General features: G+C 37.9%; 2 protein-coding genes across 3 annotated transcripts; one reads left to right on the top strand and one right to left on the bottom strand.

Annotated features, from left to right (window-relative positions):
* The first annotated feature begins 21,208 nt into the window (after window positions 1-21,208).
* On the top strand, window positions 21,209-60,024 carry LOC109415110 (zinc finger Ran-binding domain-containing protein 2). Its single transcript, XM_019688970.3, has 4 exons — window positions 21,209-21,421; window positions 21,518-21,819; window positions 47,748-48,147; window positions 59,712-60,024. Exons 1-4 carry the CDS (start codon window positions 21,342-21,344, stop codon window positions 59,815-59,817), a joined length of 888 nt encoding a protein of 295 aa, XP_019544515.3. The 5' UTR covers window positions 21,209-21,341; the 3' UTR covers window positions 59,818-60,024.
* A 1,576-nt stretch (window positions 60,025-61,600) lies between these two features.
* Window positions 61,601-111,250, bottom strand: LOC109415008 (uncharacterized). Of its 2 annotated transcripts, none has more exons than XM_019688876.3 (6): window positions 108,651-108,920; window positions 89,885-89,955; window positions 89,453-89,572; window positions 81,256-81,481; window positions 80,497-81,192; window positions 61,601-62,394 (listed from the first exon to the last, which is right to left on the bottom strand). In XM_019688876.3, the coding sequence occupies exons 1-6, from the start codon at window positions 108,881-108,883 to the stop codon at window positions 61,647-61,649; spliced, it is 2,094 nt and encodes a 697-aa protein (XP_019544421.2). In that variant the 5' UTR covers window positions 108,884-108,920; the 3' UTR covers window positions 61,601-61,646. The 2 variants fall into 2 exon arrangements, with proteins under 2 accessions (XP_019544421.2, XP_029728989.1); XM_029873129.2 differs by lacking the exon at window positions 61,601-62,394 and having other exon boundaries at window positions 80,936-81,070; window positions 81,124-81,192; window positions 108,651-111,250.
* Window positions 111,251-111,516: the final 266 nt, after the last annotated feature.

Genomic DNA, 111,516 nt, shown 5'->3' with positions numbered 1-111,516 from the left:
GAAATACAAAGCTTTTCCCGAAAAAAAATATTTGGTAGCCCCAATAGTGGTCACCATTGTGCACAACCACTACCAAATATTTTTTCGAATAATGTGTTCCACTTTGAAGAATTTGCCTTTAGATGGTATCCGCCAGACAATATTTTTGCGATTTACTTTTAGCGATTTTTCGCGCATAGAAGCTTGCGCCACATTGGTCGATACGGAGAGTAGGAAAACTGCCGATGTAGTTAATTCATTTTGAGTAACTTAAAAGAAAAATACGAAAAAGTATGTGTTGAAGTGGGAGCTTCGGAATGAAACGAACACTGGTAAGTTTCGAAGTAACTTTATTAACGACCACACTGGTCGGAGTCTAGCCAAGAACTGACTGTTAGGAAAATATAACAACTATGGTTGTCAAGGGTAACTAACCCCTCGGGGCAGGGGCGATTGCCTACTATGTCAACACCCCCTCTCAATCGACCACCCGGCGACCTCCGCGAACAGCGAGAACTTCCCTTCGTCTTTGGATTTGGTGTTGGATTCCTGTGGTTCGTTGGTCCACTCATCCAGGCACAACTATTCGACAATTGAACCTTCCGTTGTGCTTCCAGTCCTGGACTCCAGTCCCACTGGATCCGCAAAACCTCCAACGATCAACTTGCGATTCACCTTGCCCTCGTGCGTCTTGCTTCCCCCTCTGGCTCGAACTTGGCTTTATCGGCTTCTGCTACCGGAGCCACTCCGGTGAGAACTTCCGCAACGCCCTACGCTTCGTGAAACTGCCGAGGTAACTTCCGATCTTTCTCCAACATGACACGTCCAGTTGATGCTTCCGGTGCCACACCGGTGATCACTTCTGTCTGCCGCTTGGAAATAACTTTCGGTCCTTCACCAACACGACTCGTTCAGTTGATGCTTCCGGTGCCACACCGGTGATCATCTCTGATACGCCAGCCGCTTGGAGATTCCATTCTTCAAACTTGCTCTTGTCGGTTGCTTCTTCCGAGACCACATCGGTGAGCACCACCGACAAACCTCTTGCATCCGAGAGTATCCGCATTCCACACATGGTCACTCCACTGCACCGCTTCCACGTCCTTCGCGCTGGTGCCCATAACCTGTTGAAGTGGGAGCTTCGGAATGAAACGGACACTGGTAAGTTTCGAAGTAACTTTATTAACGACCACACTGGTCGGAGTCTAGCCAAGAACTGACTGTTAGGAAAATATAACAACTATGGTTGTCAAGGGTAACTAACCCCTCGGGGCAGGGGCGATTGCCTACTATGTCAACAGTATGATTCCCCATGCAAAATCCCATACAAACTTCAATCGCGATGCGCAAAATGTAGGCTAAACCAATCATGCCCAAATTTTGCACAGTGATTTGGGACCTCGAAGGGCATCTTAAAAATTTTGATCTGATTGAATCTGATCAATTTTAAATTTTCCCATACAACGTTGACCCACCCTAATGCACATGCCTACCAAAGCCTACCAAATAGTTTTTCAGTAAAAGCTTTCTATTTCAAGTAATTTAAGTTTAGATGCTTTTCACCATACAAAATAAAATGGATTTACTCCTGCTGATCAACTGTGGGTGTGCACCAAGCGGGTAGTTCATTGTCCTATACCATATAACTAATGTTAAAGTATAGCCCAGGGTGTGTCGAAAAACTTTGTCGAAGACCGCAAAGCAATCCGAAGCATGTGGAAAAGATATACTCTTCGAAAGTCTAATCTAATCTAATACAAACGCAGCCAGTACGAGAAAGCATCCTGGAAAGTAATCAGGTTAGATTGAACCCAATGAATGAATTAACTACATCGACTGTTTTCCTACTCTCCGCTTCGACCAATGTGGCGCTAGCTTCTATGCGCGAAAAATCGCTAAAAGTAAATCGCAAAAATATTGTATGGCGAATACCATCTAAAGGCAAATTCTTCAAAGTGGAACATATTATTCGAAAAAATATTTGGTAGTTGTTGTGCATAATGGTGACCACTATTAAGCCTACCAAATATTTTTTCGGGAAAAGCTTTGTATTTCAAGTAATTCAAGTTTAGATGCATTTCGCCATACAAAAATAAATTGATTTACTCCCGCTGATCAACTGTGGCTGCGCGCAAAGCGGGTAGTCCATTAACTACATCGGCTGTTTTCCTACTCTCCGCATCGATCAATGTGGCGCTAGCTTCTATGCGCGAAAAATCGCTAAAAGTAAATCGCAAAAATATTGTATGGCGAATGGCATCTAAAGGCAAATTCATCGAAGTGGAATACATTATTCGAAAAAATATTTGGTAGTGGTTGTGCACAATGGTGACTACTATTAAGCCTACCAAATATTTTTTTCGGTAAAAGCTTTCTATTTCAAGTAATTCAAGTTTATATGCTTTTCACCATACAAAATAAAATGGATTTACTCCTGCTGATCAACTGTGGGTGTGCGCCAAGCGGGTAGTCCATTACTTTTCTTGTCAATATTGAGGTTTACAGCATATCAATAATATGGTGCAAGCGTCAAAGCGGCCAGGCCTACTGCGTTGTATTTACCGCAAAGATGATTCTTCGAATGAATTAGCTACATCGGCTGTTTTCCTACTCTCCGCATCGACCAATGTGGCGCTAGCTTCTATGCGCGAAAAATCGCGAAAAGTAAATCGCAAAAATATTGTATGGCGAATACCATCTAAAGGCAAATTCTTCAAAGTGGAACACATTATTCGAAAAAATGTTTGGTAGTGGTTGTGCACAATGGTGACCACTATTAAAACTACCAAATATTTTTTCGGGAAAAACTTTGTATTTCAAGTAATTCAAGTTTAGATCCATTTCGCCATACAAAATTAAACTGATTTACTCCTGCTGATCAACTGTGGCTGCGCGCAAAGCGGGTAGTCCATTGTCTCGACTTTAAACGATTGTGTTCCGTCGAAGCAATTTTAGAATCTGCAGGGGAGGAGGGATGCGTGGACATACCGTACCAAACGCTCCAAATTTGTGTTAAATATGATTGAGAAATATAGACATGTGTAAATAATGATATTGAATGGTATATGGTGAATATTGGAAAGCTCTCACCCATTTAGCTTGTGCGGTCCGAAGTTATTCTTGATGATCCTCTTGTTTCTGAATGGACTACCCGCTTGGCGCACACCCACAGTTGATCAACAGGAGTAAATTCATTTTATTTTGTATGGTGAAAAGCATCTAAACTTGAATTACTTGAAATAGAAAGCTTTTACTGAAAAAATATTTGGTATGCTTAGTAGTAGTCACCATTGTGCACAACCACTATCAAATATATTTTCGAATAATGTATTCCGCTTCGATAAATACGCCTTTAGATGCTTTTCGCCATACAATATTTTTGCGATTTACTTTTAGCGATTTTTCGCGCATAGAAGCTAACGCCACATTGGTCGATGCGGAGAGTAGGAAAACAGCCGATGTAGTTAATTCATTTTCCCTCTGCGTCTGCCGAACAATGGACTACCCGCTTTGCGCGCAGCCACAGTTGATCAGCAGGAGTAAATCAATACAATTTTGTATGGCGAAATGCATCTAAACTTGAATTACTTGAAGTACAAAGCTTTTACCGAAAAAATATTTGGTAGGCTTAATAGTGGTCACCATTGTGCACAACCACTACCAAATATTTTTTCGAATAATGTGTTCCACTTTGAAGAATTTGCCTTTAGATGGTATTCGCCATACAATAATTTTGCGATTTACTTTTAGCGATTTTTCACACATAGAAGCTAGCGCCACATTGGTCGATGCGGAGAGTAGGAAAACAGCCGATGTAGTTAATTCATTGGTAGCGGTAGCGGCACACGACAAAACGCGAGAACAACGACGAGTTTCGGCACATTCGACTTTTCCCGGTCCCGTCCCGACTAATTCTAATAAACAAAACAACTGAAGTCTTCGGAACACGTAGGTAGTACCGGCTGTCACGCCACGAGCGGAATCGCGGAAAAAGTCAAAGATATACTCTTCGAAAGTCAGGCCAAAAATTGAGATTTTATTATTGATGTTATTCCTTTACATGTTAAAAGATAAGCACACTCAGGTGATCAGTACGTTATAACTTATGTTACAAGACTCGGATCGCTTTGCGGTCTTCGGCAAAGATTTTCAAGACATCTGAGGCTATACTTTTGCATAATCGGTTAAATACATTCAGAATAATTTTATTCTTTTATAAGGAAAATGCGAAAAAGTGAGTTTTCCCATATAAAATCCCAAACAAATTTCAATCGCGATGCGCAAAGTGACTGATCGCATTCAAATTTTGTACAGTTCTTCAGGACCCGAAATGGAGTCAAAAAACCTTGATCTGAAAAAACGACCTCTATGACCCACGATAATGTGCATCTATGGTACAAATTTAAGTTTGATTGAATAATCTTTCGCGAAGCTAGAACCGTTCTCGTAAAACACTATTTTTTAGACAACTAGGGTAACGGTTGAATTTTGGACCCCTAGAGGACATTAGTTTGAACTTAAGCCAAAATCAAACAGATTCAGATGGTATTTACACATAATGATGATGTTAGTATGTTAGTTAGTAAAGCCTCCACTATTCGTTAAAAATACCCACAAGGTCATTTCTGGCTGAAATATTGATGAAAATAACTGATTTTTGAAGCATCAGTTTTCACTGTTTTGGACACCCCAATATATTTTGGACCCGCTTCAGTATATATTTTGGACACCCGGTGTTTAAACTCGTTTGAAACTATTTTGAAAGAATTTGCCGCTTGAATATGCTGGATCACATCCTTGATTGATTGACGTGATTGACAAAGGCTGATTAGACGAACTTTGCGAATTTAATGCGCTAGAATGGTACACGTTTTTGTTTACATCTGCAAGTTTCCTCAGCACCGTATTCTCTTTTTGTAAACATGATGCGACACTCGCACGGATGACGAGATTAGCAAAAATTCATTTCAAGGCAAATAAGGATATTTCCAGTGAGGAAATGATTGCTGCCCGTGCCGAGCAAACTTATTTAGCGAATTATTCTAAAAATTTCCGTCATCTCATCATTAAACCTGTGTAAGTTGTGATAATATGACCCAGGGGGTCAAAAAAATATATGGGGGTCCAAATTATATTGGTTACCCTAATTTTTGAGCTGTCATATCTTGGAGACCAGTGAACCATATTGAATGAAATTTTGAACGATTATCAACAATAGAGTATTGATTAAAAATTCTTCAAAACATAGGTACTTTTTAAACGTTGAAAAATGTTATGATGATTTGACATTTTCACCCGTATAGAGGAAAATGAAAGGAAAATTTACAATACCGCACAAAAATGCTAAATGTGCTCTTCCTTTAATCTTAATGGGCTCCAATATATCTTTTTATAGATACCGTGGATACACAGTTATGGACCACACACGGTTACGGATCAATGAATGGACTACCCGCTTGGCGCACACCCACAGTTGATCAGCAGGAGTAAATCCATTTTATTTTGTATGGTGAAAAGCATCTAAACTTGAATTACTTAAAAAAGAAAGCTTTTACTGAAAAAATATTTGGTAGGCTTAATAGTAGTCACCATTGTGCACAACCACTACCAAATATTTTTTCGAATAATGTATTCCACTTCTATAAATTTGCCTTCAGATGATATTCGCCATACAATATTTTTGCGATTTACTTTTAGCGATTTTTCGCGCAAAGAAGCTAGCGCCACATTGGTCGATGCGGGGAGTAGGAAAACAGCCGATGTAGTTAATTTTCCAATGTTTTATTTTGTTAGAAAACATAAAAAAAAGAAAAATAAACAAAATTCAGCCTAGTAGAGATCTGCTAGACAGCTACTCGATTTCTAGTACCCTTGTCTAGTACATATCTATGAAATATCGACTAGAAAGCGGGCGAAATGAATGGACTACCAGCTTGGCGTGCGCCCACAGTTGATTAGCAGGAGTAAATTCATTTTATTTTGTATGGCGAAAAGCATCTAAACTCGAATTTCTCGGAATGGAAAGCTTTTACCAAAAAAATATTTGGTAGGCACCAAACCGGTCATCATTGTGCACAACCGCTACCAACTATTTTTTCGAATAATGTCTTCCACTTCGAGAAATACGCCTTTAGATGCTATTCGCCATACATTATTTTTGCGATTTACTTTTAGCGATTTTTCGCGCATAGAAGCTAGCGCCACATTGGTCAATGCGGAGAGTAGGAAAACAGCCGATGTAGTTAATTCATTAACTGTACCGGCTGTTTTCCTACTCTCCACATTGACCAATGTGGCGCTAGCATCTATGCGCGAAAAATCGCTAAAAGTAAATCGCAAAAATATTGTATGGTGAATAGCATCTAATGGCAAATTTCTCGAAGTGGAACACATTATTCGAAAAAATATTTGGTAGTGATTGTGCACAATGGTGACCACAATTAAGCCTACCAAATATTTTTTCGGGAAAAGTTTTCTATTACAAGTAATTTAAGTTTAGATGCTTTTCGCCATACAAAATTAAATTGATTTACTCCTGCTGATCAACTGTGGGTGCGCGCAAAGCAGGTAGTCCATTGTTTTCGCCCGAGTTGAGACAGACAAAAATGTTGCACTGGAGGAAGATTTCTATGCGACTGGTAGTAGATAGAAGTGGTGCGCTGTATAGCAAACCCGGTCCGCTATACAGCGCACCAGTTCCGAAGTTAGGTCCGACGCACGGATTTGGAGAAAAATCCAACTTCGCTAGTCGAAAATTCCGGGTTTCAACAGCACGTACAATAGCATATACACTAGCGTGGTTCAAAAAATCGTTTTTGCTCCACACCGCTTATTCGATTCGCAATCGGATTCTATGCCTTCTCCCAAAATTTGAGCTCATTTGGTTGAAAATTGAGACTGCACAAGCCCTTCAAAGTTTGTATGGGAATTACTATGGGAAAACGATGTTTTTCATTCAATCGACCGTAGTATTTCCCCAAATGCCCTAGAGCGTTAGTTGACCCTTGGTACTGCTAGATTACTCTCTCAGCTACAACTTTACCGAAGACTGCATTGAAATCGCATGCTTCATTAATGAATTAACTACATCGGCTGTTTTCCTACTCTCCACATTGACCAATGTGGCGCTAGCATCTATGAGCGAAAAATCGCTTAAAGTAAATCGCAAAAATCTTGTATGGCGAATAGCATCTTAAGGCAAATTTATCGAAGTGGAATACATTATTCGAAAAAATATTTGGTAGTGGTTGTCTACAATGGTGACTACTATTAAGCCTACCAAATATTTTTTCAGTAAAAGCTTTCTATTTCAAGTAATTCAAGTTTAGATGCTTTTCACCATACAAAATAAAATGGATTTACTCCTGCTGATCAACTGTGGGTGTGCGCCAAGTGGGTAGTCCATTAGTTACCGATTTTTATCCAGAATCGAAATCTTTACTCATGATAGTTGAACTAATCAATGGGCATCACTACATTTTGCAGTGAAACATAGTAGCCATGATTTCAGTGTCCTATCTTTGGCGCCACATGCAACAATGTTGCCTGCTGGGAAGCTAGAGGATCATTGTTAAAGTTTGTCCAGTTGGGTACAAATCGATAATGGACTACCAGCTTGGCGCGCGCCTACAGTTGATCAGCAGGAGTAAATCCATTTTATTTTGTATGGCGAAAAGCATCTAAACTCGAATTTCTCCAAATGACAAGCTTTTACCGAAAAAATATTTGGTAGGCACTAAACCGGTCATCATTGCGCACAACCGCTACCGTCGTTGGGGGTGAGAATGGGTCAAAAAACGATACTCAAAGATAGTTTGTTAAATAACAAATGCAATTGAAGTCGGAGTAACTTTTTATTTGGTATGTATACTCTCCTATGTGGTAATGATAGTTTAGCAAGAAAGTATCACGCTATATGAATTGCTTAGTAAACTACAAATGATTGAGAATGAATTAACTACATCGGCTGTTTTCCTACTCTCCGCATCGACCAATGTGGCGCTAGCTTCTATGCGCGAAAAATCGCTAAAAGTAAATCGCAAAAATATTGTATGGCAAATAGCATCTAAAGGCGTATTTCTCGAAGTGGTTGTGCACAATGGTGACCACTATTAAGCCTACCAAATATTTTTTCGGGAAAAGCTTTGTATTTCAAGTAATTCAAGTTTAGATGCATTTCGCCATACAAAATTAAATTGATTTACTCCTGCTGATCAACTGCGGCTGCGCGCAAAGCGGGTAGTCCATTAACTAATGTCGAATTCGTTTTTAATTCGGTTCCAACCTGGGTTGGAACTGGATGAGATCACAGTTTCAACCCCAACCCGACTTCGGTTTCGCTTGTACTAAAGTTTGTTTGAGTTTGTTTGACGTTTGTTTGTTTACACATTTTCCGCCAATCCAGTTCCAACCCAGGTTCAAAAACGAATTCGACATAAGCGTACAGAAGATCAACTCATCACAACAAATTTAAATCATAACACAGAATATACAAAAACACACGTTCGTGGTACTCTTCTATGGATTCTTCATGGTTCCCAGTAACTGGATTCCCGATGTTCGAATTCTCTGAATAGTAATCCTGATGGCCAAGTTGACTCCTTAACGGCCTGGTCCTTGTATTGCCAATCGACTCCAACCTTAAACGAAACGTAGCGCAGATTTTCGATATTGCTCCAACGTGGCACTAATCTGACAACTTCGGGTTGATCGTTCAGTCGTAGAGAGTGTGATACCATTTCATGTATTGCATCTGGGGAAACATGCTTTGCCACTCTGGTGAAAAACAGCCAAAACTTGCGGGATCCAGTTGATGTAGTTTCGGCATTTGAACCCATCCGCAGCTGAGAAGAATCGTTGAAATGCTGTGATACAGTTCTTTCGCGGCTAAAGTTTGTTTGAGGTGTAGACTTGGGTGTAGATGTAGATGGGATGGCAGGATTAGGTTGCTTTCATAACAAAACGCGCTGCCAACTTCCAGTCGGCATTTCTGAATCATCGCAGCGAATCAAGCACCACCTCTGCTGCTGTTTGTGTTAGTGAGATCGGCGAAACGTCAGACTCCCGCTTGCTGATTGGCTGCGACGACTCTGGCGACGGTTTCATCCGCGACAGATTCAAATCGTCGCGTTCGATAAGGGGGGAAATCGTCAATATTATTAGCGCTTTGACTGTTTAACGATTGTTGCTGTTCAACGAAGCATTGCTTCATTGTCACAAACTCGGTCTGAAGTTGGTGCACGGTGTGTTCAATTTCGTGTTTTTTATCATCTCGTTCCACACAGCTCGATTCATCATTTCTTTTTGCCGATCGTTGCTTACGAAATGAAAACAGGCAAGCGTCGCACAACCACACAACGTTATTGAATGGACTACCCGCTTTGCGCGCAGCCACAGTTGATCAGCAGGAGTAAATCAATTTAATTTTGTATGGCGAAATGCATCTAAACTTGAATTACTTGAAATACAATGCTTTTCCCGAAAAAATATTTGGTAGGCTTAATAGTGGTCACCATTGTGCACAACCACTACCAAATATTTTTTCGAATAATGTGTTCCACTTTGATTAATATGCCCTTAGATGGTATTCGCCATACAATATTTTTGCGGTTTACTTTTAGCGATTTTTCGCGCATAGAAGCTAGCGCCACATTGGTCGATGCGGAGAGTAGGAAAACAGCCGATGTAGTTAATTCATTATTGCACGCCCCATAAGAAAAGCATGGAGTGTGCAACAATGGACTACCCGCTTGGCGCACACCCACAGTTGATCAGCAGGAGTAAATCCATTTTATTTTGTATGGTGAAAAGCATCTATACTTGAATTACTTGAGCAAACTCGCAGCTGATACGGGTTCATATCCATGCAGCTCATGTGGTACTGCTTACTGCAGTCATCACAAATAATTATTTAGCCTTAAGCCTTAAGCGCCTTAAGGCGCTCATCCAATCCGCCGATAGAATAGAGTTAATAAACTATAGAGGAAGAATGTCGCTGGCGTCGCTGCCGCAACATCTCTTGCTGGCGGAGATAGGCCGGGATTATAGATAGTAGAGTAAACATAGATCCGTCGATGATGAATCCGTTGTATCCAAACGAACTGTCAAAATTTGTATCCAAACGAGCATGACGTCACGATTCCAACAACAACAATGGGTCGCATGACGTCATATTCAACAGTCGCACTCCTGAAAAATACTATTCGCACGCTTGAAACATTTAACTCAGTGATGTCCGCAGATCTATGTTTACTCTACTATTATGTTTCCAGTTCAAAACCGAATTAGCGACATTTTTTCTTTGACTTCCGCTGCTTTTGCCTTGCGTTAAACACAATGTCGGAAGTGGGGCGCTGAATAGAGCACCAGGTGTACAATACAGCGCCCCACTTCCGACATTGTGTTTAACGCAAGGCAAAAGCAGCGGAAGTCAAAGAAAAAATGTCGCTAATTCGGTTTTGAACTGAAAACATAATATCTATAGCCGGGATATAAGTGTCAAAGCGAAAAAGTATGCAGTTTGACAGATAGATACCCGACATGTTTGCGAACGAGAACAAAGGGAACAACAGCGACATTTGTCCTCTATAGTTTCTTAACTCTATTGCCGATAGGGAGAGAGCATTTACCACAGCCAAATCGGTTTGCCATTTTATAGCAGAGCGGTAGCAAAAAATTCACCACAGGATAGCAATGATGGATGAATCGTTGATTGGCGCAACTTGCACTTTATTTTCAGCTTCTAGGAGTAGTACGACAATGGACTACCCGCTTTGCGCGCAGCCACAGTTGATCAGCAGGAGTAAATTAATTTAATTTTGTATGGCGAAATGCATCTAAACTTGAATTACTTGAAATACAATGCTTTTCCCGAAAAAATATTTGGTAGGCTTAATAGTGGTCACCATCGTGCACAACCACTACCAAATATTTTTTCGAATAATGTATTCCACTTCGATAAATTTGCCTTTAGATGCTATTCGCCATACAATATTTTTGCGATTTACTTTTAGCGATTTTTCGCGCATAGAAGCTAGCGCCACATTCGTCAATGCGGAGAGTAGGAAAACAGCCTAAGCATTTAATTCATTCTTATTTGGCATATTTATTGTCTTCAGGTGTAGTTCAACATCCGCCTTCAACTGGGCACACGCGACGGAATAACTAATACTAAATTAATGGACTACCCGCTTTGCGTGCAGCCACAGTTGATCAGCAGGAGTAAGTCAATTTAATTTTGTATGGCGAAATGCATCTAAATTCGAATTACTTGAAATAGAAAGCTTTTACTGAAAAATATTCGGTACGCTTAATAGTAGTCACCATTGTGCACAACCGCTACCAAATATTTTTTCGAATAATGTATTCCACCTCGATAAATTTGCCTTTAGATGCTATTCGCCATACAATATTTTTGCGATTTACTTTTAGCGATTTTTCGCGCATACAAGCTGGCGCCACATTGGTCGATGCGGAGAGTAGGAAAACAGCCGATGTAGTTAATTCATTACTATTTAACGTGAAAAAACGGAGCAGCGAAAACATATAACTATAGAAGTGATTGTCTTTATGACTGTGAGAGTGATCTAGGCGTTGAAAGAAATTGTGCTACTGTTCGATCAGATAGTTTGGTACGCGCTAATACGACACTCACAAATAAACCTACAAAGTATCGCTGTATCATCACCGACGAACCGACGTGACAGCTAGAACAAATAAATTCAAATTTGTTGTCCGCGACGCCATGATGGAAAATAGCCGAACACTATCGCCACCTCTATAACGGCTCGCGATGATTTGATAGCTCGATACCAAACCCCTGTGTGTTCATATAGAAAACGGTTCGCGTCTGTGCTGATTTGACAGAAGCGATCGCTCGCTTCGCTGGTCGACCGTTAAATTGAGGGGGGACAGTTTTGGATCGCCACTGTCACGTCGGTTCGTCGGTGGTATCATTACAATGGACTACCCGCTTTGCGCGCAGCCACAGTTGATCAGCAGGAGTAAATCAATTTAATTTTGTATGGCGAAATGCATCTAAACTTGAATTACTTGAAATAGAAAGCTTTTCCCGAAAAAATATTTGGTAGCCTTAATAGTGGTCACCATTGTCCACAACCGCTACCAAATATTTTTTCAAATAATGTGTTCCACTTCAAGAAATTTGCCTTTAGATTGTATTCGCCATACAATATTTTTGCGATTTACTTTTAGCGATTTTTCGCGCATAGAAGCTAGCGCCACATTGGTCAATGCGGAGAGTAGGAAAACAGCCAATGTAGTTAATTCATTTAATTTGGACACATATTGTACCTACACAGTTTGCGCTCATATTTTATTGTTAATGGACTACCCGCTTTGCGCGCAGCCACAGTTGATCAGCAGGAGCAAATCAATGGACTACCCGCTTGGCGCACACCCACAGGAGTAAATCAATTTAATTTTGTATGGCGAAATGCATCTAAACTCGAATTACTTGAAATAGAAAGATTTTCCCGAAAAAATATTTGGTAGCATTAATAGTGGTCACCATTGTGCACAACCACTACCAAATATTTTTTCGAATAATGTGTTCCACTTCGAGAAATTTGCCTTTAGATTGTATTCGCCATACAATATTTTTGCGATTTACTTTTAGCGATTTTTCGCGCATAGAAGCTAGCGCCACATTGGTCGATGCGGAGAGTAGGAAAACAGCCGATGTAGTTAATTCATTTAATTTTGTATGGAAATGCATCTAAACTTGAATTACTTGAAATACAAAGCTTTTCCCGAAAAAATATTTGGTAGGCTTAATAGTGGTCACCATTGTGCACAACCACTACCAAATATTTTTTCGAATAATGTGTTCCACTTTGAAGAATTTGCCTTTAGATGGTATCCCCAATAAAAATTTGCATTAGCCTGACATTTAATTTTGATGTGTACATCAACATCAAGTTTTAATGTACTTCTGTCGTTGAACATTAAAATACATTACGATTTAGATGTGTTTATGCAAGGCAACATAATGTATACATCAGGAAATCAAATGTTTTATGATGTCAAGAATATTATCCAGAACATGAAACAAACGGTTCGCTAAAATCAATTAAAATATCCTACTGCTGTTCTTGCGATATATCGCTTTCCATATAAATCCGCTAGCTCGAGAATCTCAGGGCAAACCGGGGAAGGTAACGATGATTAGACACTTACCTGATCGTCGTAAGCCTCACAAATGCTGTCTGTGTGATTTCACAGGAAGTAATTTAATAAAAAGAGAAAATTTTGAGTGCACACATTATATTGAAAAATAGAATCATTCGGGGTGGGTTTTAGGTTTCAATTTGTTTTAAAACTTAATCATACAAAGAAGAAAATCGTTGGCTAGCATCACACGTTGCGGCCGTTGGATGGATGGGCGCCTTCGACGACGATGGCTGGGCCCAGACTGACGATCCGCTTGTTCGTGGGAGAGTAATCCACGAGATGAAAGATGGGGAACTCACGTACCTGGTCGTGCGATACGCCGATCGCGAGGATAGATGTGCTAGTGGAGAGCCACCGAAGTCTTCAGGCCTTGTCGGTGTGGTAGGGGTAGGCCGGACAGCAACGATTCACCGAACCTTGGGCCACGTGGTCGATACTTCGTGGATGAGCGGTGGGTCCTTCAAAGTTTACGTCCGATGCTTCGTTCACGAAGCCTTCTCATCCGCAGATGATTCTCACTGGCTTCACGGGACTGTATGTTGACGAACAGTCGATATTCGAGTCACCACCAGATTTTCTCACTTGTGCGGCCGAGTGGATTTAACACGGAGGGAAAGTTGTTCACAGTTCGGGCCGGTGCGAGTACTTATCACCTCTAACTTTTCCGGACTCTTCCGGTGAAAAATACGGCACTAAATCTTAAAAGACACCACTCGGTCAAACTTTTCACCTCCACCGTGGACAAGTAGCAAATTGGCGCACTACTTCACGATCACGCACAGTATAATGCCCGATGTAACTTTTGGTCAAATCACTCGAATATATCCGCGAGCCGAACTTACTGGTGGGTTTTCCAAAATGGAATAGAGGCCGATTCCCTCGCGGGAAATCGCTTTTATATCCTCGGCTCTCCCACTAACATCTGTCCAGATCACTCTCCCAGTATTTCTCCGTATGCATATCCGTCCAAAACGCACACTTCGCAGACGCCAAGTTTTCCATGGGTACACGTTACGTAACTCCACATATCGTCGGGCAGCTCGAAAGATTCGTTTTGGCGGTTATTTCTAATTTACCTAGCTAGATTGGTTACTTTTGTAAGGATGATCGTGGCGCGTCTTTGATTAGTATGTCTATCTAATTACAGAAATTAAAAGACATTTAGGTGGGATATCCATCATCCTCTTTTTACAATTTTCAAAACATTTAATTTCTGTGAAGTTTTAGTATGATTTACAAAATATTTTTGAATTCATTTAATCGAAGAAAGGTTCACCCTGTTTTTTTTTTTAATTATGATTTTTTTTTGGTAGTATAGTGTATAAAGCGATCATCCTTCTTCCTTGATGTCTCATCTCACCAAAGTCAAGCATGAGAAAAGGTTCTATGCAACAAATGATTTTGCGAACGTACCCCAATGCTCGACCGCGCCATCGTACGCTTATTATGAGATGAGCCATCGAGGGATTGGCAATTAGCTTATTTTATGAAATATCATGTTTGAAAGGGAAAAGAAAAATATTTATATAATTCAATCATTTGATTAATTCATGTTTTGGGCTTATGACGATTAAGGTGTAACCCACTGGTTACAAACATCAAAACCTGACGTTTTCAGATGTTTTTTGATGTGCAAAAACGTAAGATTCAAACGTTTTTCTGATGTATGTTGATGTATAAAACAATAGATTCAGACGTTCCCTGATGTATATTGATGTATGAAAACGTTACATTCCAACGTTTTTTCTGATGTTTTGCAATGTACAAAACGTCAAATCTAGACGTTTTTATATGTTTTTTTTTGACGCACAGAAACATGCGATTCGCATGTTTTTTTGATGTTCTCAGATGTTTTGAATGTTTTCTGATGTTGAACGTTAGAATACATTGCGATTTAGATGTGTTTATGCAAGGTAACAAAATGTATACATCAGGAAACCAATCGTTTTTTGATGTCAAGAATATTACCCTGAACATCAGAACCTGATGTTTTCATATGTTTTTAGATGTGAAAAAACATTAGATTTAAATGTTTTCTGATGTATGCTGATGTATGTAAACGTTAGATTCGAACGTTATTCTAATGTTTTTCGATGTAAAAAACGTAACATCTAGTCGTTTTCAAATGTTTGTTCATGTACAGAAACATTATATTCTGACGTTTTTGTAATGTCCTCACATGTTACCTTTAATTTTGAGGTGTTGTCTTTACCGTTTGCTAAAGGGGCACATTAGGCCCAAAGAGGGTCACCACCATGTGGTCCGGTAACCCTCTTCAAAAAATGCATATCAGAATTTTTGATATACGCAATACACGAGCCGACCCTTCCCTTTACATAATTGGAGAACCAAGTTCGTTATCGATTGATATCTTCGTGATTCAACGTTAGAATCTGATGTCACCCCGTTTATTTCGATGTTTTTACGTACTTCAATTTACTTAAGCATGACGTTGGCGTATAATGTAAGATTAGAAGATAACGTTTTTGAATGCATTTTGATGTTTATGCACATAACGACATGACATGACATGACGTTTGCTGTCAATGTAACATTAGAAGTAAACGTTTTTGGGTGTTTCCTAATTTTTATGAATACGTCGTTCAACATCAGTACGAAATTAGGGTTAGAATTTAACATTAGTACCCAACGTTTTCAGATGTATCTGCATTTGTAAACGTCTAGAGGTAACGTTTTTTACATCGTAAAACATTAGAATATCGTTTGCATCTAATGTTTACATACATCAACATACATCAGAAAACGTTTAAGTCTTATGTTTTTGCACATTAAAAAACTTCTGTAAACATTTAAATCTAATGTTTTTGCACACCAAGAAATGTCTGAAAACATCAGGTTGTGATGTTCTGGGTATTGTTCATGACATCAAAAACATTTGATTTTCTGATGTATGCTACCTTGCATAAACACATCTATATCGCAATGTAATCCTGATGTAGGAGACATCAGGGAACGTCTAAATCTAATGTCCTTGATTTTTAAAGAGTAAAGCGTTCAACATCAGTACGACATTAGCTCATAATGTAACATTAGAATCTAACGTTTTTAGATTTATCTTGATGTTTATGAGAACATCGGTTTACATTACATGACGTTACTTTTAAATGTAACATTAGAGCCTAATGTCTTTGAATGTTTCTTGATGTTTATACTTGCATCATTATACATCAGCATGACGTTACAATTTGATGTAACATCAGAACTTAATGTTTTCGGATGTATCTTGATGCTCATGAGTACGTCTTTTTACATCAGCATGACGTTACATTTTGATGTAACATCAGATCCTAACGTTTTTTTATGTATCTTGATGCTCATATACACATCGTTTTACATCAGTATGTCATTAGATGCTAATGTAACATTAGAGTCAGATGCATTGTCATGTTTTCATATGTCAAGCCGAAGTCAGAGTACATTAAAGCTACAACATAAAACGACAGTACTAAGTGTATTGATGTTGTTTGCTAATGCTTAGCTACATCTCAATTTGTATTCGGGATTCGCCATACAATATTTTTGCGATTTACTTTTAGCGATTTTTCGCGCATAGAAGCTAGCGCCACATTGGTTGATGCGGAGAGTAGGAAAACAGCCGATGCAGGTAATTAATGAATGAATTAACTACATCGGCTGTTTTCCTACTCTCCGCATCGATCAATGTGGCGCTAGCTTCTATGCGCGAAAAATCGCTAAAAGTAAATCGCAAAAATATTGTATGGCGAATACCATCTAAAGGCAAATTCTTCAAAGTGGAACACATTATTCGAAAAAATATTTGGTAGTGGTTGTGCACAATGGTGACCACTATTAAGCCTACCACATATTTTTTCGGGAAAAGCTTTGTATTTCATGTAATTCAAGTTTAGATGCATTTCGCCATACAAAATTAAATTGATTTACTCCTGCTGATCAACTGTGGCTGCGCGCAAAGCGGGTAGTCCATTAACTACATCGGCTGTTTTCCTACTTTCCGCATCGACCAATGTGGAGCTAGCTTCTATGCGCGAAAAATCGCTAAAAGTAAATCGCAAAAATATTGTATGGCGAATACCATCTAAAGGCAAATTAATTACCTGCATCGGCTGTTTTCCTACTCTCCGCATCGACCAATGTGGCGCTAGCTTCTATGCGCGAAAAATCGCTAAAAGTAAATCGCAAAAATATTGTATGGCGAATATTATCTAAAGGCAAATTCTTCAAAGTGGAACACATTATTCGAAAAAATATTTGGTAGTGGTTGTGCACATTGGTGACCACTATTAAGCCTACCAAATATTTTTTCGGGAAAAGCTTTGTATTTCAAGTAATTCAAGTTTAGATGCATTTCGCCATACAAAATTAAATTGATTTACTCCTGCTGATCAACTGTGGCTGCGCGCAAAGCGGGTAGTCCATTCTTCAAAGTGGAACACATTATTCGAAAAAATATTTGGTAGCGGTTGTGCACAATGGTGACCACTATAAAGCCTACCAAATATTTTTTCGGGGAAAGCTTTGCATTTTAGGTAATTCAAGTTTAGATGCATTTCGCCATACAAAATTAAAATGATTTACTCCTGCTGATCAACTGTGGCTGCGCGCAAAGCAGGTAGTCCATTGCTCTCTGTCCCACATACACATTGTATTTTACAGCAGAATAAAGTTTAGTATTCTTATGACCGGCAATGCAATCGAACGTATTCTATTTCGAATCCGAAAATTCCGCTCTGCGTTTTCCAATCGGTGTGATTTGCCAAGCAGCAAATGGTGTCCCGAACAATCATCTTTCTCTGTTTCGCTGCCGAGGAGGAAAGTTTGTTATCACACGGAACCGTTTCCCTATGGGAACGTCCATAAATTACGTAACGCTTAGAGTGAGGAAGGGGGGGGGGTGGGGTTCAGCAAAGCGTGACAACCCATACAAAAATTTAAGAGGTCCCATACAAAAAGTGTGACATAGGGGGGAGGGGGGGGGGTTGAAAAAGCTCGATTTTTGCGTGACGTAATTTGTGGACGTTCCCTATGAAAATATTAAACACAAAATTGCTATCTTCTGTGGCTGCTTGAGAGAGAAGGGTGATGAACGCTGGGGTGATACACAAATTATGTCACGCAAAAATCGACCTTTTTCAACCCCCCCTCCCCCCTATGTCACACTTTTTGTATGGGACTTCAATATTTTTTGTAAGGGTCGTCACGCTCAGCAAAACCCCCCCTCCCCCCTAAAAGCGTGACGTAATTTGTGTACGACCACTGTAGCTATCTATAGCAATCTATTGACCAATCCAAATTCCTGTGTGGTAGTGGTTTGTGTTCAGATTTCCCGTGTTAATCTATCTGTAAGAACTTTGTAAACATCTTTTGTTCTCACGTATATGGATAGGCTTGCATTAGGTTTCGTGAGACATTTTTTGGACAACTCAAATAGATTGCCTTATACACGGAGAAACTGAAAAACTCAAAATTAGGTACTCTTAAACTCAATTTTGAGTTCTTTTTCATCTCCCTTTTCATGCGCTCTTTCTGTTGTTGTCAGAGAGTGAAGAGAGAAACAGCCCAACTTTTGTAGTTCCGTGCGTCAAGCCAACACTGAGTTTCTAGCATAGTACCATAGACTAATAGCACCGACGAACCGACATGCCAGCTAGTGCAAAGGTTCATGAAATTCTCGTTCAAAATTTTAAAATAAAAACCGTTGAAAACTAGCGCCATCTCTTGATTTTGGTTCAGAATTATTTTGGCCGAAATATTTCGAACACTCTTAAATAATTCCACCCATAGGTGTTCTGGAATGAACAGATTTTTCAAACATTGGATAATGCTGTTTATTTCATAATATTATGCTTTTGGTCGAAATACGAAGTGACCGAACGTGCGAAAATTGATTTTTAACCTGCTTAGAAATGTCGCAACTCAATTTGGATTAGTGCATATTGTTGCTCTTAATTAGCTTAATGATGCGCAACAGAAAAAATAGATTCAAATTTACTTCGCAACTGCAACTTTGCATGTGCTTGTAGCGACGACTTCGATTTGGTGGTGCGACGATAATAATTGGCTTCTTTACTGGTGTTGAGATAATTCCATATTCACAATCTACATGCCAAACTGAGCCGAAATCCAAATTTTCATGAACTTTGGTGCCCGAGAACCTATTTAAAAATCGATTTAAAGTTTGTATGGGAGCGATTTGTCGAATCACCCCTCGTCGCATTTCGTACTGGGCGGAGCTGTCAAGCAGTTGCCCAGCTGTCAAAAGGTGATTTCAAAAAATCTTTTAGCAATTGAATTTAGGTATCAAAATAAAGTTTTAAAAATCTGAAAAAAATCATACTGGCTTAAAAAAAGGTGCTCTTTCGAATAAAATCAAAAAATCAATATATTATTCTTAATTTAAAAACCCAATTACCAAAATTTCTCATGATAAACTAAGAAAAGATAGATTCACGAACTGTGTTCAAAATAAAACGTTTTAGGAGTGTAAAGGACTCAATAATCTTACAGAATTTCATACCTTGTTTGGTTTAAACGAAGAGTGTTTGTTTGTATTCCGCGGCGTCGCCGTCGTCGGTAGTCATGCCTTCGTCATACTGCAGCCACTCTGCTGATTTTATCAAAACACAATCTTAATTTTCCGAAAGCACAATTTATGATTAGGCCTAATTCATATAAGTATTGACTTCTGGGAGATTCTCTTTTTTTAAATAAAAGTTGCAATAGTAGTCAGCCCAGTCAGCGTCACTAAAACGGCAGCAGGAGCAGCATCATCGTCGCGACGCTTGCATAATCCGATGGGAATGTAGTGTGTAGATGGTAGTAACAGCCACCAAAGTTTGGATTAAATCCAAATAATTTAAATTTTATTTTCAGGCTGGGACATTTGGGACATTTAATATAACATCCTTAATTGGCTTCCAAAATTTCTTAAGTATCCCGTACTTGCCGTAATGCTCCATTCTGAGGCAACGCGAAGCTACAGATTGACAATACTGGCCATCACGTGTTTTTGTTTACACAGCGTTTGATCAAGACGCCGCGACGCTGGTTGTATTAATGTCATGACATGACGGGCTAAACGTCACTTTCAATTTGACACTAGCGATCACTGCAATTTGAATTTACCGTGTAATGTTTTCGGTCAAGTCTCGGAATCGAGTGGCACGTCGGTTTAGTCGGTGCTAATAGTACTAATAGTACTCAAATTTGAGTGAATACAACCTAGTCAAAATCTTGGTTGGGTGGAATAAACTTAAAATTAGGTATTTTTTTCACATCAGGAAGCAAGCGGGAACAACCCAACAAAAACATCGATTCCATCAACTCAAAATTGACTTGACGCACGCAACCCCGAAGTTGGGTGGAATGAACTCACTTTTGGGTAGTTTCGTCTCTCCGTGTAGAGATACATTTCAACATTTCAACATTTCAAAAGGGCGTAACTGCATTTTGAAACAAACCCCTCTTTCACATCTGTAGATCGTATTTCAATGCCGCCATGCAAATCACCGCCAGTATAGGAAAGAAGAGCAATTTCTCTGTCTAGTAATGTTTGTGAATTTCGTGGGAAACTTAAAATATGACCTACAGATGTGAAAGAGTGGTTTGTTTCAAAATGCAGTTACGCCCTTTTGAAATGTTGGTGCCGATTTCAACACACGAACACTAGCGCAATTTTTTCCTCACACAAAAGTGCACGCCGATTGAAAGGCTATTCAGATTGCATATGCAAATATTACCCAATCGAATTGGGTAAAACGGGTAAATAATGATAAAAGTAACGTCCGGGTCAAGAGTGCGAATATTTTCCTCGCAGTTTCACAACTATCTACTAAAAAGGCACGCATACATTTGAACGTGATTACCTCTATACATGTACTGTCACACTTTTCTAGACCACCCCCCCCCCCCCCCACCCCAAAAATAGACGTAATTTTTGAACATTCCCTACTCTCTTTTGACAGTTTTTGCCGAAGTTTTGAAGTGAGTCGAAAACTACTCACTTTTGAGTAGTTTTCAACGTGCGTGCAGTGTAGTTGCGAATTTAAATGTGACAGTAGTGACAGTAGCATATTTACTTTTGTTAATGTTTACAAAATTTTGATGCAAAAATAGTTTTGTATAATATTCTTACAAGTTATCTTTGCCTTTAAATAGAAACGTTTCAATAAATGAGTACAAGTAACAAACCCGAAGATAGTCGCCGTCCAGGTGCCAATAAGGATGGCGATTGGATCTGTCCCGATTCTGAGTAAGGACTTATTTTTTCTGGCTTATGCCTTCTGATCTATGCATTTTGTGTATTATTATGCATCATCTGAATATTATTCAACTGGAATTCCTGCAGATGCAAGAACATGAACTTTGCCCGTCGCAGTCAATGCAACCGATGCGGTACTGAGCGTCCTCCCGTTAGTTCTTCGGAAAAAAATATCGGAGTGTCCTCTAGCAATGATACGCCTCATCACATCGTTACCCATAAGAAGAAGGTCGGAATTGAAATAGGAAAGGTTGCCGCGGAAAAATCTCGCGGACTCTTCAGCGCTGAAGACTGGCAGTGTAGCAAATGCGCCAATGTAAATTGGGCTCGACGGCATACATGCAACCTGTGTAATGCTCCGAGATTTTGCGAGATCGAAGAACGAACCGGTAAGTAGTGCATATTTTTTTTTTTTTTTTTGTGTATATTATATATTAACGTGTATTTTAAGTAGTGCATAATGGAAAATGATTGTCCTGGCCGCGGATTCACAGAAGTACAGGGGTTGGCCAAAATGTTGGATAGGCAATTTTTTTTTCTCTCACAAAAAAGTTCAACTTTCCATCATCAAAGATTCTCAAATTTTGATAAATTTTCTTAGATCGATTTTTTAAAGACAGCTAATTTTTGAACTGTCACATCTCAGAAACCAATGAACCAAATTGAATGAAATTTTGAACGTTTATCAACAACACATTAGTGCTTCACAAGTTATTAAAACATAGGTACTTTTTAAACATTTAAAAAAGTTATCATAGATTGACACTTTTTGGATCTTTCTCGAAAAAATGAATATTTTTACATCAATGACATTAAATTTTAGTTTTGATATCCAAAGATTTTCTACTGTTCTGTGTTCTCAAGATATCATTAATTAGATATATTAGAGCCTATTTGGATTAAAGGAATTACACATTTAGTATTTTTGTGTGGTATTGTTAAGTTGGCTATTTTTTCTCTATATGGGTGATAATGTCAAACCGGTATAACCGGTATAACTTTAATCGTGAGAAAATATTTACATTTTATAATGGCGCATCAAGTATCAATATATTGTTGATAAACGTTCAAAATTTCATTCGATTCGGTTCACTGGTTTCGGAGATATTTTTTTTTTTATCTCTTTATTCGGGGATTTTCTGCCGTAGGCAGGTTCATCCCGGGTCATAGAAAAGCAGAACAAGTCAGAGGGGCTCGCCTGAGAAAAAGAACTACAGAAGTATTCCTTATGAGCTAATGTACAGAGTTTTATCGAAGTTATTTAGCATACTTGCATGAGAACAAATAGAATACAAATTTAAAAACGCAAAACAATTGATACATCATTGAAAGTTTTTAGGTAGCTTTTTAGTAAATTAAAATTCTAAATGGACAAAAAACACGAATTTTGTAAACAGGGACCGATTGCAAAGTATCACATAGTGCTTGAGGAATCACGATTAACTATTACAAAAAGTTGAACATGGCAAGAAGTGAGTGGGCTATATTTTAAAGTAAAGGCCTGCATCCTTAATGCAGCACATCAAAGCGGCAAGTGCTGATGAGTCATCCCTGAGGGCATCGCGTATACTTCCGGGGATCCCATACATATGCCGGGGTCCTTCATAGGCTGGACAGACGCAGATGATATGCTCGACCGAGTTGTTTATCCCACAGATATCGCAAGTTCTGTGGAAAGGTATGCCTCCCAGGTTGTGGGAAGCCCTGGTGTGGCCCGTTCGTAGTCGTGAGATGAGGACTTGTTCTTTTTTAGATTTCAAGTCTGCCCAGGCGTTGGTGCTCTGCTTAATTTTCCGCAAATAGGTCCCACGGTAGTGGGCCCATTCGCTCGTCCAGGCGTCTTGAATAGATGAGGTGATCCAGCGTTTTAGGTCCAGCAAAGGAACAGTTGTTTTGTAGCGAGAGCCAGAATACCCGGAACCTGCCAAGTGGTCCGCCATTTCATTCCCAGGGACACCACAGTGTCCAGGGACCCACAAAAAGGTGCTTCCTGGTGGGGCTTGTTTGATGGTGGCTTGAATCCAAGGGTGACGGGGGGTATTTGATTGCAGAGCTGAGATGCAACTGGCCGAGTTTGTGATAATCACGAGAGGCCGGTCCGCAGGTTTAGTTGCAGCGTGGAGGATGGCCGCCGCCATCGGAGATATGACGCCGTTTCGGAGATATGACAGTTCAAAAATTTGATGCCTAAAAAATAGTGTTTCACGAGAACGGATTTTAGCTTCACGAAAGATTAACCAAACGAGCCCGAATTTGTATTGTGGTGACGATTACATCATATTGTTGAAATGTCAATGAACCTTACAACTTTTAACTTTCAAGAGAATTGTTTATTTATTGTGTAATACATTATAATAAAAGAAGTAAGTACACAGTATACTACCCAAGTAACCACGAAGCCGTATATAAGTGCATCAATTTTGCCATATATTGATAATTAAAATTGTGAATATAATGCTGCATTACTTTAAACACCTCATTGAAGCAATATTAAAGTCGAAAAGGGCCCCACTAAAATCAAATTAATGCCACATATTGCAGCACGCTGACAGCCATTGCTAAAGCAACATAAATGCATGTGATGTACATTTGCATTTGGACATGCTTGACACGTGCAACACGAAAAGCAAAACAAAAATCTATTTCTAGCACCGCTTCGTTATCGACGGTACATACTGATGCCCCCCACACATGAATGTTTTAACCATTATTTTTTGTCGCCGAGTCGGGAGTCGAACCAGAAGTGTTGAAGGCCGCCAGATGAGTTCCATACGCGCTGGCGCCTTTCTGCTGCAGTGATAACAACAGATATTTCATTAACTAAAAGGAAACTGTTCTTCTGTCTCAATGATTGCAGTAGAGGGCAAAACGACTATATCATATGTAATAGAATACAGTAATTTACCACATTTGAATGAATTAACTACATCGGCTGTTTTCCTACTCTCCGCATCGACCAATGTGGCGCTAGCTTCTATGCGCGAAAAATCGCTAAAAGTAAATCGCAAAAATATTGTATGGCGAGTACCATCTAAAGGCAAATTCTTCAAAGTGGGACACATTATTCGAAAAAATATTTGGTAGTGGTTGTGCACAATGGTGACCACTATTAAGCCTACCAAATATTTTTTCGTGAATAGCTTTGTATTTCAAGTAATTCAAGTTTAGATGCATTTCGCCATACAAAATTAAATTGATTTACTCCTGCTGATCAACTGTGGCTGCGCGCAAAGCGGGTAGTCCATTGAAACACCCTTCGCACACTGCTCATATGCTAATGGACTACCCGCTTGGCGCATACCCACAGTTGATCAGCAGGAGTAAATCCATTTTATTTTGTATGGTGAAAAGCATCTAAACTTGAATTACTTGAAATAGAAAGCTTTTACTGGAAAAATATTTGGTAGGCTTAATAGTAGTCACCATTGTGCGCAACCACTACCAAATATTTTTTCGAATAATGTATTCCACTTCGATAAATTTACCTTTAGATGCTATTCGCCATACAATATTTTTGAGATTTACTTTTAGCGATTTTTCGCGCATAGAAGCTAGCGCCACATTGATCGATGCGGAGAGTAGGAAAACAGTCGATGTAGGTAATTCATTGTGATTTCCATCATTATTGGCATGTGCCTAGCAGCCTACAGAAAAGAGAAAAGGTCATCGCTAAATAGGTTTTGCTGTCGTCGATCGGTTGCTCAAACGGGGATTGAGTTGGTCGGGAGTCGAACCAGAAGTGTTGAAGATTGCAAGAGTTGACCGTAAAGTTGTTCAATCTTCTTGATTTCATTTGTTTACTATTTAGAGTCAAACTTTTATAATCGTATTGTTAGAGCAAACGTTGCTAGTTTGTACCCGATAATTATAAACTGGTTTACGTTCGATCAATAAATACAATTACAATTAGGAATTTATTCAGTTTTTTGCAGTGTTGAATTATTGAATTATCTTATATCACCTTTTAATAAACCCTAAAGCAGTGATTCCCAAAGTTGGCGAAATCACCCCCTGGGGGGCGAAAACGATACCAAAGGGGGCGAAAAATCCAACAAGAGGGCGATTTTTCAAAAAACATTCCATTTGGAGTGATTTTGGGTATTTTCCGACAGTTTTGGTCTCTTCGTCAAGAGGAGGTTCGTAATGAATGAATTAACTACATCGGCTGTTTTCCTACTCTCCGCATCGACCAATGTGGCGTTAGCTTCTATGCGCGAAAAATCGCTAAAAGTAAATCGCAAAAATATTGTATGGCGAATAGCATCTAAAGGCAAATTTATCGAAGTGGAATACATTACTCGAAAAAATATTTGGTAGTGGTTGTGCACAATGGTGACTACTATTAAGCCTACCAAATATTTTTTCATTGAAAGCTTTCTATTTCAAGTAATTCAAGTTTAGATGCTTTTCACCATACAAAATAAAATGGATTTACTCCTGCTGATCAACTGTGGGTGTGCGCCAAGCGGGTAGTCCATTAAATGCTTTGGCTGTTTTCCTACTCTCCGCATTGACCGATGTGGCGCTAGCTTCTATGCGCGAAAAATCGCTAAAAGTAAAGCGCAAAAATATTGTATGGCGAATAGCATCTAAAGGCGTATTTCTCGAAGTGGAACACATTATTCGAAAAAATATTTGGTAGTGGTTGTGCACAATGGTAACTACTATTAAGGCTATCAAATATTTTTTCAGTAAAAGCTTTCTATTTCAAGTAATTCAAGTTTAGATGCTTTTCACCATACAGAATAAAATGGGTTTACTTCTGCTGATCAACTGTGGGTGTGCGCCAAGCGAGTAGTCCATTTTCTACGATTTATCGTAATTTTTCTAATTATCTTAAAAATAATCCAAATAAAGTTCCTGAAAGCTTGAAATTTGAAGAATGGACTACCCGCTTGGCCCACACCCACAGTTGATCAGCAGGAGTAAATCCATTTTATTTTGTATGGTGAAAAGCATCTAAGCTTGAATTACTTGAAATAGAAAGCTTTTACTGAAAAAATAATTGGTAGGCTTAAAAGTAGTCACCATTGTGCACAACCACTACCAAATATTTTTTCGAATAATGTATTCCACTTCGATAAATTTGCCTTTAGATTCTATTCGCCATACAATATTTTTGCGATTTACTTTTAGCGATTTTTCGCGCATAGAAACTAGCGCCACATTGGTCGATGCGGAGAGTGAGAAAACATGCGATGTAGTTAATTCATTATTCGATATGCTCAGCTCAAAATCGACAAAATGGTCACTTACACCCCTTTGATTCTGGGCCCCTCATATACTTTTACTGAGTCATCAGCCATTAAGTGGAAGCTCTTCAGTGCACTTCTAAATTAACAATTTCCGTTTTTTTGGAAACACAGCTATATGTTCTTTAGTTGTGAGCTACTTGAAAAGGTCACGGTTGAATATTACGAACTATCAAATAACATCTGATTCAAAACAATTAATCTACTTAATAAGTGCATTAAGTAGATTAATTATTTTGAACACTTGAATACATTAAATTTTAACATTTAGTAGTAAGAAATATCTTACACTTTATGTTATCTGGTATTTTAAGAAATTCTGCTAATCTGCTATTATCATCGCATCTCCTGGCTTTCGCCCATCTGCGTTGTCTTTTCACTAGGGAAAACGTCTACCAATGAATTAAATGCTTTGGCTGTTTTCCTACTCTCCGCATTGACCAATGTGGCGCTAGCATCTATGCGCGAAAAATCGCTAAAAGTAAATCACAAAAATATTGTATGGCGAATAGCATCTAATGGCGTATTTCTCGAAAAGGAACTCATTATTCGAAAAAATATTTGGTAGCGGTTGTGCACAATGATGACCGGTTCGGTGCCTACCAAATATTTTTTCGGTAAAAGCTTTCCATTTCGAGAAATTCGAGTTTAGAAGCTTATCGCCATATAAAATAAAATGAATTTACTCCTGCTGATCAACTGTGGGCGCGCGCCAAGCTGGTAGTTCATTGATGTTTATGGGCTTGCCGGACCAAGTCATGTAGCCAAGCCAAACACCCCACCTACAACTGTTGGGTAGGCACCATTGTCCCGCCCACTGTTTTTTTACAGCTAGTTGTAGGTGCATGTGTGTGTAAGTATTGGAGTGTGTGTGTTAGTGTTGGTGTATTGTAGACGCCAACTCGTTCTAATCCACTCTGATTGCTAACACCCTATTGAACCATTACACTTAAATTTGGCAATCTATGAAATAGAATGAGTTAAACGCCTGTAAAAAGTAGTCAGTTAAATCAAACAAGGAATATTAGTATTAAAGCGAAGATTCAACGAAGCAACGCCCCGAACCTCAACAGCACAAACCTCAAGAACCAAATGACAGGCAGCGCCGTTAAGTCGATCGACTGGCCACCATCAGTGAATAACCAATCGAGCAAACCCCCCAACACAAACTGCCACCAGCTCTCCCGACCTGCGCCCAACAAATCCGAGGCACAGCCCAGCCTTAGCTTCACCTTAAAACCAAAATCTAGATTAGAGAGCACAATACTTCCCAAGTAACCACGCAGCTCGAGCCGCAAATCACGCACAACACGGCACAAATAAGACAAACACTACCCCGCCCGTACAACCGAAACCGACCTAGAGTAGAGAAGGGTCTCTTTCCACTCCAACCCGGACTCAACTGCACCCACAGGGCAGCGCACCTCACCCACACCGCACTCATTCATGCATCACTGTCCGAGACGCACGGTCACCTGGGTTGAGTCTATCTGCATGACCTCGCCCAACCCGTAACACAGAGTTAAAATTCCTCTCTTGCATTACAAAGTACCCCCTGTTCCCAAAAGTCTGTGCGTGGTATAAATGAGATCTTAAGGCTGAAGAAATCGTCACCAATACAACCGCCAACACTGAGTACTCAATGATGTCGGCCTTATCAACGACGACCCCCTCAGTCCCAAACCCAATTATCCCACACTACCCAAGTAACCACCCTGCTGAAGCCGTACACGGAAAAAAATCCATTCCCCTAATCATGAATAAAAAATCATGTTCTTATGATGTCTGCCAACTCATAATATCATAAGTAAAATTCATAATATCATGAATGAGTTGACCAGAAATATGAATAGAAATAAGCATTTTCATAAATTATATTCATGGTCGCTTCCTAGCGTTACACTTATCTGCCATATGCAATTATATAAATCGCGCGGTCGTCCAGCACAGACATGTGGAAAAAGTTGAACCTGCTATTTTTGCAAAGTTTTTATTTGGTTAGAGTAATAAATGTGCATATATGAGGAAATGGAACATCGAAACAGTGTGCCCGTAAGATACGGCAGGTTGTTGGGAGTTGATTGACTAAAAAGTAAACGCGCAAAAAGTAAACAGTGCCTAGTTCGCGTTTTCGTTGTGCCATCCGTCGTAGTTCCGAGTTTATGTACGGAGGGTGAAGCAAAGTGAGAATCGCGCGTTAATTTTCGGTAATTCTCTCTATTTTTCCGGTTTATCCATCGTTCGACGAGTTCGGAGACTCAGCAAGTGATGTGAACTAGTGAACAATTGATGTGGTTTGGAGGGCATCCTTAGCCTGTTGGATGTAGGTGCAAAAGACAAAAATAATAAACCAGCTAAATATGATTATCCGGTGAGTTCGATCATTGTTGTTCTCTTTTATATTTGAACATTACATATCTTCACTAACAAGAGGCCAACTAAAAAGTGCTGCTTGCTCATAGAAAAAAGGATGATGGATAGGTCCCAAAATCATAGAAATGGGCTCTGATATCACGTATTTTATTTTCTTATGATTTTAGCTTGCATCGTTTTATTAATCTAATTAAAAGCATTTGGGACCGACGACGACGGAATCATAAAAATAATTCTTAATTCCATGAATTCTATGCATGGTTCCATCTCCCTCAACCATGATTTTATGAATTTGACTGAGAAGCATATAGGTCCGTCGACGACGGAATCATAAAAGTAATTCTTAATTCCATGAATTCTATGCATGGTTCCATCTCCCTCAACCATGATTTTATGAATTTGACTGAGAAGCATATAGGTCCGACGACGACGGAATCATAAAAGTAATTCTTAATTCCATGAATTCTATGCATGGTTCCATTTCCCTCAACCATGATTTTATGAATTTGACTGAGAAACATTGAGGTCCGACGACGACGGAATCATAAAAGTGATTCTTAATTCCATGAATTCTATGCATGGTTCCATCTCCCTCAACCATGATTTTATGAATTTGACTGAGAAGTATATAGGTCCGTCGACGACGGAATCATAAAAGTATTTTTTGATTCCATGAATTCTATGCATGGTTCTACCTCACCAAACCATAATTTTATGAATCTGGTGGTAAAGCATCAGGATCTGCATCCAGGTTTATGAAAATTATTCTTGGCTTCATGAATGCTACTTATGATCCCAGCTTATTTAATCATAGCTTCATGATTATATTTTCCATTTTTGGTCGTCGAAAGCCAAAACAATAACGGGTGCATAGCGTTATGATGAAATCAATCATAAGATCATAAAATTTAATCATGGTGTATATTTATAACATAAAATCATAAAAATATCGGGAAACTATGAGTCATATTCATGGTCTTGGGAATGGATTTTTTTCCGTGTATGCACCGCACGCACAAAGCACACACACACCAACACGCACCACCCCACACAAACCACCAAAGCCGAACAAAAGCGGAAAGTGGTGCCACCACTGCTGAATCACGACTTTTTCAGTATAATTCAGCAATCGTAGATCCATTCCCCGACCCTACTAAGCCCTAACGGTCCATCGCAATGCCTGTCAATATATGCACCTCACACATGCAACCCCTAAACCCTAACAGTATGGTCACTTGGGTATCCCTGGGTTTTTGACATGATGGTCAGGGATCACAGCCATCAAAACGTTCCACACTTTATCAGGGCTCACGACCTGTAGACATGATGATTTCTCAATAGTTTTAAGCAGTGCTGAAAAATTCATTTCGTTATATCTAAATTCAATCACCTACACTGCCCCTATTCGCATAACAGTCCCATGTTTGCTGAATTTCCTATTCACATGGGACTGTTGTGCGAATCGGGGCAGTACAGCTCATTTTAGAAGCTGAACCTGAAAATATGGTATATGAAAAACTTGTGCGGGTAGACCAGTTCTGCAAGAAAGTTACGAAAAAAAACACTATTTTTCGAAGATTTAAGGTGACTGTCACGGACTACCTTCGAAAAAATGCCAATGATATTCACGGTGAATATCATTTGGCATTTTTATTTATTTATTTATTTATTCTCTAGTTCAACGGACTTCCAAGGTCTAATTGAACATCTTAACTTAATATATACTTTACAAATATCATTCAACAGACATAAATGAACAAATTAACATTATGACACAGAATCTGAATACATTGATGATAACTAGCACTAGAAAAGACCAACATTTCAATACAATACATCAATCACAGCGGTTCCCAAATATAATCGCGGAATTCTCTGAAGCACAGTCCAGTCGGCCAAGTAGCAGGCAGAAGCGCGATCCGTTTAAAGCGTTCGTTGACTCCGACTTTGAATGACACGTATGGCATCGATGACGTATCCTTCCACGGAGGAACTAGTTTCTTGACTACGGCATCTTCAGTTCCTAGAGAATCTGCGACAAGCTTCATAATTTGCTGCTCTGTTACGTTGTTTTTCACCCGCGTCATAAATATCCAAAATCTATCATTTGGATATCGCTCTTGAGCCACGCTGTTGCAGCAGCCTACAACGGGTTTGGGGCTTTGTTCAATTTCAGGTAGCGACAATAGAGATGACTGTGCAAGCGGACGACTGGCTTTTGGCTCCTCGACTTCACTGGTTTCGACACGGGACGTAGTCACTTGTGCAAGCGACTGATGTAGGGAAACAATTTGCTCCTTTAACACAGCTAATTCACCATCGATGCGGGAAATATCAGCACATTTCGGTGTCGTTGGTTCAGCAGTAGGCATTTTTTCATTAAAAATGAGGCGATTATTCCTGTGTTTTCGCATCGGCCCGATACATTGATCACACAACCACCAAAAATTCAAAGATTGTCGGTAGGTAATTATGTCTTCGCGCTTCAATTTTACACAATCAGCGTGGAAAACATTTTTGCAAAAGCCTTCACAAGCAATACAATCAGCACCATATGCGATCACCTCTGAGCACTGTTTGCAAGTGGACAAATTACTTGGGTCTGTATTAGAATGCATCTTCCACTTGGACATAATATGTCGATTTAAGTTGCAGATTATCACTCTATTATACGTTTTATTGGATAGACCGAATAGATTTTTTAGCTAACGTTCGATGTACTTATTGCGATTAATTAGGCTGATTTGCAATTAAGGGGCTGTCCATAAACCACGTGGTCCTTTTTTTTGGGAGGAAAATTTGATCGTTCTAATAACTGCTTTATATTCAACAGTTTGCTATCTTGTTCTTGTGCCGTTATAATGTTTTGTTCTATGTTTGATTCATTAAGTATGCCAATAGTTTCACAATTCGAATTACTTGTTTCATTGAATTTATTAACATTATCTATACTACATGATGTTTCTTTTTTATTTTTATTGCTCATATCTTGTCTACTAAGCGCATCAACATGCCTCATTTTATCATCCTCTCTGTATTCTAAAACGCAATTGTAGTTTTCTAAAAACAATGCCCACCTGCTAATTTTCGGATTCACGTCCTTTTTAGATAATGTTTGTACAAGAGCCCTGCAGTCAGTAAAAATTTTAAAACAAGTTCCGGCCAAATAAACATGAAACCTTTTGATTGCGTGCACTACAGCTAATGTTTCAAGCTCAAAACTATGGAGCTTACATTTAAAGATATCTGTTTTCTTGCTGAAGTAGCTCACTGGATGAAAATTGTTGTCAGACTGCTTCTGAAGTAAAACTGCTCCAAAACCATGAGAACTAGCATCGCAATGAAGCTGTGTCTCAGCATGTGGATTATAAATAGCCAAATTGGAGAAGTTATCAATTTTTTCTTTAGAATTTCAAAGGACTGAATTTGTTCCTCTTTAAACACAAAATCTAAATCTTTTTTAAGCAAATTATAAAGTGGTCTAGCAATAGTAGCAAAATTTGCAATAAACTTTCGAAAATAACTCGTTAACCCTATGAAACGTTGAACATCTTTAGAATTCTTTGGTTGAGGAAAATTGGATATACTTTCAATATTTGTTTTATTCGGTTTTCGTCCATATTCGTTAATAGTGTATCCAAGATAATCAATTTCTTTGAATAAAAATTTGCATTTGCCCAAATTAAGTTCCAACAAATTTTTGCTCAAAATTTCTAATACTTCTGCCAAAATTTCTAAGTGCTCTTCAAAACTCTCACTTGCTATTAGAATATCATCTATATAAACGACTAATTTGCCTTCATCAATTAAATGTTTGAATATTTTATTTACAAACCGTTGAAACACTGCTGGTGCATTGCAAAGGCCGAAAGGAACTCTCACATATGCATATTGACCTCGATGAGTTACAAATGATGTGTACTGCGTTGAATTTTTAGATATCCTAATTTGGTGAAAACCTGACTTGAGATCTAAAATAGAAAACATTCGCTTTCCTCTCAGATTATCAAATAAGTCATCTATAATTGGAAGAGGGTAATTGTCACGAACAGTGTCTTTGTTTAATTTTCTATAATCTACGCACATTCTGATATCGTTATCTTTTTTAGGTATTAACACAATAGGGCTAGCAAACGGAGAGTCACTCTCTTTAATAATTCCATTTTTCAAAAGTTCGTCAATTTTCGCATCAACTTTCTTTTTCTGATCATATGAAAGTCTTCCAGGTTTATAATGAAAATGATCGCCTTTCTTTAAAACTATTGTCATCTCATAATTTGTCTCAGGGTTTGAGGGCTTTTCATAAAACAAATAGTACTTTTTAAAAACATTCAAAAATTTTGCCAAATGATCATTAGGAACTTTATCAGTGTTATTTTGAATTTGTTTAAAAATGTTCGAAATGACATTAATTATTTTTTGATTTACCTGTTTCATAGGAAGATTTGAAGATTTCAAGTTTTCAATCACTGGGACAATTTTGATGTGATTATCAATTACAGTGCGAATCCCAGAGCACATGATAACGTCACGTCCAATGATGGCATCGAAGAGACCCATAGTTTTATCTGGTACAACATAGAACTGAATCCTGAAACGAACGTTTTGAATTAATATAGTGTTTCTGTACATTCCTAATATCTTTAGCCTTGTCCCACCGATACCCTGATATTTTTTGCAATCGGTTAAAACAGTAATATTTTTCTTTTCAACTAATCCTCGGCGTATCAGTGAGATTGGGCTCCTTGTGTCAAAAAGTGCTTTATAAATACAATTATCTAATAAAAATTTAAAGTCTACTAAACCGTCTCGTCCTTCCTCCTTTTCTTTGTGATTCAACGTCTTTGATTTTAAATTTTCGTCTAAATTTTTCGTCAGTGTATAAATACTTGAATCTTCATAACCAGCTCGTTATGATTCGCCGGACTTGAGTTCATCAAAGGACCTCTTCTTGATATTTCCTGAACAGTTCGCCGCTACATGTCCTGGTTGATTGCATTTGAAACATCTTACCAATCTTCTATTAGTATTGAAAGTGCTGAACTTGATCATTCGAAAAGCTTGAATAACTTCAAAGACGGTTTGAAAATTTTGCATCCTTGCTTGGTTTTTGAGTTCATCGCTTAAAATCCCTTCGACAATGTATTGCACCAACTCGTTCTCCGGCATCTTGAGCTTCTGGGCGATCACAATTTTTGACTGGCAATAATCCGAAAACGTTTGTTGTCCATTCCATTTGATCCTCTCTAGTCTTCTCCGCAACTCGAAACAATTTTCAACCGTACCAAACATTCTCCGCAAATCTTCAAGGATTTCTTGATAGTTCTTTGTGACGATATTGGAACAGGAAAATATCCACGACCTCGCCTTGCCTTCGACTTGCTTCATTAGGAGTAGCTTCATTATGTCATCATCCACATTCAGAATTTCCTTTGAAATTTCCACAGCGGTTATAAACTGGAAAACGTCTTCTTCATAGCTTCCACTAAACGTTGGCAACAGGGTCAAAATTTCGTTGAGCTGGTACCTCCTACTCGCTGATTCAAAAACTGCATGTTGCTGCTCTTGACTTCCACTGGTTACAGGAACACTCGGAAAAGGAGCCACACCAGCTGATTCATTAGCCGGCTGACTTTTTGCATAGGAGCAAATCGCTTCAGAACAATGAATCCTCGGAATAGCTGCAGCATTCACAGTGCTTCTCGCAACGATACCTGCACTTAATTTTTTAGAAACTGAACTTGATTCTCCCGAACTCTGGAAACTGCTGATCCATCCATCGAGAAAAAAGTTTTCAGGCTTCAGGAACTTATCCCACTTCTGAGATGTAGTAATCCAGTAATTAACAACCGTACTCTTTGGTGGTCTTTGACAGAATGTCCTTTATTATCCTCAGAAAGTCATGGCCTACTTACAATATTTAATCTTAGTCTACTTAGTCACTATGTACAGTAAAACTACTACACTCAATTTAATAAAATGATTTTTTGAAACATTCTGCGCCTGTGAATATTACAATGCCTCCATACGTTAAAAAATATCCTCTATGATTTTAGACATTGCTTCTCCTGAATATAAGAAAACCGCCGAATTGATTATTGATTATTTTTGCGCACTCATATTTACAAAAAAAACCTATGTGATATTGGAATCACTCCCTGGGTTTATTTCAAAAATTCTTCCTCCGATGTCTTCAGAAATTCTTCTAGATATTTCTTTGGAAATTCTCTCAGGGATTCCTCAAGGGATTCCTTTAATAATTCTTCCAAGAAATCTATCAAGCAATCATTCGGAAATTTATTCGGAAATTCAATTAGAAACTGCAAAAAAAAATCTTAACGGTTTATTTTGGAAAATCTTGCAGAATTGTTTCAAACATTCGTCCATGAACTACCCTCCCCCTGGATATTCGATCTTGACGCGATGGGAGGGCTTAACCCATTAGCACTTTAGCGCCAGTTCATTCACCACCGCTTGGACTTTGAGCTAGATATATCTAGTTTACGAGTTGAGCGCAAGTGAAGGAATCGCCGTAAGTGCTAATGGGAACCAAAGGAGTATCCGTCGTGCATTTATCACAAGTCAAAAACAAATTATAATTCAGCTTGCATAGACCTAATCTTTGCATTCTTTGAATTTTCTCAAATTTAACAAAAATTGTTAAATTTAACGTAACGCAAGAGTGGGTAGAGGAGGTCTCTGCGTTACACTCATCATTCGTTACTTGCATTCGTTTAGTACACAGGACAGGGGACGCTAGGGTAAGTTGACTTACAGCCTTACAGATTAGATTCATTACAATTAGAAAATTATGGACTGATTAGGTAAAGATAAAACTGTTGATTATAGGAGTTTGTATTTGTATTTCTTATTTTTATGGGTTTTGTGAATTTATAAAAGTTGACAAATAATCATTATCATTTTTATTTTTGACAAAAATCAGTTGACTGAACTTTTTTGTTTTTGTTTTGTTTTAGACGGTATTATTTCACTGATAAAAAAAGCAGGAATTTAGTTAGGACTTAGGACGGTTGACATTGTAAAGGGTTACGATGGATATAATATTACTTTGGACTGAGATGATCACAGATATGAAGAAGACGACTAGCGAAATTAGAAACACAATTTGATACATTATTGACTATATTTTGACAAATAGGGTTTGACAAATTTCTTTACAATATCGAATGGAAGCTCAAAAAGTGTTATCTAACACTAATATGAGAGTTATTTGGAGATGATCGGTTATTGACACTATTGGTAATCAGTAGGGACAATGGAAATTCGCGATTTCGCGGAAGCCGCGAAATCCGCGAAATTGGGCCTTGGCCACGAAATTTCAGAAATCCCGCGAAATGCCGCGAAATTTGACAAAATTGTGAAAATACCTCACATATTTCCAATAATTTCAAAATTTTAGTCACAAATTAACAGTTAATTTTCGACAGTTTGGGATTATTTACGATTCTGAATCTATATAATAAAAGTTCATTGCATGCTTCTTTACTGATTTTTCATCAAATTTGTTACTTTTTCGCTAAACTTATTTTTGCGTCCCGCAAAACCAAATAATTTATTCATTTGGCATGCAAAATTGAAGTTTTTTCCAGCAATATGGTTAAAAACATGGGAACGTGACATTGCCGCGAAATTCACAATAGTATTCCGCGAAATTTAAGAAATTTTGCCGCGAATTTCCATTGTCCCTAGTAATCAGCTTGAAATAATTTTCAGAATGTATTATAAAATAACTGAGGATATTATCTGATTATTGTTTGGGGAAGCTGTCAGAAAAACTAGTTGCCCATATCGGCTAAAAACGCTAGTTCTGGTAGCTGTCTTCGAATATTTTCAGAAATATCTTTAAAAAATAGCTACGACACATTTTTTTTCTTTTTGCTCTTTGCATATTTCTTAAGAATAGTACTCTGAAGGCGTTATAGACATAGACACCCTTTTTTATCTCTGAATGTTGTCCAGTGACCTCGGAGATTTTCGATTATTGAAGTATTGTTCAATTATCAAATCATCTTTGGAGCTTCCATTCGATCAAAACACTAGTGCGATGGGAAAAGTTAAAAACAGTATTTTTAAAAACTACTACGACCCAATGCTAATTACTACACACTTTGCTCAAGTTGACGACATCGTCTAGTCCATCGTGAGTATTGGTCCTAGTAGGGGGAAAGTTGGGAAAGGGTCCAGGCTTTGCTATCAGCTGTCTTGCAGCTCCACCTGGTCACTCTTCAAAAAAAAAAAAAAAAAAAAAAACATTCGTCCATGAACTTCATCAGATTTGTTTCAGAAACTCTTCGAAAGCTTTCTCCAGAAATTTCTCGAATAATTCATTTAGAAAACCATTCACGGATTCCTACAAAAATTCCTCTAGTGATTCCTTTAGAAAGTCTTCCATGAAATCATTTCTCTGAGAATTTCTTAAAGAATTGTTTCAGGGATTCTTTTAGTAAATCCATAGATTCATTCAGAAATTTCTCTGAAATTCCCTAAAGATTTATCCAGAAATTAAGAACTAAAAAAAGAACTCTTCTATAAAGAATGGCTTCCATTCGAAATCATTCCATGGATTGCTTTAAAAAATCCTCCAATGATTTCGTTCAAAAAACCTTGCATAGATATTCCTTTATAAAATTCTCCGGGGATTCTTTTAAAAATTCATCCATGGACTTGTACAGAAATTCCTCCAGAGCTCCATAAGCTTCTGAAAGAAATGCTCAATGGATTCTTTCAAAAATCTCTCCTGAGATTCTTTCGCACAATCACCCACGGATTACTTCAAACATATATCAAGTAATTTCTTTCAGAAATTATAAAGTTCAGAACTCCTCCAGAAATTTCACGAAGAATTTCTTTAGAACATCCTTCTGAGTTCCCTTTAATTTTTTTCCAAGATTCATAATAAAGCTCCGCCAAAGATTTCTTTAGAAATTCTTGCAGGGATTCTTTAGAAAACCTTCTATGAATTCCTTCTAAAATTGCATTATGGATATCGTCAGGAATTACTCCAGTATTCATCAATAAAAAATCAATGGATCCTTCCAGAAATTCTTCCAGCTGAGAGGAATCTTTAAGAAATTTTTCAGATAAGCCCTTAAAAATTTCTTCAGAAATTTATCCAAGAATTCGTCTAGGAAGTTTTCCATGGACTCCTTCTGAAACTTCGTCAGGGATTACTTCAGAGATTCTTGCATTATTAACTCCAGTGATTCTAGCGAGAATTGATCCAGTGATTCCTGCAGAAATTCATACAGAGATTCTTGTGTTCCAGTAGCATTCCTTTGAATATTTCCTCAGAAATTCCTCCAGTGTTTCCTCCAAGGATACCTCTAGAAATTTTTCCACGGATTCAGAAAACTTCCAGAAATTTTTACTAGCCATTTCTACACAAATTGAATTGGAAATTTCTCATAAGGTTTTTTGGATTTCTCCAGGAATATTAAAAAAATCCTCCTGGTTCTCTATTGAAGGATTTCTCCAAGAACTCATCTAGAGTTTCTCAATAAATTCTTCTTGGAGTTCCACCAAGCGTTTTTCCAGGAAGTTTTCCTTGTTATTCCTTCAGAAATTTCTTCAGACATTCCTCCTGAGATTCCTCCAGGAATTTTCCTGGAATTCCTTCAAAAATACCTTCAGGGATTTTTACAGGAATTAGACTGGAGAACCTTTTTTAAATAATTCCTCCATGGATTTCTTCTGAAATTTCTTCAGGAATTTCTTCGGAAATATCTCCAGGGACTCTTTCAGTTTTAAGAATTTCTTTATGATTATCATCAAAAGATGTTCCTTGGATTTTTCTTCGTAGAATTCTCCTAGAAATACCTTTAAAAAATCCTGAAGAAATTCCTCCAAGTGTTCCTCCAGCAAATTCTTGAGAAATTGCTTCAGGGATTCTTGTAGAAACCCCTACAATGATTCTTTTTAAAATTGTTTTCTTATTCCATCAGAAATATCCCCTGTGATTCCTTCAAAGATTCCTCCAGAGATTTTTTTCAGCAGTTCATTCAGAAATTTCACAAAAAATACTGTAGGAATTCTTGAATTTCTTAAGGAATCCCTTAAGGATCCTGTATCTTTGAAGAAATCCCAAAAAAAATCATGAGAAACTTGTGGAGGAATGAATTAACTACATCGGCTGTTTTCCTACTCTCCGCATCGACCAATGTGGCGCTAGCTTCTATGCGCGAAAAATCGCTAAAAGTAAATCGCAAAAATATTGTGTGGCGAATACCATCTAAAGGCAAATTCTTCAAAGTGAAACACATTATTCGAAAAAATATTTGGTAGCGGTTGTGCACAATGGTGACCACTATTAAGCCTACCAAATATTTTTTCGGGAAAAGCTTTGTATTTCAAGTAATTCAAGTTTAGATGCATTTCGCCATACAAAATTAAATTGATTTACTCCTGCTGATCAACTGTGGCTGCGCGCAAAGCGGGTAGTCCATTCTGAAAAAAAAAATAAAAAAAACTCTTGGTGGAGTTTATTAAGAAATTTCTGAAGATATTTCTTAAGGAATTTCTGGAGGAGTTTCTTCCAAAAAGGACACTTTCGATGGATTTCTGAAGGAATCCTTGGAGAAATTTCTGAAGTAATTAAAGAACTTGTGGAGACACCTCAGGAGAAATGTTTCGAAGGGTTTCTTGTACAATTTCTCTAGATGAGTGAAAATCCTGCTGAAATTTCTGAAAACAAAAGCCCTAGTGGAATTCTTCAAGGAATCACTATGAAAGTTTCTGAAGGAAAAGAATGTTTTGAAGGAAACTCTCAAAAAAAATCTTGGAAGAACTGAAGAGTTTTCTGCAGGTACTCCAAGAAATATTTCTTAAACCAATGCCAAGGAATAAAGCTCTGTAAAAACTTCTGAAGATTTCCTAAAGAAAGGTCTGAATAAATCCTCAAATGAATTTACGAAGCAGTCTTTGAATGAATACCTGGAGAAACTTTTGGAGAAATCCCTCGAGGAACTTGTAGAAGAATAACTCGTGGAGGAATTTTGGAAGAAATGCCTGAGGGAATCTCTGGAGCAATTCTGGATGGTATGAATCCCCCAACCCTCCCGAATACCTGAAAGAATCACTGGAGGGATTCCACCAAGAATTACTGAGAGATTTCCTCAAAAAAATCTGAAGGCATCCATAGAGTAAATCCTACAGGAATCCATAGGAATCCATAATCCTGAAAGAATCTGCGAAAGGTTTTCTGCAGAAATCTCTAGTGGAATTTCTGATAGAATTTCTAGGTGTAATCCTACAAGAAAAATACCAGCAGACAATTGCACATGAAGATCAGCGCGTCGTTCCTAACCCGACGTCTCCACTAGACAGAAATGTCTTGCCTTTTATCCGAACAGATATGTCATGGCAGAAATGTTCTCTCGCTGTTTGCATGGAAATCAGCGATGTTGATCATTTATGTTACGTTTTCTCTTTCTGGCAGCAAAATGGCAAGACATTTCTGTCTAGTGGAGACGTGGGGTAAAGCAAAGCGAAAGTTATTTTTAGACGCAACCTGGTTTGTCTCTGCTTGGTAAAAAGTGTTTGTGTGTAGTGGTACAAAAACCGTGTAGCGTTTCTTAACCCTCGAGCAGTCGCGTCTTTGACTACCTGCAGGGACGCCGCGCTCACTCTGTGTACCACATGCGTGCATTTTTCATGGTGCGTGTACTCAATACACGACGCGACCGCTCCCGGGTTAATACAGTGAGCCTATGATGATTTCACACATTTTTGTATTGTTTTAATATAGAAACTAGTAAAACATCATATCCCAATTCTTGGTAGGATTTCATGTTACGGGTGTACTTTTGAAAATACGGTGAACTTTTCGTTAAGTGCATCAAACATTCTGAAATTTTCACTGTAAGTTGATCAACTGGTTGCCTGTCTATGGTCTAAATCTGAAAAAGATAGGGCTATTTCACATGAAGTTGAAAAGGTTCTAGTAAAAATCAAAATTAGCGGATAGCCAACTTTAAGGTGAATATATAACGAAGCCACTACTCTGATTTGACCCGCTGGTGGTGACCAATCGATCAACTTTTCAGCGCAATCCGTCTTTTAATTCCTCAGATTTGTGCTCTTGAAAATTCGAGTAGTGGTTTCGTTATATAATCACCTTAAACTGTTATATCTCCGGATTCAATGAACCATATGCAATAAAATTTTTAGCGTTTATGACTTACATAATTAGCAGTGAAAGACGCTTAACTTAACTTAAAATTGATAACACGAAAATAAAATTATAGCGATTAGATTATTTTTCTAATATAACACAAAATTAGCAAAAACTTCAACATCGTTTCCAAATGCAAGATGGTAATTATAGGCCATATAATACAGTGTGTTAGGTTCCTGAGTGCAAACTTTTTAAAGGGTGATAGAGGACCATAAATGGTGAAAAAAAAATGTTCTACGCATATGGTCAAATCTCAACCATTACGAAGTTATTGAATTCCCAATGTTTTTGACTCTTATTGCCTTAACTGGCTATAGCTTGAAAATGGCCAAACTTTTCGCAGTTTTTTTACCCTTATTCGAAAGATTATTGAATTTTCTATCAAATGGCATCTTTGAACCGATTGGTTCAGTTAAATAATTAAGTTTTCTAGAGCAAATAGCTCAAAAGTAGTGTGTTTCAATTTGTTTTTGTCACTTATCTTCGAAAAATGCGTAATAATTTGAAATTCTCTCTTTGGCAAAGTTGTGGCCCCTGTTCCACTCTACAATTCGTTCTTCGACATCAAGCTTCTATCTTTTATCGTTTTCTTGCAATTTCGATTTAAACGTCGCATTTTAGATCATAAATTTGCAATCGTCATGGTAAGCACTTTTTTGCGCACCGTGCCGCACATTTAAATCAAAATTGCAAGAAAACGATTAGAGTTAGAAGTTTTGCGTCAAAGAACGAATTGTAGAGTGAAACAGGGACCACAACTTTGCCTAAGAGAGAATTTTAAATTATTACGCATTTTTCAAAGATAAATGACAAAAACCAATTAAAACACACTACTTATGAGCTATTTGCTCTAGAAAACTTAGTTATTTAACTGAACCAATCGGTTCAAAGATGCCATTTGATAGAAAATTCAATAATCTTTCGAATAAGGGTAAAAAAATTGCGAAAAGTTTGACCATTTTAAAGTTATAGCCAGTTAAGGCAATAAGCGTTAAAAACATGGGGAATTCAATAACTATGTAACGGTTGAGATTTGACCATATGCGTAGAACAATTTTTTTCACCATTTATGGTCCTCTATCACCCTTAAAAAAGTTTGCACTCATGAACCTAACACCCTGTATATTATAAAGTATTATGATTTCTTGACTAATTTGATGCTGTTTGAGTAAAACTTTAGATAACTATGTTGTTTGTACTGCAAGAAATGAAAACAAAACAACATCACTGTTGCCCAAAGTTTTGCTCAAACCGCATCAAATTAGGCAAGGAATCATAATACCCACGCTTTTTGCACCATTTCATTGCAGAAACGGAGAATTGACCTTCTCACCATACAAAAATTCAGCTCATTACTACAAATCTAGTACTTCACCTATCTGTCCTATAGGAAGCAAATAGTGGAGTACTAGATTGAAAGTAGTGAACTGGATTTTTGTATTGCGAGATGATAAATTCTCCGTTTCTGCAATGAAATGGTGCTAACAGCGTGGGTATTATGATTAATGAATTACCTACATCGGCTGTTTTCCTACTCTCCGCATCGACCAATGTGGCGCTAGCTTCTATGCGCGAAAAATCGCTAAAAGTAAATCGCAAAAATATTGTATGGCGAATATCATCTAAAGGCAAATTTATCGAAGTGGAATACATTATTCGAAAAAATATTTGGTAGTGGTTGTGCACAATGGTGACTACTATTAAGCCTACCAATTGTTTTTTCAGTAAAAGCTTTCTATTTCAAGTAATTCAAGCTTCGATGCTTTTCACCATACCAAATAAAATGGATTTACTTCTGCTGATCAACTGTGGGTGTGCGCCAAGCGGGTAGTCCATTGCCTAATGTGATGATGATTGAGCAAAGTTTTGGATCACTGTGTTTCCATTTCTTGCCAAGTCAACAACACATTAATCCAAGGTTTTACTCAAACAACATCAAATTAGGCAAGGAATCATATAACCCACGCTGTTTGCACCATTTAATTGCAGAAACGGAGAATTTATCATCTCACCATACAAAAATCCAGCTCACTACCTTCAATCTAGTACTTTACTGAATGCTTCCTATTGCCTTTTTACACTTTAAATCAACTTTAAGTGCTCATGTAAAGTAGTGATTGCTTTACATATAGGGTATTGGCTCCCTTATTAAGCATGTGGCTCCCATTTTCATCCTACGAAAAACAAGGGATTGGAGCGCTGTTTGTTTTGTTTCTTATTTTTGTATTTTTTGTTAGAAGTTAGCACCAATGTAAACACAAAGAACGGAATCAATCGGTGCCGTAATCGCTTGTTTTCGAATAGGATGAATATGGGAGCGTGAGATTACTGATGGCACACATACCCTACCGTAAATTTGCATGCAATACGGCTTCAGGCCCGTGGTTACTTGGGTTTAATATACATTCATTAGTAAATACACCAATTTACTTAAAATTCATAAAATAAATTAAACGCTGTAACTTTTTTTTCTACAAACAGTTTTAGGTTAAGTCAAACGTTTTTCAAAGCTTAAATCGTTAACCCTCGAGCAGTCGCGTCTTTGACTATCTGCAGCGACGTCACGCTCACGCTGTGTACCTCAAGCGTGCATTTTTCATGGTGCGTGTACTCAGTACACGACGCGACCGCTCCCGGGTTAAGTCATCAAAGCTTCATGTAAAATAGCCCGATCTCTCCCCAATTTGAACCACTGATAGACAACTAGATGATCAAAATTTTTGTGAATGAATTAACTACATCGGCTGTTTTCCTACTCTCCGCATCGACCAATGTGGCGCTAGCTTCTATGTGCGAAAAATCGCTAAAAGTAAATCGCAAAAATATTGTATGGCGAATACAATCTAAAGGCAAATTCTTCAAAGTGGAACACATTATTCGAAAAAATATTTGGTAGTGGTTGTGCACAATGGTGACTACTATTAAGCCTACCAAATATTTTTTTTGGGAAAAGCTTTGTATTTCAAGTAATTCAAGTTTAGATGCATTTCGCCATACAAAATTAAATTGATTTACTCCTGCTGATCAACTGTGGCTGCGCGCAAAGCGGGTAGTCCATTGGGACAGAAACTCCCATACACCGATAAACGCCTAAAAGTATGCAATGCCCTTGGATTTTCATCTAGTTAAAACCTCCTTTGGCATTAGGGTCATTTTTGACTCAAACCATACACTACATCAGCGAGCTGCTGCCAACGTGATGCAAAAGGAAGGTTAAACTGTTATGGTCAAAATTTGTTGCAACAATCCAATCAATGGACTACCCGCTTTGCGCGCAGCCACAGTTGATCAGCAGGAGTAAATCAATTTAATTTTGTATGGCGAAATGCATCTAAACTTGAATTACTTGAAATACAAAGCTTTTCCCGAAAAAATATTTTGTAGGCTTAATAGTGGTCACCATTGTGCACAACCACTACCAAATATTTTTTCGAATAATGTGTTCCACTTTGAAGAATTTGCCTTTAGATGGTATTCGCCATACAATATTTTTGCGATTTACTTTTAGCGATTTTTCGCGCATAGAAGCTAGCGCCACATTGGTCGATGCGGAGAGTAGGAAAACAGCCGATGTAGTTAATTCGTTGTAACTTACTATGCGTAGCATGATCAAATGTTTATGAACTGTAAATATTATATTATTTCTCAGACAATGATAGCTCAGTTCACGGAGTTTTACTCAGTACTCCACAAACGTACATAAGTATACAGGGAAAAATGAAATTATCTGGACAGGCAAAATTTTCTCATTTAAAAAACTTTTCGTTAAGTGCATCAATAGATCATAAATTTGTACTCACACTGATTGGATTGTTGTAACAAATTTTGATCACAACAGTTTAAACTAGATGAAAATCCAAGGGCATTGCATACTTTTGCGCGTTTTTTTGGGGGTTTCTGTCCCAATGAATGGACTACCCGCTTTGCGCGCAGCCACAGTTGATCAGCAGGAGTAAATCAATTTAAATTTGTATGGCGAAATGCATCTAAACTTGAATTACTTAAAATACAAAGTTTTTCCCGAAAAAATATTTGGTTGGCTTAATAGTAGTCACCATTGTGCACAACCACTACCAAATATTTTTTCGAATAATGTATTCCACTTTGAAGAATTTGCCTTTAGATGGTATTCGCCATACAATATTTTTGCGATTTACTTTTAGCGATTTTTCGCGCATAGAAGCTAGCGCCACATTGGTCAATGCGGAGAGTAGGAAAACAGCCGATGTAGTTAATTCATTAACTACATCAGCTGTTTTCCTACTCTCCGCATCGACAAATGTGGCGCTAGCTTCTATGCACGAAAAATCGCTAAAAGTAAATCGCAAAAATATTGTATGGCGAATAGCATCTAAAGGCAAATTTATCGAAGTGGAATACATTATTCGAAAAAATATTTGGTAGTGGCTGTGCACAATGGTGACTACTATATTAAGCCTACCAAATATTTTTTCAGTAAAAGCTTTCTATTTCAAGTAATTCAAGTTTAGATGCTTTTCACCATACAAAATAAAATGGATTTACTCCTGCTGATCAACTGTGGGTGTGCGCCAAGCGGGTAATCCATTCACAAAATTGCTTCCAATGGACTACCCGCTTTGCGCGCAGCCACAGTTGATCAGCAGGAGTAAATCAATTTTATTTTGTATGGTGAAATGCATCTAAACTTGAATTACTTGAAATACAAAGCTTTTCCCGAAAAAATATTTGGTAGGCTTAATAGTGGTTACCATTGTGCACAACCACTACCAAATATTTTTTTCGAATAATGTGTTCCACTTTGAAGAATTTGCCTTTAGATGGTATTCGCCATACAACATTTTTGCGATTTACTTTTAGCGATTTTTCGCGCATAGAAGCTAGCGCCACATTGGTCGATGCGGAGAGTAGAAAAACAGCCGATGTAGTTAATTCATTAATAAAATCACCTGAGATGGCTCTTTATATGTATTATTTTGACCTACGTGTGCCTTTTGCTTAACTGATTGACAGAATCTATGTTATAAAATTTAAAATACAATACCTCCCGCACAATCAACGTTGCCCGCATTATCAAAAATACCCTGTTCTACGGTAGCGAAATGTTACATGCAAGTTACATGCTTTCGGGCATCAATTTGTTTTTAATGTTGAACCATCGGCGAAGTACCAATCGAAAGAAGTTTTCTAATTCACAACTGTAATTTTTCTTCGCTTATTATTCAAGAGGAATGGTATAAACTGTGCATTGAATAGAGAAAGAAATGCAGAAGCATGATCGGTTTTATGATTTTGAGCCAAAAATCGTTTTTATTTTTAGCACAATGCTTCTACTAAAATACAGCATGGCCAAGAGTACAGCAAAAACCTGATCAGAAAACGCCAAATAGTAGGCAAAGTTTCACTCAAAAGAAATTATACTCCAACCTAAAACGTCCGTTATAGTGTTCTCAATCAAATACCAACGCGAAAAACTGAAACTTCTATTACCCTATGCAAAATTGCAAATGCGATTATGCTATCGCTAGAGAAACATGCCTTACCAGAGTAAGTACTAAGAAAGTCAGAGTCCCTATGTATAAATATCTTCAGTTCAGTTCAGTGAAGTGAAGTGATTTTTCTGAAACATTTTTTGGTGTACCTAGTGAAATTTGCTGGCGTCAAATTGATTCAATTTATTTTGTTTTTATTTCTGAAACATTTTTTGGCGTATCTAGTGAAATTTGCTGGCACCAAATTAGTTCAATTTATTTTATTAATTTTTCTGAAACATTTTTTGGCGTATTTAAACAGAAATTTATAGTTAGGGGGGTCAAGTGCCCCCTTTTGCCCCCCTTTGTCTTCACCAATGCTGATGATTCTCCCAAACGAACTTCCCCCGGGCGGGTGCGCTGCTTGATTCATGATTTTCGTTTAGCGGGATTTTCCACTCGTTGCTCGGGTGTTACCCGACGTCTCCACTAGACAGAAATGTCTTGCCATTTTGCTGGACAGATGTGTCATGACTGAAATGTTCTCTCGCTGTTTGCATGGAAAGCAGCGGTGTTGATCATTCCTGTAACGTTTCCTGGCAGCCTAAATGACAAGCCATTTCTGTCTAGTGGAGACTAGAGTCCCTATAATTAGAGTCTGGCGGACTGTCACTTTCGACCGGAGCCAATCGAGCACGACGTCATAGTGTCCTCACCGATAAATGCTACACCGTGACGTCATGCTCGATTGGCTCCGATCGAAAGTGACAGTCCGCCAGACTCTAACTAGACTGACTCTAGTGGAGACGTGGGGTTTAATTAGAACCTGTACTCAAATCTCTTTTGCATTTGCGTAGTCAGCTTTTTCTTTTTCCTTACTCTCCTAAACAAACACTAGAAAGTGAAGAATGGGGGAGTAGCACGGCCTCTCTTTCATCCCGCGCTTTCTCGTGTTTATCAAGGAGAACGAATGACAAAAAAAGGCAAGACTCACCTGTACACCTACAGCTGTTTCGATTTTTGTTTTCACTATACCTTTTTCGTTTCAGGATACGGAGGAGGCTACAATGATCGCGGTGTTGTTGAGTACAAAGACCGGTCAGACTCGGACGACGAATATGACGAATTTGGCCGCAGAAAGAAGAGAAAATCCAGCTCTTCTTCTCGAGCTCGGTCGTCTAAAGATAGCCCATCAAAGAGTAAAAAGCCGCGCCAAGCTGAAGAGGACGATGAAGATGAAGATGACGATGAAGATGATGACAATGGAGATCTCTCGAAATATGATCTGTGGGGTTCTGACACAGAGGATGTAAGCAAAAGTGAGAAACGTGTTGAACCCAAAGATCACAAGGACGATTACTCCTCAAGCTCAAGTTCAAGCTCCAGCTCAAGCTCCAGCTCAAGCTCTGAATCTAGTTCATGCTCTCGATCAAGATCAAGAAGCCCTCGGTACGTATTTCCTATAATTATCATTTCACAATAAGTCAGAATGAACTACGACTCACCTTATATCCTTTTTGTATGGACTGCCATGCCCCCCTTTAGAGCGCCATATAATTTATGGACGCTTCCTGATCAAATCTACTATAATTTGCATTCGAACATTCTTTAGCATTACATGAGGTCAGGTGGGGTGGGGCAGGATGGGTCACGTTTTATTCATATTTTCTCAAAAAAAACGGAAATATACGGTTTTTTCATTAACTAATATATACTCCATATAAATACTGAATATTGATTGATTTGATTTGCCTTTATTATAGAGACTTTCAGCCCTTGGCTGGTTCGTCTCTCGAATACTGAATAAACAAGAGCTACTAGTAAATATGTTAATAAGTTAGGCCGGAACAAATCTCATTTTCTTCTTTTGTCACAGTGCTTGTTGACGCGACAAGTGGAGGAAGATAAATAATAAATAAATTTGATGAAAAATTACCCAAACAATTAAGCAAAATCGCCAAACTTATCGGATTTGTTAAGATCTTCTTCTAAGAAACTATAATTTCACCTACAAATTTTAAAATTTCTCGAATAATTTATTTGTGTTCCCCTTCAAAATGTTAAATTCCGACCAAAATTTTCCGTAGTGGGGGGGAGGTGTCATAAGAGCATATCGAAATGTGTGTCAGCGATGTTTAGAAAATTAAAAAAAATACAATAGGTGACCATCTTGCCCCGCAAGCGTTTATGTGGAGAATATATGAAATGCACAGACAAACAGACGTAACACTCTTCAAAACGGCTTGGCGCATGCATTTAACGATCAATTGGGTTTTTACATTTAAAAAAATTCAATGATTTTTTTTGTTTTTAAACGAAAAAGCATTTTTTTCTGAGCTGCTATGATTTTTTCAGATTTTTAGAACTTTATTTTGGTACCTAAATCAATTTCAAAGAGATTTTTTGAAATCACACTTTGACAGCTCCGCTCAGTACAAAATGCGACTCGACAAAACGCTCCCATACAAACTTTTAATTGATTTTTAATAGGTTCGGGCACCAAAATTGATAAAAATTTGGATTTCGACTTAGTTTGGCATACAGATTCAGAATATGGAATTATCTCAATCCCTCACCCTGGATATTCGATCTTGACGCGATGGGAGGGCTTAACCCATTAGCACTTAAGCGCCAGTTTATTCACCATCGCTTGGACTTTGAATTAGATATATCTGGTTTAAGAGTTGAACGCAAGTGAAGGAATCGGCCGTAAGTGCTAATGGGAACCAAAGGAGTATCCGTTGTGCATTTATCACAAGTCAAAGACAAGTTATAATTCAGCTTGCCAGGGGCCTACATCGTCGAAACCAAAACATGACGCTGAAAGCGAGCGCCCATCAGCATCGGACGGACGCCGACGACGGGAACATTCACAACAACATCCAAGCGCTTCGCTTCATCCGTTATTTTTGTCGCTTTCTTCGACGCAACGACGAGCGGCGGCTCATTTTCACACCGACTGGGCTTCAATTGAAATTTTCAAATTACCTAAAATGTTTGTTTGCTTAATTTTTTTTATGGATAATAGACTGTTTCAGTAAAATATGCATAGCATACATCAACATTACACAGATTTGTCGGATGTTACACTCATTAATTGAGTTACAACAGAAAAATTCATTTGATGTCGAACGAGCGTGCGTGAGCTTGTGAGTGCGAAACAAAGCGGCATCTGCGACGGCGCAGCACCGTCGGTTCATCGGTGACGATGACAGTCGGACTGGGCGACGACGACGGCGGCTTGCTTCCATTGACGATTGAAAACATTGTTTACAAACTTCACCTGAAAATTTCAATTGAAATTGAAAATGTAGGGCCCTGGCTTGCATAGACCTACTATTGGCATTCTTTGAATTTTCTCAAATTTAACAATATTTTTTAAATTTTATGAAACGCAAGAGTGTTACAGCGGACTGTTCAACCGCCAATTTAAATATAATGGGAATGCAGAACGCTATCGGTGAATGATGCGGCGAACGTGTTCCGCTTTGTTGTTGTTCAGTGTTGTTCAGTACTGCAGCATAATTGTACATATTACGTACACTGCCGTGAATCGCATATCAGTCCCATCTTTGCTGGATTTCCTATGCAAATGGGACAGATATGCTATTCACGGCAGTACAGTAGAAGATGTGCAACAGTTAGATGAGAGTGTTTTTGTTGATTGCGCTTTGATAAGGCAGTTTTCTAGAAAGATAGTAGTCCTGTTCAACGACGTAGGTTGAACTTGCTCGAAGTTGCTGCATCCTTCTCTTACCCATTTGTCAACAAACGGGAAAGAGCGGGATGGAGCAAGTTCGAGCAAGTTCAACCTACGTCGTTGAACAGGACTAGTGTTTTCTCTATCGTATTACAGTCGAACTTCCATGAGTCGATGTTCCTTGACTCGATATCGACTCATGGAGGTAAATTTTTCCATACTGAAAAATAATTTCTGGGTTACTATGATGGTCCCCCCAAAAAGCTTTCCAAAGGATTTTTATTCCACTACTCGATATTTCCTTGAGTCGATGGTCCCTTCAATATCGACTCATGGAGGTTTTACTGTAATAGAATTGCGAACGTTTAATTATTGATTGAAATTGCGTTGAATGTGCGAGATTATGTATTGTAAGTTTGTTATTGTGTATCAAAATATTGTATATAGTAATTTGTGAAATTGTAGATCGTTTGCTAAACGGAAGAGTTTTGTACGGAATGTAGTGATAGTGTCGTTATACCGTGACTTACCGTGAGTTTGTACCACATTTGTTGAAACATCATGTTTGCAATAATGTTGAATGTTTAATTAGGTTCGCCCAGAAATCCCGCAGGTAGAATTTTGGAAGTGCTTGTAGCCGAGGGGAAAACTAGATTGTAAGTAGTTTGTTTATACCATGTTTGCTATTGTTTATTGATTGATAATATATTTTAGTTGAGTTTGTTGTCCATCAACTTACTACGAAATTGTTCTACCCGCATTGCTGAACATCCAGCAAAAATATATTGCTGGATAGATTGCTGTATCTACAGCATGTTAAAAACCAGTAAAACTTTGCTGGTTTCCAGCGAATGAATTAACTACATCGACTGTTTTCCTACTCTCCGCTTCGACCAATGTGGCGCTAGCTTCTATGCGCGAAAAATCGCTAAAAGTAAATCGCAAAAATATTGTATGGCGAATACCATCTAAAGGCAAATTCTTCAAAGTGGAACATATTATTCGAAAAAATATTTGGTAGTTGTTGTGCATAATGGTGACCACTATTAAGCCTACCCAGGGCTGGAATTCTCATCAAAGTGTAAAAACGCAGTGAGCCACTGGCTGCGCGCATTCAATACAAACGAATGTGCTGCGTACGGATGCTCATTCTCACGGATCTTTTGCTCTTTGAGGTGCACTGCGTTTTGGCGCAGTGCGTAATGTATCTGTTTCACGCAAAGAGTAAAGGACACATGATGCACGCATACTCATTGCGCTGCTCATTGCGCAGTTGGTATGACAGAAATCACAGATAAACGAACGTAACACTGACGAAAATTTCTTCCTGTATATCTCAGGATCCTGATAACTTACAGAGTTGGTGTTTTCGGCATAATTATTAGGCTGGTCAAGCACCTACTGGTAATGGGTAGTTTGATTCGGGATTCTTCCATTAGGCGGCACTAGTGATCGAACAAATTTTATATTTCATGTATCTCAGGACTCTGATCACTTAGAAAGATGGTGTCTTCGGCATTTTTGCTTGGTAGGACAAGGGCTTACAGTTCATGGACAATTTGTTTCGAAATTTTGCCACTAGGCGGCGCTAGTTGCACATTTGCAATGTCATGCAAATGATTGATTTTTTTCATTAAGTATTCAACATGCTGTAATTTTGTTTTCTTTGAACATATTCAAGTCAAGTCAAATGTTTTACAAAGACCAATATGTTAGCCGTAAACAGTGTTGGTAAAAACTCAAATTCTCAAATCTCATGGTCGAGTTGTTTCACGCGCGATTCTTGACTCGCCAAACTCATAGCCGAAAAAATCATGCATGAGTTGACTCGTTATTTCACTCATTGCTTCATTTCTTGGTGTTCTTATTATTTACATCGATTTTTTTAGGATTATATGATAGGAAAACTGCAAATCTAGCGTACAATAACATTGAATGCCATTCAAATTGATTTGGATTCGTTTTACAAGCAAACGAGATTTCGGCGCTTGACTCGTGAGAGCGAGATTTTGCATGAAATTCTCGCGCATGAGAAAATGATTCAGAATCGCGCGCGAGTTTGCTCACGCAGGAGCGGTTCATGAGTGCGCATTGAGTGTGATTTTACCAACACTGGCCGTAAATGTGCAAAATTTCATTTCCTTCGGTTCACTAAATCCTGAGATATAGCAGTTTAATGAAAAATACTAAAATATGAATCATTCAACTAGAATCGTTCTAACTTCATGTAAAATTATCCAATCAAGCTCAAATTTGTACCATTTAGAGCTAACTAGTTGGGCAATAAGCGATAAAAATTTGAGAATTTTTGGTGCACTTAATAAAAAGTTACAGCTTGCTGAATATTTTTGCGATAAATAATTAAAATTGCATGCTTTTACTAATTTTTAACTAGCGCCACCTAGTGGTAGAATATTGAAACAATTTACCAATCAACGGAAAGGCCTTAACCAACCAAACAACATTGCCGAAGACACCATCTTTCTAAGTGATCACAGTCCTGAGATATACGGAATATAAAAATTGCTTGATCGCTATCGCCACCTAGTGGAGGTATTTATAACCAAACGGCCCATCACTAGCAAGACCTTGACTATTTTAACAACTTTGTCAAACACACTAACTATCTAAGTAATCATTCTGCTGAGATATATGGTATGAAATTTTCACAAGTGTCACATCTTGTTGTCTGTGATTTCTGTTATGTCAGAGACAAACAGACGTAATACTGACGAGTTTTTTATACCAAATTTCTCATGATCGTGATAACTTCGAGAGTTTATGTATTCGGAAAAAAATATTTGGCTGGTTTAGAACTTACCAATTATGATTCGTTTGATTAAAAATTCCTCCACTAGGCGGCGCTACAGAGCAAACAAAATTTATATTATACAGGGTGTTAGGTTCATGAGTGCAAACTTTTTAAAGGGTGATAGAGGACCATGAATGATGAAAAAAATGTTCTACGCATATGGTCAAATGTCAACCGTTACGTACTTATTGAAATGCCCATGTTTTTGACTCTTATTGCCTTAACTGGCTATAACTTGAAAATGGTCAAACTTATCGCAGTTTTTGACCCTTATTCGAAAGATTATTCAATTTTCTATCAAATGGCATCTTTGAATCGATTGGTTTAGTTAAATTACTAAGTATTCTAGAGCAAAATAGCTAAAAATAGCGTGTTTTAATTTGTTTTTGTCATTTATTTTTGAAACATGCGTAATAAATTAAAATTCTTTCTTTGGCAAAGTTGTGGTCCCTGTTCAACTTTACAATTCGTTCTTTGCCATCAAACTTCTGGCTCTTATCGTTTTCTTGCAATTTTAATTTTAATGTGCGGCACAGTTGCAAATTTATGATGTGAAATGCGATGTTTAATTCGAAATTGTAAGAAAACGACAAGAGCTAGAAGATTGATGTCAAAGAACGAATTGTAGATTGAAACAGGGGCCACAACTTTGCCAAAGAAATAATTTTAATTTATTACGCATGTTTCAAAGATAATGGACTACCCGCTTTGCGCGCAGCCACAGTTGATCAGCTGGAGTAAATCAATTTAATTTTGTATGGCGAAATGCATCTAAACTTGAATTACTTGAAATACAAAGCTTTTACCGAAAAAATATTTGGTAGGCTTAATAGTGGTCACCATTGTGTACAACCACTACCAAATATTTTTTCGAATAATATATTCCACTTTGAAGAATTTGCCATTAGATGGTATTCGCCATACAATATTTTTGCGATTTACTTTTAGCGATTTTTCGCGCATAGAAGCTAGCGCCACATTGGTCGATGCGGAGAGTAGGAAAACAGCCGATGTAGTTAATTCATTGACAAAATCAAATTAAAACACACTATTTTTAGCCATTTTGCTCTAGAAAACTTACTTATTTAACTAAACCAATCGATTCAAAGATGCCATTTGATAGAAAATTCAATAATTTTTCGAATGAGGGTAAAAAAACTGCGATAAGTTTGACCATTTTCAAGTAATAGCCAGTTAAGGCAATAAGAGTCAAAAACATGGGAAGTTCAATAACTACGTAACGGTTGAGATTTGACCATATGCGTAGAACAATTTTTTTCACCATTCATGGTCCTCTATCACCCTTTAAAAAGTTTGCACTTAGGGGCAATTTCTTCACCCTGGTTTAAGCGTTAAACCAGGTTTAACTATGTGGGTAAGCCTGGCTTACCAGTTAAGCTGAGGTGAAGAAATCGGCCCTTAGGAACCTAACACCCTGTATATATTTCAGGATTCTGATCACTTCGAAAGATGGTTTCTTCGGCAATGTAGTTTGCTTGGTTAAGGCCTTTCAGTTGATTGGTAAATTGTTTCAATATTCTGCCAGTAGATGGCGCTAGTTATCAATTAGAAGAAGCATGCAACTTTCATTAATTATCGCAAAAATATTCAGCAAGCTGTAACTTTCTATAGAGTGCACCAAAAATTCTCAAATTTTTATCGCTTATTGCACAACTAGTTAGCTCTAAATGATAAATGGGCTTGATTGAATAATTTTACATGAAGTTAGAGCGATTCTAGTTAAATGATTCATATTTGAGTATTTTTCGTTAAACTGCTATATCTCAGAATTTATTGGACCGAATGAAATGAAATTTTGCACATTTACGGCTAACATATTGGTCTTTGTAAAACATTTGACTTGACTTGAATATGTTCAAAGAAAACAAAATTACAGCATGTTGAATACTTAATGAAAAAAATCAATCGTTTTCATGATCTTGCAAATGTGTAACTAGCGCCGCCTAGTGGCGGAGTTTCGAAACAAGTGGTCCATTTACTTTGAGCCCTTGGCTTAATAAACAACATTGCCGAAGACACCAACTTTCTAAGTGATCAAAGTCCTGAGATATATGAAATATAAAATTTGTTTGACCTCTAGCACCACCTAGTGGTGGAATACTGAATCAAACGATCCATAACCTTTAGGCCCTTGATCAGCCTAACAACTTTACCGAAAACATCAATTCTCAAAGTAATCAGAATCTTGACAAATATGGAAGCAAATTTCGACAGTGTTACGTCTTTTTGTCTCTGATTTCACTTCGTTTCGCCTCACTCATTGTCAATTTACTTTCACACTCTTTCACACTGAGCAGAACAAATAACGCAGTGTGTAATGGCAAACTGCTCTCTGCGTGTGAGTTTGCTCACTGCGTTCTTTTTATTTCTCATTGCGTAGCCACCTGCTCTTTGCGCTTTGCGTTTAGAAACTGCGCATTGCGCACAGTGAGTGAGGAAATGCCAGCCCTGAGCCTACCAAATATTTTTTCGGGAAAAGCTTTGTATTTCAAGTAATTCAAGTTTAGATGCATTTCGCCATACAAAAATAAATTGATTTACTCCTGCTGATCAACTGTGGCTGCGCGCAAAGCGGGTAGTCCATTAAAAATACACACCAAATTTTGATTTTCTCATCCAGCAAAACGAATTGCTGGATAAGCATCAGCAAATTGCATTTTGCTGAAAGATCGGTACTGCTAACTGAATAGTCAGCAAACATTGAAATAGCTGGCTAATCAGCAAAACACTTGTCAGAAACTTACAATTTTCTATAAAAAGTGTTTCTCGTCTCTTCATTCCGACTTACAAACAGACGTTAAAACTGTAGCAGAAATCATGAAAATTCCGACAAAAAAGTCTTCAGCAGCATAGAGAATAAAGCGCAGTGTTTTCATGTATGTCTCCTGTACACTGGTGGATTAATAAATTTCAGCTAATGAATTAAATGCTTTGGCTGTTTTCCTACTCTCCGCATTGACCAATGTGGCGCTAGCTTCTATGCGCAAAAAATCGCTAAAAGTAAATCGCAAAAATATTGTATGGCGAATTTCGCCATACAAAATTAAATTGATTTACTCCTGCTGATCAACTGTGGCTGCGCGCAAAGCGGGTAGTCTATTAAAAAACATTTAAAGTTTTAGGGAAAAAAAAACAAAAAAAAAGCAGCCGGAATGGACTACCCGCTTTGCGCGCAGCCACAGTTGATCAGCAGGAGTAAATCAATGGACTACCCGCTTTGCGCGCAGCCACAGTTGATCAGCAGGAGTAAATCAATTTAATTTTGTATGGCGAAATGCATCTAAACTTGAATTACTTGAAATACAAAGCTTTTCCCGAAAAAATATTTGGTAGGGTTAATAGTGATCACCATTGTGCACAACCACTACCAAATATTTTTTCGAATAATGTATTCCACTTCTTTAAATTTGTCTTTAGATGCTATTCGCCATACAATATTTTTGCGATTTACTTTTAGCGATTTTTCGTGCATAGAAGCTAGCGCCACATTGGTCGATGCGGAGAGTAGGAAAACAGCCGATGTAGGTAATTCATTAATTACCTGCATCGGCTGTTTTCCTACTCTCCGCATCGACCAATTAGGCGCTAGCTTCTATGCGCGAAAAACCGCTAAAAGTAAATCGCAAAAATATTGTATGGCGAATAGCATCTAAAGGCACATTTCTCGAAGGGGAATACATTAATCGAAAAAATATTTGGTTGTGGTTGTGCACAATGGTGAGCACTATTAAGCCTACCAAATATTTTTTCGGGAAAAGCTTTCTATTTCAAGTAATTCAAGTTTAGATGCATTTCGCCATACAAAATTAAATTGATTTACTCCTGCTGATCAACTGTGGCTGCGCGCAAAGCAGGTAGTCCATTGAATTTTGTATGGCGAAATACATCTAAACTTGAATTACTTGAAATACAAAGCTTTTCCCGAAAAAATATTTGGTAGGCTAAATAGTGGTCACCATTGTGCACAACCACTACCAAATATTTTTTCGAATAATGTGTTCCACTTCGATAAATTTGCCTTTAGATGCTATTCGCCATACAATATTTTTGAGATTTACTTTTAGCGATTTTTCGCGCATAGAAGCTAGCGCCACATTGGTCGATGCGGAGAGTAGGAAAACAGCCGATGTAGTTAATTCATTCATTAACTACATCGGCTGTTTTCCTACTCTCCGCATCGACCAATGTGGCGCTAGCTTCTATGCGCGAAAAATCGCTAAAAGAAAATCGCAAAAATATTGTATGGCGAATACCATCTAAAGGCAAATTCTTCAAAGTGGAACACATTATTCGAAAAAATATTTGGTAGTGGTTGTGCACAATGGTGACCACTATTAAGCCTACCAAATATTTTTTCGGTAAAAGTTTTGTATTTCAAGTAGTTCAAGTTTAGATGCATTTCGCCATACAAAATTAAATTGATTTACTCCTGTTGATCAACTGTGGCTGCGCGCAAAGCGGGTAGTCCATTTTATTTTGTATGGCGAAATGCATCTAAACTTGAATTACTTGAAATACAAAGCTCTTTCCGAAAAAATATTTGGTAGGCTTAATAGTAGTCACCATTGTGCACAACCACTACCAAATATTTTTTCGAATAATGTGTTCCACTTTGAAGAATTTGCCTTTAGATGGTATTCGCCATACAATATTTTTGCGATATACTTTTAGCGATTTTTCGCGCATAGAAGCTAGCGCCACATTGGTCGATGCGGAGAGTAGGAAAACAGCCGATGTAGTTAATGAATTAACTACATCGGCTGTTTTTCTACTCTCCGCATTGACCAATGTGGCGCTAGCTTCTATGCGCGAAAAATCGCTAAAAGTAAATCGAAAAAATATTGTATGGCGAATAGCATCTAAAGGCGTATTTCTAGAAGTGGAACACATTATTCGAAAAAATATTTGGTAGCGGTTGTGAATAATGATGACCGGTTTGGTGCCTACCAAATATTTTTTTGGTAAAAGCATGTCATTTCGAGAAATTTGAGTTTAGATGCTTTTCACCATACAAAATAAAATTGATTTACTCCTGCTGATCAACTGTGGCCGCGCGCCAAGCTGGTAGTCCATTCATTGAGCACGGACAAAATTGCTGGTTGACCAGCAAAATATGCTGTCAGAACGCTTTGCTGAACATCCAGCAAAAATATATTGCTGGATAGATTGCTGTATCTACAGCATGTTAAAACCAGCAAAACTTTGCTGGTTTCCAGCGAATTAAAAATAATGTGTAGTGTGTGCCAACTGATAAGGTTGGAGTCACTGCGCGAGCGTCGAGTGTATCTTCAACGGATGTTTGCGTTCGATCTTTTGAGCAACCGAATTGACTATCCTGAGCTGCTCCAGCAAGCTCGATTTTTCGTACCGGCACGACGAACGCGCTCTTCACGGCCAGAGATGTCCATATCCTCAGTGCAGGAAAGAGAAATAGAAAATACACCACTCACGCTGTGTATCTCAACAGGAGCCCGTCTCTTACCCTACGTCTCCACTAGACAGAAATGTCTTGCCATTTTGCTGCCAGAAAGAGAAAACGTAACAGAAATGATCAACAACGCTGCTTTCCATGCAAACAACGAGAGAACATTTCTGTCATGACACATCTGTCCAGCAAAATGGCAAGACATTTCTGTCTAGTGGAGACGTACCCGAAGTCCACTTAATCCACTTAAACCGCAAACTTATTTATTTTCCAAAAAAAATATGAAATGTTTACTAGCAGCTCTTGTTTATTCAGTATGGAATGGATATGGAGCAACAGAAAAAAACTACTTGAAAAGTGACCCGTCTTGCGCCGCACTTTTTTCAAGGCCTAAAGTCGGTCTTTTTTCAAAACCTGATTGTTTAAAATCTTGTTTTGTATTTTATTATTTTTTTATCGACTTTTAACATAGCTAACTAATGTATTGAAGAGTAGAGTGTTACGTTAGGCAATATAAATTCTTTATTGAAAATAGGCTGCTCATATTATCCCGACCCCCGACGGTTCAAAATCTACGCAAAAACAAAACTTTTTACAAAAATCATTTTTAGCATATAAACTCGGAATCCCTTGAACACCAGTATTTATATTAGTTCCTGGCTCACAACCTTCATCAACAACGGAAGTCAAACTAACATTCCTTCCCTGCCACGGTTGACCGTGAGCCGTTATTGAAGCAATAAAATTTTACCTATCGAAATGTGATCCAGGTCGCATCTATTGGTTCTCTGTGCAATTCCAATAGCTCTGGTCAATCACGGAGCTGCAACTACGTACTACCAATGCCCGTAGTATGGACAAATAAGATGCGCCTGTCTTACGGATTGGGAGTCGTAGGTTCAATTCCTTCCGAAGCACGTGAGTTTCTTTCACAATTAATATTTGAACTTGCCCTTCGAACACGTCTTTTTGTTGTGGACATTGATGTCAAAAGCAAAAAATCTTGGTGATGAACTTGTGATCTAAATAAATACTAGCTTTATTTTAAATTGCAGTGGTCGCACGGAACGCAATCAAGATCGTCAATCGAATCATCGCTCCCGATCCAGGTCAAATTCTCCACGCTATAAGCGTCACAATTCATCGTCCTATCGTCGCTAATTTTCTTAATGCCATGAAGCAAAACTTCGTCTGCTAAATATGCTCACCAAATTGAATCCATATAATAATAATAAATAATAATAATAATCAACAAATATTTTTTACATTTTGTCAACAATGAAAAAAATCACTTATTGTTTCGATATTCCAACATACCTACTATCTGTTATGTGTGTGAATTAAGATAAAATAACTTATGAAAATCAATTATCATCTAGTCAATTAACTAGTGAAATATCACAGCCAAGTCCATCCCATCTGATCTTTTTTGTATTTTTCAACCACTTAACCTAATTTACAGCTCTTTTTTTCCACTATACTGAGCGAAAATTTTACTTGAGTTCCACTAAAAATCTACAGTAGATTTTTTCTAGCTTTACATTTGATACTTAAATGATTGATTAGTGAAAACATTCCACTGAAAAAATCCAATAAAATTTAAGTGAAACTAGCTGTTCCTGGCGAACTTTGTCTTACCTACTGTGTTTTTTACGTTTCAAGTCCAAGTCCCAGATAAAAAAAGAAAATCGATTTTCAAAATATTTAAATATGTTCATGTTTGTTGCCTCATTGGGTGAAAACTAAAAGAACAAAACAAAGATTATCAAAATTGGACGTTCCTTACGCAAGTTATGCGCGGTCCCACGTAAGCCATATATAGATATGGCTTTTTCACTTCAAAATCCTATGAAATTTAGATAAATTTTCAGTATAGTTGGCAATAATTTGTATTATTAACCTTCCAGGACGCGCGCCGTCAAACAACTGAAACTGCACCGCGCTCGCGCTGTATACGAAAAGCGAGGTTTTTTGGTAGTGTTGTACTTTTTACAACAGCGCGCGCGCTGAATGGTTAAAAGCCATCTTACTTGGGTCGGATCGAAAGGAGGTTTTTCGAACGGTATTTATACTCTTATGGGTGTAAGAAGGGTAAAAATGCATGATTTAAAGCTTGATTCTTGAGATGTGCGCGCCTACAGTTCTGATACACAGTTGAAGCGGGATTTCAAGGCGTTTGTCCCAAGGAATTGGCATCCCTATCCCACCAATGCAATGTTTTTGTAGCCAAAATAACTGCGGCTCAAGCGTGAGGCTCAAGCTGACAACCTATCTTTTAACACAGCAGCATAGTTTTAATGCTGGGTAAGACCATACTGCCGTAATTCTGCAAAGTGACGTAAGCGCCATTAAAAATGTCGATAAATTTTGGTATATTATATATAATATCTGGTGTAAAAATAAAACTGTGATATGCTTGCTGTATTAGAATGCAAGATCTAGTCGTAATCTATCATCTATGGAAAGAAACTTAGAGGATGAGCAAGAGTTTTAGACATAATAACCAAAAAAGGGGCCAAAACTATCAATGTCGCTTACGTCACTTTGCAGAATTTCGGCAGCATAACAGTCCCCTGGTTTGTCCTGAATGGTATTCAATTCTATCTCCGATCTCCAACCAATCACAGTTGAGCCAGCATAACAGGCAGGCTCAGATTCAGGGTTGTGGGGGCCCGGGTTGGAGCCAATGTGGAGGTCCCTCGGAGGTACAAATGCGATGAGCAAAAAAGTTTTTCTTTGTTTTTTTTAACAGTACTTGAGCAAAATGAAAACAAATTTAATGTTAAGCAAACATAGACGGTTTTGTGGGAGGGGGCTGCGGTTTTTGTGGGGGCAGGGGGCCCTGCTCCCCTTAGATCCGGCCGTGATAACAGGTATTTAATTCTTTCACAAATTACTCTTGCCCAAAACAAAAGCTTTCTCCATTCAAATACTTTATATTTCAATTTGAATTATTCTAAGAACATGGCAGTTTTAAGTTTTATGTTCATTCAATATAAATGTGAGTCATATATTGTAGTTGGCCCCAACCAATGCTTATTTCTTTGCTTCACTGGCGCATTAAGTACCACAAAAGATTTTTGTACCACATTCTGTTCATCGTATGCTCGATTCTTTGTTCTATCCATGTGACAATTGCGATATTGATCGCTTGCATTTTTTACATATTTTACATTAGACTCAATAACGTTGGTCCGATTCCTCCTGTTAAAGCTTTTGTTGTCTCGGAAAACTGGCTTATTGTATAGCTCTACAGGGCCATCTCCTTTTTGAATGGCTAATATAGGTGATTTTGAACGTTTGTCCTGGTGAACTTTCAAATTGCGATTGTCATCGGCACTCTCTACCATAAATTTAAAACTTGGTGTCCTTTTTGTAGCTTTGTCTTGATCATCACCTGAAGTAGATTTGGTTGCCACATTTCGTCCATCTTGTCGCAACCCCACCTTATTTTCTTCGTTTTGTATCTGTTGCGCAAAAGTACTTCTATTGGATGACAATGGTCGAGGCTTAATCATAAGTTCTCGTCTTGCCTTTCGGTATTCCGGCAACGCCGTAAATTTTGCAAGTTCTTCATCCGTGAACGCATGATGTTGACTTCGCACTGGTATCCGACTACGATGTTTCCGAAATCCTAATGTACTTGGTTCGACATGTGCTTCGGAAGTTTCAAGTTTTATGTTGGATTCTGGTTTGTTGATGACAGGTCGATTACGAGGAAAATCAATGTAGGAGCATCTGAAATGTACAGTCTTATTAAAATTGTAATTATAACACTGCAGACTTTGTTCCCTGACTATGAGAAGTATATTGAAAGGTAGACGCAACACTATAATGAACACCTAAATACAGTGTATCAAACAATGAATTAACTACATCGGCTGTTTTCCTACTCTCCGCATCGACCAATGTGGCGCTAGCTTCTATGCGCGAAAAATCGCTAAAAGTAAATCGCAAAAATATTGTATGGCGAATAGCATCTAAAGGCATATTTATCGAAGTGGAATACATTTTTCGAAAAAATATTTGGTAGTGGTTGTTCACAATGGTGACTACTATTAAGCCTACCAAATATTTTTTCAGTAAAAGCTTTCTATTTCAAGTAATTCAAGTTTAGATGCTTTTCACCATACAAAATAAAAGGGATTTACTCCTGCTGATCAACTGTGGGTGTGCGCCAAGCGGGTAGTCCATTGTACGTATAGCAATTTTGTCGTCAAAATAATTTCTTATTCTAATGTTCATAACTTTTTTTCTGTAGGGTAACTTATCACTGCGACCAATTTTCTGATCTTTTGTGATACACCACCCACTAATCTATATAGGGTATCGCGCCACTTGGGCGGTGGCTTCTATATTCGTCTGTTTTCCACTATAACTCAGTCAATGGACTACCCGCTCGACGCACACCCACAGTTGATCAGCAGGAGTAAATCTATTTTATTTTGTATGGTGAAAAGCATCTAAACATGAATTACTTGAAATAGAAAGCTTTTACTGCAAAAATATTTGGTAGGCTTAATATTGCGAAAGAAAAACTATACAAAATATTCGCAATATTAAGCCTACCAATTGTTTTTTTCAGTAAAAGCTTTCTATTTCAAGTAATTCAAGCTTAGATGCTTTTCACCATACCAAATAAAATGGATTTACTTCTGCTGATCAACTGTGGGTGTGCGCCAAGCGGGTAGTCCATTGATTTGAAATGTTGTACACGGGTAGATACTATACCTATGAATTAAATGCTTTGGCTGTTTTCCTACTCTCCGCATTGACCAATGTGGCGCTAGCTTCTATGCGCGAAAAATCGCTAAAAGTAAATCGCAAAAATATTGTATGGCGAATAGCATCTAATGGCGTATTTCTCGAAATGGAACACATTATTCGAAAAAATATTTGGTAGCGGTTGTGCACAATGATTACCGGTTTGGTGCCTACCAAATATTTTTTCGGTAAAAGCTTTTTATTTCGAGAAATTCGAGTTTAGATGCTTTTCGCCATATAAAATAAAATGAATTTACTCCTGCTGATCAACTGTGGGCGCGCGCCAAGCTGGTAGTCCATTAGCGTGGGACGCAAAAAAACATTTTACTCCTGTACACTTTTTGAGTTCGATTTTGGTCCCATATCAACTGTGCAAAATTTCAGATCGATCGGAGAAACTATATTTTAGCGCGAGCCATTTTAAATTTTCATACGATTTAATATGGGGAAAATCACCTTTTCAAAGAAAAATCGCCACAGGTTGCCCCTTAATCCCTAAAAATAAATCGATGAATGATTTCTTTTGGAAATTTTACGAGGAACCAACCCTCCGAAGACCGCAAAGCGATCTGAGGCATGTGGAAAAAGTTGTTGACTGAAAACCAAATGGCATGCAAACGCTGTTTAACATATAGAGTAGAGTGGGGCAAAAGTTCGAGTGGGGCAAGAGTTTCTTTTGAAGTTTTTGAGCTCAATTCAAATTATTTTTTTCGGGTGTCAAGGTTGTTCGAAGCCTTTTAGAAAAAGAGTCTTTCACTCCAAAAGTTATGGACATTGATCAATATTTCGAAAAGTTATGACAAAATGTTGGTTTTTGAATAAAAAATTGTAACATGCCATGGTCCTTCCAACGCATGAAATGGAATTGTAATGAAATCGAATTCGATATTTTATTTTGGGGCGTAACTAGCTATATTTTGAAGATGCTTCAGCATGTATAACTTTTTGCAAAAAAGATTTGGAAATCATATTTTACACATAGTGGGGCAAAAGTTCGAATTGTGGGGCAAAAGTTCGAGTCATGTGGCAACTTTTGGTAAAAACCTAAAATTGTGCAAAATGTATATATGATCTCTAAGAATGATGGAATTAGTAAGAAAATTCGATCAAAGTTGAAAAACAATGTTGTATTATCAGGATTTGGCGGAAAACTACTAATTTTTGGTGTATTAAATTTAACCCTGATTTGGGTAAAATCCAGATCGAGCTTTAAAGTGTATTCCAGTTCCAACATCAAATATTAAGTGGTTTCGGATATTTATATTACCAAAGTGTCAAAAAAGTGTGCTACGGTTAGCAAAATTCCACAAACACTAGATTCGAACTTTTGCCCCAGTGGTGGGGCAAGAGTTCGAATAAGACACACACATACAAAAAGTGTTGTAACTCAAAATTGATAAGACATTTGGCGTTACTTTGCTCAGCAAAATTTTAGCTCATGGATGGTAGAATCACCACTCGGTATTCATTTATATTTATCTGCTTCAATTTTTTGAAAAAAAGTTGAATTTTCAACTAGGGTCGAACTTTTGCCTAAGGAATAACAATAAATAATAAAATCTCGTTATTTTATCGATCGGGTGAGGCCTAATAACTTTTTCCACGAACGTCGCATCGATTTGCTGTCTTCGGAGGTCTGATTCCTAGTAAAGTATTCTACAGAAATCATTCGTCGACTTATTTTTAGGGATCCAGGGGTGACTCCTAGCGATTTTTCTTTGCTGGAGTAAAATTTCCCCATAGTAAATCGTATGAAAAACTAAGAATGGTGGGCGCTAAAATATAGTTTTTCCGATCGACCTGAAATTTTGCACAGTAGATATGGGTCCAAAGTGGAACTCAAAAAGTATACAGGAACTTGAGTTTGCCCATTTTTTTTGTATTTTTTCCATATAAACCGTGTACCAGGCTAATACCTATCTCACCTCATTCCAAAAGTTGGGTCAATGGACTACCCTCTTTGCGCGCAGCCACAGTTGATCAGCAGGAGTAAATCAATTTAATTTTGTATGGCGAAATGCATCTAAACTAGAATGACTTGAAATACAAAGCTTTTTCCGAAAAAATATTTGGTAGACTTCATAGTGGTCACCATTGTGCACAACCACTACCAAATATTTTTTCGAATAATGTTTTTCCCTTCGAGAAATGTGCCTTTAGCTGCTATTCGCCATGCAATATTTTTGCGATTTACTTTTAGCGGTTTTTCGCGCATAGAAGCTAGCGCCACATTGGGCGATGCAGAGAGTAGGAAAACAGCCGATGTAGTTAATTCATTTTATACGACACATTTTTCCCTGCGGAGAAACATCCGACGATCATGCGCTGAGGGTCTCTACTCATAGTGACCTATCGCCTTGATATGTGGTTAGGGAATCGCGCCACTTGGGCGGTGGCTTCTATATTCTTCTGTTTTCTACTGTAACTCAGTCAAATTTGAACCAATGGACTACCCGCTTTGCGCGCAGCCACAGTTGATCAACAGGAGTAAATCAATTTAATTTTGTATGGCGAAATGCATCTAAACTTGAATTACTTGAAATACAAAGCTTTTCCCGAAAAAATATTTGGTAGGCTTAATAGTGGTCACCATTGTGCACAACTACTACCAAATATTTTTTCGAATAATGTGTTCCACCTTGAATAATATGCCTTTAGATCAGTGGTGCTCAGGCTGGAGGATACCGCGGGCCAAATTTGCAATCCGGGATCGACCTGCGGGCCGCATAAAACATCGATGCACAAAAACAACAAAAAGAACAATTCTAAAGCATATTTCTAAAAAATCTGAACTGTTCATTTTAGATTCATACATTTGGTTGAGAAAACGTTTGAGTTTCAAATTGAAATTCAAACAAGCAATTTAGAAGTTGCCCCAAGAATTGCCTTGAAGCCACTTCAAGGACTTGTCCAGCAGCTTTTACAAGTTTCTTTTGAATCGCTTCAGAAGGTTTTCGAGAATGAAGTTTCTTTTAGTTTTTCTAGAATTCTCTTGGAACACCTCCAAGAACTCCTCTTAGATTTGCCTTTGGAACTGCACTGAAGTTACTTCAGGAATTCCTCATTAATCGTTTCCAAGAATTTCTCCTAGAATAGCTTCCGGATTTTTCCGAAAATTTTCCAGGAGTTTTTTGAAGATTTTAGTAAATTCTTTCCATAAGTCTTCTAAAGTTGATGCAATACTTCATCATTAAATTTCTTCAAAAATCAGATTTTTAACAATTGTTTCCGGAAGTTTCTTCAACATTATCTTCCAAAGTTGCTGCATAAATTGCTTCAGAACATTTTTCTAGGAGATGCTCCTATAATTTCCATGCAGTATCGCCACAACTTTCTCATTGAATTTATTCAGGTTTATTTTCTCCAGCATAATTTGAGTTTCTCCATATATTTCGCTTAGAGTTGCTTAAAATTTCTCTCCAATGTTTCCTGGAGTTTCTCCAAAAATGTATCCAAAAGTTTCTCCATAAGGGCACAAGAGACGCTTTATGAATCTTGCCTGAGATTTTTTTTCTTTAAGTTCGTTCAGGAGTTTCTTGCTTGGACAATTCAAATTGGATTCGTAAGTTTTGTTTCGAAAAATGTGTGAGTCTTATAATAGAAATTTAAACAAACAGTGAAAATTAAACAATATTGGTAACCAAGTCGAGATTTGTTGAGAATTTTGTCAAAAACTTCGTGCTTTGTGTTTGTATGTTCTTCGGAAAGGCGAAATGTGAAATATTTGCTCAGCGTTGCATTGACTGCGCTTGAAAACTGCAACTAATTTTTAAATGATTCAAGATTACATTTTTAACAAACTTTCATTTGATTCGTACCACTTATAAATAACTATAAGCTGGCTTCGTGACTTAGCTGAAATGCCTAGTTGCGGAGTTGCCGGAGTTGCGATTTCGAATCTTACCAGAACGAATTGTTCTTTTTGTTTATTTATCATTTAATTTGTGTTCAACACTGTGAAAATTGATCAGCATTTTTTTGTTTGATTTCTTAATAAATTTAACGAGTTATTCCAAACAATCGTTCGAAAATTTCGATTCGTCTTAAAGTACTCCGCGGGCCGCATCTTAAGGCTTGGAGGGCCGCATGCGGCCCGCGGGCCGCAGGATGAGCACCACTGCTTTAGATGGTATACGCCATACAATATTTTTGCGATTTACTTTTAGCGATTTTTCGCGCATAGAAGCTAGCGCCACATTGGTCGATGCGGAGAGTAGGAAAACAGCCGATGTAGGTAATTCATTAATGAATTAACTACATCGGCTGTTTTCCTACTCTCCGCATCGACCAATGTGGCGCTAGCTTCTATGCACGAAAAATCGCTAAAAGTAAATCGCAAAAATATTGTATGGCGAATACCATCTAAAGGCAAATTCTTCAAAGTGGAACACATTATTCGAAAAAAATATTTGGTAGTGGTTGGGCACAATGGTGACCACTATTAAGCCTACCAAATATTTTTTCGGGAAAAGCTTTGTATTTCAAATAATTCAAGTTTAGATGCATTTCGCCATACAAAATTAAATTGATTTACTCCTGTTGATCAACTGTGGCTGCGCGCAAAGCGGGTAGTCCATTGGTTCAAATTTGACTGAGTTACAGTGGAAAACAGAAGAATATAGAAGCCACCGCCCAAGTGGCGCGATTCCCTAACCACATATCAAGGCGATAGGTCACTATGAGTAGAGACCCTCAGCGCATGATCGTCGGATGTTTCTCCGCAGGGAAAAATGTGTCGTATAAAATGAATTAACTACATCGGCTGTTTTCCTACTCTCTGCATCGCCCAATGTGGCGCTAGCTTCTATGCGCGAAAAATCGCTAAAAGTAAATCGCAAAAATATTGTATGGCGAATACCATCTAAAGGCAAATTCTTCAAAGTGGAACACATTATTCGAAAAAATATTTGGTAGTGGTTGTGCACAATGGTGACCACTATTAAGCCTAGCAAATATTTTTTCGTGAAAAGCTTTGTATTTCAAGTAATTCAAGTTTAGATGCATTTCGCCATACAAAATTAAATTGATTTACTCCTGCTGATCAACTGTGGCTGCGCGCAAAGCGGGTAGTCCATTAATGGACTACCAGCTTGGCACGCGGCCACAGTTGGTCAGCAGGAGTAAATCCATTTTATTCTGTATGGCGAAAATCATCTAAACTCGAATTTCTCGAAATGACAAACTTTTACCGAAAAAAATTTTGGTAGGCACCAAACCGGTCATCATTGTACACAACCGCTACCCAATATTTTTTCGAACAATGCATTCCTCTTCGAGAAATACGCCTTTAGATGCTATTCGCCATACAATATTTTTGCGATTTACTTTTAGCGATTTTTCGCGCATAGAAGCTAGCGGCACATTGGTCGATGCGGAGAGTAGGAAAACAGCCAAAGCATTTAATTCATTATTTTACAATGCTGTAAGTACCATATTTCAGAGAGCTGTAGGAATCCCTTACCAAATATCTTACTCTTGTAGTAAAGAATGTAACACAGTCACACAATAAATGTGCAGAGGTTTCAGATTCCTCATCACAAAATCGACAAGTATCATCTTCAACTTTTCTCATTACCTAATTTCTTGTGATAATGGACTACCCGCTTTGCTCGCAGCCACAGTTGATCAGCAGGAGTAAATCCTTTTAATTTTGTATGGCGAAATGCATCTAAACTTGAATTACTTGAAATACAAAGCTTTTCACGAAAAAATATTTGCTAGGCTTAGTAGTGGTCACCATTGTGCACAACCACTACCAAATATTTTTTCGAATAATGTGTTCCACTTTGAAGAATTTGCCTTTAGATGGTATTCGCCATACAATATTTTTGCGATTTACTTTTAGCGATTTTTCGCGCATAGAAGCTAGCGCCACATTGGTCGATGCGGAGAGTAGGAAAACAGCCGATGTAGTTAATTCATTGCTGTAGCAAGAGAAATAACTTCGAATTACAGCTGTAAGATTTCAAAGCAGTTAAAGCTGCTTGACTGTCAGAAAATGCAAATATTTGAATGCTTGTATTTCCTCTTCCAACAAATTGTGGCACATTCTAGTATTGCTTGTATTTCAGCCTGGAATACGGTTGGCCATCTACCCATTGAGACTAACAAATTAACACCAGGGCCTATTACTCCAGCTCCCACTTGATCGTTTTGTTTCGATCCGTCGGTATAAAAAACGAATGAACCTGGACGAATTTGCGGTCCTCCTTCATTGCAAATGGTACGGTCCGGCTCTTCTACGTTATATACACGATTAAAATTGACCTGCGTTTCCATCCAGTCAATATTGACTGTAACTAATGGATTGATATGAATTTCTTTGAAAATATTCAAATGTCATTTGATGTCACCATCATAGAAGACCTTGATTGTGCGGCTTTTTCTGCTTCTAGTTGAACATATATTGATGTAATGGAAGAAGATCAAGAATTGCATCTACCGTCTACCCCCGTTGGTTTGACGGTAGTGCTTTTGTAGGAGTGCTACGCATTGTACCAGTAGTAGACACGGTAGCCAGCCTTTGTAGTTTTTTTTAACTTTTTTATCGAAATTTTTTGCTTAGTTTTTGGCTACCATACTAATGCAGAATATGTAATTCTGGGTCTTACGATAGCCGTGTAAATCCAATGAATCATTGCTGGTCGCAGACCCCATTTATTACCGAAAGTTCTTTTACTTACCCACTGCCACTGCCTAATAAAGGGTTCACAAATTTTTAAAACATTATATCTTTATATGTACATTATGAAACTTTTTCATTTTTTTTTGTAACAGCTTGATTCTTCAGGCTTTCATGTGAAGCTTAGATTGAGGTTATTTATTCACTACAAAAAAATGAAAAATCTGTAGGGTGCAGGCACCAGTTGTGGCCTGAGACGTTGTGGCCAGTCTAAGGGAAATCATTTTTATAAAAATAACCAATAATGCAATGAAAACTACCAATGTGTCAAATGAAAGGTTTCGATCTAATACTTGATTTTTGTATTAAAAGTGGCACTGGCCAAAATAGAAGTATTGCCGCAGTTTTGGCCATATTCTCAGCTTTGGTTTCTATTTTGGTCAATCACTTGTATTTCTTATGGGAGTGGCCAAATTAGAAGCACCCTGGCCAAAACAGATATATGGGAGCTGATTTTTTAAGGAAAATTATATTTTTCTTCCAGTTTTTCATTAAAATATACACCTGTTATCATCATATTATATTAGAATCTACTAGTAAAAAATAAATTTATACTGATTTAGATCGTAACAGGCTGAATACCGCACTATGGCTAAAACTCCGGGCTGACCAAAACTGAAGCTTCTACCCTATATGCTCAGAGTATCATTTGGAAAATTATCATGTTTTGATCGATAAAAGTGCTAAGTGTTTTCATCTACTTCGAACTTTTTTAACCCTTATGTGGCCAGCAGGGTACCCGGGTACCTTTTTCGATTTCAAATCTCGATATTTTTATGATTATTGATAGTAGGAAGTTTTGACTCTGCTAGATCTAAGAACTCGTGAATATACATCTTTTAATGGAGTTGACTGAATTTCCAAGTGAGGAGGGGCAAGGGGAGGGGTTTCTGATTTTTTTTATTACGTGGAATGCCGGCAGGGTACCCGGGTACCCACGAAACTGAAGTGGCCATATTTCCGTCAATTTTTCACCGATTTTAAAAATTTTTGGCTCATTTAACTCAGAAACTCATTCATTCTTTAGAAAATATTTGGTAACGCTGATCTGATGACTGTAGTTTTCGGAAAATCCGGATTTTTGGGAGCATGTCCTTATACCATTTTGAATCCCACATTTTTGAGCCTAGGATACCGTATAGTGGTCATTGCCGGCCATGGCTCCACGGGCAACCTGATCCGAAATCGCAGCTACAAAGTCAACACGTTTTATGATCTCAGGCTAGTCAGATACTACCCAGTCAACCAGTGATCGTATAAGATGTTGCATAGGATGTTTAAGCGGGAGGCATGCACGCATATGGCCACCACTTTATCATCTTATGCAACATCTTATACGATTACTGGTTGTCTGGGTATATACTGAAGCAATTTTAGGATGATTGATACCGATATTGCCACTAACCTAGCGAAAAACAAAACAATGTATAGAAACATAAGTCCGGTAATCCGGATTTTCCGACACCCACACTGATCGGACCGGTCTAACCAAATATGATATCAATATATAATGAGTTTGTGAGTTGAATAAGCAAAAAAAAATCGAAGGAAAATTGACGGAGATATGATCCTTTCAGTTTCGTGGGTACCCGGGTTTCCAGCCGGCATTCTACGGTTGTTTTTTTTTGCTGGCCACAACACGGTTAATGCAATATTTTCATACAGGGCCTACTTAACTACATATGCAGAGTAAGTTCTATACATTTTTCGTTCAATTAATACACTTTTATTAATGGAAAACGTTTGGCAGATCATATGTGTAAAATATAATAAATTTATAAACATCGTCAACTACAAAAACAGATTTTTCATATTTTTTTTGTAGTGAAAGAATTCATTACAAAAAGATTGTGTATTAAAGGACGGACTTGTTAGAATCCCAATATGGCCGCCACAATGGCCGACTTTGGCACCTACTCACGATTTTGAGGGCACAAATCTCCTCGTAAACAAAACCAGCGCACCTGAACTTCTTATTTTAAGCTTATTACAAGTGAGCAAGGACAGAATAATAAAATGCATTGTTGTTTGAAGCTTGTTTCTTGAGATTTGTGCGTCTGAAGTTTTGATGCACAGTTGAAGCGGGATTTCAAGACGTTTGTCCTTAATGTTCATGTGTAAGTGTTCCCTCAAAAAAGTTTGAAAATATACCGCATTTAGTTCACCACTGGACTGCGCACTGAGTTTTCATAATGCGAAAACGTAAATAAAACTGCGCGATTGCATCAAATCAAATTGATGCCTTCGGCGCACTAATTCTTCGATGTATGCTGAATAAGTGCTCTGAAGACACCGAGTCGATTGGATGCAATCGCGCACTTTTATTTGCGTTTTCGCACTCTTGAAAACTACTGCGATAGTCCAGTGTTGAATTAAGGTGTCTTGCTGCATCACCAAGTTTTCAAACGAATCATTGACTTTTTGCTTTTCAATGATTGTTTGCCTCGCGTTTTTTAAGTGATAAAAAACTGCCAGTTCTGCAGCAACGCAGCTGAAAAAGTATCATCGCAATCACTGCGAGTGAGCATATAGAATTATACTTTTTCATACGAATACGAATATTCGCTTTGGTTGCAGAAAATTATCACTTTGAAATTTCGAGCCACATATCCAACATGGCTGCCGATGCTGATGATGCCGTAAAAAGCCTTAAGGGGCCATCCATTAAGTACGTCACGGTCCTAGGGGGGAGGGGGGTTTTTTGAAAGTGTGACAAGCAATGTATTAAGCAGAGCGTTCATGATTAACAAATATTTTAATCATGATTAATCATTGGTGATTAAAATTCAAATTTCGGTGATTATTGATTATGATTAATGATTAATTTGATTTTTGGGATGATTAATGATTATGATTAATGATTAAAATTGATTTTATCTGTGATTATTGATTATGATTAATGATTAAAAATGGCTCATTGATTAAAAATCATGATTAATCATGATTAATCAATCACAAAAAACAGGAAATGATTAAAATATAATTATTGTTTAAAATATTTTTGAAGTTCCAAAAGTAAAAGGTAACTCTGTCTGGGAGATTATTGAAAAAATAATCAAGAAGAACAGCATTTGAACCAATTCAAATTGGATCATATATTTTATATGGTGAAAAATTTTTGGTGATGAATGATTAATGATTGATTATTTTTTTTTCTTATGATTATGATTACTGATTAATGATTAAATTGCGAAGTCAGTGTGATTAAGATTAATGATTAATGATTAAATGAGAAATTTTGGTGATTATGATTACTGATTTTTGATTAATCTTAATCATTAATCATTAATCATGATTAAATTTATGATTAATCATTAACGCTCTGGTATTAAGTATAGGAAAATCCCGTTCGAAGGGGGGAGGGGGGTCAAAAATTCCCGATTTTAGCGTGACATACTTAATGGATGCTCCCTAAATGCGCTATATTACATCCAATATTATTTGAGATATAGAGTACATGTTGAAATTTTGTTTAATAAACCATCAAGCTTTACTAGAAGTTCTATAACTCTCAGAAAACTTTACCAATGGAGCTTCAATATATGGTTTATGATTGGTCAAAATTACAGCGTTTCTGATTGTCGTACAAAAGATATAAACATTTGAATGAAAAATTATTTTGACGAAAAATTGATGTACGGACAATTGGGTTTTAAAATTAAGAAAAATGTATCGATTTTTTGATGTTATACGAAAGAGCACCTTCTTCCACTATGCCACCACAGACAAACAGACGTCGCACTCTAGTCACTTCTCATCGTTACCTTTTTAACGGCTAGTTCAAATATTTTGTAGTTCGCAAATCGCTCAGTTGCGGCGCTCGCATCGTTTTTACTCCTGTTTGACGTTTGCTCACTACCGCCGCCTACTGAGTGATTTGCGTAACACAGCTTGGTTAGCATTGGGCGATTATATTTTCGTGACGATGATTTTTATCGCAATTTGTTCCAAGTGATACGTCTGTTTGTCTGTGATGCCACTATGATTTTTATCACATTTTTAGAACTTTATTTTGGTACCTAAAATCAATTTCAAAGAGATTTTTTGAAATCACCTTTTGACAGCTGGGTAACTGTTTGACAGTTCCATCCAGTACAAAATGCGACGAGGGGTGATTCGACAAATCGCTCCCATACAAACTTCAAATTGAGGGGCACCAAAATTCATGAAAATTTGGATTTTAGCTCTGTTTTGCATGCAGATTTAGAATATGGAATTATCTCAACATCGCTAAAGAAGCCAATTGCTTGCTACACTGTAAAAACGAGAGGGGTGGACTGAACACAGCTTTTTCATGCCATTCAGGTGTTTGTCAAAGTACTGCCTTTACCTTTTAATCACCTCACATTTATTCGTCAATATTGATAGAGAACAAAGACCTCAAGTACACAACCATTTCTGGCTTTCGATTTGAATGGGTTCTATGTTTGCTAGATTTGTTTGACACTAATGAAAATTCGATCAAGTCAAACAAAATGTTTGATCATTGGTTTCGCGGGCTTCGTGGCGGTTAGCGGCGTCAGTCGTTTAGATGTCTCGTGAGCCTCGGAGTGTGGGTTAGATTCCCGCTCCAATCAAGGAAAACTTTTTTTCAAACGGAAAATTCTGCACTGGGTGTTATATGTGTTGTCCGTTGTCTTATGTTAGTTATGTTCAAGCTTCTGACCGAATACGGTGTAATTGTCTTTTATCACTGGTTTCTTTTTTGACAAATATTCGACCCTGTGTACTGGGAGGCTGTAGTATTCGCGACTTCGAAAATGACGAATGTGACATTCTGACAGTTTCTTACGAGGTTTTACATTAGTGCGACAGAGTTGGAATTCCTTTCAACTTCGTAGTCGCGAATTGTTTTCGTTTAGTTATTGCGAATCTTTTCTGAAAACCGCATACAGGTCAACAACTTGTGCGCCGATAGCCCATGCGCCGTGTTGTGCGCCATACAAAATGTAAATAAACAAGTATTAAAATAGTTCACGCCAAAAGCTCTATCTCTCTTAGGATTCGGATCCATTTTTTTGTCTTAAACATTGAACTTCCTTATGTCTGTAAGTAATGTATAACAAAGATATTATTGACGGTAACAACGCTTTTACTTCAATAAACCACTGATTAATAGTGATTTGTCTAGTGAAAAACTTAGCGCATAGGCAATCGGCGCGCAAATTGTGCGCTGGTGTGTGGATTTGAGGTAATCGTCGCAAAGTGCCCAACACACATTATACCCTGGCACGCAACCTAGAAGTTGAAGAGAAACTTGTCGAAATGCTAAAAATTCTCGAGAAGCTCAATATCGCTTGCACGCTAAGAAAAAGTTACTCTAAAATGAGCAAGATTCACACAAATTGCATCTAACATGGGACAACACAAAAAATGAGTGAAGTGCATTTCCAGCGCTAGCACTGGGCTAAATGCTAAAAACCAGTCAACGTATAGTAATATCCTTGGCATTATCATATTTATACGGCTTAAACTGATGAAAATATCGCATTGAAGCTGTTCACATTAGCTCAAAATTGAATTCTGTTACCGTGTGTGTTTTGTTATGCAGAAGAAGACACACGCTAAAAAAATTTTATTCATATAAAACTAAGCTATTTCGAAACAACACAAATATGTATTAATTACATTTTCAGTTTTAGAGCTAAACCACAGATAACAGACGTTTGGTTAGCATACAAAATGTGTGTAAACCCTTTCAACCATCATTTCAATAACGAAACCTAACTGGCAACTATTTAGAGATGGCGCAACTATCGCACTCATGTCACTTGAGTGCAAATGACAAACGCAAATAATCCCTATCAGATACAGTCGGAACCCGCTCGTTGAGCCACAACCTCCACCCAACCAACGAATTCGATTCGCTAGTTGGGTGAAGTGACAGCAGCACAAGGGGCGTGCGCATTGTTTTTTTAAAATCATGTTCAGGTTGGAAGCAAAAAGGAAAATTTTTCAATTTGTTTCACATTTAGAGCAAAACTGATACGTTTTGCAAGATACATATATGGCCAATGCAGAAAATAATTATTTTCACCCATTTTTAGTCGGTGAAGTGAAAATATAGATGTTTATGAAACCACCTGGACCAAAAGCAAGCACAAAACGCTTTCAATGATCGACAAAATAAAGATTACCGATGTTTTGCATTTGTTTCGAAGTAATTGTACATAGTCGAGTCAAGTACAAGACACTGAAGACGACCTTACAGTTGAGGTCGAAATACTGTCAAAGGATGCAAATTCTTAGTGGAATTCAAAGGAACAGTACTTAACGCGATTTTCTTTTTATTTACAGATATTCCCTTAACAAGCCCAGGTTAATCATCATCATGTACATCTGGAGCTCGATTTGAATAGGTCGTATGTGCTTTCGTCGATTAAAAATTCGATCAGTTGGATTCGCTTATTGTAGCGAAAACCGTTGAAATTGAACAAAGTTGATACATACAGCAGAATCCTCACAAAATAAGCTTTCCATTCCATCATTAAAAGTCTCAACAATATCTTCCATATTGCTACAATAACTAAAATAAACTGATCGAATTTTATATCGACGAAAGCACATACGACCTATTGAAATCGAGCTCCAGACATATTCTTTTTTTTTTTTTTTTTGAAGAAATATGAAATAGAAATTCTTTTCGATTATTAGTAAAGTTTAAGGAACCAAAAACTCATTAGCTCGCCCCTCGGAATTACAGATTGGTTGTCATTTTGAGTTTGACATTGAATTATGACATCCTGGTACTTTTTAGTTGGCTGACAGCTCAACTAACGGGGCCCCAACTAAAAAGTCACCCAACTATTAAGCCCCCAACCAGCGAGTCATGACTGTAGCAATTAATCCAACAATTCGTTGTATACAGTCCCGATTAGTTCGTTGGCGGCTCGTTAGATGGGCTGTCTCGATGGTTGAATGTTCGCTGGTTGGGGCAAACCCCAACTAAAAAGCACTGTCAATGTCAAAATCGATGTCAAAACGAGTTTGACGTCTGACCACCGTCGCATCGCAGCTCCTATATACAGAACGTTTGTGCAAGTGTATTTGTGAGTGTTTCGTGACGTATTTCTCGTCACTTGCGTGTGCCTAGGGCACTTTGATCACCTGTCAGTTGCCCCAACGAACGAACACGATTCGCTAATCGGGGCGCAGTCATGACCCAACGAGCGAATCCCCACTGTACACTGAAAGACGGCTTGCGGTTATGGTTATGGTGATAATTCTCAGCCACGAAAGCGAATATTTGTATGAAAACGTATCATCCTATATGCTCACTCGCAGTGATTGCGATGATACTTTTTCAGTGGCATTGCTGCAGAATTGTCAATTTTTTATCACTTCAAAAACGCGAGGCAAATAATCATTGAAAAGCAAAAAGTCGATGATTCCTATGAAAGCTCAGTGATGCATTATGACACCTTATGACAAGCACAAAAATGTTTTCAAATTTACTTTGGCAAAACATAATCTTCAACCCATAAACGCTTCTTGTGTGCATTATGTTTCCTTTCACGGTGCTCCATTTACCGTTATTATAAAATAAAATATACCATCAAAACCTGAAACGCCATTCTCTTTATTTATCTATCCTACACCTCTGGACAAATTTTTAAAATCATCGTTGGGCGAATTTTTGAGTTACGCCCTTTTAAAGGGCCTAACCTCTAAGAAATCGAATTTTCTATAGAATAACATTACATTTCATAACAGAATCATGAATTAAAGGCATGAATAACAGAAATTATCATGAAAAACGATGAAATTTGGTAGTATGCATCCATATGAATATCGGTGGAGTGCATTTTGTATCAAAATTTGTCATTTCGTGAATATACGGTAGAAGTTCTTAGGGTCTATTGAAACAAATTCAATTAAAAGTATATTGTATTGTGATTCCATATGTCAATAGATGTTCATATTACTGTCAGTCATAGCGATAGTATTCACATGCATATCAGCATCAACATTTCAAAAGGGCGTAACTAATCTTTAAAACAATATATTTTCCCATAGCTGTAGATCGTATCTCATCTTTCCCGGGACACCAACAACCACTATCGGAAAGAATTGCATGTCCTCCGTCCAGTAGTAATTGTACATTGCATCGGAGAGATAAAGGTTTAGTTTCGGCAAGCAGTTTCGTCATTTCGAAACGTTAGCACCGATATATTAAGAGCGTACACTCTCTATATAGCAAAGCTGCCTTAAAAACAATAGTCAAAATTTGTCAAAAATATTTAATATGAGCAACCACAAATTAGACAAAAAGAAAAATGTATGTGTGCTACATATCTTAAGTTATAAGATTAGAAATTCAAAATATCGAAAGGCCAAAAGACAAAAAGTCGAAACAGGCAACAAATAATCAAACATAATATTCTGGGTGAAAATTCTTTCTTCTTTTAAAACATGTAAGGGTGACCTTTTGTCCCTACTAATTTAACTTTTCTTCGACCTATTGTCTTTCATTTTTTATTTCATTCCTGGAGCAACATTTGAAAAGGACCCAACAGGTTTTGTGCCTTTTTTTCGAAATCGCTTTGAGGGCATAACAGCAGCCCGCCCACGCAAATGAACACCGTTATCAGAAAGATCGATGTTTGCTCTATCTGAAAACTGTCTTAGTTTGTGTTAATAAGTCATTGTTTACCAATGTTACGTGTAAAGTCATTATTTACCAATGCTTGTAGGCCCTTTTCAAATGTTGCTCCAGAATTTGTACGATTTATCTTTTCAGCTTCAGCATTTCAGAAGGGCGTAACTGGTTGATGATACGGCTCCTTCTTCTATGGATGTAGATTGTATGTCACCCCTCTAATGTAATCCATCGAAAGAGGAGCATTTTTTTTTTGTCTACGCCCTAGCTTTGAAAAAAAAAGTGTTGTTTTGCAAAGCAGTTACGCACTCTTGGAATGTTGAGGCTGAGAAGAACAAATGTAGAAATGCAAAAAAAATCGAGGACAATATTGCGCGTTTCGCCGTGGATTATCGCACAAAAATGTTCAAAATCGCTAATAGATCGTCGCCAGTACATCATATGTTCGTGTCTTCTAAAATAAATGCGGAAAATAACTAATGATTGACCGCGCAGAAGACACCGAAACGATTAAATGTAATCGCGCATATCTATTTACATTTTTGCATAACTTATCGCGATAATTTTTCTTGTAAGGTCGAAAAAAATAAAATTAGTAGAGACAAAAGGTCTTACCTACATATTTCAAAAATAAAGAAAGAATTTTCATGCATCATTTGATGTGTGATTATTTGAAGCCTGATTCGACTTTTTGTCTTTTGTCCTTTCAATGTTTTAGTTTTCTATACTTTTAACTTAAACCGTTTGGCACACATACATATTTCTTTTTGTTTAATTTGTGGTTGCCCATATTTGACTATTATTTTTAAGGCAGATTTTCTGTATAGGGAGTGTATGCTCTTCACATTTCAAAACGACGAAACTGCTTGCCGAAACCAAACCTTTATCTCTCCGATGCAATGTGCAACCACTACTAGACAGAGGAATTGCAATTCTTTCCGATAGTGGTTTTTGGTGTCCCGGGAAAGATGAGATGCGATCTACAGCTATGCGAAAAGATATTGTTTTGAAGATCAGTTACGTCCTTTTGAAATGTTGGTGCTGATATGCATGTGAATACTATCGCTATGACTGACAGTAATATGAACATCTATTGACATATGGAATCACAATACAATATACTTTTAATTGAATTTGTTTCAATAGGCCCTAAGAACTTCTACCGTATATTGACGTAATGACAAATTTTAATACAAAATGCACTCCACCGATATTCATATGGATGCATACTACCAAATTTCAATATTGTTCATGATAATTTCTGTCATTGATGCCTTTAATTCATGATTCTATTATGAAATGTGGTGTTATTCTATAGAAAACTTGATTTTTTAGAGGTTAGGCCCTTTAAAAGGGTGTAACTCAAAAATTCGTCCAACGATGATTTTAAAAATTTGTTCAGAGGTGTAGGATAGATAAATAAAGAGAATGGCGTTTCAAGTTTTGATGGTATATTTTATTTTATAATAACGGTAAATGGAGCACCGTGACCGGTTCGATAGCCGAGTGGTGGCGTGCGAGCCTGGTGATCTCAAGATTCTTGGTTCGAATCCGGTTGCCACCAGAAACTTTTTTTAATTGTAAATCAGATGCGAAATTTAAAACATTAATCTGTTAAACTCAGTTTGCATAAATCAAGTGGCGTTGTGCATTTATGTTGATCCTCAGAATAGTAATTTCAACCGCAAGCCGTCTTTCAGCGCAGATAAAATTTGTGGTATTATTCTTTTTTATGTGATTTGCCTAATCATGGATTTTGATAATATGCACATTATTTTCATTCTCCTTTACAAACCTATATATGGGCTCGTGGGTCATGCATCCTTCGAGGTGCAATATTGTATCCTTTGGTTTAGCCTTTTGAGGCTTGTTGACTATGTTAGGGTTCCGATAGCTACTGCAATATTCCGGCATACGGTTAATAAATTCTCCATCCAAATGTAGATTATCTTCACGTTTCAAGTATGAGGGTCGATCACACCTACTCATCAATGGGTTCTGAAAACGATCCTTATACTCCGGAGTGAGATCCAGAAGACCACTGAGACTTAAGTTATCTAATTTCTTAATCGGAGCACTTTTGGTGAAATGATCGTAGCTTTTATAACATTCTTTGTACTCGGAAGGCATTCCACTGAAATTGCCTGTAAGGTTTATATTGTTTAACTGTGGTGTCGATTGTGACTTTTCAATCTGAAATGGAATATATTTTGTTTTGTATTCGGGCTCCAGCATTGACTCGCCTGTCAGTCTCAAGTTGGTTTTTTCAGCTTTCTTTTTATTGTGCAATGTCGAGTCTGAACAACTTAGTTCACCAAGTTGGATTTGTTCTTTTTTGAAACTCATTTTAGATAGCTTCTTTGGTTCGCCTAAAAAATCAGTCAGTTTGTATGGAAGAAACGATGAACGATATTCGGAGTACTCAGGAGTTCTTTTTGAGCCATTAAAGGTTTTAAGGTTCTCACTGTGTTTTATTAAGGGTGGGCGAGATCTGAAAAGTAATATTGCAAAAAAAATTGTACAATTGATTTATACTGTACAAATGGTAGCATACTTCGCAATGGACTCTGTAGTATACGCCACATAATTTGAGTGATGTTCGGATTTTTTATCCATGTTTCCTGATTCTATTCGAAGCGTTGTGTGTCTCCTAATGAGCGGCGCCCGCTTTTTATAATCATACTCTTGAAAGTGTTCTTTGTATTCCGATTTACTCGTGGCATATGGTATAGAAGGTTCGGATTGATTATAAAGCGAAAAGTGACTCTTAAGATGTTCAGCTGAAAATAAAACAAGGAGAAAATTATTATTTTCATTTTTTCCGTCAAAATTTCATTAAGCATGCATTCTATTTTATTTTTATTACTATCGTTGCATATGTGCGTTAATAATGTTTTCTTACTGAAAAAATATTCCTTCTTTTAATTATAGGCTGTTTGTTCAAATTATACTTTTATGTGGAAGAGTGCGTCGCCCATATATGTAAGCTCATTTATTTCGGTCATCTGATCCGAGACTAATTGTTTAAAAGATTGTTTTTCTTTTTTTTGCTATTGGCTGTTCTTTTAATCAGGATGGCCAGCGAACCGGGAAAAACGCGAAAACCGCGGTACCTTGGTTCATCCTTACTATACCAACATTGCATGCACAGAAATAGTTGTTCAAAGTCGTAAGAAAGATAGGATTAAAACTTCATATATTTTTTGAAAGCAAATACTTGAACGCGTCTTAAGTCTAAAACTTAAGAGTTGGACGTTTGAAGACTTAACTTAAATTTCCAGAAAACTGGTCAAGTCAAATTTAAGCATTTCAGAAGAAGCAATGTACCAGTCACGTTTTTCTGTTCAACGTTCATTTTACAATGTCACGATAATGTTCATCTTATCTTCAACATGACCTGACCATGTTCACAAAAACTCGGTGCACTTTCAACAGAAAAAACAATGTTAGCATTGTGCACGTTAATAATTTTTGTCAGAGATTTTTACAGAGGGTCACAGGAGCTTCATATACCCAGATATTTTCACAGCGTTTATTTTCCACTTAGTGATTTGGTTATACATAAGGCTGAATGAAGTTTTGTCAACCAAGCTAGTTCATTACGGGATAAACGACATGACTTCCCTTCATTGAGGAAAATGAAAAAAAAACATACTGGGGTAATGGAATTCGGGGTGTCATTCGAGGTAATGGGATTCGGGGAAATGTCATCGAATCCAAAAACACTGCCAGATATGGCCGTTAGCCATTGGCGTTGCTAGAGGGGGCGGGGGGGGGGGGAGCAGGGAGAAGGCCTTCTACGGCCTTAAGCAGTCCAGCCGCGTATGGAATGCGCAGTTGGATTCGGTGCTTCAGGAGTTTGGACTGCAGCAGTCGAGCGTAGTTCCGTGTTTGTACTGGACAATTCGGGGAGACAAAATTATGTTCGTGACCATCTACATCGATGATCTCCTTATTTTCACGAATAATCGGAAGCTGAAGAAGAAGCTGAAGTCCCATCTACAACAGCGGTTCAGGATGAAGTACTTAGGCAACATTGCCTTGGCATCAGGATCACGAGGAAGCGTGAAGACGGGAAGCTATGGTTAGATCAACAAGCCTACATCGAAGACATCATCGATCGTTTCGGTATGGCGAATGCTCATCCAGTAGCGACACCCGCCGATCCTAGCGTCAAGTTGGACAAATCGATGGCGTCAAAATCTGCCGTATGCCGTATGAAGAAGCAATTAATGAATTAACTACATCGGCTGTTTTCCTACTCTCCGCATCGACCAATGTGGCGCTAGCTTCTATGCGCGAAAAATCGCTAAAAGTAAATCGCAAAAATATTGTATGACGAATACCATCTAAAGGCAAATTTTTCGAAGTGGAACACATTATTCGAAAAAATATTTGGTAGTGGTTGTGCACAATGGTGACCACTATTAAGGCTACCAAATATTTTTTCGGGAAAAGCTATCTATTTCAAGTAATTCGAGTTTAGATGCATTTCGCCATACAAAATTAAATTGATTTACTCCTGCTGATCAACTGTGGCTGCGCGCAAAGCGGGTAGTCCATTATCTGCATCGGCTGTTTTCCTACTCTCCGCATCGACCAATTTGGCGCTAGCTTCTATGCGCGAAAAACCGCTAAAAGTAAATCGCAAAAATATTGTATGGCGAATAGCATCTAAAGGCACATTTCTCGTAGGGGAATACATTAATCGAAAAAATATTTGGTAGTGGTTGTGCACAATGGTGACCACTATTAAGCCTACCAAATATTTTTCGGGAAAAGCTTTGTATTTCAAGTAATTCAAGTTTAGATGCATTTCGCCATACAAAATTGAATTGATTTACTCCTGCTGATCAACTGTGGCTGCGCGCAAAGCGGGTAGTCCATTGTCAGTCCTTATCGAGCGCTTGAACGAGTCGGTCGACAGGTTCCCGGTCTCCACACGCGGCACTTGTTTGCAACAGTTTTATTAGTTGATCTTTTTGTCCCACCGCACGTGTGGGTTTTTGATTAGTTTTGCTATCAAGTTATCCACAATTAACAGTGCAAAATAGTGTCATAGGTGTGTGCGCTTAGTGAAGAAAGCGAAATAGCTTGACTTAAGTTCAAGGTTGCAACCATTCATTTGCAAAGATTTACATTCATTTGCTATTATCTCAGTTCAGAAGCATGCTATCGAAAAACAATGTATGGATGAATTTAACCTTGTAGTTTTATATAAATTTTTGCCGAATAACATTGGGGTCGCAAACATATACCAAAGTCGTGAGTGAGCTGTGAAGGCAACTCTTCACGCGGTGAATGTAAATTACATTCACATTGTGCGATATTTGCCAGAAAACCATTCTCCAGAATGACAAACGCCAGAAAACCATTTGCCAGAATACTATTTGCCCGAAATGGCAAATGGTACTCTTTCGGGCAAATAGGAATTTTCTACATTTTCTAAGAGTTAATTGAAACCATGATTGAAACTAAAGATGTGTTTGTGAGGATTATGTGGATATATGTCAGTCCATTAACATAAAAAATGTCGTCAGTTTCAATCTTTTACAATAATTGAATATGTTCACTGCTAGGATGATCTCTTGGTTTGTTTCGATAAAGGACGACTAGGGCTAGAACAGGGATGCCATATATACAGATTTATCTGTATTATACAGATTTTTGAGCATCCGTACAGATTGCAATTTATATGAAATACAGATTATTGAGCTAGAGGGGCTATTTTATTTTTGTATGGGATACAGATTTTTCACCCAAATTTTGTATGGGATACAGATTTTTGAAAAATGGGATACAGATTTTTCAAAAAATCATCTGGCATCCCTGGGCTAGAACAACGAAAACAGCTGGAAATGATTCACCGGTAGTTATTGAGCAAAGAGAAAATCGATGAAGAGAAATCGATCATTGCAGATACGCCTGTATCACAGACAAACAGACGTAACACTCCGATAATTCCCATCGTGCACCGATTTAACGGTCTATTTGAACATTTGTTAGTTGGCCAACTGACCACCCGTAGCGCTCGCATCGTTTTTGTTCGAGTTTGACGTTTGCCCACTACCGCCACCTAGTTGATAGTCGGCCAAACTCAGTCCTTTTAGCATTGGGCGAATGTGTTTCCGTAACTATAATTTGAATCGAAAAATGTTCGAAGGAAGCCATCCTGGTTCTACATTTTATATTCGTAAATATATGGATAAAGCACAGACAAACAGACGTATCACTTGGAACAAATTGCGATAAAAATCATCGTCACGAAAATATAATCGCCCAATGCTAACCAAGCTGTGTTACGCAAATCACTCAGTAGGCGGCGGTAGTGAGCAAACGTCAAACAGGAGCAAAAACGATGCGAGCGTTGCAACCGAGCGATTTGCGAACTACAAAACATTTGAACTAGCCGTTAAAAAAGGTAACGATAATTTTTCCCAGTATTTTGTGAATACTGCCACAAATACTTGGAATTTTGTCTCCCAAAATTTTCATTCTATTATGGATTTTATTGGAAGTCAAATAATTTTTTTTTTACAAAACTATTTTTGCTAATGTTGAGTTGTTTGCAACATACATCGGAAGTGACGCATATGAAACTGCATCATTGAACGCACACAGCGCACCACACCCGGTACTGAAAAAAAGTGCTTCCGCTTATCTTCAGCTACCACGATCGATCCTATGAAAGTTGCTTTTTCACCACTCGCCAACAGCCACACTGAATTAAATTTTTGTTGTGGTTTCTACTGAATCCATCGTAAAATTAAGAACTGTACCAACAATGGATTAAATGCTTTGGCTGTTTTCCTACTCTCCGCATCGACCAATGTGGCGCTAGCTTCTATGCGCGAAAAATCGCTAAAAGTAAATCGCAAAAATATTGTATGGCGAATAGCATCTAAAGGCGTATTTCTCGAAGTGGAACACATTAATCGAAAAAATATTTGGTAGCAGTTGTGCACAATGATGACCGGTTGGGTGCCTCCCAAATATTTTTTTCGATAAAAGCTTTTCATTTCGAGAAATTCGAGTTTAGATGCTTTTCGCCATACAAAATAAAATGATTTTACTCCTGCTAGCGCCACATTGGTCGATGCGGAGAGTGGGAAAACAGCCAAAGCATTTAATTCATTAACAGATTTTTGCATTCGGTTGAAAATGAATTAACTACATCGGCTGTTTTCCTACCTCCGCATCGACCAATGTGGCGTTAGCTAAAAGTAAATCGTCGGCGTCGGTGGTGTAGTGGTAAGCGTGGTTGCCTCTCACCCCAGTCAGTCGGGGTTCAATTCCCGTCGACGCCGATGGGATTTTCTGAGACATAAAATCCGTGATCACGCCTTCCCTCGGATAGGAAGTAAAGCCGTAGGTCCCGGCCCATGTGTTGATGGGTTCGATATGTAGGGTCCTCAGGTGTGGTGGCTGTCTCCCTGGGGCGTCGGAATTTAAGGCTTAGCTCCTAGACCCAGCCGACGTAAAACACAACTGGCGCCGAACGGTGCTAGTTGGCCAGAGAAAAGAAGAAGAAAAGTAAATCGCAAAAATATTGTATGGCGAATACCATCTAAAGGCAAATTCTTCAAAGTGGAACACATTATTCGAAAAAATATTTGGTAGTGGTTGTGCACAATGGTGACCACTATTAAGCCTACCAAATATTTTTTTCGGGAAAAGCTTTGTATTTCAAGTAATTCAAGTTTAGATGCATTTCGCCATACAAAATTAAATTTATTTACTCCTGCTGATCAACTGTGGCTGCGCGCAAAGCGGGTAGTCCATTCAAATCGTCCATAGGCGTTTACACAATGATCTAGTACTCCTCACCAATTTGATCAACGTAAAACGATAAGAACGACGTCACATGTTTACATCCAAAAATGATGTTTACATAGGTTACTAGACTGCCTTGTGATATTTATGCCGTGATACTGTCATCTATTCAGTGTCATGGATTACTTAGATACTACAATCATTATTGGCATGTGATACCAGTCAACAGAAGAGACAAAAGGTCATCTCTAAAACGGTTTTGCTGAAGAAAGTCGTCGATCGGTGGTTCAAACGGGGATTAAGTTAGTCGGGAGTCGAACCAGAAGTGTTGAAAACTACCCAGGTAACCACTAAGCACTGTTCTGAGCATTATAACGGCCATTAAACAGCTTTTCAGTGCTAAGTAGCTCTATATAAGCATTCCTAATGCTTATAGGCACTATAACCAGTAAGAACTAAATTAAGCCCTGTAAGCCTATATAAAGCCTACAAGCTGTAAAGAAGTTTGTCAGTGCTGTCACAGGGCTTGGAGCACATGACGTTTATATCAATCAAAATAGATTTCGACCAAAACAGACTCGAGTCGGTCATTATCAATACATTTTAAACATCCATGTCGGACGGGATTGACGAAACGGGATTATTTTTGGCATATTTATCGGAATAGTGTTGTTAAATAGATAATGGAATTTGGTTATCTTGATTATTCCATTTTTTTCAATCAAGACAAACTCCAGCTCGTTTCCCTCTTCTTGTGAAACGTTTCCCGACCATTTATATAAACATTGCTTCTCCTGCATCAATTCCTGCGTTCGTTACCACCAACCTTACCACTGAATCATCCTCATCCCATATCATTTTCAACCCTCGAAATGCCCAAACTATTTTATTTTTCATGGTTTAAATACTAGTTTGATCACACCATTCCCATGGTGCATTGGTGGAGCAGATGAGAAAGGCAACGGACTTGGACTTGATCAGGAACTCGGAGGACAACAGTTAGAATCTGGATGAAGTAGCAAAAAAGCAACTTCAATGGAAGCGAAGGAAGTTAGAAAAGAACAGGAGATAAACATTTTTTTTTTCTTTTTTCTTTGTCTCACTTTTGACAACTTTCGCTCCAGAGACTTGGTACGATATTTTAAAGTTGGCCGTATATCAGCCGAATAATTCGCCAAAAGTGGCTTTTGAGCAGCTCTATAAGAGGATATAGAACCAATTAGCTCTGTTAGCCAGGTTCTACATTCGACTATAGAGCCGACTTAATGCCATTTTTACGGCTTAATGGTTACTTGGGTATAGACACTATAGATTCCATAGACTCGCGGAGGCGAAGACAACTGTAGCCAAACGAACTGTCAGTTCGTGTAGCCAAACGAGCATGACCTCATGATTTCAATGAGCCTTTTTACGAAGTGACAACAATGTTGATGATGATATTGATTTTCACGGGTTATTGGACGCTACCTCCTGTCAAAATTCATTCATAAAATCGGCTCGTAAAATGGACTATAGCGACAATGCATTGCGTGACGTCATATTCGCTCGGTACACTCTAAATTTACGGCAAAACACACTAAAGTCGTTTTGCTCAACCATGTCTCCGCGAGTCTATGGAATCTATCTCTATAGTGTTTATATTGAAAACCGCTAGAGTTCACCGTAAAGTCACAGAGAACAGACATCCAGGCTAGAACAAATTTAATTTGGAAAGTTGTGTAAGGATTTGAATCTTAACATGAGTAAGGTTGCAAACCAATACACGATCACAACACTAACGCCACCAAACACCATATCACAGACAAACAGACGTAACACTTCGAACATTTTTCGATTCAAATCGTAGTCACGGAAACATATTCGCCGAATGCTAAAAGGACTAAGTTTGGCCGACCACCAACTAGGTGGCGGTAGTGAGCAAACGTCAAATTCGAACAAAAACTATGCGAGCGCCACGGTTCCCAAGTAACCACGGTGTTGAAGCCTTATTCCATGCTGATATAGGGTGTATTTAGAGCAATCATTACTTTACATGCAAACTTAAAGTTGATTTAAAGTGGAAATGGGCAATTATAGAATCAAATTACGATTATACTGGTATAATCTTTAATCAGTTGCATAATGAATCAACTACATCTGTTTTCCTACTCTCCGCATCGATCAATGTGGCGCTAGCTTTTATGCGCGAAAAATCGCTAAAAGTAAATCGCAAAAATATTGTATGGCGAATACCATCTAAAGGCAAATTCTTCAAAGTAGAACACATTATTCGAAAAAATATTTGGTAGTGGTTGTGCACAATGGTGACCACTATTATGCCTACCAAATATTTTTTCGGGAAAAGCTTTGTATTTCAAGTAATTCAAGTTTAGATGCATTTCGCCATACAAAATTAAATTGATTTACTCCTGCTGATTAACTGTGGCTGTGCGCAAAGCGGGTAGTCCATTGCCATTTCCACTTTAAATCAACCTTAAGTGTTCATGCAAAGTAATGATTGCTCTAAATACACCGTATATCCGCATGCAATAAGGCTTCAGCACCGAGGTTACTTGGGTTGGGCAGTTGGTCAACTATCAAATTTTCAATCAATCAATCAATTCGTGCTATGATGGTTACTTGGGTAGCTTCTTGAAGAATGTTTAATGCAAACATATTTTGACACCATTCACCAATAGTAATAATCAAGTCCCATTCAGGAATGATTTTATGAGTTGGGCCATTTTACCCCATCTTGGCATTTCCGGCCCTCTGCACCACCGTGGGTGCCCAGGACTGAAAGTAAAGTAAGTAAGTTGGCATTTTGGGCTTTGTTCCCCTATTCGAGTAAGCAATGATGATGAGCAGTATGCGAAACGGAGGATGGAAGGATTATAAGGCACAACATTTAATGTTCAGAGTGTTCTGAAGAGCATGTAGATAAAGATAGGATAGCTGAATAAGTACCAGGTCCTTGAACCACATCTCTTTTCACTTACCTGCATAACAATCCGGTGGTTTACGTTTACGATAGTAGTTTAAATCATCGACAGTAATGTACTCATGAGGATACCATGGATTGAATCGTTCTCGGTATGGCCGGTAATCTATCACAGCAACTGAAATAATGAAAATGAATGATGAAACTTTTTAAAATATAAAGGAAATAACAAATCCAACGCTTTCCTACCCTATTTCCAGCGGAAGCAAGAAACCTCCACATCGTCAAGTTTCAACCTTTTTTGATAATAGGTTGACGAATTGCTAAAGGTGTTGTCCAAAAACTACGTAAACTTATTTTTGTTCGTCTCAGATCTCCTCCCCCTCGTAGACTTTTGTCTATTTCCCTCCTCCCCCTAAGAGTCTACGTAGTTTATAGACGGACCCAAAGCCTTTTTTGTTTTATTTCAATAAAATATTTTATATCTTACCTATATCAAGTCCACGATATAAATTTGGTTGTGACAGAGATGTTTCATCGAGAAAGTAATCGTCATTACAGCTGCAATTTATTATATTGGAAAATGTTACAAATATACTATTATAATATACCGTTGATTGGAGTGACAGTGGGTCTGGAGGGTGATCGGAGCCAATCGAACCTGACATTTCGAGAGAGCTTGGGGAGTATTGTATGCGTGAAGATAAATAAAATTATGTACTGAAAACACAAAGTCTGTCAAGAACTTTAGAATTTTCTAGTGTTGGCAGTATATACACAGAGAACAGACGTCCAAGCTGTAGTGCGTTTGTGTAAACCATTGCACGGTTGTTTTGAAATATCTGGCAATGCGGCAATTTGGCGCTAGTGTCGCCAGGTGTGCACCATAATATAGTCCCACCGACATAATGTGTTGAATTTACTAGGGAAACAATAATTGTATTATTGTTCAATTCATTTCTAATTGAAAATGGTAATAGTAGTTTACGCAACAAGGTGCAGAATGATTATTTTTACAGCACGAGTCGTACATTTATCCAACGAGGCTTGCCGAGTTAGATAATTACGACGAGTGCTGTAAAAATCCAGTTCTGCACCGAGTTGCGTACAACGTTTTTTTTTGCAAGTTCATATATTACCGCTTGGGTATAGTTTTAACAAAACTTTTGCATCAAACTGCACACTGATGATCATAGTTATGTTTAAGAAAATCTGATCATAGCAGGTTATACTGTGCAGTGGCCACAATTTTTCAAAACTGCGTGCAGAAAGCATCAAGAAGTTGATCAAAACTGAAAACAGTTCTGTAATGGTTCATTACGCAACGCAAATCAGTGCTGTTATGAACCATTACAGCACTGTTAGTTTGGTGTGGGAAAGTAGGCCTTTTCCTGTCAGATTTGCGTGAGGTAAAACAGCCTATTATGATGAGACCACAGAGAAACAGACGTAACACTTAGAACAAATTTCATTAAAAAAAACATCGTCACGAAAACGTAATCGCCCAATGCTAAATGTACTGTGTTTGGCCGGGTCATCACTAGGTGGCGGTAGTGAGCAAATGTCAAACAGGAGCAAAAACTATGCCAGCGCCGCGAGTGGTCAATCGACCTACTATCGAATATTTGAAGCAACCGTTAAAAAGGTGATCGATGGGAAGCGATCAGAGTGTGACGTCTGTTTCTCTGTGATGAGAAATTGCAAAAAACTTATTATCAACGAGTTGCTCAAATTTTGTTGCTGAATTAGTGAAATAATCATGCTTATCTTGTTATTTGAGCAAATACAGCTCAGTCTCTCAGTAGGGAAATTTAAAGGTGCCTAGTGAATATTTAATGTTACGTCCTGGAGAACACATTAAAACGTAGACTTTATTTACACTTAAAATACTACATAACAAAGACGCGACACGTTTACAGCACGGCGGTTACAAAACTTCTAAATCTAATTGACTGCTTTGTACATCAACCGAAAGGCAGACTCTTTGCCTTCGGTGAGCGAGCAGTATTGCCCATTGCACGGTGACGTCATCAAGAAATCGCTCTCTTTCTCTCCTACGGGAAATTAGAAAACAACAGGACCAACACCTGTCAAATTTGACAGGTACTGGTCCTGTTGTTTTCAAACTCTCTGAAGGAGCAAAAGAGATAGAATTTCGCCGTGAGGTGGTCTATTGGGAGAGACTGCTGATCAGCTCAGTGGTTCCCAACATTTAATATTTCTTTAGTTAACGCCATCATGGTGTCGGAACGAGTTTTAAGGTGGAAAAATCACTGCCGATGTCATTACTGCCACAGAGAACAGACGTCGATAAAACATCGGCTAATTTGCACCGAGATTCTAAATGTGACAGCACTGCGTAAGGTCCACATTGTCAGTTATTTCAAAACAACCGCAATCCTTTACACAACTTCACTTCATGTGCTTGGATGTCCCGATATAACAACAAAAATAAAGAGGAAACATAAAACAAAAGTTCCGACCCCATATACTTCGCATTAGGTACGCCACGTGATGTTCTACATCTTAAGTATCATTATTACCATTCTGCGTTTCAAGACACCTGGTTTTAACGCTTATGTGGCCGACAGGGTACTTGGGTACCTAGCACTCATTACATAACATAACGGTTAAAGGATCTATGTATGTTTTAAAATGATGATTTTGACACATTAAGCTTAGGGTCTGTTCCAATTGGCGAATTAAAATTCATTTTTATTTACATTTGACAGTTCGACACTTAAACTTGACAGTTCTCATAAGGAAATAATTATCGAACTGTCAAGTTTAAATGAAAAATAATTTTAATTCTCCAATTGGAACAGACCCTAAATATATTATATCCAGAGCGTTGAGCGGAGCAAAAAACATATTTGCTTAAAGTGATACCCTATTACGATCAGTTTCTGAATCACATTATGGATCAAAGTAACGTTATCATAATATTTGATTCCCAGGATCAAACAAACCTTCGTAAATAGATATGTACAAACATATTATGCCTCTCAAGAAAAATCAGAATATGGCGATTATCTGCCTCTGGCTTCTGATATTAGCGCGACAGTCACTAATCATAACAGCGTCACCAGATTTAGAAGTATATAATTCCACTATATGGGGTTTGACAGCAAGAACACTCATTCCACTGAGCTACTCTTGCCGTTCGTCACAAATACATTCAAAAACATCTGTCACTTCGCGAAACCCACGTGCTTTTGTTTTTGGCGGGAACACTTTTTCTTTTGTTTTGCCTTGCGACTGTCATGCGGCGGTATGCATTGCGAGCGTACGACCGCCGCAGGACTCTAATAAAAGATAAGCGCGACAATATCTTATCCAAGGTGTACGAGCGATTTTTATATTAAAATCGATGGATTTCGACACGTTTAGAGCTTACCACTGCAAGAGTATAAGAAGCTTTAGCTTCCTATGGAATTCGGTTATTTTCTGGCAGTTGTCAGAAGAGAACAATAGAATGACATTATATTTTTTGCAATTTCTCATCGTAATAGGCTGTTTTCCCTCACGCAAATTTGACAGGAAAAGGCCTACTTTCCCACACCAAATAAACAGTGCTGTAATGGTTCATTACAGCACTGATTTGCGTTGCGTAATGAACCATTACAGCACTGTTTTCAGTTTTGATCAACTTCTTGATGCTTTCTGGACGCAGTTTTGAAAAATTGTGACAACTACACAGTATTACTTGCTATGATCAGATTTTCTTAAACAAGGCTATGAACATCAGTGTGCATTTTGATGGAAAATTTTATTAAAAACTATCCTCAAGCGGTAATTTATGAAATTGCAAAAAAAAACGTTGTACGCAACTCGGTGCAGAACTGGATTTTTACAGCACTCGTCGTAATTATCCAACTCGACAAGCCTCATGCTGTAAAAATCTTTATTCTGCACCTTGTTGCGTAAACTACTATTAAGTATAGCGTTCATCCATTTAGTACGTCATGGCAAATTCGACAATTTTCGACCAAACCCGCCTCCCCCTTCGTACAGGTTTTTTTTTTCTTTTTCTATATTTATTTTTATTTCATTTTATTTATTTGATGTCAATCAAATGCATTGCATTGTCACACTTTCGAGAACCCCCCTCCCCCCACTAAGAGCGTGAAGTACATACTGGATAGGCTCATCCACTCTTTACTAAACTGTTTTACATGCTGTATGAGTAGGTTTATATAATCACAGAAGAAAGTTTGAAGTTCCAGACAAGACTTCATTTTCTCAGCAGAGCGACGGTTTCGGTCAACGACCATTTCCGCTTGGAAAAATCCGCTCAATCGATTTATGGGGGCCTCGTTAAACGCATACCTAACCATGACCATGGCAATAGGACCATAATCAACCCGAGTTTCTTACGGAATGCGGTATACATGCTCTGTATCGGATTAACAGTGAGCAACGCTGACCCTCTAACTAGCCAGGCTGATCATCTGGAATTAAGGGGTTACACACGTTATGGATGATAAACATAAACAATTTATTTTATTGCGGATGCTGAAAATACATCAACTTGAAAATATATACTTTCATAAAGATTGGAGCACTATTTAGAATGGAAATTACAGCCTATTGTAGCGCGGATTGGATGGTTTATATTAGCATCAATTTTGCGAGTTATTTTACTTTAGTTTACTTTGCACTTTCAAAAACGAGTTACCTAGTTTTAGCATTGAAGAGGTTGATTTAATTTTTTAATAGTTTCTTGAACAGCTGAACATCACACTTGCACTGCTGCCCTATATATTTTCATTAAAGTGTTTATTCGGAAACATATAATGGTTTCAGCCAACAAATTAGTTACATCACACTGTACACCACATTTTATGGAAAATTGATCTACTTACCAAATCAGCAAAGCTTAAAAGGTATAACGCTGGTATCGATCCAGACAAACTGAATTTATCTTGTGTGTATCGATTCACAATACAAACTATACTACAACATTTTGAAGCCAGCATTTTTCGTCAGAAACAAAGCCTTAGCAACTGATGGAATTATTGACATCAAGTAAATAAAATATGTTGCAGTGGAATAACTTAACAATGATTCTTGTGCTTTGTTTCCAGTGATACACATTCCACAGGTAAAGAGCGTTTATGGGTCCGTTCATAAACCACGTAGACCAAATTTTGGCCATCTCAGACCCCCCCTCCCCCCTCGTAGACTTTTGTTCATACAAAAATTTGTATGGAGCGTAGACTTTGGCCAGACCCCCCCCCCCAAAAAGTCTACGTGGTTTATGAATGGCCCCTATATTTATTTCATGTCCATTTGTATTTTGTAAACTGATGCCAAGGGTTAGCCGCAGGTGACATCACGATGTTGAGGGAATCGATAGATGTAGGCCTCATTGAGATTGTATTAGTACTCTTCAAAGTTCCAATGTAATCATTTTTAGAACTACTTTGGGCACTTTAAAATTTCAATGCTTTCGATTAACATTACCAAAAGCGATTTCTTGTGTTTAAAACTGTTGTATAGTAATGCTTTGTAATGTAATGAAATTCAATATATTGCGCATTTCCCACCCCACTGGATCCCTTTCGCAATTAGTATAAGTGCGGGATCGTGAATAAAACTGCGATTTTGCATCGAATCGTTTTGGTGTCTTCTGCGCACTTATTCAGCACCTTGTAATGCATAAGTGCACAGAAAACACCGACACGATTCGATGCAAAATCGCAGTTTTATTCACGATCCCGCACTTATACTAACTGCGAAAGGGGTCCATTGGGGTGGAAAACGCGCAATAAAATTTGTTTTAATGAGGGGGGGGGGGGTTTCATTCCGGCAAACTGTGCACTTTTTGCTATATCTCAATCAATATTATACCAATTGACTTAATTTTTTTAACTCAGCTTGTACCACAGAGAACAGACGTCCAAGCTCATGAGGTGTGGTTGTGTAAAGAATTGTAACGGTTGTTTTGTAATAACTGGCAATGTGGCCAATACGGGGCGCTGTCACATTTCGAATCGCGGTGCAAATTCGCCGATGTTTGATCTTTTGGCGCGCTAGTGTTGCCACCCCACTAGCGGCGAGATCCGACTACGCATTGCCAGGATCCAGCGACACACGCTGACTGAAAAACGCTGCGGTGAGAAGGTCTTTCGTCGAGGAGCTAGAGAACCGTGCTGCGAATATTGCAGAAGATGGAAGCGTAGAAGATCAATGAAACGCCATCAAGAACGCCTCCATCGCCACCGGTGAGCTACACACCCGATGAAAGCAGTGGATCACAGATGATACCTGGAGGAAGATAGAGGAGCGAAGGAACGCCAAAGCCGCGATAGAGCGAGCGAAAACATGAGGAGCCAAAGCCGTAGCCCGTCAGCGCTATTCGGCTCTCGAGAAGGAAGTGAAACGCTCACGTAGTCGGGACAAAAGGCCTCATTGAAGCACAGTACAGAGCATTTTCGTGCAGAGTACACCCGTTTCCCGTGCGTGGTTTTTGCACTCTGTCAATTTTCAACCGATTCTGAAATTTTGTCCACATTATTGTAGGCATGATTAGTCCTATCAGTGTACAAAATTTCATGAGAATCGGTTCAAAATTGACGGAGTTATAGAAAAATAACGACCCGTGCAAAAAAAGAATCGGGTGTATTGCACAACGGTGTTTTGTCCGTTCCCATCCGGGTCGTTGCTGGAGTGAGGCAAGAATGTATACTACCGCATTTTTTTTTCCTTCTAAACCATAGGGGGATAATCTGCTCAACAGACACCCTAACAGAAGGTTAGGGTAGTGTAGGTCTGACAGGCCGTCTTCTGCAACAAAAGTAAAATTCAGGACTACTCTCTCCTCGTACCCACTAAACCATTCCTATGGTCGCCAAACCCAACGTCTCTTCGGAACCACCAAGAAGGTATTGCTTCAGAGAGGGGGGTAGCATGCTGGCGCTTAGCCAGTTTCCCGAGTGGTCCTCGCCACTCCCTTTGTCCTCGGAAGGCGGGCAGAGTCAACCCCGCCCGCGCCCTACTGCTGAGCGGACATCAAGAACTGATGCCCACATGCAACCCGATCTGACCTGCCCGCAAAGGAAGGGTATCACTACCCTTCAGGCCCTATCAGATGCATCCGTAGGTTGCTGACGGCAGGGTCTCCATGTATACTAGCGCATGTCCTACCGCAAATGTCAAAATGCTCGATGCACGCTAAGAATCATTCACTCAGATGGTTGCTATAAAATTCAAAAATATATATATTTTTTTTTTTTTTTTTATTTGTGAATTTTAACTTAATGCTAATTCTTCACACGAAATTCAAAAATAATGTTTTTTTAGTTTTCGGTTCATGTTATCGCAATTAATGCTGCAATATGTATATAAATTGTTTTTAAACTTCATTAGGTGTAGTTTCAGCACCTTTGAATGCAGTTAAACGCCATTAAACATTATTTAAATTTTCGCCAATTTATGTTAGTTGCAAGGTTGTGTGCATACTTTTTAAAGTGTGCAGTGGTTTGACGTTTGCGGAACAGGTCTTCTTTGTCTTCTTTACTCCACCAGGTTGGATGATTTCTCTCGACAAGCAATATATTGCGGTAAAATTAAAAAAATCCAACGGGGTTGCAGTGGTTTCGACCACTCACTCACTTGGTTGTGATATTCAAAAATAATGCATATTGTTCCATTTATGGTTTATGTAATCACAATTTGTGCCACAATATGTAACTTATTTTTAAACTACATCAGATGTAGTTTCAGCACTTTTGTATGCAGCTGAACCCCATTAAACATAATAAAAATTTTCAACAATTTTTTTGGACATACGTAATGTCTGAAGTTCATAGGCACAATATGTGTTGAAAAATGGACAAATTGAGTGGAAAAATTGCGAAAAAATCCACGTAGTTCTGGCGGGATTTGATCCCACGTCTTCTCAAGTTCGCTAGACAGGGCGCGTTAACCAACTTCGCCACAGAACAAGTAACTCTGTGAAGTAGAAAGCCAACCTCAATCCAACGCCCACTTCACCCCACGTTCTTTCCTCGCAATTCACCATCTACTTCCAAGAATCTCTGAGCGTGCCTACGAACAACAGTGAGAGCATGTAATTTTTAGTGTCGAGACTGTTTGCCTCCACAGCACGTGCTCATCCACAACTTGCGAATGAGACCATCAGTGTGTGTCGGGCGTTCGACTCGGTCGCATGTCCCACGCACGCACGACCGCTATTGCGATAGAGAGACCGCCGCTCTATTTCAACACGAATGTTGTTGTCTCATTCGCATGTTACAGGATCTCATATTTTTTTTTCTTCTGATCATAGTTGCTACTAGCAATGGGGAGGACAAGAACCTATTTTTTTTTCAACTTAAAACCATTACTCGTTAAAATACGACGAAATACCCATGAAATGGCGTACGTGCCAGCTGAAATGGACTTACGATTCGCGACTACGAAGGTAAAAGAGATTCCAACTCTTTGTCGCTCTAATGAAAAACCTCGTAAGGAACTGTCAGAATGTGCGTGAAAAAAAAGCAAAAAATATTTCCCTCTCGTTTTTTCTCACGTAAACCTTCACGCACATTCTGCAACTTCGTAGTCGCGAATACATAAGCGATCAGCAGAGAAGGATAAAGGACAGTTAGTTCTGAAACATATGCTGTATTTGGTGTAGGTAAGTTGGCCTTTCAATAAATAAATTTACTTTGAAAATCCTAATTACAGATGTGAAATGGATTGAATTTATTTTTGTATGAGAATTTATTGGATACGGTGTATAAACAAAAACTAAATTGAAAAAAAAATCAGGGACGCCTAATTTTCCGGAAAACTCCAGTGGAAATCAAACTTTTTCCACAGACACCACCTACTTTAAAAAATCATAACTCAAGAACGAAGCATCGTAGATACATTATTTTGTGAAATCATAAGCAAATTTGCTCAGCAATTGAACAAAAAAAATATAAAATGAATATTGTTTTCTACACAATTTTTCACAGTTGAGGAAAATCGGTTGAAAAAGTCGGAGAAACTATTTAGGACAGTGGTGCTCAGGCTGGAGGATACCGCGTGTCAAATTTGCAATTCGTGATCGACCTGCGGGCCGCATAAAACATCGATGCACAAAAACAACAAAAAGAACAATTCTAAAGCATATTTATTGAAAATCTGAACTGTTCAATTTAGATTCAAATGTTTGGTTGAGAAAAACGTTTGAGATTCGAATGGATCATTGAAGTCGACTTTTCCGCTACTCACCGCATCAAAACAAAAGCGCCACCGTATATGGACAGTAACACAGTGACAGCAGTCGAGTTACGTCAAACACACAAGGCTACGGTGGCGCTATCTGTTCATTTCATAGCGGCCGTTGTAGTTATTTTAGTGGTCCATTGAAATTCAAACAAACAATTTTGAAGTTACCCCTAGAATTGCCTTGAAGCCACTTCAAGAACTTGTAGCAGCTTTTACAAGAATTTCTTTTGAATTGCTCCAAAAAGGTTTGCTGGATTTTCTCCTGAAATTTCTTGTGGAGTTGCTCCAGAAGGTTTTCGAAAAATTTCTTGAAGTTTCTTTTAGTTTTCCTAGAATTTTCTTGGAACACCTCCAAGAACTCCTCTTAGATTTACCTTGGGAACTGCCCTGAAGTTACTTCAGGAATTCCTATTTAATCGTTTCCAAGAATTTCTCCTAGAATAGCATCCGAATTTTTCCAAAAATTTTCCAGGAGTTTCTTGAAGATTTTAGTCAATTCTTTCCATAAGTCTCTTCTAAAGTTGATGAAATACTTCATCACTAAATTTCTTCAAAAATTAGATTTTTAACAATTGTTTCCGGAAGTTTCTTCAACATTATCTTCTGAAGTTGCTGCATGAGTTGCTGCAAATTTATTGTTCATATTTTCCTCAGGTGTTCTAGGCATCTTTTGTGTCTTGATGCAGTTGGTCCTGGAATCTTGTTTGTAGTGACTCCTGAAAATTCTCTTTTTGTTGCTCGAGGAATTTATTCTAAAGTTGATTAAGACATTTCTGTTGCACCAGAACATTTTTCTAGGAGATGCTTCTATAATTTCCATGTAGTATCGCCACAACTTTCTCATTGAGTTTTTTCAGGTTTATTTTCTCCAGGATGATTTGAGTTTCTCCGTATATTTCGCTTAGAGTTGCTTAAATTTTTTCTCCAATAATGTTTCCTGGAGTTTCTCCAAAGATGTATCCAAAAGTTTCTCCAAAAGGGAACAGGAGACGCTTTATGAATCTAACCTGAGCTTTTTTTTTTCTTTAAGTTCGTTCAGGAGTTTCGCTTGGACAATTCAAATTGGATTCGTAAGTTTTGCTTCGAAAAATGTTTGAGTCTTATAATAGAAATTTAAACAGTGAAAACCAACCAAGTTGAAATTTGTTGAGAATTTTGTCAAAAACTTCGTGCTTTGCGTTTTTATGCTCCTCGGAAAAGCGAAATGTGAAATATTTGCTCAGCGTTGCATTGACTGCGCATAAAAACTGCAACTATTTCTTAAATGATTCAAGATTATATTTTAAACAAACTTTCATTTGATTCGTACCACTTATAAAAAAACTATAAGCTGGCGGATTGTTCTTTTTGTTTATTTATCATTTATTTTGTGTCAGCATTTTCTTTACTTCTTAATAAATTGAACGAGTTATTTCAAATAATCGTTCAAAAATTTCGATTCGCCTTAAAGTACTCCGCGGGCCGCATCTTAAAGCTTGGAGGGCCGCATGCGGCCCGCGGGCCGCAGGATGAGCACCACTGATTTAGGAAGTCCGGAAAAACTCTCAAAAAAATACTTTTGGAAGGGAAATACATACGCTATATTCTGTGAAATTTTCAAGATGTGTTTTTTTTTCGTTTCTGAGTACTGATTAATTTTGTGGAAATTGTCCAGGTGTTGGTTGATTTTCGACCCACTTGATTTTTTGGTTACTTGGTAATATACACGGCTATATACATATATGTATTTTGTACGGAATACAGCGTGAACAAAAAATCAGGCAATCGACTAAAGCATAACGAAACATGCGCAAAATAGGATCATCTGCCCAACTGGTCTCACACCAAATCTTAAACCGAATAAATTATGATGAAATGTTTGGCTAATATTTTATAATGCTAGCAACAATATTCTGACTGATAAACATAATCAGTCAAAATAAGCTGTTTTTTTTTTTTGTGCATGATTCTAATTTGTCGATATTTTTCACTTTTTTATTGTATAAACTGTGAATGTGAAACACAGGGCTAATCTTATCCTGACTGGTCATCTACCCCGTCCTACGGTTCTACCTTTTAGTTTTACGGATAAAAATTCCAAATCTAAAACCTGATACTACAGCACAATAAATAAGCGCGGCACTTCAGGAGCGAAACAAACGCCTAGTGAAGTAAATATAAACTATAAGGACCTAAAAAGGAAAAGTATTTTTTATTGATCAAACACTGCACATTGCATTCATGTTACAGCACAGTGACACAGTGAGACATGGTTGTATGTATAAGATTTTAATTCAATTAAACAAACGACATTATGCTCCAAATGAGAATTTGGTGCAGCTCAACTTAATCATCTGTAAAGCACTCAAAACGTCTTTCACAGGTTGTAGCTATTCATCCAGTTCCTGGTAAATCGATATAGTGCAACTCCGATTGTCGTGAAACTTGGTGGGTTTATAGTTCATCGAAAATAATTAGACCCGTATTTATTTTATTTTGTCATTAAAATGACACATTTTCATATGAGGTTTTTCAAAACTATTTTTTTTTAAATCATGACTTTTATTTCTTTATTTCATAATTAATTCAACGGACTCTTACAGTCTAATTGAATGATTAATACTAATACTACTTAAAAACATCATGTACAACATAATAAATAAACACAACACTTTACATTAAAAATCGACATCCCTCAAAAAGCAAACAACACAGCAAACATAGCAAACAACTTATAATTCAAAGCAACATCAAACGGAATCAATTAAAACGTTAATTGTCACAAGCAATCAAAAATACAACAAAAACTCGATGCTAACTGCTAAACTACAAATCCTCTGGTTTCCATGTACAACGTTTTCTCACAAATTCACGATATTTTATATGTTCTGGCCAAGTAGACGATCTGAATGCTAGAGGTTTCCATTTACGGTCTAAAATAACTTTGAAAGACACGTAGTCCAAGAAACTACTATCAATCCAACGCGATACAAGCTTTCTTACATTTTTGCATTCACTTTCACTTATACCTAGGCAACGGGAAACCATTCGCTGAACTTGTTCTTCCGTAGCCCTCCCATCAATATTTGTCAAAAGTAATGCAAAGTTTCCATCGGTGTCATCTTGGTCGGATGAGTGAAACGAATACTCAGTTATCAACGATGAACCGTTGTGTAGCACCGTTCCACCGGTGCCCATGCTGGTGCGAGCTTCGTGATGAGTTGATGAGCATGGAGTCGAATGTCGTTCTAGAGGTTGTTCCACGGTACTCGACGAACTATTCGCTAGCGTAGACATGATTGAGTCGACTTTTCGTTACAATTCTTCGACATCGAGTTGCAATGCAGATTTCGCTTCTGAAACGATCGAGCTAGCTGTTTTTGTCCGTTCCGCTCTCCACTTGATAAACTCGTCCATACATTCGTCGCACATCCAAGAGCTGTTTCTATGCGGCGGGGATACTGCAGCAAGCTGTTCTTTGTCTAGCCCAACACAATTAGCGTGATACGTTCGGCTACACAATCCATTGCAAACAATATATGGTTGCTTACTCGTTGTGACATGTAGACCACACTTCTCACAGTCCATGGCGATAATAAAAATTACTGTTTTCTGAACAAAATATAGCTCGAATTGATTATGTTCGCGGTTATTGAGCTTAAGCGTTACAAAAACCGTTTTTTCACCAAAAAACTAGCGATTTTGGAGGCTTGAATTCAACGGTTATCACGCAATAACGAAAGCCAAGAAAAAATCGCGTCCGAATCCAGCAACAACGCAACAGTTAATTTTGAACTTTTGAACCAGCTGACCGATTTTTAGCTTTGTTTTTGTTTGAAAGGTATTGAATTGCATTGTTTTCTAGGAAAAATACCTGATTTAATCCACTTATGGTGAACAGAATCCTTCTTACACTAATTAAAATTACTGCTGTATTATTCGTATTTAACATATTTATTATGGCATTTATTCATTCAAAAAATATTGGGAATAAATTGGTTTCCAAAATAGGGCGACATTTAAATCAACTTAAATCCAAAACATGATTTATTTACATGTTATAGTATGTTTGTTACTTGCCTTACTAACGATCTGAAGCTTATGACTAGAGCTTTATGGCTTCATTAGGTGCTAAATGAATCAAAATCGGTTGATAGACGACTGAGATTTTTTTTATGACACACTTTGTCAAAAATCTCAAGAAATTAAGTTAAACAAATGACTAGGGACAATGGAAATTCGCGGCAAAATTTCTCAAATTTCGCGGGCCAACATTGCGAGTTTCGCGGTGATTTCGCGGCACCATATTTTTGATCGTATTGTTAAAGAAAACATCAATTTTAGTGCTGAGAGAACACAAATCGCTTCAAGCCTGGAGCACATAGCGTCCGTTCCGTCGAGGTTTGCGGTTTTTGACAGTTTTGCCATGGGAAATGTGTCAAACTACTGTCACGCACACGCAAACGTATGCATTGTGTGGGGCACTTTACAGATGGCTGAGAAATTTGTTATGAGACACTTTTTCAATCATGTCTCAAAAAGTTGGGTTGTGTTTTTTTTTTTCTTTTCTTTTTTCCTCATCTGTAGAGCCTTTTAACCACTGCGTCCATTATTTAGGAATATTGTGGTATGACCCATATTTAATTTGGTGCTAATCGATTATCCTGTCACAATTGAGCTGTGATGGACATTGGTTGATATCGCACTCGATCCCAACTAGGCACAACTCGTTTTATAAAGTCTATTACCCTGTTAGGATTACTTTGCCAAACTTCCAAGGGCTCTAATAACCCTTTTCCAAATATTGACAACCTTTGATTGGATAGCTCTCCACAGCAGCAGAGTAAATGTTCAGAGGTTTCGTTTTCACCTTGACAAAAACGGCACTCAGATGATTGGATTTTTCCAATCTTGTGTAGATGGTACCTACTGGGGCAGTGACCGGTCATCAGGCCCGTTATTACCCTCAGGTCTCTCTTGTTTAAATTTAGTATGGTCCTGGCTTTTGCTGCACTAGGTCTTATAAATCTTTTTGCTTGTCTGGATGTATCCGTGGCATTCCAATTGGTTTCTACCATAGACATTTCCCATATTTTTAGTTTCGTCCTAAGAGTACACTCAGGAACTCCACAGAATGGTTCAGGGCCTACGAAGCTCGATGCTGCACCCTGTCTGGCTAGATTGTCGGCGTTTTCATTTCCCTGAATTCCGCAATGGCCGGGCACCCAGTATAATGTTACTTCGTTCCTACTGGCCAACTGCTTCAGAGAAAGAATGCATTCCCACACTAGCTTGGACTGGCACGTGAATGCCCTTAGCGCATTTAGAGCAGCTTGACTGTCTGAGAAGATGCAGATTTTTGCAAATCTGTAATTTCTCCTCAGGCAAGTATTAGCACACTCTAATATGGCTTGAGTCTCTGCTTGAAACACACTGGGACTACATCCCATTGGTATAGCTTTACTTATACCTGGGCCAAAAACTCCAGCACCAGTATTTTCCCCCATCTTAGACCCATCAGTATAAAATACAATAGAACCTGGACGTAAGCTTGACCCACCAGAATCCCAAATATTGCGGCTTGGTTTAACCACATTAAAGGGAACATCATAGTTGGTCTTCGTTATCATCCAATCCTCTACTGTTTTAATATCTGAGTTTAAATTGAAGTCTTTGACGATCTTCAAATGTCCTACTAGATCACCTTCTAGCAGTTTGTTGTGACGCAGAAACTGCAGGGCACTTTTTGCCGCTTGCAGTTGAACAAATTGGTGCAATGGTAACATATTGAGAAGGGCATCTAATGCAACCGATGGTGTGCTTTTCATTGCCCCTGTAATTGATATACAAGCAAGTCTTTGAAGCTTGCTTAGCTTCTTTTGAGCGGTTACCTCGATTGATTTAGGCCACCATACAAGTGAAGCATATGTAACTTTTGGCCGGACTATTGCTGCATAAATCCAGTTTGTCATGTTTGGTCTCAGCCCCCAGGTTTTCCCCAAGGCTTTATTGCAAACCCAAAGGGCATTTGTACCCTTAGTTAATACCTTGTTTAGATGAGAATTTCAATTCAATCTTTTGTCCAAAGTTACACCGAGATGTTTAACTTCTTCCGAGAACTGAATTTGAACTCCATCTAAAGAAGGTTGGGTAAGATGTAATTTCTTCCTTCTAGTAAAAGGAACGATAACAGTTTTAGAAGGGTTTACGCTTAACCCCTCTTTCCTACACCATTTGAGAGTAACATTCAGCGCATGTTGAAGCCGATTTGAAATCGTAGTATCATATTTCCCACGTACCAAAATAGCCACATCATCTGCGTATCCTATCACCTCAAAACCTTGATTTATTAGCTTTTTAAGGAGTTCGTCCACTACCAAAGACCACAGTAAGGGCGATAGTACTCCTCCTTGAGGACAGCCCTTTATAGATCTAACAGATAGCTGCGCACCTCCTAGATCAGTAGAAATTTCCCGATCTTCTAGCATAGATATTATCCATTCAATAATGCGTTTATCCAAGCCCCTTGCTTCCATTGCTGAACGCATGGAGCTGTAGGATGAATTTTCGAATGCTCCCTCAATGTCGAGAAAAGCAACCACGGCTACTTCCTTGGCTTGAAGCGATTTCTCAACTGTGCTAACTAACGACTGTAGCGCCGTTATCGTAGATTTACCCGATTGATAAGCATATTGAAATTTGCAAAGAGGCATTTCTACTAAACTTGTTGACTTAATAAAGTCATCCATGATTTTTTCCATAGTCTTTAACAGAACACAAGAAAGGCTTATTGGTCTGAAGGCTTTTGGAGTTGTTTTGTCCCGTTTGCCAGCTTTTGGGATAAACACAACACGAACCTTACGCCACGCCTTAGGTATGTGAGTTAACGTAATACTGGCTCTGAATATTTCGGTTAAGAGCGGACAAAGCGCCTCTTTTCCCTGTTGAAGTAAAGCTGGGAAAATTCCATCTTTCCCGGCAGATTTGAAAGGTTGAAAAGAACTCAGTGCCCATTCGATCCTCGACGGCGTGAAGATTTCACAAGCTTTTTGATAGGCATTGGTCGACCATGCATGTCTTACCTTATCTGAGTCCTGTTCTTCATCCGAACAAGGAATCGACCCTGGGAAGTGAGTTCTCATCATGATTTCCAATGTTTCAAAAGAGTCAACAGTAACTGCCATCTTTCTTTTTAAGACTGCCAAGACCATTTGAATGGTCTTTCGAAAGGACTTTATGAAGCCTTGCAGCTGTAGGAGCGTTATTGATGTCTTCACATACCCGTCTCCAATCCTTCCGTTTGGCTAGCCTCAATTCTCTGTTGTATTCTGTAAGGGCTTGTTTATACTGAACCCAATCAGATGTAACTTTTGCTCTATTGAACAACCGTCTAGATTTCCTCCTCAGTTCTGCCAGCTTATCATTCCACCAAGGGACATCCCTGTTGGATGACCTCTGTCGGATTGGGCAGCTAGCATGATATGATGAGATTATTTTATCAATAATCTCATCAGAGGCATTTTCCAACTGTGAAACAGACAAGATCTGCTCACCCGCATATGAATTTTCATTCATTAAATAGAAGCGATAGAGGTCCCAATTAGTTTTCTTTGGGTTTCTATAGCTTTCAATTAAATTTGATCCGGCTTTATAATCGAACCTGATATGGGTTGTGTTACTCTTATTACTTCGAAAGATATCTTGGTAATCAAATGTCCAATCGAAATGAAATTTGAATGCGATCTACTAGGATGTTGCAGCTTTCATTTAGAACTAATAGAGTTCAAATCGGTTGAGGAATGGCTGAGAAATTGATAAAGATACACTTTGGCAAAAATCTCTCAAAAATCTATTTTGTAGTACAGCGTCCGTTCGCTCGTTGCAACGGTTTTTTATTGCAAGTCTGCTAATTGCAAAATTTGACAAGTTTTTGCAATTAAAAAGCAACCAAATGTCAAATTTGTTCTGTCAATGCATTTCGATGCACTTTAGTGTCAAAGTGTCGTTGCAATTAGCGAATGGCATTCGATCGTTGCAATGTAAACATGTTGCAACGAGCGAACGGTCGCTGTACTCTCAAGTACTCTACGAATGATATCTCGGAAACCAAGTGTCCAATCAAAATAAAATTGAATAGCGCAAAGGTGCAAAAAAATATGCAAATACATTGGATTTTCATGTTTTCATGGTCTCGGGACCAAAGGGGCATATTTCTATCAGAATAATATTCATATTATGTGTTAAGGAAATTTAGCGTAACAAATCAAACAATCAGATATGTAGTTAGTTTTTGAGATATGATTGAACTACGAATCCACCAAGTTTCTTGACAATCGGTGTTGCACTCTATATCGATTTTCTATGAAATGGTTGTAAGGATGATTTGTGTTTTATTCTTCACGGCGAATGGTTTTTAGCAACTTTAGCGTATAATTCAAATTGGTATGGCAAGTTTGAGGCGAACTTTTAAGTTCACCAGGTTTTAGAAAACATACCCCATGACGAAGTGAACAAAACTGTCGAAAAAGGCACATTTGATGATTTTGTGGCTATATCGGTCTCTTTCTACTCATACTATGAGTAGAAAGAGACCGATATAGCCACAAAATCATCAAGTTAATAATAGAATACGGTCGATATGATATGATATGAAAAAAGCACAAGCTTATTATGGTTCAGGGTAATTTCTAAGGAGTGCACTGAAAACCGTTTTTGTCACAGTCACTAGCGTAGCTTTTTCTTTTGTTTTCTCACTTATTGTCCTTGACAAACACGAGAAAAAGCGGGATGAAACGGATGAAACAGAGGGCAAGTGCCATTCTCTTTCTCGTGTTTGTTTAGGAGAGTGAGTAAGAAAAAAAAAAAAGGCGGCCTACGCTGGTGATCACAGCACGAACGTTTTTTGTGTGATTTTTATATCTACACAGATCGAAGAAAGAGTGTAAAATTTTGTGACATATAATGCACACCATTGGAGCGTGAGATATTACAGAAGTTTACATGATATATCATGAAAATGTCACGGAATATCATGTAAACTTCTATTATATGTCACGACTAAGAATGATTACATGACATATAACACAAATTTACATGATATAAATGATCATGTAAATAATCATAGCATGAAGTATTTATCCATGGCAGAATGAAGTTTACATGATGTTTAAACTTCATTTTTTGTATCTGTGTACTTCAGTTAAGTCGAACGTTTTTCAAAGTTCAATGTATGTGTAGTCACGAATGTTCAAAATAATTTCATTTAATTCAGTTTATTGAACACGACCCGAATAAAACGGTATCATACATCAATTGTAAAGCATATGATTTAGTTATTATTCGTGCTATTATAAACTGGACTATACGTCGATGATAGGACAAATCGTTTTAATGATAGCAGTTATCATTTTGCGACCGAATGGGTCCTTAAGTGTCGTTACCATTCAAAAATGCCGAATTTCTTGAAAAAAAAAAATTTGGGGACTTTGCACAAAAGTTCACGCGGTCTATCGCTTTCGAAAGGAACAGATGCCTCGTAGGAAACACGCAATGTTATTCCCCATAAGGATGAAGTAAATAGCGATTGAAAACCGCGGCTGAACTTATCGGAAGCGATAGGCCGCGTGTACTCTTGTGCAAATCCCTCAATAATTATAATAGGGTATTGGTTCCTTTATTAAGCATGTGGCTCCCATTTTCATCTTACGAAAAACAAAAAGAACGGAATCAATCGGTGCCGTATCACTGTATCACCTGTATCTATTGAACCAAAAGAGATAACGACCATCTCAGCGCACAAAACGACGCGTCTTCAAATACTCTACAAGTGACTTTGATGAAAAATTGAAGCTGAAAAAAGGTAATGCCAGAAAACCGGTTTTTCTTGAATCACCCTAGGCTTATTGTGTTCTCTGTGCCTAATATTCTAATTTCTAGTTTATTACAAGAATGAAAGTAAGATATAGCATGAGCCAATAATATTTATTAATAATGACGATGTTGTAGGGTATGTGTTCGAATGCAACAATGTGTTTTGGAATTATGTATCTTACCTTTTGCGCAGCACCCTGTTGGAGTTCCCTAACTTCCCCATTATGGCATGCAGGGTCGTTAATCGTTGGTTGCAAACGAGATAGATCCACACGACGCTTGTGAGCAATAACAATAAAACACGCTGCCGATCGTTATCTTTCGTCCGGGTCGTCAGGTCCGCGACCTTTGTCACGCAAAGCGTCACGCCGCTGGTACAACGATAGCCAACAGTTTTCTCTATTCGCATCGGCATGCCAAACGTCTTTTCACCTGTTTATTCTAAATTCTTCCTAATAGCAATTGGTAGGGTAGCGTAAGTATTTTTGCCTAGCTTTAGTTATTTTGTCATTGTGTTTTATTCCACTAACAACAGGTAATAAGGAGGGTCAGTGTTTTAATAATTTTCAAAATTTTCTATCTGTCTTTTATTTATTTGTTTATTTTATTTATTTTTTATTATTATTTTTTTTAATAAAGCTGTCGAGGTACTAATATTTTGTAAATAAATTGCATAATTATAATTGACTCATCTCAATGGATCATTGAAGCCGACTTTTCCGCTACTCACCGCATCAATACAAAAGCGCCACCGTATATGGACGGTAACACAGTAACAGCAGTCGAGTTACGTCAAACACACGAGGCTACGGTAGCGCTATCTGTTCATTTCATAGCGGCCGTTTTAGTTATTTTAGTGATCCATTGAGACATGTGACGCAAAATAGAAAAAAAGTTACTTTCCGCTAATAGGATTTGGGGATTTTTTTTTGTTATCGTACAAATTGGTACGAAGGTTCTAAGAATTTGATGATTTTTTTCACAAGTAAGGACTCATATAGGGTGCCTGTACCAGTTATCGCACTACCTAAGGAAAACTACTTCTACAAAAATAAGAAGAAGACCGACGAATGTCGTCGATATGTCAAATGATAGATTTGTTTTCATACTTTACAGGAAAAATATAAAATCTGAGTCAAACCCACTTTTACTATTTATTACGGCGTGTGCCAATGATAGGAACCCTGTACTAGTTAAGGACATACTATTTAATTTCGGTTCCACTTCGCACTATTTACATGCATTCCTTATGGGATTTGCCATAACTGGTACAATATGGCGGAATAGGGTGCAAGGAAGCCGAAATTTTAAGGAAAATGATTTATTTCTATCATAATTTGAGCAAAATGTGAAATTTGAATGAGTGCAATCATCTGTTATGAACGTGATCTATTGTTCACATATTTTTTCTTGATGATTTGCATCGTTAAAAGTTGAAAATCAACTATGGCGAATTTGAGGTACTATAGCCATAACTGGTACACTGAGCCTACATAAAAACTATATTGGAAAAAAAATCAGTGTTGCCTAATTTCCCGGAGAACTCCAGTGCGAAACAAACATTTTCCACAGATACCACCTAAAAATTATAACTCAAGAACGAAGCATCGTAGACAAATTTTGTTGTAAAATCATAAGCAAATTTCCTCAGCAATAAAAAAAAATACAAAATGAAAATTATTGTCCAAAAATTGTTCCACTGTTGAAAAACGGGTGGAAAAGTCGGAAAACTATTTGCAGTCCGGGAAACTCTCAAAAAATTGGAAGGGAATTTTATAAGCTTAATTCTGTGAAATTTTCAAGATGCCTTTTTTTTCATTTTTATATTTTTATATCAAAGACACTGCACCGTCTTCAACTATCACAAACATGAGACAACGGACAACACACGAAACACCCAGTGGCCCAGTGGAGAATTTTTCGTTTTAACGAAAAGTTTTCACCGATTGAAGTGGGAATCGAACCCACACTACGAGGCCTACGAAACGCCTAGACGACTGAGGCCTCAAACCGCACGACCATGTAGCCCACCCATATGTGTCATATAACAATCAATTTTATGAAAATAGTAATCAAGATGGTTGGAAAATTACCAATAACTGGAAGTTTTCCCAAAATTGGTCATTACTTACTCAGGAACGAAAAAAATCACGTCTTGAAAATTTGACAAAACATAGCTTATAAAATTCTCTCCATTTTTTTTAAATTTTTTTTTCCGGACTTCGTAAATAGTTTTTCCGATTCTTCCAATCAGTTTTCCTCAACAGAGGAAAAAAATATAGTTTGTGTTTTTTTTTTGTATTACTGTGAAAATTTGCTAATAATTTTACAAAAAAAAACATTGTGTTTATGATGCTTCGGTCTTAAGTTATGATTTTCAAAGGAAACGGCTCATCTGGACATTTTCATCAAAATTGGTCATTACTCAGGAACGAAAATTAAACACACCTTGAAAATTTCAAACAATATTGCTTATAAAATTCCCTTTCAAAGACATTTTTTTTAGTTTTTTCCGCACTTCGTAAATAGTTGTCCGACTTTTCAACTGGTTTTCCTCAACATTTGAACAATTGATGGAAAACAATTTTCATTTTGTGTATTTATTTTATTGCTGAGAAAATTTGCTCATGATTTCACAAAAACATTGTTTGTACTATGCTTCGTTCTTGAGTTATGATTTTTTAAAATGGATGATATCTGTGGAAAATTTTTATTTTGCACTGGAGTTTTCCGGAAAATTAGGTGACCCTGATTTTTTTTTTCAATTCGGGTTTTGTTTATATATACCTATATATTATATTTTGACCACCAAATTGGTACGAGATTTGTACGATCGATAATACAAAAATCCCTATTTGTTGAATTTCAACAAAATAGCATTTGAACTTCTAGCACAGAGAACAGCGTTGTGTAAAAAAAAAGAAACAAGCACAGTAGCGTCGACGGTGACTTTCCCAACTTAAAACTCCTTCCGACACCATGATGGCGATAAATTAAGAAATATTTCTCTAGCGCTGCATTAAATTTCCCTACACTGAAATAAATTTT

The sequence above is a fragment of the Aedes albopictus genome, chromosome 2 (assembly GCF_035046485.1).
Source record: "Aedes albopictus strain Foshan chromosome 2, AalbF5, whole genome shotgun sequence".
In the NCBI taxonomy this organism is placed as follows: Eukaryota; Metazoa; Arthropoda; class Insecta; order Diptera; family Culicidae; genus Aedes; species Aedes albopictus.
The sequence above is the reverse complement of the archived record's forward strand: the minus strand, read 5'-3'. Positions and strand labels throughout refer to the sequence as shown.

What these genes read in the sequence shown, in the direction of transcription:
- LOC109415110 (XM_019688970.3), top strand. Translation starts at nt 21,342, where the DNA reads ATGAGTACAAGTAACAAACCCGAAGATAGTCGCCGTCCAGGTGCCAAT. An exon ending in CGAGATCGAAGAACGAACCG is followed by an intron (nt 21,820 to 47,747) that starts GTAAGTAGTGCA and finishes TTTTCGTTTCAG; the next exon opens with GATACGGAGGAGGCTACAAT. An exon ending in TCAAGATCAAGAAGCCCTCG is followed by an intron (nt 48,148 to 59,711) that starts GTACGTATTTCC and finishes TTTAAATTGCAG; the next exon opens with TGGTCGCACGGAACGCAATC.
- LOC109415008 (XM_019688876.3), bottom strand. Translation starts at nt 108,883, where the DNA reads ATGCCGATGCGAATAGAGAAAACTGTTGGCTATCGTTGTACCAGCGGC. An exon ending in ATATCGTGGACTTGATATAG is followed by an intron (nt 89,573 to 89,884) that starts GTAAGATATAAA and finishes TCATTATTTCAG; the next exon opens with TTGCTGTGATAGATTACCGG. An exon ending in ACTACAGAGTCCATTGCGAA is followed by an intron (nt 81,193 to 81,255) that starts GTATGCTACCAT and finishes ATTACTTTTCAG; the next exon opens with ATCTCGCCCACCCTTAATAA.